The following is a 144,179-nucleotide window of genomic DNA, read 5'->3' as shown; positions in this document are numbered from 1 at the left end:
CTTCGACTTACGACCATTTCAAGTTACGTCCATCTTCTGGAATGGATTATGGTCGTAAGTCGAGGCACCACTGTAGCTTCCTAGGAATGGGAGCCAAGTCAGACATTGCCCACTGATTAATTAAAAAGGGCTACAAAAAAGGACCAGGACTTTATTACATATGCCAACTAATGTAAATTGCCTCCAAAACCAATCCCATATAAATTCTAGACTTAACTTTTTAAAGTAGAAGAAAGCTCTCTCTGAAGCATTTGTTACAAGCTCATCCCCACCTGTAATTCTGTACAGTATCCAGACTATATTTTTTTAATGCAGGTGTATTGCGGTTCCCCAGACCCCTTCCCCCTCTTTCATCTTGGAGAATGGCACACAGGGATATATTTCTAGAGATCTCTGTAAAAGCCACACAAAGCTCTAGAATGTCAGATCAAAATACAGGTACCTAAGGTTTTTTGTTACCTTCAGGAGTGTTGTATTCATTGGATCCAGTCTTGAATTGCATTCAACCTACAAATGAAAAATAATATTTTATTTTTTCTTTATTCTGTATCTAAATATGCAGGTCATCATTTAGACAGAATATCTATGAAAGATCGAGTAAGTGTGGAGACCAGATGCAGAAACAATGTACCTCAAAAGTCAGAAGTGGAAGGCTTAGTAAACAGAACACACATGTAAAATTAACTGACTTTAAAGATCACATATTGGAAAAACAAGAGTTCTCTTGAGCATCTGACTAAGCAGAGCAATATTTTTGATGAAACTGATATACCAGCTTCTATGACATAGACAACTTTCATTTATAATGGACCTGAATTTTGTTTTTATTGGACTGTGTTCATATTCTCCTTCAGTCTAATTGGAGCAAGTCACTATTTCACAGCCTAATCACCTTGCAAAAATGCTAGAAGATTAAATTATGCCCTGGCCTTATTGCAATAATCACAGGATATAAATGTGATAAAATGTGAGGATAGAAAGTAAACAGCAGGACCTCCACATAAATATACAAATTACTAAACCTGTATAGTTGATACTGAAGGTAGAAATGCAGAATAGATTGCTAATTACTGCAATAAAAAAAATCATGGTGGAGAAAATGCAGTTGATCTGAAAACAGGAACAGGGAGCCTGAAATGGGGGCGGGGCGGGGGAGAGAGGCAGGTAGATGGCAAAAGCAAATCAATCAAATACATCTCTCAGGGCTACAGTTAATATTACTTTGCCTTCTAGCACCTTACAGAGAGTAGCAGTAAATTGACTGAAGAAAAAAAAGGACCTGGGTGATCATCCCTGCTGAGATATTCAGCAAGGTGAGCACTGAGGCTATCATCACTTCACTCTAAATTGCCCACTTCTTCCTTGCCTCTTTAAGATATCAAGAGGAGAAATTATGCCTGTCAAAGAGCTATCACACATTATTGGTTGCAAAAGGGTTTTAAGCTCACTCATGAATGAAGGCAGCTCTCTCATTTAATACGAGTTCAAATGGTTATGGGAGATCTGAAGAGTTATTTTACCTTGACTCTGCAAGGGACTGAACAAAATGTAAGAGGAGTATAAGGGAGTGTAGTGAAAGACTTGGCAAACCTACCACAGCTTCAACTGCAGGTGAGCTGTCCCCAACCACCAATAAGACAGGGCACCTATGCAAAACACACAAGGTAACAGTTGTAATCCACACACACAACAGCAACATCATTTTCTGTTGTCAATAAGCTCCGATAGAGCAGGAAATGCTAAAAGCACTAGTGCAGGCCTTTGCTGTGAACCTATGAAGGTCCACCTAGCTTCTAGGTGGGGTGGGCATTTGATGGAGGGAGGTTATATACATGGCCCTGTTCCCATCGCTCTTCAGGCTCCATTGGGTCTCTGGTTGTAACACCTGAACAGGGCTATTGTTCCAAGCAAAGACTTAAGAACTGACTAAGCATAACTTACTTGAGTGTTTTTCCGGCCTCTGTATTTGTGCCCAGGACTGGTCTCTCAATGTCTAGATCTCTGCGGCTAGGAAACAAAGGCAGAAGTACTGAGAAACACAAGGAAGTAGATGGCTGGTACAATGGTCTTATGGAATCAGCATACATATCTAGTACCTGGGCTGTACATTTACAAAACTACTGAGTTGTATTAAACTATACCATTTGGAATAAACAGTTTGGATTTTTAAAATGTAGTAATATCACAACTGTAACATATCAAACATTTTTAGTCCTTCATCTATCAACACTAAGGAAGCCGTCAGCTCATAAGAAACAGACTGTATCTCAAAATAGGGAGCTTGGTAAGATAATTATGACCGGATGTCTCCGTTCTTTTATTTTCCTTTTGAGACAGTTGTATGTGTGTGCATATGGCGCATCAAAGCACACTTTGGGGGAAAAAGGCTTTAGCAGATCTTGCACATTTTATTCATTTTGACCCTTACACATTTCTGGCTTAAAGGACAGGTTCTTTCTATGTTTAGGTTTAGATGTAAATTGTACCTGCTTCTCTCCAAAACAAAATAAGAAAAAGAATGCAGCTGGCAAGACATTTTGCTGAAGAGAACAAAACCTACTAATTAGAAATGGTACTGCTAAGACAATTTATCTGAAGTATACCGTATGAGGAATGCTCTTTAGAAGCACAACACAATCTGTTTTTTGTTGCTACTCATGAAAAACATGTTGGCTTTTCCCAACATATTCAGCCATCTGTTACTGGAACACTATTTATATTTTTAAGGCTGGGGAGTGAGGGAAGCACACAGGATTCTATATCAGTTACAAGCATCATGTACCTGTTATAAGAGGTGACGAAGAGATGAAGATTTTCTTGATTGATGTCCTGTGCAATATGATGTCTGTATGTTTGGATCAGCTCCAGATTAGCTTGTAGTTCTTCCTGGTGCAGAATGGCAAATATTCTAATCAACTACAGTAGTTTGCTAACAAGATTATTTTGAAAAATAATTTAACAGGCATACTAGGAAAATATTGTCTAAGGAAGAAGGTAATGTGTTTTTGAACACTGCACTAAGGATAACTCTGCTAAGGATTCAAGTAAACCTGACAGCAACAAGCCTATGACCAGATCATTGCCCATCACTGATTTCTTTACTATTATATCTTGTTTGGCCCTAAAACTTTTAATTTATAAAAAATGAGATACGTAAATAAAAGATGCAATATGATGTCTGTATGTTTGGATGCTTGTTATAATTGTGAAATACCACACCTTATATCTCGTACAGACACAAGTAATAAACACACTCACGCCATACACACACATTACCCCCTTGTTTGAATTTTTAGCTGTGCCTGAATGAAATAGCACATGCCAGTAATGAGGGTGATCTTAATATATCTCTATCAACCATTCAATAATCCAAAATTGAGAGGGTAATATTTTTGTAAACAAATTATCTATAGGAGTACATTCTGATATTTCAGATTCATTGTATTAAATAGCATTTTCAATATTGGATCCTGCAGTTGACTTACATGACCAAAATGGTGAGCCAGAACAATATCTACAAGGTTGGTTGTCCATCCAGAAAACTGATGCAAACAAATGAACAGAAAACAACTTAAATTATTCCAGGCAGTGGTACTACACAGTTGTATATTAATACAGAGCACAACAACAACAGCAACAACAAAAACAACAATAAAAAAATTGACTGGCATTATATAACAGATACGTATTTTTACCAGAAACCTAATTATCTGTTGGATATTGGCACAGTATGTATACTGTTCCTAATATTGCTGTTTTGTAGTTCTGATGGTGTTATTTCTGAGATCTGTAACTGCTTCTAATACTGTGTGAAATTATTACTATTACTATTACTACTACTACTACTACTGCTACTACTGAGGAGAAGTAGAGATGGGTAAGGAGAATCATAAATACACTTTAAAATAAAATAAAAATAAATTCTTGAAGTTCTACTAGAAGCATCTGAAACACCACTCCAGTGAGGAAAAGCATATATGACGTAAGACCCTTAACAATCTAGAAAGTACTGTATTGTTTAGTGTTTTTCTAAAAGGAGACATTAATGCACACAAATTACAAGTTCAACAAGTTTAAGTGATAACTTAATACATAAGAGTTTGATTTGGCTGTGTTTTACAGGACAGCTTACTAATCTCAATATGCCAGTTTTCATTATTCCACTCATAAAACTTGCAGAGAAACATCCCATCCTATTTGTTTTCCATGCTGCCTTTATATATGAAGCATAAATGGCCAAAGTACATATGGATATCAACAGAATACTTTTATTTTTAAACAGGACTACCTCATTACCTCATTGTACTTTTCACTGCTGGGTGCAACCACATGTATTACCCTTTGAGAAAATGTGTGCTGACATTCTTTTTGGTGCTTTGATAACATTCTGTACTATTCGTTTTATGACTAGGAATTTGTAGCACTGGAATATACAAATTTCAGAATCCAAAGGGATGACTCTGCTTCCTTACATGTTTGTTTTAGCTTTATTCAGCAAAAAAAAAGTTATGCCAAAGCAATAATCAACATCTACTTTAAAAAAAAAACCCACACTCATTACATAAAATACTATCAATGGTGTAATGTAGATAAGCATTATCATCTCAGTTATGGAAGAGTTATTTCCATCGTACCTTTGATGCTGCCCAGTCAATCCAGCCTTTTGCACATGGGTCAACATTAATAAGCACAAGGCCTTCAACCAAGTCAGGGTGATTCAACTAAAAACAAATGAAGTAACATTTAGCTTTATATACTTCCAAAACATAAAAACATAGTTTTTAATCTTCGAAAATATTTGTACTTGAATTGTACTTGAAAATGTGAATTAGCATGAACAACTAGCCTGTATTATACCTCTTTTTAAAAATAGTAACAATAGTGAAGTACAGTACAAACATTCAGTACAGTACTGAACACAGATCAGGGTAAGAGAACACTATAAATACTGTAGCATCATACTTGGTAAAGATGGCCATAGATGAACTGCATCTTTTGGGTTGTTGCTGATATCAACTCCACAGCTTAACATGGCAAAGAGAATACAAGGAAATGCTAGCCAGTACTGTATTACTTATGCCAGTGATAAATGTGATAATTTTGGTATGACAAAGCCATCCTCTGCCCAGAAATGAACAGATATGTACCAGAAACTATCCATCAGCATGAATTGGCTGCCACATCTCTAGCAAATTTCTTCTGAAATTCTCACTTCCAAGGATTTAGGTCACTCTTGATTCAAGCTATTGGTCCTTGCTAGTGTTTCTCTGCTGTGTATGATTTATAAATCACACCCCTAGACACAGAACCAAGAGAAACTTAATTGTTAGGACAAACGCAAAAGCTACTTACAGCAAATCTGCTGAGGATATAAGCCCCAGCTCCAACTCCGATACCTATTATGTTTTTCAGGCTGAAAGAGAGGAATTAAAAATGAGAGCATCTTTCAGTGTTCATACTCAAGCAGCACCCCCTTCATTAGTCATGCAATGGTTCTTTTTTTGAGGGGGAAACTAAATATACCACATTTTGTTTTCAAGAGTACTGTAAGAGGTGTGGAATCTAAATAAAACTGAACAGCCATTTCCCTTCTTTGCAATAAAAGCACAGTTTCTCCTCTCTTTCTGGGCAACTGTTTTTTATTTGTAGTAATCACATTAGAAGAAAACTAAGTAACTCTATATACTTGCCTCAAATGTGTAAGAACAGCTGGGAGCATTTCAGCAAGTTCATCAATGGTGGGGTACTGGTATCTGAAACCAATGAATGGGGAATGCTAGTTACAAACAAAGGCTACATACACAAATTTTAAGTCAAAACCTGAAATATTTTTTCCAAAATGGCCTAATCAAACACACACAATTCTGAAGGAGATTTCAGGAGTTTCACAACAACAGATTCTGTACAGTATCTTGGTCGAAGGAAGCAGAAATCTGTCCTAACAAACACAGTCAATTTAGAAGCCACTCTGGCTCACAAGATACTTGGGTGATGTACACCAGGTCTCCTAATATTATACATATTTTCACTTGCAGCTGCCTGCTTGCTTTTGTCCTCATGCCTCTAGCATCACAAGAGAGTCTCTGCAAAAGCAAATATGGCAAGTTAAAAAATTTCTGCACCACCAAAAAAGGGTTTGGTACAACAAAGGGAGAAGCAAGGAACTACGCAAGATTCCCCGCCTCCAACTATATAAACACTGCAATATCTACATTAAATACATTCCCATGTGGAGAGACCCTGCATCTCTGGGAACAAAGGGATACTGCTGTGCTTACCCAGACGGGAAAGGAGGAGCTCCTTCTTGTTGTCCTGGTGCATCAACATGGCATACAGAAAAGTGTTGTGTGATCTCCTGCATGTCTTCAAAGTTGAAGAAAGTGTTGAAACAGGATTTATCTGTAAGACAAATGATAGGAGTGGCTTACTTTGAAAACAGTGCTCCTTTCCACCAACTAATGTTTGATTCTCATAGTAAATAGGGGTTTAGATTAATGCTGTGTACTGTGGTGACAACCTCAGAAAACTAATTCTGCACTAGGGCTTGCTCTCCTGTTGTTAAAGTCATTAGCAAGACTACCACGGCTATATCTTAAATCTATAAATTCTATCAAGATTTTGTGCTAATCTATGCTTTACTACTGTTAGCCGAAAAATGTAGGTAACAAATTAACTGAATAAAGAAACAATAAAGTAAACTAGCACATAAAGAGTTACACAGATTTGAACACTCAAAAACTTACGGTTGAGGCCAATATCATGGTATGTGAGGATGATGGGTCTGTTCCCCTTCGAAGACCCCCTCATAGTGACATGAACCACACCATAGGCTGTCTCAATATCATGCTCCTAAAGAAGAAGAAAAAACACACTTGATAGTTAGACAAAACAACAACTGGGGAGATGTCTTGCAAAGGAGCAGTGAGCTTATGAATTAACTACCAATTGAAGAAAATGAACCCAAATATGGAGCATTCAAAAAGACTTTTAAAGTTATCAAGTTAGCAAAGTACTGATTAAGACAGATTATATTTTGCAGCAATATAAAACAATCACGTCAGGCACATTTCAACACATGTCTCTCCTATAAAAACAAGAAATGTCTGGAGATTACAAAACCTTTACAACAAGGGTGTCTGCCAAAGATGCTCTCTACAGACATAAATGGGCCATTTACTGACACAGCTTAGGCAGTAATGAGAGGCTTCCACATGAGGAGCTCAGCTTTTAAGTCATTTTCTGACTTTGAGTATAGTATTAACTAAAAATTTCCAAAACACAAAAAATATTGCTATACAAAGAAGCTCTTCTGTATTTGTCTGGGAGTGAATAAATCAAATACAAAATATGTCCGTAATTTTGCTGGACCATCAGAAAGATGGCGACAAAACTAATACAAAATTTTATTATTAGAGGTACTTAATGTAAATACCACAATGTTTTCATGTTCTACAGAATGCCTCCTAAAGATCTATGTTAGGAAAAAGGGAGGGTAACCATGGTAAAAACCTTCTCCAACACAGATTTTGACTTAAGATAGCAATTCAGAAAGTTTCAGAACACTTAGGGTTGGTTCATCCTCTATCCAAAAGCTCCCCATTTAGCCATAGATCTTTAGGAGGCATTCTGTGAAACTTGAAGGCTTTGTGGTATTTACATAATTCTAATAATAAAAGTGTCATACTGTTCCTGTCCTCATTTTTCTGATGGGCCTAAACATGCATATCTTACATTTGATGTAATAACTCAGATGAAAACAGATGAGCTTCTTTACACAGCATCATTTCACACCAACAGTCTGGTGAAAAGCAGCAACAGCTCCTTTGAAATATGATAAAAATGATGTCTGATATCCATCCTACTATTCAAAAGCCATGTGGCCCTCCTTTGTAAAGCAGGCAGACAAACATAAAAAATAGTAGACTCCAACTCCCTAGGTATAACACTTCAAATAAGAACAGATGTGCTGCTCTAACATGGGAGGGAGAGTTCCCGTTAAGACAGAAAGCTCAGTCTACATTACTGTATTGAATGCAACATCTTTTATTTATTTATTTTATTTTAAAAAATTTCAAAGTATTTCTAGACCATCTGCCATGCACAGTATAGTTAGACCGCACTTTATTTTGAATTACAAAGAGGTACTTATAAGCCTGGAGCTATCTAGTGAGGAATGCATTTGTCTGCAGTTAAAACTCAGTGATTTTAGAAGAGATTATTTTACTGGAAGAGATTAATACATGGAGTTTTCCCCTCTCCCTGACATTCATCTGGTCACACACTATTATTCATTTAGTTACCCTTCTCTGCCCCAACGCATCCATCATAAGCTGTTCTTTGATCACACAGATACACAGCAGGAAATAATACATTACTGTGAGAGTTATACTAGGGACTGAAGCTCTGGACAAAAGGATACTGTAGGCAAAACAGTTTCTTTCTAGCCTTCCTTATCATAATGTCTGCCATACAGAAATATAAAACACAGGTTTCTAAAGCAGGTTGTAATAAGAAGGCTGCATGCAAGCCTCCCTTCTTTGTGCCCCACTGCAACCCCCTACCTTATAACTAAGACTTGTTAAGATCAGGTGCCATATTTACAATTCTGACTTTGGTGCTAAGAGGCCAAGAGCCAGAGGATATAACCATAATTACACTGGGTTACAACCAACCTGTGTTATTTGCATCACAGATGCCCACAAAATACTAGAAGTAGAATGTTGCCAAGTTATTCAAGACCATGAAAGTCCCTATTTAAACAGATTCTTTCTTCAAACTCATCCTATGACAGTACTATTTCATTAAATGCACAGCTGGCACTTTCTATGTCTCCCTCTCCTCCTCCCCCACTTGCCAAAAGAAGAAGCAGGAGGAAAAGCAGCTGCAGCAAATACCTGGAGAGATATCATTACTCAGAGCTTATTGTATCACTTCTGCAATTTGTTTTTATTGGGTCTGATAGTTGCTTCTTTGCAACTGGGTAATGCTGCTAAGCTACACAGCAAGCATATTTTCTGGAAGGACAGAAACATTGCTGCCACCTTAATATTAAAATATAATTAAAGAAAAATATGAATCAAACCAAAGCTGTAGTTAAATCAGTTAAAATCTTTCCATTCTAGGGATACATTTTACAGTTTCACCCAATCAAATAAATAAATAAATGAATAAATGAATGAATAAATAACTGCAAGCTCAGTTTAATGAAATAAGCATATGCACAGCAATAAGACAGCACTTTAAGAAGCTCTGAAACCTCATTGCTGTTGAAATTGACCAATGCAGATTAAGCTGTATTTTCTGAAAATACTTAAATAATGAAATACTGATGTCACCCAATGTTTAGGGGTAACTAAATCAGATTAGGACTGGATTTAAAACAGCAGATGGCAACACGTTGCCTTGTAGCTTGCTTGCAGTGCCTTCACACCACAACCCTGTCCTTGAAGATTCATTAGACGAACACAGTGTGAAGCTGGATTGTTTTCCTATGATCAGCCAGTTGCTGGCACCCCATGTGAAGCCAGCAAGAGGCAGCTCTGACGTTGGTTGATGACTGTTTTTTGTTTACAGCTGAAGGGGAAATGTGCAGGTGTCTGCTGTATCATGAGAAGAATTTACACTTTATTTGCAGGAGCCATATGGACTGCAGATTATCACATCCCGACAATCATTTCAAAAGACAAAAAACTTTAATTTAAGAAAACACACAACAAAATAGTTAACAAAAAGTAGCCACTCTAATTTTGAAGACATACACTGCATCTCACAATGAATTATATTTCTCAGAGGAAAACATGAGGGAGAGGGAAAGTGGCAAAAGGACTCATTAAGAGGTTCCAAAATGAGCAGAATTTATTCTGTGTTTTGAGGGCAAGAGGTGTTTTAGCCAATGTCACATTCTTCTGTACTGGACAGTCAGTTACTGAATATTTCATAATCCAAGCATGGGGGTTTATGTTGTCCACTGCAATTCAAGAATAGACTTAATCAGCTTATTTACTATAATAGAACAGGGCACACCACCAGGGCTATAAAAAGTTGCATGGCTGTGATTATTTGACATCAGCTACAAAATCCCAACTTCCATATTTAAGAAGCTTTGAGGAGAGTTAGGGATGAAAATGTGAAGATACATTGGCCAACCCTGATGAAGCAATAAACAAACAAATAAAACCCCAGGAGTCAGGACTGATCCCAGGAGGGATGACTGAAAAATAATTCAGAGATTTATGTCAACTAATCTTTATCACCTGTGAGGAGGTTGCTCCTGGCACCCCTAGCAGGCTGCCCACACTTGCTCCAGGCCTGCTAGTGGGTCCAGCAGAAACTCCAACACCCAAGCCCCAGGTGGATGCAGACAGGGAGGGGGAGGCTCCACATGGAGGAGATGAGTTAGGGACTGATAGGCTGAGGCTGGCTGGCAGGGTCCAGGTGTAAAGAAGGGCGATGAGGTTCGAGCTCCATGTTCAAAGCAGAATCCAAGCAAGAGGAGTGGGGTGAAGCAGGAGAGGAGCTGGACCTTGTCTTCTATGCCTCATGGGAGGTAGACTAATGGATGGTCCAGAACCCTAGTCTGGGTGGAAGCCACAGTAAGCTAAGGGAAAAGGACATAATGACAGAGTCCCAATTTTCAGTGCATCAGCATCCCTGCTATCAATCGCCACCCCGTGGCAACAGACAGCGCACCTGGCCCCCACCCCACCCCTATGGAGGTGCTAGAGATGGAAGTGCCAGAAGAAGTCACAGAGGGCCTGGGGAAGCCTGCACAAGGGTGAAGAGCTGGCACTATAAACCATTTCTAAGGGTGTGGGTTGACTTGGATTGTGCTAAAGACCAGATACCACCAAGAGATTGTGGACAGCCCAAACCCAGCATTGGGAACTTGGGTTCAGGAACAGACTGGACTTAATGGAGGGGCTACTAAAACCACCTCAGCACCCTAGTGAAGGGGTGGGACAGCATGTGGCTTACACATGTTCCTTTCTTGTACCCTGTTCCCCAACCCTAACAAAATAAAGTTTTAGTAGCTCCAGGAGTTTGGACTTTATGAAAACCATGACCCTTCCATTTTTCCCTTCCATCCCCACCTTGGGAAGAAGAAGAAGAAGCGCTCATACCACACCACTACCAACCCAACCAAACCCCCATGCCTGTTATTTCCCACTTTGTCAAAGTATTTAAATGCTTCATATTTGCACCATGTCAGCTCTATGTACACAAATCATCCAGGCTCTTAACAGCAATGCCTGAGATCAAATATGCATTAGTGACGCATACACTGGACACAATCTAGGCTCACTTGCGTTGGTATGCCTTACATTCCCTCTAGTCCATTTGACTTTAATACGCACTGAGAGAGAAATAGGTCAGCAAACAATACATTTGGCTTCTCCTCAACATGGAAATGTTCACAATATGATGAAACCAGCTACAACTCAAGTGCGAAAAGAGTAAATGACTAAATATTATGATCTCTTGATCAGCATGCCAGCAAGTCAATATATCAATAATATGAAGGAACTTTCAAACACCAGAGGAATTTCAAGCATTGGCAAGATGTAAAGGGCAGAAACCATTTACACAGCATTACTTGCTTTTAGCACATTGATTCATGCAGCCAAAGTCATGTGCTACAGGCTTCCACCGCACAGTAGCAATCCAGACATTATATGATACCATTCTAAGCCTTTCCTGGACCATAAGATTTCTTGTTTTCCCTTACTGTTCTTTTCTTACATTAATCATGGTCTATACCAGTGGTTCTTAACCTTTGTTACTCGGATGCTTTTGAACTGCAACTCCCAGAAACCCCAGTCAGGACAGCTGGTGGTGAAGGCTTCTGGGAGTTGCAGTCCAAAACTCCTAAGTAACCCAAGGTTAAGAACCAGTGGTCTATACCACTGGTTCTTAACCTTGGGTTACTCAGGTGTTTTGGACTGCAACTCCCAGAAGCCTTCACCACCAGCTGTCCTGACTGGGGTTTCTGGGAGTTGCAGTTCAAAAGCATCCGAGTAACAAAGGTTAAGAACCAGTGGTCTATACTATCTGTGGTACCCTCTATCTTTTCCAATTTTACCCCTTCCATTCTATCATGCCCAACTTAAGATGCTGCACAAATAATACAGCTACCAAATGGAGACTATTGGAATGTTTTCTGTGTGGCTGCAACTCTCTACTGAGTCTGTAAATTTGGAACATTGTTCAGCACACAAACTTTTCTAATGGCATCAACATTTTTCATGCCACATGATTTCACATGGTAAGTGATTTTCAAAATGCTTTGGCTCCTTGATGGAGATAACAGCTATGGAAATGTAGAGAAGGTATTATTTCATGTTCTGTACAGTCTATGGATTTAGCAGGACATTAACAGACTCAAAACTGACAAAAGGACAGGAATGGATGTACCTTGTCATTTCACACTAAATATTTTTTTAAAAGTCTAATTTTTTAAAAAAGTCTTATTTCTACTAATATGATAGTGTAATTATATGAAGATTCTGAGTATGAAAGTTATGTTTGTCAGGACTGGGGCCATGTCGGAACCTTGCAAAACCTTGGTGCAGGCAGGATTGGACCCATCTCTCTGGGAAGAACTGCCCTAAGGTTTGCAGGACTGAGTCCTTTCCCTGCAGCTGTTGCCCAGCTCCTTAGGAGTGCCACCTGTGAAAGCTGAGGACTGGGCTATATAAGAACAGGCCTTTGCCTCAGCAATGAAGGTTTCTGGTTGTGCTATTGTTCCTGATTTGGCTCTCCTTGTATCCAGCTGCCTTGATATGGTTCCTCCTGGCTTTAATCCCTGGATTATCTGACTATGATTTACATTATCCTTCTACTTGGCTGCTGTTTGGACTCAAAACCCTAGCTGGTTGGTCTCAGCTTGGGCTGTGGGGTTGGTTCTACCTTGTTCTTGTGGTCTTGCTCTGGACTGGGTCCTGGTGCCTCTTCTACTGAACCCTGACAATGTTTTGAAAGCAGAATCACAGGAAGCTAGTTGCTTGGGCATAATCTAGCACACAAAACTAAATTATTCATACCTAACACAGCACAGAAATATTAATAGAAGAACACTACAGTCTTTGGAAGCAGGCACTGGTTTCTATGGTGCTCTATATAAATAGATCAAAGTGTAAAGTAAGAGTGATGTTTTGTGAAAAATAACATGTTATCTGGAAATAAATATGCAAACCATGTACAGTCCTCAAAGGCCTAACATGCACTCCAAAGTCAATCATCATTTCTTTTAGCATATATCCTGCCTCCCAGTTTAATTTTTCTCAGGTTACATGATGGCTTTTACATCCATTTGAAAGGAGACAGCCAGTTGCTAAAGGAATGCGATGAACCCAGCAATTCCCTGGAACACACAACATGGAAAAAAACTTGAAAATAAGGCAATGAAATCAGTAAATTAAAACCTTCCCATGAAACAGTTTCTGACATGTTCACTCTCTCAGACTGTATTAGGCATCAAGGCATTTTAATGCTGATTAGTTCTCCAATTCAGGCATCCTTAGAATGCAATGATCAGTTTCAAAACTACTGGAGCGTAAAACAATTGGCAAGTCAATGCGAGTACTATACTGTTATGAGAAAGAACCTGAACTAGGGCAACTGGGAAGTAGAAATCTATTCTATTTATCAAAATTAATAAAAGTGAATGAGATTAATATGGGAAAAAAGCTGATCAGAAAGAAAAGAAATGATAAATATGGAAGTGAAACATATTCATCTGCTGTCAGGGTGGACTTGATTTAAATCAAAATTAATGTTTTTATTTAAATTGTGAATTAAATCATAATTTAAATTAATCTCTGTGTTATTTTAATCACTGATTTTTACCCATCTCGTTTGTAGTCCAATCCTACTCATATTTACTCAGAATTAATGGGCCAGCCACAATTAAAGCAAAGAATGCTGCTTACACACCACCCCATAACACCTTAAAGCACTCTTTGGCAGTTTACAATTTAATTGTAAAGACTACACACTGCCCTCCTCCCCATAAACTGGGTACTAAATTTACCAACCTCAGAAGGATGGAAGGCTGAAGGAACCTTTGGCTGGCTACCTGGAATTGAACCTGGGTCATGAGCAGTTTTGACTGCAATTTAACTATTGCACCACGAGGCTCCACAATTACAAGCTGGAAAATGGAGAACTGTCCTTTTAAACACAGAGATACAATTGAGTAACATGTCCGAGACTGGAATAAGTTCTCATCCTTGCTCTAATTAATAAATGATTTTCAAGACCTTTTATTCTGTTAAATGGAACATGATTATATGAACTACTGGTGTGTGCTCTGTAAATTGTATCTGTTCTGTGTGCAACTATTGTAAAGAAGTAATAGTATACCATCAATATCCATCCTACAGCTAACCCTGCAATTTCCAATGCCTCTTGGACATACATGGATTACAGTTACTCTTCACCTACTGAGCCAAGCTCAGTCACTGCACCAGTATTAAAGCATGTTTTTAACTGGTAGGTTTAGGGGATGTTCTAGAGAAAAGAAGGCATTGACTACAGGGCTAGAGTTACAGATTTCCCTTTGCCTGTGGGGTGGGTGTTACGGAGCAGAGACGTAGCTGCCCACAAAAAACTTCCAAGTGGCAAGCAATCTAATCAAGATGGGCATGTCATGAAAGAAGACCAGTTTCTTCCTATACACCATTTGCACCAAGCTACAACTGGGGCTTCAACTTGCTTTGGCCTTACTGTGTACAGAGATGGAGTTGCCTCTTACCAAAGCACTAGGATGGTCACCTAACAAGCCTAGTTCTTTCTGTGTTTCCAAAAGCAAACTGAAGGCATGGAGAGAAAAGGCAGCTTAAATGACCAGTGGTAAGCAAATATTCCTTGAGATAACTAGCGTTGCAGCAGAATCTCTACAAATTAGCAGATATATTTTTTCCCCTTATCTGACTAGGAGGCCACTTTTTTCTGGCTATGTGAACAGCATGTTGTTGAAATACGAATGTAAGACAATACTCCAAAAAGATCGTAAACTGTGATATCTGAATTTCATTAAAGCTGCTAGATATTCCCATATACTCAGTACCACCTCTTTACTTATCTAGGGCTGCAGCCCCCATCTAGTTTTTATTCTATATTGATCACATAGAGCACTCTTCTTATTTCAGGAAAAAAACTAGGTGAAATACAAGCTGAGCAGTTTCACCTCCTTTCTATCACCCTTTAATATTTTAGCACCTCCTGGTTTCTTTTCTTCCTTTCACTCCAAACACAGTTGCAGATTCCCTTTTTTATATATTATCTGTAACCCTTCTGCAAGTCTTGAGATGCAGTCACCTTGACAAGTGAGACACTAGGACTTTCCTACTGTTTCTAACAAACTACTACTGCAGATTTCAGCAGAAGCAAAGCAACCAAACAGCCAAAGTGCTCTCTCATTTCCAAAATCTAGAAATCAAGACATCTCTGGAAAAATAAAGTTAATAAAATTTGAAGGTAGTAGCAATTTTATTTTGTCTTTCCCATCTTTCCATTTTTTAAAATGACTCTATGCTTGCCACTACATTATCATAAAAACACTGGTAGCATTTAATAATTACAGTACTTTGAAAAATTGACTAGTATCCTACTGCTAGTCCCAGCTAAGAAGATCCACTGAGTCAACACTTTTGTAACTCCCATTGTGTTAATTGGTCTTCTCTAATTGAGAATAGCAACAGATTACTGCAATGCTTCCTAATTGATATAAACATTACAGATACTGCACTGCTGGTGGAATTTTCACATATTCTATTCTTATCTGATTGAGGTCATATATTCTACTTGCAAAATTCATTTCTGGCATTGCAAGAATATCAGACAGATATTCAAATTAATCATCTCAGACAAGACTAGTTTAGCTTCTTAACTATCTCTATCCTCTTCAATAGCTTCCATCAATCTCTTAAAGAATACAGATAACAAACACATCACTCTCAGCTAAAGATCTGGTATTATTTATGTCAGTAGACTCTACAGGAGAAGTGAATTAACCTGTAAGGAAAGGTTTCAGGTCATATACTTTTTCAGTGGGGTCTTGAATCCTCATAGTGTAATTATTCAGCACATACATACACACACAGTGGAAATCTGATGCTTCACTCTGTATAATTTATCAAGTACTGTCACTCTATTTCTAGCTGAAAACACACTTTGAAGCAGTTCTGATGGACACATCACTAGACTACAATCTTCATTAGAAGTCTCTGAAGTAGTAAGACAATGATGTATTAGAATAAACCCAAATTTTATTTGCACAAAGAAGCAAATTTAATAGAACAAAATATGGATCCAGTGAAAGATTCACTAAGGTATCAGGGAAAAGGATTGAATTATGTTTACTTTTAGTAATGTTTTATAAAGGACTTGCTAATCACTGTTGTTCTGGGGAGGGACTGTAATTTTGCCATCACCAGGGCTCACTATTAAAAAACAGCCTTGAACTTTTCATATAACCTGATGACCTAATTCCGGCACCTATTACCAGGGGGGATTAAAATCGATTGAAAAATGAATTAAAAACCCTCTTTTTAAAAAATGTAAATCATTTTTAAAATTTTTAATTAATTTTATTTTAATGAAATGCTTTTGGATAAAAAATCATTTTTTCTGTAATTTGTTTAAAACTTCAGAAATGGGTTTCAGGATGCTCAACATATGTTCAACACTTCAATTAAGTGCAATGTTCAGGATTTTGGTTGTGACAGTGGCATCTATTTTTTCTTAATTTTGCTCACAAACTGTCATCAAAATAGGCTAGTTCTTGATATACTGTTCATAACAGCCCACTACAGAATTCTACTTAACATCCTTTGGAAGTGTTAGTTTGGTTCCACCTATTCTTTTTAGAGCTGCTGATGTAAAGTGATTGTTAAGAAGGTATTTAACAATTTCAACAACATTACTCTTTATTTCTGGAACACCAGAAGTCTTTGGCTAGGAGATACATCAAATTAGCATTGCAACCATATGTTATTAGCTTGGTAGTCTCTTCGTGTTCTTCTAAATTAATGCTGAAGCTCTTGAAATTCGGAATGAACTGAGTGAGCACTTAAAAACAGAACTACCCAGAGACAGAATTTCCCAGGCAAAATCTCACGATAACCTTGGGTTTAGGACCCAAATTAAACTGGGCTGGTTTCAAAACAGTCTAACAAAAAAGCAGGTCATTTTCTAAAGTATTGAATAAAGATTTGAACCAGATAGTCTTCTTCTCTAGATTGTTCTCAAGTTACTCAATTGATCCATACATATATTTGCAGCTCCAGGTTAAGTTACTTTAAACACATATTTCAATGCATCACCATTGCAAAGTCATTATTTTTCTAAGACCTTTTGACATTTTGAGGAGACACCATCGCATAGTTAGGCAATCAAGGTTTTTAAAAATGAAATTCCTTCACTCTGGTACATAAAATTGGATTCCAACATTTATTTATTTTTTATTCACTCCACATTATAGTCTCTGCTATATATTTTGTCTCCATTTTCATTCAGTACTGGAAACAAACTTTCTGTTAATAATAACAGAGGGGTTTGCCAATATGACAAAGAGGTCAGAGCCAATAAAATACATGACAGACAACAGACATGAAACAGAAAAGGAAAACACAATATAACATTAAATTGGTCAAGTAAAAAAGTCACAGTAATACAAATGAACCTCTGGCTCCACTAGCTGTGTAGGTCACACAAACCATCTGCCCACCCAGAGAAAAGCACTGGAGACTATTTATCTACCATCTGCTCAAGGGTTAGAACAAGCTTCTATACGCTCACACTGTATTTCAACTGTAAATGAAGGATTAAAGAGCAGATCTTAAAGCAGGCAGAATGAGTGAGAGGAGTTAGAATACTTGGAGCAAAAGATACAAAGAGATATTGGTGCTAAAATACAAACAACACATACAGTATATGTCATTCAACAGAAACTCAGGTGGTATACCATAACTATAATCCAAATGGGTTACTGAGAAACAAATGGGCGGTTACAACATACAGTACTTGTGAAAATTTGCAGAAGTACAAAACATCTTTAAAAATACTTTAGGGGGTGGTGGACCCCATGTTGAATAATGCACTCAAGCTTAAACATGCTCAGTAACTGCAAAATGCAGAGTAAGCTTGAAAATTTAAACAGGATGGAACGCCCTGTTGGGAAGGAATAGCTGGTGGAGCCCAGGGGGGGGGGAGAGAAATACCATGGGTTCCCAACCTAGGGAGTCTAGGACCCTAACGGGGTTGGTAAAGTGTTTTCTGGGGAGTCACCATGGTTATTTTTAGTTGCAATTGTTTTTATATTAATTATATTAAATCTGTATACATGATGCTATTTTATGTATTTTAATGCTCTTGGCCCAGATAGATAATTTTAATCTGAACCGGAATTGCAGGCAACCTACAGTTCTTAGTTATTTCTCTACCCCTTTGGGTAGTTCTTACTTTTATGCATGTACATCACTACTACACCCTCTGAAAGAGCTGCTCTTGCTCATTTCTCTCTGCTTTCCCACATCTCTGATCCTCCACATCTACCTTTGGAGGACTGACGTCAGCCCAGCTTAAAGTGGGCGAAATAGGGTAAGTATGTGGGTGCATGTTGACATTCAACATGACAGCAGGACTGAAAAGTAGTTAGCACTGCAGCATTGGTGCCTTTCACTCCACCTGAATCTCTGGCTCTTCCAGGTGGGGCAAGCAGCACCCCATCTGAGTCATGGAGGAGGAAGACAAGAGGTGAAAAAAGGTGAAGGAGGAAAACCTGGGAGGGGATGGTGCATGGGGTGGTGCCTGTGGGAGAGGATTTTATTTGGGTTCGGAGAGTATAGTATCTGCACTGAGGGGGCTGACACATGGTTATTTCCATACCCAAAAAACGTAAATTAAACTCCCAAGTGTATGGACATTTTTCTCCTCAAATTTTATCTGGCAGATGGAGATTTGCAGCCCCCTCTAATTATGTACTATTACATTACAAGAGAAACTACTGTTCCAGGATTCACTTGCAATATCATAAAAATTAGCACAATCCACTTTTTGTTTGAGATAACTGAATAATGCTGTATAAACATGGCAACACTGATTTGTCATTAGAAGATAAATATGTTCTAGACTGTAAAAAGGAAGGAAAGGAAGCAAGGAAAGGAAGCAAGTACTATCTATGCATAACTTAAATGGAAATAAATATTTTAATTAAAGACTTCATCAAAGGACCTTGATCCTCTAATGGTAATGCCACTCAGTTTCTTCGCATGCCACTCAGTTTCTTCGCCAAGGTCAGAAAAAAATGTCTGAATAGGGCTCTGATAGGACATGTTCATTCAGCTACTGCTCCTCCACTTTGTCGCAGGACTACATGTCTCTGCTAGTTTCAAAAGGTGAATAGAGAGAGAATAGTCAGACACAACCTGATTCTTTCCATCTATGATGGTCTTTCCAAAACAGAGAAGCTTAATGTTGCATCCAGAAAAAATATACCCATGAGTCACTAGTATTTGTCCTCATTATAAATGGATATCCACACTGACAGATTACCCTGGATGGCATTTTGAACCGTAAGACATTTCCAGACTGAGTTCAATACTGTCTTGATGCCCAGATTAACGAAAGGATCCCATTGGTCTTGTATGGTCTTAATCTTGGTTGGAAATTGTGTGGATAACAGCAACATGTGGCCCACCGAGGCTTTTTGTATGACACCTAGAACCCACCATCACACACACACAAAAACTGGCTTTCTGATACCAGCAGTCTGCTGAGTGATTCTTCAAAATCCAAGAAGTGGCTCAATGCTTTTCAGTTTCAGCAAAATGGAACTGGATTTGTTTTAGTGATTGCTGTTTAGCCTTTGATGTTATAGGTAAGATAAAGGTTCCCCTTGACATTTAGTCCAGTTGTCTCCGACTCTAGGGTGCAGTGCTCATCCCCATTTCCAAGCCATAAAGCTGTGATAGTTTCCGTGTTCACGTGGCCAGCGCGACTAGACACGGAACGCTGTTACCTTCCCACCGAAGTGGTACCTATTTATCTACTTGTATTTGCATGCTTTCGAACTGCTAGGTTGGCAGGAGCTGGGACAAGCGACAGGAGCTCACTCCATCATATGGATTTGATCTTACAACTGCTGGCCTACTGACACTGCATCACAGAGGCTTCTGCGGTTTAACTCACAGTGCCACTACATTATATGAACACCTTAATGGACAAGTCAAATTGGTGAGTGAAACTGTCATATGAAAAATGTTTTGGCTGATGAAATTTTGTTTGTTTTGACCCAGAAACAGTGTTTTCTGAAAAATAGAAGTTACCTTCTGTTCAATTTTAGTTTCAGCAAAAAATGTGGATGCATCTTGTGGAGGTCCACTGTATATGGAAAAAAGGTTTTTGAATTCTCTGCTGATGCTCACTCATCTTAATTCATTACACCCCTCTAGTACAGTATAGATCAGTATATATACATCTTCTGTATAGTTAGTATAATATAATTTTTTAAAAATCTTTCTTCCATAAATTCTGCCACCCCATATATACTGTATGTTTAATTTTTTTATATACTGTATATCTTTTTTCCATAGTGGCATGCACATAGTTGCAACATGCTCTCCCATTTAGGCATGATTGCATCCAGAATTGTATCTTCCATACAGTTAGTGCCTAAATCACCTTCTAAATAATATCCTGTGTGGCATTGTCATAGTCAGTTCAGCATGCAAAGACAATCTTTTGGCCCTTCCTCCTGCAGTATACACTGAACATGTATGTTCCGAAGCAACACCAGCAGATTAAGATAAACAGCTGTTTTTAAAAAAATTTGAACAAGTATTCTCCTGTAATATGCAGAAGACATTGTTGCCTGGGGTTTTGGTGCTACGGTACTTAATTTCTTTTCAAATTCTTGATGTGACTACTGACATATTGGGAATGGGATTAGCCAGATTCTGCTTTATGCAGCTTTTTGGGTACCAACTGGCTCAGCTGCCAGCAATATTCCCTTCAACTTTTTAAAAAATCTAAATGTGGAGGTTATTATTTTACTGAGCATTTACTGCAAAGCAGTACTGACGCCTGAAATTCTTTTCATATACATGAAGAGCCCACAAAGAGAGGTTTCTAACCCCATCCAACACAGGCTAGATGCTTATTTCTTGATCTGCCTTACAAATGGTTATGGGCACCTGTCAGCTTCTGTCACAGAGCTTCTCATTTTCCAACCAGCATTCTTGTTATGTTCCATTTGTGCAACCAACTGTGACACTCAGGTCTTTCATACAGAAATTGGAACATATTGGTTCCAATATAGGTTGTGAATATTTCTGAAATATACACGTGGTTCTACATGCATGGCCCTTCCCAAATACTGCAAACCTCATTGATTTATAGAATTCTAAGTCAATATGCTTTCTGTTCTGCTGTCATTCTCTGCAGATGGGAAACTGATACTTGTATGAGGAACTGGAACATTTTCTTCCCCATCTCTAATTACTGTAAGGAGAAATACATTGAAAATGACAGGAAATATGAGTCTTCCTTTCTCTGTGCACTTCATCTAGCCTCAGAAACCTTCTGTGTGTTTGCTGAAGCCTTGTTATGCTTACATTCACTTCAAAAATGAAGTGCCAGACCAATTAAAGCAGACCTGGGCAAAGTGTGCCCCGAGGGCCACATACGGCCTGCGAGCCACTCCCGTCCGGCCCGCGGACAGTTTTGAACGTCAAAACCATTTATAGCTTTTTGTCTAAAGTTGATCAGTTGCTTATCTTTAACATACTGCAAAAAACCTCTTTAGTATTTGTGAAGATTAACAAGTTTAAAATAAGATAATTACATCACTGTTTCATTTTATTTTTAAGTAAAGTTGGTTCGGCCCCCGAACACAGTTCAGATTTTTCATGTCCCCCCCCCCAATAGAAATTAATTGGCCACCCCTGGATTAAAATGTCAAAATCAGTCATGTTAAGATCATGATATAAACATTATTTTTGACTTAACAACAAATTAAGAGCATGCACATTCATTTTTCCAATAGGATATATTAGAATTTGTCCATGGCTTATCAAAAAGGTCCTAGCCAAAAGCAGCTGGAGACAAAGAATGCATTAAACCTTGCTCTTACTCACAATACCCTTCCTCAACTGCTCATAACTTCTACCAGCTATGCATGCTATATGTAGAATCAATAAATGAGGCAGGCTGCTCTAAGAAGTTGTCATGTATATCTTGCAAGGGTTCTCAGGAAGACAAAAGAAGCTTTATCTACATACAAAGGCAGCTTCATAGCTCAATGTTAAAAAGAGATAAAATGAATAAAGCTACAGCATGGAACATCCTGTTCAGTGGTTGCTATGGACACAACCTCACTGTTCATCCTGTCTGCACTATTAAAAGAAAAAAGTGGCAAACATCACCTGGTCTGTGCTCTCTTCATATCACAATTTTACTTTGCAATTTACATGCAATGCATCTACCAAGCATCTAAACCACAGTGAGAATTTTAATTTTCTTGTTAAGACACTTGTTTGGGTTTATGTTGTAGTAACTCTGTCTCTTGCTACCATCCAGATCTAACAATTTATTGGCAACGTAAACTGTAGATATCAGTGTGAATCACAAACAGAGCAGCATTTTCCAATTCTGCAGCAAATGTGACAAAAAATAAGGTAGAGTATCAAGCTGTGAACTGATTATTAATACATTGGCTGCAACAACTTCAATGGCTTAAGATGCTCAAAAGAAAAAAGCTTCAAATCCTAGCATTTCTAATCTGGAAGCAGAAAGACACATGTTTTTCAGCTTAGAGAAAAGTCACTATAAGTATATGAAAGCCAATGGCACAGACTTCCTTTTAGCTCTCTTTTTATTTTCCCAGAGGATTAATGTCTATATCCAATGTCATTTTTCAATAAAAGATCAGAAACATATACACATTCTGTCTTCATGTCCTTACCTGACAATCAAAGTCTTGGAAGTTCCCAGCTGAATTCTGTCAAAATAAGAACAGAAGGCAATCAACAGCCCAGATTCCAGAACAGTTTCATGAACTTTGCTGAAATACTTGAAAACTATATAGTAAACATTACAAAAAAGTGTACAGAATGTATATGAACAATTAAAAAAACAACTTCCTCCAGCTGCTGAAGCCAGAAACCAGCCTACCTAACCAACTTGTATATATGAGCTGCGAAGAAAAGAAGAGGAACCAATGCAACAATTGTGCATGTTCAGACACTTACAGACCCCAGAAATGCACAGTAATGTCTAGCATAATTAGTCATGCTAATGTTTTATGGCATCCTCTCCACAAAAATGTTGCAGCATCTTAAACATTAAAATTCTCTAATCAGCTGATGTGGTTTGAGTAAGACTCAGAATTGTGGGTTCAAACCCCATTCAAACATGAAGTGCACTGAGCGACCTTGGGCCTGTTATACTCTCTTAGTCTGACCTACATTGTAGGACCGTTACGATTTATTAATGTTATCCATTATTAACATAATAGTTTAATGACAAAAAAGCATTATTAATATATATTAAGGATACTATTAATATATATTAACGATAAATGATAATTTGGGAGAAGTCATGTCCGTCACCTTCAACTCACTGAAGTGAAGGCATGATATAAAAATAGCAAAGAAAATAAATGTGCAAATTAAAATATAAATGGTCTTTATCATCATCCTCGAACATAGTCAACACTTCCAAACATATAGGCAACTGCTAATTTTTAATACAATTTGAAACAATCTTCAAATGTATTTCAATGGTTTTAACACTGTGTGTATTTCATGACTTGGAGAGGTGGGCAATCAGTGGGAAAGATCGTGCACAGCAAAGCTCTCACATTCAATCCCTAGACATCTACAGATTAGTTACACATGAAACACATGGAAGACTCATAGGTAGAGATGCACAGGTGGACATAACGAGGGTCCAGTTCCCCAGGAGGGACCATCCACTCACTCACCCGCTGCTGCAGCTGGTTCCATGCTCCCTTCCAATCGCTCCAGAGCTCGCGGTTGACAAGCACTCCTGGCAAAAGGAGGGAAGATGAACCTCCCTGTCAGGCTGACGAGTGGCTAGTTGACTGCGAGCTCAGGAGCGATTGGAAGGGAGCACGGAGCTGGTGGCAGTAGCAGATGGTCCAGCCCCAGGCGCCGGGCCCGCATTCACTACAGCTGTGTGGGGGTATTCATATACGACTACCCACATCTCTACTCATAGGTGTTTGAGGCACATTATAGCTTAACAAGGAGAAACCATGAAACTAAGATTGAGCTTTGCATATATAGGTAGAAATACTGATCTCGCTTTAGACAAATTAATAATTATTCACACACATGCATGCATACTTGCAGAAGGACAACAGATCTAAACTTTAAACAACATCAGTGTCTTCAAAATTAGAGCTGGTAATGCTGAAGTTCAGGTCCATCCCATTACTTCAGCTTAGCTTTTTGCAATGGATGGAAAACAGGAATTATATAATGCTGTTCATGTACCGAAGAAGTAGACTCTACTTCACAAACCTTTACACATACTTCTGTTAAGTTTTTAAGATGATAGAAAGAGTCTTTGGGAAGTATCCTGGTGAAGAATTACTCACATGGGAGCTCCAACTGTGGAAGCTGCTATGATGATCTGTCAAGGTGCCAGGTGTCTATTCAGAACAGGACTTACACATACCTAACAAACAATACAGAATTGATAGTGTTGTGAACGTTGGAAGATGGCCAGAGAAATTTACCTTATCATTCAGAAGGGGCTTGATCTCTGTCAACTGGACATCCTGCAATTCATCCATGTTTTATGGGAATGCTGTAGGTATGCTGTCAAACAAAATCCTGTTAAAAGCAGAAGAGACAAAAAAAGATTAAGGTTGCAGCATTGCAAGAGATCTCAAAACACACAGAATGTAACAACAGTATGGGCCTGGTACTCAAGCTAGGCACAGGAATTCCTCCTTTTTTCATTTGCAGCACTGAACGAGGCATTGCTTATACCTGGGTGAACCATATCAATTCAAACAATAACCCACGGAAGAATCTGCACAGAATCAGGTCAAGGAGATGCAGATATAGGCAGGAATCCTATTACATACGATTTTAAGAAAATATGGAATGTATTTTTAGAACATGTATTTCGGAGAGGGAGGGGGTATACACCGAGAGAAGAAACAATGAAATTTTGGAGTGAAAATGGATGGAAAGAAGTGTAATGCTAGTCCTGAAGGTGATGGGTGCACAAGGTAATTGTATGTTATTGTATTGTTTTGCTTTGTATTTTATATAGGTTTTTTTCTGTAGTAGTAGGGTTTTTGAAATAATTTTTTTTAAAAAAGGAATCCTATTACATATAATTCGATCAGCATAAACCTCAGCAGTGAATTCCCAAGTGTTTAGAAGTCAGTGTAGTAATCTATTGTTGCACACTGAATTGCATGATTTGGCATACAACAGCAAATGCCACATTGACATCTTAACTTGTCACAACATGCTACTAAAATTTATGCCAAAGTGCACTGGCAGGCAAAATTAACAGGTATCTGGCTACTGTAGGATATGAATAAGAAAATGTGATTCCAGTATTTTTTAAAATCTAAAGCATTAATGTTGACTGATTTAATTAACTCTTAATTTTACATTTTGTGTTCTTTACTGCCAAACCAGAAGTATTTACAATATTTATAAAATTATCTTTCAGTTAACAATTACTGTTTCATCATGTTATATTTTATGATTGGTTTTCTTTATTGCTAGCCACACTGGGTGCTATATAAAAATCTGAAAGACAGAATATACAGTTCGCTGTAAATAGTTACAGTCAAGATCAAACATTCTACGTGTTGGATCTTTGTGCATGAACTTGTTTCTGTTAATTAGAATTTGGATGGGCTCATCTCCTGTTTCCACTGAAGTTCCACAACCAAATAAACGTTATTCTGGAAGACAAGAAAATCCTCCAGTTTCACGTTGAAAACTGTTCTAAAAGGCTGAAGGAGGAGAGGGGAAGGAGGACTGTTATCTTAAAAGTAGCTGTGCATTTAGGCTCAATTAAATAATATTTCTGGAAAATTGAGTAGTTTAAGCATTTAATCAACCCCAACATATACTTGGCATTGACTATTTCACAATGCGTAAGTGGTGGCATTGTAGAATGAACATGTTTTGTTCCCTCCTTGGGAAGAAATCCTGTAATGGAAATAGTTCTGTAATGGTAGCTTTACAAGCATCCGAAACAATAACTGCCCGATAGTTAAGACTACTGTTAAAATAGCTTTTCATCGTTCAATCTTCTAAGCAAACAATTTACTTTGCAACAACAAACAACTGCAATTTAATAATCACGTATCAGCAATCTCTTCCTATGGCACCCTTCACATTTCATCTAAACACAGTTCTCTATTAGGAACTAAGAAGTAAATCATTTAATCTAGTGCACTGGTTCTTAACCTTGGGTTACTCAGGAGTTATGGACTGCAACTCCCAGAAGCCTTCACCACCAGCTGTTCTGACTGGGGTTTCTGGGAGTTGCAGTTCAAAAGCATCCGAGTAACAAAGGTTAAGAACCACTGATCTAGTGCAAGAATAACAAAACTATTGAAAAACAAGTGGTTTCTTTACTGGTTGTCAATTACTGCATTTTTTCCGTGTATAAGACAATACTTTTCTCTAAAATGTTTAGATAAAAAATTTAGTGTTGTCTTATACAAAGAAGTAAGGAGGGGGAGGGATCAAAGTGCTTCGATCCCTGCTTTCCCCCTCCACTTTTTGTGAAGAAAGCACTTTCTTGCGAGGAAACTGGAGGGGGAAAGCACTTTCCTCGCAGTGTTGTTGGACTGTCTACTTCACATGCCAAACTCTTTGGTTTAGGGTACAATTTATCTTGACCAGAGGGAGCACCACTGACTGTCTAAGTACAAAATATCTTGGGTCAGCCCTCTTATTACTGAAACCCATGTGTGTGTGTTTGTGTGTTTAGTCGTTTAGTCGTGTCCGACTCTTCGTGACCCCATGGACCAGAGCACGCCAGGCCCTCCTGTCTTCTACTGCCTCCCGGAGTTGTGTCAGGTTCATGTTGGTTGCTTCGCAGACACTGTCCAGCCATCTCATCCTCGGTCGTCCCCTTCTCCTCTTGCCATCACACTTTCCCAACATCAGGGTCTTTTCCAGGGAGTCTTTTCTTCTCATTAGATGGCCAAAGTACTGGAGCCTCAGCTTCAGGATCTGTCCTTCCAGTGAGCACTCAGGGTTGATTTCCTTTAGAACTGATAGGTTTGTTCTCCTTGCAGTCCAGGGGATTCTCAAGAGCCTCCTCCAGCACCACAATTCAAAGGCATCAATTCTTCGGCGGTCTGCTTTCTTTATGGTCCAGCTCTCACTTCCATACATCACGACAGGAAAAACCATAGCTTTGACTATTCGGACTTTTGTTGGCAAGGTGATGTCTCTGCTTTTCAAGATGCTGTCCAGATTTGTCATCGCTTTCCTCCCAAGAAGAAGGCGCCTTTTAATTTCAGGGCTGCTGTCTCCATCTGCAGTGATCATGGAGCCCAGGAAGATAAAATTTGACACTGCCTCCATATCTTCCCCTTCTATTTCCCAGGAGGTGATGGGACCAGTGGCCATGATCTTAGTTTTTTTGATGTTGAGTTTCAGACCGTTTTTTTTTTTGAAAAAAACCCATAAATGCTGCAATTCTCACATAGGTTAAAACCAAGTTTGAAGTGTATACCCAATTACTTATAATTAGATTTACTTGCGTCCAGCATACTTCATCAGAGGATTAAAGTACCACAAGCTTAACAGCCGCAGTAACTGAAGAAAGCAAATTATGTTTGTGGTGCTAGAGTAAGCAGTGTCCAGACGGAGTCAAGCCTTGTTCTCCATAACCAGCAAATATGGCTGGCTTTTGTTTCCAAGGAAATTGTGTGCAATTTCCTTGGATATGCAAGCGAAGACTGGCATAAGATTAGCTACAAAGATCTTCTGCACGAACCTGACCATCCTTTACTTTGGACTACCTGATACTTTAAATTCTCCAGTATCCAGGCATACAAACCAAACACATTAGAACTGAAGTAAGATACTGTGCCAGTGAAGATTTGCCTCTATTTCATGTACCTAGTCTACTAAGTCTTTCCACATTCATAACATTCTTAGTTTCTACTGTTACTGTATAGATATAATGGTACTGTATGAAGATATAATGGTTAATATTATCATTAGCCTAAAACAGAAACTGCATTTATTATCCTCACTAAATCAAAACATTCTTAGAACCCTATAAGAGAGTTGCCTCATAAGTCAAAATCTTGGAGCTATGACCTGAGGACTAAGTGTTATGACATGAATAGCAGGGAAACATAGATGTGATTGCCACCTGTTCCCCAAAAAGTGGTATAGCAATAAGCCTACGGTAGTTAGCATGCCACTATCTGAATAGGGTGTATTCAGGACAGAAGCACTACTATTCACCCAGGATGCAACCATTCGACATTTATCTAAAAACCCGACTTTTGGAAAAGCTACTGCCAGCCTAATGATCAAATTATATTTCCAATCATTAGCATATTTATTTTCAATTTATTTTTAGTTCCATATTTCTTTCCTTTTCAGAAGTTTTAAAGGAACTAAAGTTTAATATTAAACCAATAATGTATTTTTTAAAAAAATCGTAAATATTCTATATGCTTTTGATTCAGGGGAAAAAGGTACAAGTACTAGGTTCTCCCTCCTTCTTCTCAATACGCTGCTGCTAAAAGGGGACAGAAATCTCCCCGCAGCTCCATATCCTGATTTCTATAACTGTGATCAAGCACTATAAAATCTAACGATATTATTTTCTGACATTAAGAGAATGGAGTCCTATTGATAGTTGGCAGAAATGACACAAACACTAAACAAGCTGTTGAAATTGAATACTCTGATGTTAAGATTATAAGAATGTGCATAAAAGATTAAGGGTAAATAATGTGGTTAAAAAAAAATAAGGAGGAATTGGATACCCAACAGAAGTTGGATAAAATGATAAATTTATGAGAAGCAGATGAAGATATATCGCATCTTCATTTCGCAGAAGGAAGCTGAGTAAGACTTGGTTAAACTGATAAACCAGCAGAAGCAGATGAAGATAAATAGCCTCTTCCCTTTGCAGAGAACAAACTTGCATTTTAAAGAACGATTTGTGGAAAATAGCTTGAATCCTGCTTTCAACATCAAGTCCCATCATTCAGGATCTAATACAGTACGTACTTTGCTACGTAACATGGTAACAAGCCTTTATGTCAGCAGTTCAACCAAGTACACAGTGTAACATAAGCTAAACTGAAAAACTGACTTGTCTGTTCAAATATTACCCAGTTAGATATTCAAAATGGATATAATGTAGATTGTTAAAATTTGTGATAACAGATTACATGGCAGCTTTAGTCACCCTACAGTTCTGGCTGCAAAACATTTCCATGTCATCTCTTTCACAGGAACGAATGGCATTTTTTTTCCTTTTGGGGTTACTCTCTCACCACCTTCAGAAAGCATCAGCTCTCTTTGTCTTCTGCTCAACTGGACAATATATACAATGGCAATTTTGAAATCTTAAATGATGTTTTTCGGGGGGGGGGACCCTTATTCTTTAGATCAGATCAGCTTTTAGTGGAACATATCTGATCTTGGAGTATCTTTCTATGTATTTTGGAGCAGTACATCAAAGGCACTATGTATGTATGTATGTATGTATGTATGTATGTATGTATGTATGTATGTATGTATGTATGTATGTATGTATGTATGTATGTATGTATGTATGTATGTATGTATGTACGTACATATTTTTACCTTGCCTTTCTCCTTAAAAGGATCCGTAGTACGCAGGAACCACCTGCTCTAAAGGACAGGCTAAAACAACAACTTTGTAAGTGTGGTTTATTTAAGACATGAAAAAAGAGTTATTTCTGCTCCAAGTAACCACTGAAGATGAGCTTCACTCTTTGATATTTTTTTTTGGGGGGGGGGCTGTTTACCTAGGACTAGGTCTATTAAACACAGTAAGGACTTCCCCCCCCAAATATGAAGCAGGTGGACTGGACTAATAAACAGTTAATATACTATGTAAGGATGGATAAGACTGTGCTGCACAACTTCCATGTAGGTGCTGACATTATCACTGCCTTTCATTTCAGGTTTTTACCACCATCAGTGATGAATCATACAGGGAGTGGATGAGAATTATGCTGTAGCATTTATGTAGGGTGGAAAACAATGCATGGCAAGGTGTATCAGTGTGCCCATGTTCTGAGCAAGAGGGGATGATCTGTGGTCTAAATTACTTCACTCTTCCACAAGTTTAAGAATAAGACTTTAGAACAAATATAAGAATTTCACCCATCCAGGCAACAAACAAAATAATTATACCAGATAAACAGTAATTAATACAAAAAAGGAATGTTTAACCACTACGGTTGTTTGGATTGCTACAAAAAACCCTTACTCATTTACACTAACAGTTTATAATCATCTGCATCCCCACAAAAGAACACAGATCACTTGATGGAAAATCTCATATATCAACATAGTTCAGTCATGAAACTAAGTACTACAGCAATGTTCTTAATCTTGCCTAGATCTAGAACTTAACTTTAACTACAGAACACATTGATCTTTTTTCAAATTGTTAGTACTTACTGAATCTTAATGGTACCAAAATATATTTAATTTTTAAAATGAAAGAAAGATAAATTTACTCACATTCTGACATACAATATACTTTATGCTCTATTATAATTTTAAAATATTTTTAAAAGAAAATTGAATTAATATGGCATTTCAGGCAAAAACAAAAAATAGACATATTTTGTCTTTTTTTTTATTTTTCTTTTGTTTTTGCCTGATATGTTAGCACAAACTAACATGGCTACCTCTTCTAAAACTACTAATATGGCAATGGTGACATCTTGTTATGAATTTTATTGGAAAGGACAATATTCAGATGATGTCCAAACCATTCCCAAAAATGTAGTACCTTGTTTTGCCTACCATTAAACAAAATGAATCTCTTAAAATCTGGCGACAACTGTATTTTAGAAACAGCACAGATGGCTGTTACAGCTATTTTTGTAGGAATATAGAATATGTATCATATGCAAATAAATATCATTTGCAGAATAAGGCATGACCTGGGTTTAATTAATAGCATGACTCACCCTCTATAGTTATGCTAACATTAGGGCAAAGTCCTGAATGCATAAAGAAATGTACCTCTTAATATTCGTACATGCTCCACAGTAAGCAACCCAACAGACACTCTTACATTTATTCCACGAAAGGTTACCCTTAAAGCAAGGCATGTATTGAGCACTGGAAGGAGAAGCATAGTCTGCTGAACGCTACGAGGAAGTTCATTGAGAGATAGTATGATAAGGTCAAAAAAGAGCAGCAACAGAAATGAAATGCCACTCATATCATCACAGGCATCCTTCAGTCTCGAGAGACTATGGTAACATGCTCTGAACCGAGGAGTGTCCTCTCCAGAGCATGAAGCCTGGGTAAAGTAATATGGAGGATAGGCTGTTACCCAAGCAGCAGATTCCCCCCTCTCCACGTTGTTGAAATGGTCCAATGCAAAGGCAAGAGCCAATACAACTGGTTCCAGCAACATCGCAGGAGTTGGCAGAACGAAACAAACTGCCTTCGGGACTCCAGCTCCGGATTTTGCCTCTAGGTTAACTCCTGAAGCCTTTTCCATGAGTGGATATAGTCACAAGGCAGTGGAGGTTTGAAATCGGAGTTTTCCTTCTCCTAGATGGGAAATGCCACTCAGGATGGCCATAAAACACAAACTGCCATGATGTGCCTCAAGAAAATATGTCTACCTCCAAAAGGGGCAGCCAGAAATGCCTGTGTTTCCCCAAGGGCAGACATTTAATATTATTATTTTTAGAAGAAGTCAGCACCTAATGACTACCACATACAGTGGTGCCTCGCATAGCGAACGCTTCGCTATGCGATGAAACTGCACAATGAGGGGTCCCGGGCCACTGCTGGAGCGTTCGCTCAGCGATGGCCCCTATGGGCTTTTTTCGCTATGCGATGATCACGCGGACGCGATCAAAGCATAGCGAACAGCTGATCGGCAGTTCCAAAACGGCCGCCGCTAAAACAAAATGGCGACCGCTGTTTTGCCTCGCTAACGAGGCATCCAAAATGGCCGCCGCAATGGAGGAAACTCGCAGAACGGTGAGTTTTAAGTCCATAGGAACGTATTAAATCAGTTTTAATACGTTCCTATGGGCTTTTTTGTTTCACTTAACGATGGATTCGCTGAGCGAGGGTTAATCCGGAACGGATTAACCTCGCTAAGCGAGGCACCACTGTATTCTAGTCTTCTGCATTTTGTTTCTTGAATGCTAGGATGTCCTCTCACGCAGTCTATTAAAATCCACTGCACTCTGACAGCTGTATTTCCTCCTGCCTACTCATTTATTTCCTTCATAGTCTAGATCAGAAATGCTATAAAATGTAGCCTGGTTTACTATGAAGTATCAGGACCACAATACAGCATTCATAAAGTTACAATTGTAGAAAGCATACACTACTTTTGCCGCCAGCATACTATGTGCCTCTAACCCAGTTCAGTACAGACTCATGTGCTGTAATGAATAGTATAGTAGGACCCCCATATCCACAGGCGATCGGTTCCAATCGCCCCTCTCTGCTGTGCTGAAAAACACAGATTACGGCAAATGCTATTACAACAGCGAACACTATACATAAAATGGTCTCTGGTTCCCTCTCATGGTCAGTTGTGGTAAAGACATCATGGACATATATTTCTCTACTGAATGCTATACATCAGGGGTCCCCAACCTTTTTCACCCGGCGGACCGGCTGGGGAAGGCGGGGCACCCCCTGCACTCATACACATGCGCGAACAAGTGTGCTCACTCATGCGCATGTGCAAATGGCAATGCAACGCTTGTGTGGATGCACATGCTCATGCGCAAACAGTGGCACAGCGTTTGTGGGGGTCCTTGTGCGCATGCACAAATGGTGGTGCAGCTCTCACACGGTTGCTGGAGCAAGCACGGGCATACGCCAATCAGCTGTGCAGGGGTGAGTGCATGCAGGGGGTGTGGCAGGAGGTCTGTCTCTGCAGCCCGGTAGGGCTCAGGCCACGGACTGGCACCGGGCCGCGCACCGGGGGTTGGGGACCTCTGCTATACATAGCTTGGTCTCTGGCTCCTGTTCTGGTAATGTCATCATTAAAAATATGTATTTTGGGAATTTTTCTTTTAATATTTTCAGATCACAGATAAGTGAATCACCAGATACTGATCTGGTAGATAAGGGGGTCCTGCTGTATGCATACCAATTCAAAGGAAAGGTATGCATACAAATACTGGCCTTCTGTCTTACACCTTACAATTCACAGAAGCTGCTGCATTTGAAGAGGAATGAAAGTATGAGCAATAAGATAGTTACAAACAAGGCAGGCAGTGGAAATAATGCAGCAACCTTAGCTCGGTAGTCCCCAGTTGGACACCTTTGTACTACAGAAAATGTGTGTTGAGAAAAAACAACCTAGTGGCCAGTGACAGCAGGGAACCCTTCCTTCTAAAGCTTCAGTGGGTGTACTTGGACAGTAAAAGAGAGAGAATGCCATCAAAGATTACCAATTCCAACAATTAAAAAGATTAAATACAGGAAACAATATGCAGGACAATTCAGTGATGAAAACTAGGGTTGAAAATGTGTCCAAACAAGATTGTAACAATGAAACAGAAACAAGACAGGATGTCATCAAATATAATAACAGCAGCATTTGCAGCAATAGGCAGCTCTAAAATATAAATGCAAATTGTGGCAAAAGAAGCATGTATAGATTTATTTGCTCCAACAAGGAAATTATTCCAGCTTTATGGGAAACAATGGAATGAAAATGTAAAAGTTCTAATCAGTACAAGATATACTCTTGATTTCTGTGGCAGGGCTGCCCAAGTCAAGCAATGTGAAAAAACTGACAAATGAGGAGTTAATGAACACCAACAGGCCTGTAAAAATGGGAGCCTTTTGCCTTGTTCCAGAGATAAGCGGAAGTGAGAGGGAACAACTATATATTAATTAGGAGACAACTTGCACATGGATGTTACCCAGTGGGAAACAAGGTCTAAAACGCTCTTCCTTGCCTGGTAACGTAATTAAGGGAAACTGAACCACAGGGAGGGAGAAAGAGTGACGTGAACAAAGCTACTTTGAAGAAAGGTTTCTTTCTTCTAGAAGATTCAAGGTGACTTGGGATCTGATTAGTGGGATCACTCTGAAAGACTGAGAAAGGTGGAAGAGGTATAAAAATAGCTCAGATAAGGGAATAGTTCAGCTTGGTTTCTTTCAGAAGACAGCTATTCCAGCTTGGTGTGCTGCTGCACTCTGCATATGCTCTGGAAGCATGCTTCAACTGGACTGTATTAGTGTAGGATAATTACTAGTTTTTTTCCCCCTGTGGGGACAATTCTAGAATTCCCTAGGCTCTTAAAAATCTGAATATGGATTTGCTTCACATCTTTTTTGATTTTCCTTCAAGTTTTGCATCTGTTTTTGAACCTTTATTTTCTTTAATAAAATGATATTTTTGGTCATTCCGAGAAGAAGGGAGTTGGCAGTATTTATTTATTTATTTATTTATTTATTTATTTATTCAATTTATATGCCGCCCAAACTACCCAGAGGTAGATGCCTTACCTTGGGATCCTTTATACTTTGTACAGTCAACCCTCGACTTACGAACGTCCCTACATATGAACTTTTCGATTTATGAATGGCTTTGTTTGCAAAAATTGGCATCGACTTGAGAACGGAGCCTCGATCTACGAACGAGGTCAAGGCTCCATTCACAAGTCAATGCCACTTTTTGCAAATGGAGCTGTTCGTCGCCTTCGGAGGTCTCAAAGGGCTTTCTGCCTGACATCGGAGGAAGCCCTTTGAGAGCTCCGAAGGCAAAAAGGCAGGGAGAAAGGGCTGGAAATTCGAATCTCCTGCCCTTTCTCCCTGCCTTTTTGCCTTCGGAGGTCTCAAAGGGCTTTCTCCGATGTCAGGGGGGAAAGCCCTTTGAGACCTCTGAAGGTAATTTTTTGAAATGCTGGAACGGATTAATTCCGTTCCCATGCATTTCAATGCAAAATGGTACTTTGACTTACAAACTGTTTGATGTATGAACGCCGTTCCAAATGGATTAAGTTCGTAAGTTGAGGTACCACTATATTTTGGTATTCTTGCCTTGAAAGGTTGGTGTACAAGCTCAAGTAAACAACCTTGCGATTTCTGTTAAATCCCTGGAGCACTGAGGGGTCAGGATTGCTCACAGTGTTGGAAAGGGTCCAGACTGGAAGATTTTCCCATCAGCAGCACATTTGACTCTCCTAGAAATCACTCACACCAGGAAAATCTGGACAGTATGACTGAGTGGTTTATGGGACCTCTCTGTCCTGGCCTAATGTTGACGGGCATGTAGAATGGCTAATCAAAGGAGGAGGATATGACCAGGTTATGCCCCCCACCCCATACAGAAACAACTCATTGCAACAGCTGGAAGGTGTTGAGGTGCTTGGGCCAGGAACAGAGAAACTGCCCACCATGCATTAAGAGCCAGTTGTTGTTGTTTAGTCATGTCCGACTCTTCGTGACCCATGGACCAGAGCACACCAGGCCCTCCTGTCTTCCAGAGTCAGGTCAAATTCATGTTGGTAGCTTCAATGACACCGTCCAACCATCTCGCCCTCTGTCGTCCCCTTTTCCTCTTGCATCCACATTTTCCCAACATCAGGATCTTTGCCAAGGAGTCTTCTCTTCTCATGAGATGGCCAAAGCATTGGAGCCTCAGCTTCCGAATCTGTCCTTCCAGTGAGCACTCAGGGTTGATTTCCTTCAGAATGGATAGGTTTGATCTCTTAGCAGTACAGGGGATGCTCCAGTCTCCTCCAGCACCACAATTTAAAAGCATCAATTCTTCGGCAGTCAGCCTTCTTTATGATCCAGCTCTCACTTCCATACATCGCTATTGGAAAAACCATAGCTTTGACTATGCAGACCTTTGTCGGCAAGGTGATGTCTCTGCTTTTTAAGATGCTGTCCGGGTTTCTCATTGCTTTATCCAGTGGGGATAAATTAGAGGGTATGCTGGTCTTTGCGTCATGCAGTTGATAAAAAAATATTTGGAATTCAACAATTTTATATGCAGAGCAAATCCTACAGTATTTGACCATATAGTCACACTCTTACTATGTTAAAATAAGGTGCAGTTAGACTAGGCCAATGTAAATGAATAGAATTTACAGCAAAATTGATTCACCAAATCATCATTAATTCAATGGGCCTATTCCAGTGCAATTTACTACACTAAGCAACATGATTCTGGCCATTATCTTCTTGCAGTTTTTCCTTATTTCTGTAATGTACGTGTAGATCAGTATTACCCCCATATTGCAAATATGTGAAAAGCTGAAAAAAGGATGGATTATTTAAAACCTACCACATACATTAAAACCATGGATTTATACATCTTAGATACAGTGCTACACAAAGACAATATTTAGGACACTGATCTTGCAACTCTAAGGATAAATGACACGTAATGTGTGAGAAGTATTATATAGTCTCATGATGTTTCAGGCTACCTAGCAAAAAGATGTTACACCACTCTGGACTAAGTGTATCAGCTCACAGCCAATATTTGCACAGCACTACCATGACATCTGTTCATAGTGCTAAGTAATCTATGCTATGCTCTGTACCCAAGCAATTAAAGTTCTGCAGCCTTTGTAAAATTAAGCAAACCTGTCTAATTTGCAGATTTTACTTCGCATAATTTATTAGGTATTACGTATGCTTTCATTTGAGTTTTATCATAGATGAGAAGGGAAACAACACTGCAGGAACCCCTAAAATTTCGTATGGTATATGAAATCTCAACAAATATTGCTAATTTTTAAATATATCTTTTTAACTGTAAGGACCAGGAACGTTTTTTAAATAACAAAATTAAATAAGTTGAAAATGGTCTCCAGAAGCACTTTTTGCCCACATTCTGGCAACCCAGCTTTTCATTCAGTGTATGAAGTGGGATCTTCGTCCCCAACCTTTAAGTACTGAAACTAAATACAGTACTGACAAATAAATGCATTGTGAATTCTTAGAAAACTCTTGAGTTTGTTCATATACCCTGCCACATGTACATGCACAGATATGTGAAATGGTACAAAAATATTTCTAGAGTTTAAAGACTTATTTTTCCCCTCCAGTAACAACTGATAATGCTTAGTAATAAGGAGGAAAATTAGGCAAAATATTTATTATTTGCTATGTATTATTTTGTTCAAACTATACTGTTGTGAGCCTATGCTTCTCTCTGCATCTGTATTTTGGTTTGGTATAATAAACCTCCACAATGTAAGGATTCTGATCTAGATGTATTTGTATAGATGTATTCAACAGGATGTATATACAGTACATGACATCTATTCCACATCACAGAAATATTTTCAAAGAATTCTTTGAGGATTGCTTGTTTCCTAACTCAATTGTTAGCAATTTAGACAGCTCACATCAAAGGCATTAAATTAAGGGGAAGAGAACTATCGGCAACACAGACATAGTTTTTTAAAAAGGAATTTACAGTACTTTTATAGTCTGCCTTCAGCCTATTTAAAACTCTCTGTTCGGAAGAGAAAGTCAAGCAAAATAAAGTTGCTCCAATTTTTAAAGAGGAACCGTGCAAGAGAAAGGTTTACTACAGATTTTTCTATAAGCCAATATATAGGACATTGTGAGATTAACCTAGTCAAAGGTCTAAATGTGCCTATGTGTCAGTGGTAAATGAAAAAAGGAGATTAAACAATCTTGACACACATTGCTCAACTCTCCAACTGCATCAAGGTAGCAGTAAGCAAAAGGTGGTCATTCCATAATGTTTTTGGCCTTCATGAGAACTAAATGTTTCCCTAATATATGTATCCACACCAAAGCATCAGATTTGATCGTTTGAACTAGGTCAGGAAGAGATCTAATTAATGAAGTGGTTATAAAGCAACTGTTATCAACATTAGATCACTCCTTTGAGACAAATTCCAATCTTCTTGCCACTGGAATGGCAGAACAGCTAAACCAATTTGGCACAGGACGCACCAATTATCAAATGACAGCTTTAGTAATGGCTTGGGTGACCTGTACCAGAAGCCAAGTGAGGCCTGGAATGAAATGCTGCACTGTGCCACTTTGTTTAAAAAGGTATTCACTTTAATATATCAGACAGCCATCTTCTCCTACCAAAGGATCCCACCCCCACCACCCTTGTTATGCTTTTGATTTTTAACTATTTTGAAGTTCTTTGGCTCCCAAAGATGTCCAAGACTGGATCTGGCTGTTTTAGGAGATGGCTGCCTTCAATCTTTAAGATTTTGTGCACTTATGCAAAGCACAAAGATTTTGCCCTCCTTCACTTTCTGGAAATCAATGTTTACCTCTGTTTTAATCCTGTTTTGGCTTACAAGTCTGATGCAACTCCATCACCTATGTTCAGTGTTAGACAAAGCAGATTTTTTGCATGCAGAAGATCTCAGGTTAAATTCCAACGATTTATGGATAAAAGGCTCTCAGGAAGTCCTCTGAAACCCACAACTTACGAAAGAAATGGGAGGGGCACCTATCACTCAATGAAAGAGACTGCCCTCTATCTAGACCACAAGCCACCATTTTCCCTCTATTTCTGTCTTCTACCTACTACAAGGGTGGGCAATTAATTTCTATAGGGGGCCACATGAAAAATCTGAACTGTGTTTGGGGGCCGAACCAACTTTATTTAAAAATAGGCCCCCATTAGGTGGGTAGTAACAGGCCCCCACTTTGTGGGTAGTAATAGGTCCCCACTGGGTGAGGCCCTGCGGTGAACGAACTACAAGGCTGACATAGTTAACCCCCTAAACCAGGGGTCTCAAACTCAATTTACCTGGGGGCCGCTGGAGGCAGAGTCTGGGCCGCATCAGATTTTCCACCAAGTGGAGCAAGAGCCCAAGGAAGCTGCCCAGGAGTTTCCTTAGCCCAGCTGGGGCTCCGAGGAGGAGGGGCGTGCGAGCCCTCATTGCCAGCCATGACCCCCTCTGTGGGGAAATCCCCAGGGAACCCTGCTTGGAAGCCAGCCAAGCAGCAGTTGCATGAAAACCAGGGAGAGATCTCTGATAAATGAAGACACTGCAGACTTTATCTTGTTAGTGTTCAGGTACCGGTAGAGAAGAAGAAGAAGATGAAGAAGATTAAGATGGCTACCTTCTTCCCCCCAGACGTTTTTATTAAGCACGCAAAACAAGCAAAATTAGCATAAGATAAGAATTTGGCCATAGAGGCGTTGTGTGGTTATCAGTCTTAAGGCATTCCACGCCTGCGCAGAGAGAATCATAGAACAATGCATCTTTATACTACAATAACTTGATTATGCTAAACACCAGTGATGTATCCCTTAATAGCCACAAGATGGAACTTTAGACTACAAAATCCCCACATTCCCTCCGTTTATATTTCATTTTGGATGAGCAAGTTGCTGCCAGTAAGACTCCTGATGGTTTCTGAGTCCATGGAAGCTCTTCATTGATGGAGGGCAACAGCCATGTCATCTCAACCTGTATATCGTGCATCAGCCTCACCATAAAAATCACCTACTCTAGAAAGGAACACATGATATTAGAATTGATACAATTGCGTAGCAGATAAAGACATTGATTGTACAGATGTTTGATATCACTTAGTGAAAACAGTAACCAATGAAGGAATATATCATATAAAATGGAATATAAGACATTACAAATTATTAGTAAAATAATACCATGCATTAGTAGTATGCAAAGCCATCCCATAGGGAAGTGTTAATATTATTGATAATAATGGTATCATTCAAATCAACTAATATATGCTCAATTGAAAGCTGCAAGTTATGGAAGCAAATAATACTTTGAGTATCTATTACAATAAAACATAGTATAAGTATGTGCAAGCAATTAGCAATGCTTTAACTGAAAGCTGCTTTAACTGATCTACAGTATTTCACTCTGCAGAGCTACCATGATTCTTGTAGTGGCCAGTTCCCTGCATGAATACAACAGAAACACAAAGCTCAGATGTGGTGCGTAAATTGAACCTTTGAAATATTAGAAGTAGGAGGAACAGCATGGAAAAGAAGTTCAGATTGACCAGGTTCTGAAATACTTTGCAAAGAGGCAAGAATTAAGGTTGGATCATCAATAAGACCAGGCAGTGAGCTCATGATTCATATAAAAGAGAAACATTCTGTCCATGAACATCAAATATATACTGAGCATGTTGCACCCAAGAATTGCCTTGATTGTCCAGAGCAGAAATACGTGGAACCAAGAACAGTTCAAGCAGTCCTAGGAGTCGGATGGCAGAGATCCACACCATCTTGCCAGGATCCAAACAGCGCCTTTGTCCAGTGCAACTGCAGCATCCTTGTCCCAGGTGATCAATAGAATTGATCCCTTACCACTCAGGTGGTCGAGGAAGTTGCTCTCCTGCCCTGAAATGAACTTTAACTTGGGTTGTGAACCCTGTTAATGAGGAAAAAGCAGAAAATTTAAAGTATACAGAACTTTTTCAACAACCATAGGAACAATCTGACCCAGAAACCCCTCTGCCTGAGGTTTGCTTCTGCAAAAGAAATTTAAGCGTTAAGTGTGCTCTTTCCACAATTGCTTGCCCTGTGGAATTAAAAGGAATCTCATGCTTCAGTGAGAGTCCCCATTGAACATAAAATTCTTGAAAGGCAGATGATATATAGACAGTTCCATTGTCCAGTCTTCAGGCCTAGGATGGCCCATTACAGCAATTGTTCCAAATGTAATGTTGAATAACTTGTCTTGCAGTCTCTCCATGAAGAGGAGATGCCAAATAAACCCAGAAAATGTATCCACAGTCAAATGTAATTTAGGCAAAAACCTGCACTTGTGTGACATTCAGGTGCCAACTACAATGTCTCTTGCCTGAGTCATTGGGATAGAAAACATTCTGTGAAACATATTTACAGAGTAATGAAACATGTCATGAGAAGCAAATAGGATCAGAAAAAAGACTAAAGCACATGAATTCTGCTTGAAAGCTGAATCAGCAACAGCATTCCCTTCAGTAATAAATCCCGGAAGTTGAGGGTGGGAACATATATGGGCAATGGAACAGAATGCTGTTCTGCTTTAAAGTAACAAAGTCAGGAAAACAGTGAAAACAATCCTTATCTATGGAAGGAGACAGATATTAAAAAAGCAAATGCCTAAAAAGCTTATAAACATGTGTCTACAACAAAGTTAAACTCATCATTAGAAAAAAGTTCAAACGCTGCCACGTGACAACACCTTAGAAAGGCAAACCATCTGTGAAAAGCATCTGTGGAAAAACAAGTGGTTAATTGATAAAAAATACAGGAAAGCAGTCACTTGTCTTTTGGAGAATTCAGCATCACCCTGCAGAAAAGAAAAATAGAGTTAATACGTCCCTGACAATTGTGGCAACATCTGGAACAATGCCTTGGCAAAACAAATCTGCAACTGCTTTAACACAGGAGTACAAGTTCAAGCGAGTGTGTGGCAAGTGCATCCATTCAACAGTTGTGATCCTATCCTTGTCAGGGGTGTAGAGAACTGCAATTGACAGCCATGGCGTAGCTAAGATTGGACTTGAAATAGGAATGCTCTCAGTAGGTAGGCGATCCACAGCTTGCAGTCGAAGTTGCTGAGCGATCAGCTGTAAGAAGCCTTCATCGATGCAGTGATAAGGATGATGTCAGCTGGAGTTATCACAATAACAATAACAGGTGAAGAACGACCAGGGAGTGCAGAGAACAACGGTGAGAGATCATTAGTAGACAATATCAAAACTGATGTGCCCAATTGATATCTCAAAGGTATAGATGCAAAAGTTTATGCCCAGTCTGTTGATTTTTCTGTGGGCTGCAAAAAAAACCCTTCTGCAAGAAGACTGTAGGTTGCCAAGTGATTCTCCATTTAGACTGTCCGAACACAATGGCATTCTCTTGGCAGAACGCCCAGAATCGCTGATAAGAAGTCTGAACTAAGTCTGGGCATTGCGCCAGGTGTGGACCTTGAATTTGTTACTTCCAGAGGCACAGAAAACAATACAGACTTTATGTCCTAGCAGGCTGCACTGAATCCATGGATGAGATTAGAGATCCCATCACGCTGAGATATTCAGGAAACTGCTAAGCAATGCAAGGTGTGATAGAATTTGTAGTTCTAGGAAGAACATGGAACATAGTGTCCAGGATATTGCAAGTGGCTTGAGAGTAACAATGCTTTCTCCAGATTGGAAGGTGATGGGGGAAGCGCTTTAAGGAGTTGGCTCACCTCCTCCCACCCCATATGCATTTTTCTCTCTTACTGGCCAGGTGGGGGGGCAATCTTTCTCAGCTCTGACTGTCCAGCTGAGTAGGATTTTTCACCCAAACCTGAATGTTTGCCATGCGAGTTATCAGTCCTGGCACAACATTCAAGCTGAGACAAACAAAAGCAGCGCATGTAAAAACCAGAACAGTGTAGCCTTGAGGAATAGCGGCACATTTAGCTTTAGAAACATAGACCCATTGTGGCAGTTCAAAACAGGCCTCCTGTTGGGCTGCCCCCCTTACATTTTCTTCCTCCTCCCCTTCTGATTTCTCACAAGACACATGGCATGCTTGTAAAGCTTCTTTTGTATACCAGCCCGTGACATCACATGAATCCTGCAGATCCCCTATTATTCTCTCTTGGCCTGGGGGCGGCCCTGGGTCCCATTTCCCTGGGTCCCATTTCCCATGTGACCTTGGCTGACTGAGAACTGCGTCCATGAGACGGACTTGAACAGCAGAAGTGAATATACCTTCTCCCATAATAATTGGCTGACGTACAGAACCAACAGCATTAATTTCTGCTTGCTTAGTTGCTAAATCTTGCCATCCTTGAAGGCAAATGAGTCCTTCTGCTGGTGGAAGGAGACCCCTACTCCAGTCACTAGGGGCCGGCCGTTGGGAGGATGAGGATTCCGGGAGAGTCTGTGTCTGTTTGTCCTTGAGACTGAGTTGCAGTTCGTGGACGCCTTGATATGGGAGCAGTTCAGAACTATGAGAAACTGCCGCGGCATCTCCCTGTGCCTGTGCTTGTGTTCCCTGAACGCCAGGATAAGCAGTTTCTAAAGCAGCACCCATTGTATCCATTAAAGGACAGTTAGAAATTTTGTTCTCAGTTGCCTGATGAACGGCAGGACTGGGAGACAATGCTGAGGTGTTCCCAGGCTGAGGCTCGGTTGGCTGGGCAGAAAGAGACAGAGAGTCCAGCAGTGGAACCGAGGGGGCTGGTGTGAGAGGAAGGGGAGGCAAAATTTGAGGGAGTTGTTTGAACAGATTATTTTCAAATTCGAAAAGAATGTTCCGTGGTGGTGCCAAGCCTTGAAGGCTGGTACGCACTTTGCAGCATGTAGAAAGCACTTTTGCTGTAACTCTTGGATGTCCCTGTAAACAGCTGCCTATTTTAGACCATTCCTTGAGGTCCAGTGTCCCTTCTTCGGGGATCCAGGGGCATACATCCCGAAGAGTATGAACTAAATCTTCCACTTCTGTGCGTGTGGTCGTGTGACCATTCCTTTTTAATAAGAAGTGGAGGTCCTGTACTTCCTGAAGATTAGATACAAAGCTCCCCATGTTGCCAGGAGGCTAGGTGTCTAACTTGACAAATTCAACACTCACCCGGGATCCTTGCGGATGTGTGACGTCTGAAACCCTTGCCGGGCGAGGGCAGTGTGAATTGCCGCGCTGTTGCGTTGCTCAGCTTGTCCCGTGCTTCTTGCCTCACACGGGCTGCACCAAAATGTGGGGAAATCCCCAGGGAACCCTGCTTGGAAGCCAGCCAAGCAGCAGTTGCATGAAAACCAGGGAGAGATCTCTGATAAATGAAGACACTGCAGACTTTATCTTGTTAGTGTTCAGGTACCGGTAGAGAAGAAGAAGAAGATGAAGAAGATTAAGATGGCTACCTTCTTCCCCCCAGACGTTTTTATTAAGCACGCAAAACAAGCAAAATTAGCATAAGATAAGAATTTGGCCATAGAGGCGTTGTGTGGTTATCAGTCTTAAGGCATTCCACGCCTGCGCAGAGAGAATCATAGAACAATGCATCTTTATACTACAATAACTTGATTATGCTAAACACCAGTGATGTATCCCTTAATAGCCACAAGATGGAACTTTAGACTACAAAATCCCCACACCCCTCCCTGGCTCCTTCTTCACTACCACCACCACCAGCAGCAGGAGGATGAAGAAGCGGAGAAGGGAGGGAGCACCAGCAAGCGCCTAGCCGGGGGGAGGGCACAAACTATTATCCAGCGGGCCGCAAATGGCCCCCGGGCCGGATGTTTGAGACCCCTGCCCTAAACTTTTTAGGGAGTAAACTATGTGAGCATTGCAATTCATTCACTGCGGGGGGGGGGGGGAGAAAAACAAAAAACCCAACACTGAGCTAACTCACCTGTCCTTCGTTCCCCCACAGCCTTCCGCTCCAACTGTCTTCTATCCCGCACAGGTGACATGATGCGTCATCACGTCGACTGCGCAAGGATTGCTTCTAGCCTCTTGAGCACAGACTCCGCAGCCTGCGGCTCAAGAGTAACTGTCAATTTTTGTAAGATCCCAGTGTCGGATCTCACAAATTTTGCTTACTGCCGTGCTGGGTGACCGGAGCCTGAACTCCGGCTCACTCAGCGGTACGGATGGGCCGGACAGGAGCGGTGACGGGCAGGCCGGACAGGAGCGGCTTGCGGGCCGTATGTGGCCCATGGGCTGCACTTTGCCCAAGTCTGACCTACTAAGAGACTATGTGTTATACCCAGTACTGAAAATAACAGCCCTTTAAATCTTCCCCTTTACTCTCAGTATCAGGCTAGAATCTTTCCATTATTTGCACACACTGTTTAGTACCTCTCCCTTGAAACCCAAGGAATTCTCCATCACCAAGATTAATACTTTGTTAGCTAGTGATCAACAATTTTTTTATGATTTAAATGCTTTTAAAGTATTTCACGTCTTATAAAATGAGGGTGGGGGAAGACACTTTCTCATACTAATAGTGCTAGGAAATCTTAATTCTGATGCCAATAGAGCCAGATACAAGTGAGCTGCCCCTTTTAACTCTCATTCTCTATATCCATTTTCTTCCCACCATTCTGGCTTATTCATTGGTTAAGAACAGATCACTTGCAGACAATTAATACTAACTAATAGCTAATACCCTGTAAGACAAAATTCAAAATGATCTTGATAGGCTGGAGCACTGGGAGGGGGTAAAAACAACAGAATGAAATTCAAGAGGGATAAGTGCAAAGTACTACATCTCAGAAAAGGAAATCAAGTGCACAGTTACAAGATGGGGGATACCTGGCTCAGCAAAACTATGAGCGAGAAGAATCCTGCAATTATTTTAGATCACAAACTAAATATCAGCCAACAGTGTGATGTGGCTATAAGAAAGGCAAATGCTATTTTAGGCTACATTAACAGAAGTATAGTTTCCAAATCTTGCAAAGTGCTAGTTCCCCTCTATACAGCACTGGTTATGACTCACCTTGAGTATTGTGTCCACACACTCAGCCCCACACAGCTGATTTGTGCATGCCCCGAGCACCGTGCCGCCATTTGCGCATGTGCTCGAGCGCCCACCAGAGTGCCGCCGTTTGTGCATGTGCATTGTGCCTGTGCCCCTGCACAAACACCACACCATCATTCACGCATGTGCACAAGCTCATTCATACATGTGCATGAGCGCAGGGGGTGCCCCACCTTCCCCAGCTGGTCTGCAGGGTGAAAAAGGTTGGGGACCCCTGATATAGAGGACAGGCAGGATCTGTTCTTGATCATCCCAGAGTGCAGGACACGCAACAATGGGCTCAAATTAAAGGAAGCCAGATTTCAGTTGAACATCAGGAAAAATTTCCGAACTGTTAAGAGCGCTACGACAGTGGAACCAGTTACCTCGGGAGTTGGTGAGTGCTCCAACACTGGAGGCATTCAAGAGAAACTTGGACAACCACCTGACAGATATCCTTTGATTTGTATTCCTGCATCAAGTAGGGGGTTGGACTTGATGGCCTTATAGGCCCCTTCCAACTTCATGATTCTATGAACTTTTAAAACTAGGCCAAGGGCTCCAGTTTGCTCATGCTTATTAAACAATACTACCACATCTTATCTCGTCCCCATTGTTTTCTAAGGCAAAAGTTTTGATTTTTAAAAACAAAGTCCTGTTTATATAAGCAGGATTTTGCCCACAAATCAGATTTTGCTCATGACAGCTTTTTCTAAAAATTGTATGTTTGATATGCTTGTTTTATAAATCTGTCAACCAGCACCTTATGGTTCGTCAATATTGAAACTAACTCAGTTCTTCTGTTACCCAAACACATTTTGTTCCCAGATATAAATTCTGAATATTTCTTGCCAGTATCTTCAAGATATTTGATTAAATTAAGAATCCCCAGTAACATAACAGGGCATCATTAGCTCTAAAACGGCAAAAAGAGGATCATGAAAAGACAAGGGTGGTACAGTTATAAAACATGCTATTGCATGAAAAACACAGTGGTAAATTATTGCAATGATTTTATGAAAAAAATGACTTGTTATATTCTCCCCTATCAGGCCCAGAGATAATAAGGACAACAACTTGAACCATTTGTAAACTGCAGAAAACACCAGATTATAAAAATGCTTTAATAAGTATTTCCTGTGAAAACTGAGTGTGAGGCATAAGGATATGCTACTATCTTTTTAAAGTGTACATTATACTTAATGGGAGTGTCAGTGCCCTATTTTTTTGTTTTGTTTTCCAGTAGAACACATACAGCATAACTGCATTTGATAGTAGTGGTGGGAGACTGTTAGAAGAGAAAGGACTCTCACTTGCATCTTAAGAAGTACTAAAGGAGTCCCAAATGTTATGCTTGCAATAAAACAAATAATGAGGGCTACCTGCTAGAACCATCCTGGTGCATTTGGCAATTCACGACTGATTCATAGTCTCCCTTCCAGCTCTGCAGTTCTAAGATGATTATATCAAGCAAATGACTCAAATTTAAGCAAGGTGAACATCAACACCAGACCCAAATATGTATTTTTGTTATTTGTGAAGTATCTGTACACATATAATATGTATTTCATTAAATCAAAGGCACCTGAAGCTTAAACTAAGCCACCTTGGGTCCTTTCAAGGTGAAAGGTGGAGTAAAAATATTATAAGCAAGCAAGCAAATAAATAGTGTCATAAAACATTTGTTGATTACTGAACAGCAAATTGTTAATCTTGGGGATGGAGAATTCCTTAGGTTCCAAGGGAAAGATGCTAAATAGTGTGCGAAAATAATGAAAACATCATGGCCTGTTACTAATACTAAAAGTAAGGGAGCAAACAGATCAAAGGAGATATATATGACCATCTATGTGAGAAGAGTCCTAAGTCTATATGCACTACAGCTTTCTAGAACAAGAACCCAGCAGTAGCAAGATGGTCAGTTAGTGATTAGCATAGCTGTATGTAAAATCTACAAAACACTCCTAATTTTGTTTTTAAAAATAAAAACTGAAACCATAGGAAAAAAGGGCTGCATTTCCTGTATGAGAAAAATAAATTTTGGACTTAAAAAACATGAGGAAAAACAGGAGACTGCCCATATGCTTTTACTGCAATCAAGGTCATAAACTAGGCAGCTGACCTGTAGAAAATTCCCTCAGGAGACTATTCTGTCCATAATTTTAAAAAGTACTTTTGCCAGGTTACTTATACTGAATTATCCCTGCAGTAAACCAACTAAGCAGCAGCTTCCTAGTAGAAACAACAACAACAACAAAAACTAGCACTGTAATCTGCAAACATTAGAAGCCTATTAGAAAAAGTCAAGTATAAATAGATTATGGAACGGAGCTTAAAGTATTTAGTGTAACAGCAATTATTAAAAATTTCCCCCTCAGCAAGGGGTAGAAAGAAACAGGTCATTCATTGCTTCCATTCCAGAATCCATTCGTTCTTACAGAATCTAAAGAAATCTAACTGTACTGACAAGTTAGTTTTAATTTCCCAGCAAAATTATGCTTGAGTCACAGCCAGATGGCACCACTCTCAAATTTTATGCAGGCAGTCAAATAAGACCGGAAAAATTTATTGCTCTCCAGCATATTTTCTTGTAGGAAATCAACTGGAACTCAATGCACCTGAGAAGGTAAAAATCATACAAACAGAACCAGTTACTCTGTCCACTCCTTTAGCTTCCAGCTGCAAGTGCTAACTGGACGCCCATGAGTACAACCCTAAATAGTTAATTATCAGGGTTTCCCGCATCACATTTCATTGTAAAATTCATTTTGATTTGTGAACACCAACTGCAAGCTTGGGTTTACCTAGGAGTCAGTCACACTAAACCCTCTGTTGAATAGCTCTTGCCATTAACAATGTCCTCTAATGTTTAGCCTGAATGTGCTTCCCTCAAATTTATACTCACTGATTCTGTATCTGCTCTCTAGAGGAACAAACAACATCACAATCCCTCTTCTATGTGACAGCTTTCTGCATATTTGAGGGCCACTACCTTAATTTTCTTTTCTGGACACTGTTTTGTAGCTGACAAAATCAACCTGTTGCAACATAAATTAGTACCATGTATCACAGATTTTGGACAGTGTCATCAAAGCTGCCAGCATGAATTTGACCAAACTCCAGGAGGCAGTGGAAGACAGGAGGGCCTGGCGTGCTCTGGTCCATGAGGTCACAAAAAGTCAGACATGACTTAATGACTAAACAACAACAATCACATATTTTAATTTTGTTTTAAATGAAAACTACCCCAGAAAAAAATCTCTTGAATTTAACAAGTCTATTTTTGTTTGTGCAGAATTTATTCTATTTTATGGAATGCCTCTTCATTAGTTATAGTATTGCATATGTAGAGAGAATGTGCCATTTAATGTTGACCAGATAGCTGCCTGATGTATTGGGGGGGGGAGCTTAGCTGAAATCCACAAGCACACTTTCTGCTCCTGTTTTAGCCAAATCATGACTATTCCCTCTCATAGCATTATAAAAACAGTGACTATGGAGAGATCATCAAGAAAATCAGGGGAGCAGGAATCATGAAGATGATCATCTGAAAGTTCTATTGCAAGGTTTCAGCTAGAATTGGAGACTCTGATCATGACAAGTTATAAAAATGGTTTCTGAAACCAACCAAGTTAATCTGCTTCAGAGTCCTCAAGTGCAGCTTCATCCCAATGCTAAATTACTGTACTTAAAACAATGAACTGAGGCTGAAACCACAACGTATGTCATTCTCGTTCATCAATTCTCATAGTCTAAAATGGAATAATATGTGCTTATCCTAGCGAGCTTTGCAACGCCATCCTAAATACATCTTTACTCCAAAGTAAAGCACCCCACGGGGTTCAATGAGGCTTAATTCTTTCTAAATATGACTACATAAAAAAAAAAAACTGTTCACTCTCCAGTCGTCATCAGACAGAACAGCATCGTGGAGTCATTCCCTTCCTTGTGAAGCCTTCTCCAGAGAGCATCTTCAGCAATATTTACTGTACTCCCTCTCCTTTTTTTTTCCTCTCCCACCAGGCAGATAATATCCCCAGTCCGCTAGGTGTCCTTTCTCCGTTTTTCTCCTGCTTTGTCGATCAAGAGGGACACCAGGCAGGCCAGGACAGCCTCCAAGTGAGGAGGGGCTGGGATGCAACCTCCCGGGAATAACCAACACCCCGAAGTATTCCCTCCAAGAGGAGGCAGCTTGGGAGGAAAGAACAGAAAAGCAGCGCAGACGGAGAACGTATGCAGGAAAAGGGAATAAGGCCGACCTACGCTCCCACCGTGGTGTTTTCTGAGGATGGCCGGAGGAAAGGGGGAGCAACAGCGAAGGGAACACTGGAATTTTCCTACCAACTGCGCGGAAGTCCGCCATGGAAGGGACGAGCCTCCCTCAGTCGCTCGCTACTGACGGGGTGCAAACACACAACAAGCACCACCCGGGGCTGAAGCCCAAGCTAAGCAGCCTCTTTGAAAGGAAGAAAAAAAAAACAAGCCCGGGGGGTGGGTGGGAGTGAAGAAACCCAACGCCCGCCCCGAAACAAATCCCGCAACGCGACCCCACACCTACCGACCGCGCGCGCAAGACACCATACAGGTCAGCCTCCTCTACTAGCAGCAGCAGCAGCAACAATGCCAGCATGTGTGGGGAAGCGACTGCGCAAGCGCACTGCGCCTTGAAGCGAGCGTCCCGGCGTGTGCGCAAGCGCGGAGCCTGAGGCGTGTTTAGCACTACAGAAGGGTGAGATGGTGGAATAGAGAAAATGAGTGAGCAGGAGATAATTGGCGCATGAAGGTTGTTCTTCTTTTTGTTGTTATGTGCGGCCAAATCACCTCCGACTTATGAATGAGCGATCTCCGAAACGTCCTGTCTTCAACAGCCCTGCTCAGCTCTTGCAAACTACAAGTCTCTATGGCTTCGAGTCAATCTATCTCGTATTTGTCTTCCCTTTTCCCTGCTGCGTTCCACCTTTCCCGGCATTATTCTCTTTCCAGATAATCTTTTTTTCCTCACGATGTGCCCAAAGTAGGACAGCCTCAGTTTCAACATATTTGTCTCCAGAGATACTTTAAGTTTGATAGTCTCAAGAACCCACTTGTTTTTCTTTCTGGTATTCCAGGGTATCAACAAAGCTCTCTTCTGGTTTCATATTTCAAACGAAACATTTTTTTTCCCCTGACAACTTTCTTTACTGTCCAGCCAGTACATGGTGGTCAGCAACACTGTATATATAAGCATGAATGATCTTGGTCTTGGTCTCCAACGAGGGGTGTAGAAACAAAAGATGGTGGGGAGAGTAACCCTGTTTATTGCAGCAAAAATAAGAACTCTGTGGCACTTTAAAGACAAACACATTTATGACCGCAAAGAATGCACACAACTAATAGGAGTGGAAAGACAGTGGAGGCTCTAGGACTAATTCTGAATCATAGCCAGGCAAGTGGCCATCAAAATGTTTGCCCATCTCACTTAAACCCTGTGAAACATTCCCAAGGAAAGGAAAACTTGTACCACTGGAAAGGCTTGGTTGTGATAGGAGTTTTGTTAGCTTTCAAGGTGCAAGTAAAGGACGGTTGTTTATAGGAGGAATTGAGAAAAGCTGTATTGTTTTTACTGAAGTAGGACAGCCATTTCAAGAGTATTCTCTGAGCAGCCACAATATCCTTTATCTTAGTGGTCTGCGACAGTAATGCTGAAGAAGCCTCACTTACTGCTGTCTGACCTACAAAAAACATGTGATTGTTTAGAAAGGATTAGTGGGGTCAGTGGCCTTCTGCTCTTACAAGCTGAGCTCCAGCGGTATTATTCAGAGTGATTACTATTAAAGATTTCTAAATTTAAAACCACTCATAGAATGACAGGAGTAGTGGAGTCTTCTTATAACCATGGTAAACAGAATGGAGTTATTTACCCCACCACTATAGAAGTATTGTGTTAATAGAATATACAGGACCACAAAAGTAGTACTAAAAGAGTGACCTCTAGCCGCTCAGCCGAGTTGAGACTGGAAAACAACAATGCACTTTACTGTTTGGGTATGAAATAGTACAGATCCTCCCAGATTAGAATGCATACTGTCTTAATTAGTTAGAGGACAAACAAGTCAACATGCCCAGCAGCAGTATAAAGCAAAGCCAATCTATCATGTCTTCTGCTGCAAAAATTGATGGGAACGCAAATGTATACAAATAGAAAAAAACAAGGGCAGGGATTGCCCTAGAGATAAACTTGTTGGTTGAATGATTATATCGAACTTGGAAGCAGCCATGGCTCTGACTGAATTATAGAATAATGAAATAAAAGTGGAGTGTTCTTGCTCTTATTAAGATGAAAATACTGTACTAATTGATTCATTTGAAATATGGTGCTAGAGGACAGCTTTGCAGACTGCCAGAAGGATAATCAAGTGGGTCCTAGCACAAATCAAGTCTGAACAATCACCACAAGCAAAAATGACAAAGATGAGACTAACATACTTTGGGCAGGCAGGATTCTCTGGAAAAGGCAATAACGCTAGGAAAAACTGAAGGCAGCAGGAAAAGAGGAAAAACAATTGTGATATGGATTGACTTCTTAAAGGAAGCCACAGGCTTGAGTTCACAAGAGCTGAGCAGGGCCATTGAGGACAAAACATTTTAGGGATCACTCATTCATAGGGTCACCATAAGTAAAATTAGGAAAAACAATTAGTATTAAATAATTAGTATTATTTGAAGTTGCCTTTTATTAGGGCTTTTGTTACTGTACCTGTGATGTTCAAATCTGTTTTAATTTGTTTAATTCTGTTTAAAAGTATGTTTTAACTAGTGACAGAGTTTTATCTATTTTATGGTATTTGTTGCAATTTTTTTAATATTCTATATATGTGATTTAATGTGTTGTGAACTGCCCAGAGAGTGCAGACACTATGATGCAGTGTTCAAGTTGAAATAAATACTGTAAATAAATAGAAGATGACTTGACAGCACGTAACAACAACAATAATTTATTGACCCACACAGTAAATATTTCAAGTTAACTTCTCAAGGATGAGAGTTTTTGTTTAAATAACACTGCCAACAAACCCTAATTGAAGTTAAAACTAATTCATTTTGATTGATAGACAGTTCCCAACCACAGCTTTCTTATCAACAGAAGAATACAGATTATTTTTATGTACATCTGCCCACACACTTCCAGAAATGTTTCATTTAACCATTGATTCAAATGCATCCTGATTATACCATTCAGCAACTAAACAGCATATTATTTAATACTTTCCAACCCATTTTGATACCTCTTTGTATTTTAAAAAATCCTGAAATGTTTTACAATAATATAATGTTAAAAAAGATAGAATACAATAAACTCAAGCAATAAAGTAATTTTAAAAATCATATTTCACTAAAATAAGTTGTGGGAACTTACAGGGTTAACAGTCAGGAAGATGTCTGAGCAACAATTGGTGGCAGAAACATCCTGTATTGAGAAATGGCCACCCGCTCTCAATGGGAAGAGTGTTCCACAAGGGGGGGGGGGAGATCCCCATGAACAGAAAGCTCTCATCTCCACTGTGACCATACAAGAGTGTTGAAAACTAATTATTCCATTATTACAACTTGAGTCTGAAATAAACTAAGATACATATAGAGCTGGAAGCTTCTCCTCATTTTGTAAAGTGATAGCAATGTCTATACAATATTCTGAAAACATCAGTGCTCTCCAAGTGATAGGATATGCAGTATACAATAACAATCAAGAATTAGAGTCTTAAAAATTAAGAATTTATTTGGTTCTGTGTAAGTTTTATTCTTCATACACCAAGGCAGTAAAGCAGACTCTTGCTGAAATCAGGAAGATTATGAATATTTGTAACATCATTATTAGCATCTCTTACAAGTTTTCCTTGAGCTGACAGAAACATTATGTGCTTCTGCTGTCCACATGAGCCTAGTCTATTAACTTTATGCCTAATTAAACAAACTGCCTGTAGGAAGATAGAATGGTAATTAATTTTAAACCAGATGAAAAGCAGGGCAGGAGAGAGAGAATGTAATGTAAGACATAATTGTGTTATAAGCTTTGTAGATTATAACTAGAATTGGGACAAAAATAAATGAACACAATGGAAATTGTATAAAACAAGGCTCCATGGGTGGTATAATCCAGGTCAAATAAAATTAAATATCAACATGGACTTATAATAGCTACTGTTAAGATATCAGCTAAATAGCAAATGGTTCTTAAGGTTGCCTGACTTTGCTTCTAAATGGAACCTGTCCTGCTTTCTCCAACATCCTAATAAAAGGAAATACGATATAAAGACCTAACGAGATTGGGACAGGGCTCAAAGCAGTTGGGATATGATGGGAAGTCATTTAGTACTCAGGGATATTTTTAATAATAATAATTGTCTGCTGTCAGGTCAGTTCTGGTTTATGGTGATCCTTTCCAGGGTTTTCTAGGTAAAGAATTCACAGAAGTGGTTTAGTATCCCCTCCTTCTGAAGGCATGCTAGGACTCTGCAGCTTACCCAAGGCCACACAGGCTGACTTTATGCACAGGAGGCACACTGGGGAATCAAACACTTGACCTCTGGCTCTGCAGCCACCTAACCACTGTGCTATCCCAGCATACTTTTAGACCTTCTTAATGAACTATGGCAAGTTCTTAAAGAAATGGGAGTGCCTGATCACCTTATCTATCTCCTGAAAAAGCTATATTTGGGACAGGAAGCAACAGTTAGAACTGGATATGGAACAACTGATTGGTTCAAAATTGGGAAAGGAGTATGACAAGGCTGTATATTGTCTACCTGCTTATTTAACTTATATGTAAAATACATCATGCGAAAGGCTGGACTGGAGGAATTCCAAGGTAGAATTAAGATTACCAGAAGAAATATCAACAACCTCCAATATGCAGATGATACCACTCTGATGGCAGAAAGTGAGGAGGAATTAAAGAACTTCTTAATGGGGGTGAAAGAGAAGAGTGGAAAAAATGGTCTGAAGCTCAACATAAAAAAAACTAAGATCATGGCCACTGGTCCCATCACCTCCTGGCAAATAGAAGGGGGAGATATGGAGGCAGTGACAGATTTTACTTTCTTGGGCTCCATGTTCACTGCAGATGGTGACAGCAGCCACGAAATTAAAAGACGCTGCTGCTTGGGAGGAAGGCAATGAGAAAACTAGACAGCATCTTAAAAAGCAGAGACATCACCTTGCCAACAAAGGTCCGCATAGTCAAAGCTATGGTTTTTCCACTAGCGATGTATGGAAGTGAGAGCTGGACCATAAAGAAGGCTGGCCGCCGAAAAAATTGATGCTTTTAAATTATGGTGCTGGAGGAGACTCTTGAGAGTCCCCTGGACTGCAAGGAGATCAGACCTATCCATTCTGAAGGAAACCAACCCTGAGTGCTCACTGGAAGGACAAATCCTGAAGCTGAGGCTCCAGTACCTTGGCCATCCCATGAGAAGAGTAGACACCCTGGAAAAGACCCTGATGCTGGGAAAGTGTGAAGGCAAGAGGAGAAGGGGACGACAGAGGGTGAGATGGATGGACGGTGTCATTGAAGCTACCAACATGAATTTGACTAAACTTCGAGAGGCAGTGGAAGACAGGAGGGCCTGGCATGCTGTGGTCCATGGGGTCATGAAGACTCAGACATGACTTAACGACTAAACAACAACAAAATATCAGAACTTAGAAATTGTAGTCGCCGAATCCTGCATGAATGCAATTATTTGCTCAGTAAATTAGCAGCAGAGTTGGAAATATAACTTTCCCAACTCTGTTACTTCTTTAGCAAACAAATAATTAAGTTATATGCTGTAATGTTCATTATTTTTGAAATTGGTTTATCACAATCATGCACACTTGGAAATTAAAGAAATAAACCTAGGTGCTATTAATGTATGAAGCTAAAAATTACAGAATACTTCCAGAACATCCTTGACTACAATAGCAGTCTATTTTGTCTGATTACATAAGTGGCGTGGGAGGAGTAAGTCAGTCCTCTGGACAATCACAGGAAGCCTTTTGCCCTCTGCTCTTGCTGGTTCTGGACTGACTGATTAGGAAAAGCCATAATTTATAATCACCACCATGTCCGTGTGAGACTATTTTCTGTGAGGGTGGTGGGAATTGCACCAGATTATTTTTCAGAAGTAGATTACTAAAAATATTTTTTATTTTATTCTCCATAGGTTACCCCTTTTTTATTGAGGGGAACATCTCTTGGAGGTGAAAATAAGTCAGAAATGCCCATGTAAACCACACTGATTCAGTTTGAAATTATGACATGTCTTATGAATAGGCTTTTCTTTATTTAGTGTGCCACAGCTTAACTGTTTCTGAAGGACGTAAACAAATGTAAGCTCCACTGAAAGCAATGGGATTTACTTCTCATTAGAAACATAGGATTGTATTACTACTGACATATGAGTCTTACTGTAAATAGGACTCCTGTGGGATCTAAGCTTGCTAAAGAACTATGTAAATCTTGCTTCCGAAAGCAAAAAATAAGAAAACAACAATAATAGCTTTTTTAACCTGAGTGTTCTGGAATGTGGAATGTCCTGAACAGGACAGCAACTTCTGGCTTGTTTTGTATCATGTCTTATAATAACTACTAATGCAAAATGCATATGTTGCTCTTCTTTAAACACTATTGGCTTGGGATAACTTGAAACATTCAAGTTTAAAACAATCTTGATTGAATTCTGTAGGTGCAGCTATTTCTGGGTTTTGGCAGGAAAAATAATAAACAGTCTGCTGGCACAGCAAAGGCTTTAAGGAGAGGCCTCTCTTTGTCATTATAATTTAACAGATACAGTAAGTGTTACGAAGAGAAGGGGGGATTATTCCTAAGTGAGTTCAGAGGCGAGAGGTGCCTCACATCATTACTATCCAGAACACAAAGGGATCCAGGATCATACGTGACACATAGAGCCCAAGGGTGGCTCCCTCTGCTCCAGGCCAATACCAGCATGTCCCTGTGCAAGAGCAGAAACCACCAGTATGGGAGCATGTCAGATAAATATGACCAGAGGTAAGTCAGACTTCAACAAGACCTAATTTAAAGGGAAGCATTAGCATGAAATCTGATTTGTTATTTAATTTGCTGATTTTATCAGTCAAGAGCTCAATCAAGACTGGACCTCCAGCTCACTCTATAGGAAGTAATTTCCTCTTATAGTATTTATGAAAATTGTTAATCTTGCTCATTAATTGCCATTTGAACTATATTGCACCCACTCTGGATCATTACCCCCCCCCCCCGCTTTTACTGGATTTTGTCTCTTCTGCTCTGCTTAGTAACACTTGTTTTTTATACTGCCAGGCATTCTGGCTCACTTTGTAATAATGTTCTTCTCCCAATTAATTTTGACAATTCTTGGTTAGCCATTTTCCTAATCTGTCTAAAAATTCTGCAACTCATCTGTCAAAATCTACTTTTTTGCAAATGCAATTGCACTATGTTGTTGTTGTTTAGTCGTTAAGTCATGTCTGAGTCTTCATGACCCCATGGACCACAGCATGCCAGGCCCTCCTGTCTTCCACTGCCTCTCGAAGTTTAGTCAAATTCATGTTGGTAGCTTCAATGACACCGTCCATCCATCTCGCCCTCTGTCGTCCCCTTCTCCTCTTGCCTTCACACTTTCCCAGCATCAGGGTCTTTTCCAGGGTGTCTACTCTTCTCATGGGATGGCCAAGGTATTTGAGCCTCAGCTTCAGGATCTGTCCTCCAGTGAGCACTCAGGGTTGGTTTCCTTCAGAATGGATAGGTTTGATCTTCTTGCAGTCCAGGGGACTCTCAAGAGTCTCCTCCAACACCACAATTCAAAAGCATCAGTGGTCAGCCTTCTTTATGGTCCAGCTCTCACTTCCATACATCACCACTTGGTATAATTGCATTATACCAAATGAATAAATAATAATCTCTGAAGACTTTTGTATAACTGAAAACTAAATATATTTCTCTAAAGACTATTGTTGAACGAAGAAGCAGTCTTGTGTGTTTAGTCGTTTAGTCGTGTCCGACTCTTCGTGACCCCATGGACCAGAGCACGCCAGGCCCTCCTGTCTTCTACTGCCTCCCGGAGTTGTGTCAGGTTCATGTTGGTTGCTTCGCAGACACTGTCCAGCCATCTCATCCTCGGTCGTCCCCTTCTCCTCTTGCCATCACACCTTCCTAACATCAAGGTTTTTTCCAAGGACTCTTTTCTTCTCATGAGATGGCCAAAGTACTGGAGCCTCAGCTTCAGGATCTGTCCTTCAAGTGAGCATTCAGGGTTGATTTCCTTTAGAACTGATAGGTTTGTTCTCCTTGCAGTCCAGGGGATTCTCAAGAGCCTCCTCCAGCACCACAATTCAAAGGCATCAATTCTTCGGCGGTCTGCTTTCTTTATGGTCCAGCTCTCACTTCCATACATCACGACAGGAAAAACCATAGCTTTGACTATTCGGACTTTTGTTGGCAAGGTGATGTCTCTGCTTTTCAAGATGCTGTCCAGATTTGTCATCGCTTTCTTCCCAAGAAGAAGGCGCCTTTTAATTTCAGGGCTGCTGTCTCCATCTGCAGTGATCATGGAGCCCAGGAAGATAAAATTTGACACTGCCTCCATATCTTCCCCTTCTATTTCCCAGGAGGTGATGGGACCAGTGGCCATGATCTTAGTTTTTTTGATGTTGAGTTTCAGACCGTTTTTTGCACTCTCCTCTTTCACTCTCATTACAAGGTTCTTTAATTCCTCCTCACTTTCTGCCATCAGAGTGGTATCATCTGCATATCGGAGGTTGTTGATATTTCTTCCGGCAATCTTAATTCCGGCTTGGGTTTCTTCCAGTCCAGCCTTCCGCATGATGTATTCTGCATATAAGTTAAATAAGCTGGGGGACAATATACAGCCTTGCCGTACTCCTTTCCCAATTTTGAACCACTCAGTTGTTCCATGACCAGTTCTAACTGTTGCTTCCTGTCCCACATATAGGTTTCTCAGGAGACAGATAAAGTGGTCAGGCACTCCCATTTCTTTAAGAACTTGCCATAGTTTGCTGTGGTCCACACAGTCAAAGGCAGTCTTACACGACTTCAAGAGGTACATTATTTCCCTTTAGGAAGCTGATTCTGCTTTAAAGACTAGTACTTTAGCGCTGTCCTGCTTTGAAATAAATTTTAGAAAAGTCTGTTAAAAATATCACTGGTGGAGACATGTGTGCCTCTCTGCTTGCTCTCTCTTCCCCTCTTCTCTCCTCCTGTTTGCAATTTAAGCCAAAGGAAATTAGAACAAGAATACAGCATAGGTTTCTTTTAAAAATATAAAAAAAGAGCCAGCAAAGAGAGAAAACTTAAGTAGGGGAAAATGCTCCCTCTTCCACAAGCCTAAAAGCTGCCAATCTTGTCAATTTTACTGTTCAGTTTCTCTTTGCCACTCACTGGTGTGCTTTCCCTCTGGACAGCCAGGGTAATTCCCTCACTTCCTTTCCTTATCCATACCCTCTGTGTATGTGAGTGTGTGTGTGTTTGGCTGCAGGAAAACCTTGCAGTCTGATTTATTTTTTTTCCTACCTGTAATATTGATCTAGTGCTATCCCATTTTGAAAGAATTAATGAAAATATAAAACAAATATTAAAAACAACACCACAGCAGCAGCTTAGGGGCAGGCAGGCACAGGGCAGAGACATATAATGATTATAAAAACTCATGGCTTAGGGCCTCGATACTTGGCGGAATGCCTACTTCCACCAAGTTCTACCCGTGTCACTCGCGCGAGTCAGGAGGTGAGGTTGAGGTGCCTAACGCCGAGGGAGGCCGGGAAAGAAAAGACAAGAAATCGGGCCTTCTCGGCGGTGGCTCCTCGCCTCTGGAATAACCTTCCCCCTGACATTCACGCGGCTCCCTCACTGGGTATTTTTAAAAATCAATTAAAAACACTGATGTTTCGGCAGGCCTTCCCCTCAGCCAATTCCTGATCTTCTCTCTTTTTTCCTCTCTCCTAGTGTTTGTCCGATCCTGTCCAAAGTTTTCCCCCTTATTTAAAACTGTTTTAACTTATTGTATTACGCTTGCTGTAAGCCGCCTAGGGTGGTCTTAAGTGACTAGATAGGCGGGATATAAACAAAATAAATAAATAAATAAATAAATAAATAAATAAATAAATAAATAAATGTAGCCCCCTCAACTAATATACAACATTGTTCAAAAACAGATTAAAAGTTCTCCCAACAGGACACAGACACCGACCCAAAATCATGTGACTGCCACGTGACTTTAAACCAACTTCAAAACCATCGATCCAACTCCCAATTGATTCTCATTATGTAACTGCACCCTGAGTGCTAAATGCTTTCTTACTTCCATGCACTCAGCATATACATTTATACTCAAGTAAATACTCTCATGAGGTTAGGGGTGATATCCATTGCTCCTTCCCAAACATGCATAAAAATACTGGAAAAGGTTAGTAAAGTATATCGTAATACTGTACCTGGAAAATGGAATTAGATTTTGAAATTTAAGACAGTTTGTAGCCACAGCATGGAGGTATAACTCCTCAAATTCTGGCATGAGGTACTCCCCCTGCTCAATTTCACAGCCACCTCAATGAAACACGTTATTGCAATTCTTATTTTTGGAATCAATACAAAACAAGCAGCATGTCTGCATTCTAGTTACAAATCTAATATTTTTACCATTTCATTCTGCATTCCTGCTGACCATTTTAAAATAAGATGCCATGTTTACGAATTTAAAAACAAGCTCATAAAGGCTAGCATGGAATCAATTTCTGATTCCTATTGCCATCTAGTGTCTGACTTTTAAAATTTAGACAGAACCAACACTTGGCATGTTTTTCAACCAGAAGTCTTGCTTCTCCAACTGGAGTTTGCCTCAGGATTTCCACTAAATTTGACATCTTCTCACCACAGTAACTTTATGTTACCTTCTTGCATCAGGAAGTTAATGCAACTCCAAGGGATGATTTATCCACGGATATCATACAATCTGATAGTCTCATGCCAAAACCTGCAAGCTCGCATTTTGCTTTTGAACTTCTTCTGCTATGGCAGGAAAATTAAAAGAATACAATGGGGATGGGTGTTTGCAGGATATCGCAACATTTTATGTGGTTTTCAAAATCCAAAACAGGATGTAAAACTGTTAAGGTAATGGAATTAGAGTAGTAGTGTGACCAGGACAGTGGGATAGCTGAGGAAGGATGTAGCAAAACAAAACAAAACAATTATCTATGGCTCAGTACAGGATAGAGATACAAGAAGTTGTACATAGTAGTTTTAATTTAGTAACCACAGTCATAACTAGCAGTATTGAACTGACTTGCCCTGGGACAATGTTTTGCTAATTAGAAAGATGTCCATCAGATGTTGTGAAAGAAAGGATGCAATTTACACAGTGAATCAGTTATTTATTCGCCCCACAGTGTTGCCGATCAGATACGCCTGGCCACTTAAGTAACAAAAGTTACAACAGATTTTATAGTCACAAAAAAGTAAAATGGCACAATGTACTATCTGTCAAATTAATTCCTTTATGATAAGAAATATCCATATCGTAACTCTTTGTGATTAATCTATATTAATTGCATTACCATAGTTATTATGAGATACAAAAAGCAACCATAGCATCTGCTCTTGGAATGTGCTGCATTTTGTAATTAAATCTTGAGCAGATGAAACAGGAGAAAAGTTTAGAACTTTGTTATGAATCTTCCCTGTCCACTGTTGGTTTACATCTGCACACAGAAAACTGAAACAATATCTAATGTTTCTACAACATTAGATCACTCTTTCACATCTTGCAGGATATCCTGCAAGACTCTCTAATGTTCAGTTTAATTTCCTGGCTTTTTAATCTCTTATGGCTTTATCACAGACCTCTGTTTTCTTCTTATCAACCTAATTTACTTGCATAATTGTACCAACGTCAACTCTCCTATTTCCTTGTTATAGAGGCATCACTCATGCCCAGAGTGGTCGATCAGACCAGATGGGCAGGATACAAACAAACAAACAAACAAACAAACAAATAAATAAATAAATAAATAAATAAATTTAAGAGCCTTAGATGTTCTTTTTCATCTAGCAGATGTCCTGTATATTTTCTTACCATAAACTTTGCCTGCCTGTATATACATGCATCCAGTATAAATAAAATTGATGATAATTTTTGTACTAAATCTATCAGTGTTTTGCATAAGGGCTTTCCCATTCCACACCCAGAACTTTGAAAGCTTACATTTTTCAACTACTGTATAGCAACTTAATTTCCTTATTTATTATTTTATTTCTTTAATTTCTATACTGCCCAGGCCATTCTGGGCGGTTTATATAATACCATAAAACAAAGTATAAAGACAAACAATACAAAAGCGGACAATAAAATAAAATAATCAATACAATATAGACACATGAAAACAATATCAATAGAACATTGAAATAAAGCATCAAAAAATAAAATAAAGAATTCCTGGGGATTCTGGGAAATGTAGTCAAGAAAGTAACTTTGTTAAGCTATGCCCACAGTTCATGGAAACTAAGGTAGGAATACAGTGGTGCCCCGCATAACGAGCGCTTCGTTTAACGACGAATCCGCATAGCAATTGAGTTTTTGCGATCGCAAAAGCAATCGCATAATGATGTTTTAAATGGGAAAACATTGCTTTGCGATGATCGGTATGCTGTTTCGCTTACCGATTATCGCATAACGATGCTTTTCCAACAGCGGATCGGCGGTTCCAAAATGGCCGCCGGGTAAAGAAAATGGCTGCCTGCTGTGTTTTCACGCCCTTTCCTCGCTTACTGGGCAGCGAAAATGGCGGCCGCATGGAGGATTTCCGCATAACTGTGAGTTTTTTGCCCATAGGGATGCATTAAACGTGTTTTTATGCGTTCCTATGGGCTTTTTTGCCCCGCATAGTGAAGAATCCACATAGCGATGATTTTTTTGGAACGGATTATCATCGCTATGGGGGGCACCACTGTAGTCTCCTCGCCTTTGGAACAGTTTCCCCTCAGAAATCAGATTCATTATATTCTCTACAGCCAAAAATTGAGAAGCTCTGTATAGTCAGCAAAAACAAGAGCGGAACTAATTGTGGCTCTGATCATCACCTTCTTATAGCAAAATGCAAATTTAAACTGAAGAAAATAGGAAAAACCACTGGACTAGTCAGGTATAAAGGTAAAGGTTTCCCTTGACAATTTTTCTCCAGTCGTGTTCGACTCTAGGGGGTGGTGCTCATCCCCGTTTCCAAGCCATAGAGCCAGAGTTTTGTCCGAAGACAAACAATCTTCTGTGGTCACATGGTCAGTGTGACTTAGACACGGAACGCTGTTACCTTCCCACCGAGGTGGTCCCTATTTATCTACTTGCATTTGCATGCTTTCGAACCGCTAGGTGGCAGGAACTGGAACAAAGCAACGGGAGCTCACTCCATCGCGTGGATTCGATCTTACGACTCCTTGTTCTTCTGAACCTGCAGCACAGGCTTCTGCGGTTTAGCCCGCAGCGCCACCACGTCCCAGCTCTAGTCAGGTATAATCTAAACCAAATCCCTTATGAATACACAGTGGAAGTGAATAACAGATTTAAGGAACTAGATTTGGTGAACAGAGTGCCTGAAGAACTATGGATGGAGGCTTGTAACATTGTACAGGAAGCAAGCAACAAAAACCATCCCAAAGAAAAGTAATAAATGCTAGAAAGCAAAGTGGCTGTCCAACGAGGACTTACAAATAGCACAGAAGAGAAAGGAAACAAAATGCAAGGGAGATAGGGAAAGTTAGAGAAAATTGAAAACAGACTTCCAAAGAATAGCAAGAAGAGACAAGACAGCCTTCTTAAATGAACAGTGCAAAGATATAGAGAAAATAATAGAAATGAAAAAAACAGAGATCTGTTCAAGAAAATTGGAGATATTAAAGGAACATTTTGTGCAAAGATGGACATGATAAAGGACAAAATGATAGGGACCTCACAGAAGCAGAAAATATCAAGAACAGGTGGCAAGAATACACAGAGCAATTATACCAGAAAGATCTGGATGTCCCGGACAACCCAGATAATGTGGTGGCTGACCTAGAGCCAGACATCCTGGAGAGTGAAGTCAAGTGGGCCTTAGAAAGCATGTCTGACAACAAGGCCAGTGGAGGTGATGGCATTCCAGTGGAACTATTTATAATCTTAAAAGATGACACTGTTAAGGTGCTGCATTCAATATGCCAGCAAGTTTGAAAAACTCAGCAGTGGTCAGAGGATTGGAAAAAATCAGTCTACATCTCAGTCCCAAAGGGCAGTGCCAAAGAATGCTACAACTACCGTACAATTGCACTCATTTCCCACACTAGCAAGGTTATGCTCAAAATCCTACAAGGTAGGCTTCAGCAGTATCTGGACCGAGAACTCTCAGAAGTACACGCTGGATTTCAAAGGGGCAGAAGAACTAGAGACCAAATTGCTAATATTCGCTGGATTATGGAAAAAGCCAGAGAGTTCCAGAAAAACATCTACTTCTGCTTCATTGACTACACAAAAGCCTTTGACTATGTGGACCACAACAAACTATGGCAAGTTCTTAAAGAAATGTGACTGCCTGACCAACTTATCTATCTCCTGAGAGATCTATATGTGGGACAGGAAGCAACAGTTAGAACTGGATATGGAACAACTGATTGGTTCAAAACTGGGAAAGGAGTATGACAAGGCTGTATACTGTCTCCCTGCTTATTTAACTTATATGCAGAATACACCATGCAAAAGACAGGACTGGAGGAATCCCAAGGTAGAATTAAGATTACCAGAAGAAATATCAACAACCTCTGATATGCAGATGATACCACTCTGATGGCAGAAAGTGAGGAGGAATGAAAGAACCTCTTAATGGGGGTGAAAGAGGAGAGCGCAAAAAATGGTCTGAAGCTCAACATAAAAAAAACTAAGATCATGGCCACTGGTCCCATCACTTCCTGGCAAATAGAAAGGGAAACTATGGAGAAAGTGACAGATTTTACTTTCTTGGGCTCCATGATCACTGCAGATGGTGACAGCAGCCACGAAATTAAAAGATGCATGCTTCTTGGGAGGAAAGTGATGAGAAACCTAGACAGCATCTTAAAAAGCAGAGACATTACCTTGCTGACAAAGGTCTGCATAGTCAAAGCTATGGTTTTTCCAGTAGTGATGTACGGAAGTGAGAGCTGGACCATAAAGAAGGCTGACTGCCGAAGAATTGATGCTTTTGAACTGTGGTGCTGGAGGAGACTCTTGAGAGTCCCCTGGACTGCAAAGAGAACAAACCTATCCAGGACATCAACCCTGAGTGCTTACTGGAAGAACAGATCCTGAAGCTGAGGCTCCAATACTTTGTCCATCTCATGAGAAGAGAAGCCTTCTTGGAAAAGACCCTGATGTTGGGAAAATGTGAAGGCAAGAGGAGAAGGGGATGATATAGAACGAGATGGCTCGACGGTATCATCAAAGCTACCACCATGAATGTAACTAAACTCCTAACTTTTAATTGGTACACGCTTAGACCATAAGAAGAACCGTAGTAGCTTATTAGCTAGCTAAAGATGCAATCAGATACAGTAGTAACATCAAGATTGCACTGGATCATGGTGGAAAAAGTCACCTCTATGGTGCAATTTTAGGTCTCAATCATACCAGCCCACTCCAAAAAAGAGCAGTCCTGCTGCTAGACAGGGCACAGTGCAGGGTCAATGTGGTTTGTGATTTGCAGCATGTTGTCTAGTGGCTAGTGAATAGAGTGAACCAGACCATGCTGTCAGCACTCCAAAATGCAATCTAAATTGTTGGATTGTACCCTAAGTTTCAGACAGGTAGCCATGTTAGTTGTTTTTTTAATAGAACAGGCATGACTCTGACTCCTATACATTTTGCTCACAATATCTTAAGTGTTTTAGGTTTTCCCTGTGATTAATTTGTTCTAATATTTTTTGTTTGTACTTTGTAAAACATCTCATATTGTCGGATTAATCCACACAGTCAAATGGTACTGCAGTTCCCAGCTCCTTATTTCACTGGATCCATTGTTGGTACATAATGTCAAGCTGATTCCAGTTTATTACAACCCTATGAATTAGTGATCTCTAAAACGTATTCATCATCATCATCATTATCATAGAACTGTAGATTTGGAAGGGACCCTATGGATCATCAAGTCCCTCCCTGTTCAGGCGGCCCAATGGGGAATTGAACTCCAAGCCTCCAGCTCCACAGTCAAATGCGTAAACCACTGAACTATCCATGGATCTCAGATATTTCATTAACAATGTCATTGTCCCAGTTTTTAAATTTTAAAAGCAAATAAATTCCAGGCCTCCCAGAGCCCAAGATATCCAACAAAAAGTTCAGACAACTGTCTAATTTTGGGAGAAATAAATTTGTTCCCACTTGTTAATGGGTTTGATAAATGAAATCACAATCCTAATCTAAATTGTGTAAGCAGTGTTCATCATTGTGATAAAAACAAAGTGACCTGTGTCCTCAGAAGGGATTTCAGAACCATTTTATCTCCCACCCTCTGCTTCCGTAATGTAAGGATAATAATATTAATTGTACTAATTATGATAACAGTTACAGAACGATAATGTGTACAGTATTTTAATTTAAAATAAAAATAGTATTCAGTGGCCTTGCTCTCTTAGGGATCATTGGGATCAAACTTTTAGGGATCAGAATGCTTTTTTATGGTTCTCCCTCTAAATGATATTACTGAGTAAAATTTCAGAATTAGTTAGATAAGAATAAGTTATGTGAGCACTCAAAAAACCTTTCAGGATTGAATTTAATAAATCTTCCCTATAACAATATGTCTGCCTACTGACTTTTAAAAACATTTTAGAACCCATAATTGACTGGATACTGACCACAGTACTGACCACTGACCCACCTACTTGGAAGTCAATCCCATTAAATCAGGCAGAATCCAAAGAAACAAAACAGAAGTCAACTATATGTGGCACTTTAAGGATTATATTTTTATGTAAACTTTCGTGGACATGTCCTCTTCGTCCTATGATGTGTCCCTATGTCTGATGAAGCGGAGTGTCCGCGAAAGCTCACATTAAAATATCATAGTCTTGGAGGTGCCACATGTTTTGTCTTTGTTTTTTTTTTCTTTGAATTTTGCTTGATGTGCTTGCACTGTCTAACACGGCCACCTCTTCTAATCCCATTCAACTGAACGGGACTTACTTTTGAGTAGCTATGTACTGAATGGTACCGTTCGAGAATGGATTTTTACCAGGGAGAGTGATGGGGAAGTGCATTAGGAGCCATCAAAAGGAACCCGACCCCGGATCTTCCAAGAGTAACTGTCAACCTAACGAGAAGGGCTGAACACTTTGAAACGCGCTTGCGCGCAACGTAAAAACACTGAAAATACTTCTCGCCGCTGCCACCACTTTTCAAGGGAAATGTCTCACGCATGCGTTCTTCCGGCTTAGAGCGGCCGGAGAACTTATTTCGCACGGCAGGGAATGTTGTTACGGCGCGTGCGCGTTGTGCGGAATGGCAATAGAGCTCCATAGCGTGACATTTCTGGCGCAGCCGGAAGTGTCCGAAGATTGCTGAACGGAGCGTCCCATTTGTCTCTCCCTTCAACCACTGCGGACACCATGGAGCCGGGAGCTTGAGGGCGGAGCTGGTGCTTTTACCCCAGACATGCTAGCCGGTCCCCTTGGTGAAGGTAAGCGCGATGGGTCCGCTGCTTCCTCCCCCCCCCACTCGCCTCACAGAAGCCGTTGCCCGCTTTCTTCTTCGCTGGGCCGCCGGCCCGCGCTGCCTCACCCGCTCTGACCTCTGTGCTCCCTTCCTTTTCCTCTCTCCCAGGACTGGAGGGAGGCCTGGACGAGGGATCGCGGGTCGGCTTTCCGTGAGGAGAAGAGAGGACGGGGCGGTTGAAGGAAGCGGCCGTAGCGTCCCCTCCACCCCAGCCCCCTCCAGGCTTTGCCTCCTCACAGGGTTGCGACAACCAGCGTGGTTGTGTGTGCGCGCGCGCGTGTACATATATCTGTATACACACACACACACACACACCAGGCCAGGAAGCGAGTCTTTCCTGGTTGTGCGGGGTGGGGCTGCTGTGAGGAGAAAGTGCTCCCTGCGGGGGGAGGTTAAGGGTGCCGGTGGTGCTTCCCGAGAGAGGTCTGTCAGGGCACCCCCAGGATGCCTAGGCAAAGCTAGGCCACGGCGGGGGTTAAACCCTTTCTTCTTCCGCGATCACGGCCACCCGGATAACCTTCCTGCCGCTACAGCCCGAGTTCACGATTGAGCCTGAATCAGTTTTAACCGTTGCCTCTTGCCGTAAACAATAGAGCGGAGGCTGACCTGAAAAAAAAAAAAAAAAGCAAACTCTCTTGATGTAAGTTGTTCGCTAACTCAAAAGCCCTCCTTAACATTATAAGATGAGCAGCCGGACGTATATCGCTGTGTGTTTATGTAGGGATGCTGACATTTACTTTTTTAAAAAAAAAGGCTGGTGGAAAGTGCAGTGGCTGGGAGAGGGACAACTGTGGATCAAGAAGTCACTACGTTGGAAGTTCTTGACTATGAACTTATCTGTTGATACATCAGTCCCTGCTCTCTTTTGTGAAAAGCAAATAAAAGAATAGTGACATTGATCTGTTACACTGATCTTGTACAGGTTGCAATGATAGAATGTGTAAGAAACACTCTAAACACTATCCTGTAGAAATATCAGATATGATTCCTGTGTGGGACAGCAATTATTTGTTCCTTTAAATTAATTGAACATTATTACCCACTGGACTGCCTTGGTGGCTGGTGCTGTCCAGGAATCTGTAAGTTGTGTGTAATCAATTTGCTTTCAACTTATGTGAAACTGATTTTTCTCTAGATTGGTCCTATCGTTAACAGTCCTACACAGGTTTTGCAAACTAAAGGCTGTGTCTTCCTATGTTGAGTCAATCCCTTGTAAATCTCTCCAACAACACCACATTTCAAATGAATCAATTCTTTTACTGTCCAACTTTCACATTGAACTTTGTAATTCGGAATACCATAGTATGGAAAATTTTGGCCTTGCCTCCAGCAGAACCTGTAACTAGAGGACCTTTTCTAGCTTCTTCATAGCTATCCTTCCAAATTGCAGACATGTTTTGATTTCTGAGTTGTAGCCTCAATTTAGAGGGATCATTGGGATAAGGTATGGAAAATCTTTAAGTATGTACGTATTTAGATTTCTTCACTGTCAACATTAGAAACTACCGTATGTCATTCTTCTCTAGTCATTCAGGCACTTATATCCTCTGGAATAGAGCAGGCAAAACAAATAGTCAAGCAAAGAATAGAGGACAATGAATATCATACAGACCTCTCTAGCTTTCAAAACATGACAGTAAGGAGTTACCTCAAAAACTGTATGGAACCGGCCAAATACTTAAAATCTCTGGAAATTAAAGGAACTAGAGGAGCCTTTACCTTGGCAACGTGTCTGGTCCTCCCCTCTGCTGAACTAGAAAGAAAGTAAAAAAATACTCCTTTTGCTGAAAGGTTATATTCCTGCCCCTTGAGGGAGATCGAGACCATAGAGCATATTTTTTCACCTGCCCATTGTATGACATGGCACACAAAGAGACTATTACCCCCCCCCCCCCATGGAAAGAATCGCAGGACATTCAGAGAGATACAGGCTTGAGTTCCTTCTCTTGGATGTTGATACACAGATCACCTGTCAAGTCGCCAAATTCTGTGCAGCAATACTTCAGTTATGGAAGCCAAACTCCAACTAGATAGTAGCTCCCAGTTGTATGGATGCTAACATGTGCTAATGGAATAGTGAAAGTTAGAAATTATAAAGTTTTATACATATGTGATTGGTCTAAGGACTGTAAATAAACTTACTCTAGTCATTTTTTTGTGGTCCTAATGTTCAACTAATCCTTTTGCACCTTCCTCTTTAGCCTTCCTTTCCTCAATGCAATTTTCTGCCGTTTTCTTTTCCATTATATCTAATCTGTCTTTTTGTATGTTATGAACTGCATACTGATTGGACAGATGGGAAGATAAAATACATCTTTGTATGACTTCTTTGCCAATTGGAAATCATTCTCTTTCTCTATATTCTGTCCTAATAATAGCCTTATCCAGGCTATAAGTTATTTATCAGGACAATAAAGCACTGGGGCAAAACCATTTCTTTCAAAATGATCCAGAGCTCTTCATGATCCATGCATCCAAAGGTTTTGCTGTAACAGATGACCAAAATCCTCTTCCACAAACTTATGTAGGGTGGGACAAATGATATTACTTGCAGTGTCATAATTGCAGCAAGGACTCCAATTGGCAGCTGCTTATGAAAGAGTTTCCCACCTGGATTTCAGTTCGTGCTGCTGCAGGTGATATCATGTGCTGTATGCCACATATGTTTGCACAGGAAGATTTTAGCCTAAAAAACACAAATTGATTTTCTTCTGAAAATTTTCGTTGTGCTTCAGTGGCCAAAATATATTTCTTTTCTTGTCACTTATGCCTTTTCCTTTTCTGAATCCAGCTTGACCCTTGGGAATTTCTCACTTCATATATGAGAAAAATTTTTGTTGAACATAACTTGCTTGCATGGGAAATTAATGGCATGCTATATTTACTACACTCGTTTGCATCTCTTTTCTTTGGGATTGGAATGTGCATTCACTGGTTCCAGCCCATGGGTGATTGTTTTGTTTTCTGTACTTGTTGTCAATTTATATACTCTTATTAGGATTTTAATAGACCCAGCCTATAGCTTGGAAAAGTTCTGTCGTGTCCCATCTATTCTTGATTATCTTTTTCTTTGGGTGCTTTGAAAACAGCATTCACTTTGCTTTTTACAGTTGCAGGTTCTTCTTCAAAACATTCTTTTTGAAGGAGTCTGTCAACCTTGCATCTCTTCTGTATAGTCCTTTGACACATTATTTTCATTCTGCTTTTATTTGGTCCTGATCAGGGAATGTATTCCCCTGGTGATCCGTTGGTACCAGTAATCCAAATTTAAATTTCTTTGATTTCTCAGAGTTTATAGATGAGATCCTTGTTTTTTTTTCCTTTTTATTGTTTCCTTCTATTTTTTTGCAATAATAATTATTATCGTTCTCTTTGTCCCTGTATGAAAGTGGCTGAAAAGTTCCATTTAGAATTCTAACCATTTTTCTTTAACTCTTGCTTCTCATCTTTCATTAATACTGTAATTTAAAGATTTTTCTCAGTCATCCACTGAAGGTTTTATTTTCTTTGGACTACAGAAGTGTTCTTTTCATATTGCCCCCTGTTAGCATCTGTGATTTCAGATCTCAGATCGTCTGGTTTGCTAACTGATTTAAGTAATGCAAATTTGTTATTTACATTGTCTTTCAAGAATATTATTTTAATTATATTTCACACTATGATTATTTTAGTGTTATTGAGCTTTACCCTAATTTTTGATGTTAACAGTTTATGTTCTGTGCCACAGTCCTCTCCTGTTCTTGCTTTTTCAGAGAGAATACAACTTCTCATCTTCTTTCAATTGTGCAGTCTTCTTGATTTCTATAATAGCCATGTGGTGACATTTTTGTATACAAATATCTGTTCAGTGCATGAAGCTCATATTTGCAGGCTTTGCAGAAGTCTGAGGTATTCTCTTGTTTTGTCTTATTCCTACACCAGATTCTCTTAAAGTTGATTGGTTTTGCTTTATCTCCTACTTTTGCATTCCATTCACCTATGATAATCACCACATTGTATTTTGATTGTGATCATTGTTTTCATGGATACTAGCAGAAGCACTTTCAATTTAAGTTTCTTCTTCTCCAGCATCTGTAGACAGAGCATAGATTTAAATAATAGTTGTGTTTATAGGCTTTCCATGAAGTTATTCATGGAGAGTATTCATTTGGACTTTATGTTACAGACCCCCAAAGCTTGTGGTATATCTTGCTTTACTATTAGAATTACCCCCCCCAAGCCCCCCACACTTTTAGAATATGTATCCAAAATATGCAAGTGTTTTAGTGGTCCAACTTCCACTATCATGGCCACTCATTAGGCACTGTGGGAGTTATAACTCAGAATACGTGAAGGATACCAGTTTGGGAAATATTGTGTTAGGGGACAGCTTTGTCTTCTGATTGAGTCTGTTTATTGGCTGCCTTTCTCCTCACTTGTGCTGAAAATCTAAGTTGAAGGCCTAGCTTCTTTTGAAAATAAGAGAAATGAGTTATTGATAGAATTTTGTAGTGTTTTGTTACATGTGAGGCAAGCAGCAAGATTCAGTGGTTATCGATTTTTCCAGATTAAATTGTTTTATCTGTTTCAATGAGGTTACTGTTCTTTCTAAGAGCAGTTAACACTGTTGATTTGACATACTGTAATTTAGAGAAGAGACAGCTTGTGGAAGTACACCTACTTAAAAGTACATACTAGAAAGAACATGGCACAGGAGAGCAACTCTGGACTATATGAGGATCCCTAAATATAATACTGCCAAGTGTGTGTGTGTGTGTATTGTGTTTGGATGTTGTTGAAGAGTCTATTTAAATTCTATCACAATTTATTGTAGATATATAGTGCAGTATTAACTTTCAGGGCTTGTACAACATGTACAACATGTGTAATCTAGTTTATGCTAGATCCATCTTTTTATTTGACAATATTTTCTGAAATACAATTAACTGAGTCAGAGTTGTTTGAGAGGGAATTATTGCTCAATAGAAATATATTTTATACAAATTGAAATAAAATGGGTCAAATAAAAGCCGTGTGGCCATTAAAAATACAAATGCAAGAATAGGCAATACTTTTATAGACAGCTAATAAAAAATTAAAAATCATTTTTATTGTCAACTTTATCTCTAAGATTGCAGAACTACATTTAAGACAGGTGTCTAAACCTTTTAATAGTAAAATGAGTATTAAAAACAAATTTGCAGGTGACATTAAAACAATTAAATATTCAAATATTTTAATGTAATGTTGATTTATTTTATTATATCTTATCCATATGAGAGATAATAAATATTACTTTAAAATCTGAAATTCAGCTAAAACCTGTAATGTTGAAAGCCCTTATGGAATATTTTTCCTTTATTTTCTCACTGATGTGGATTTCTGAGAAAATGTTCTAGTTCTTGAAAATTTTCCAGTGCCCTAAGCAAAGTGTGTTCTGATTTAACACAAAATAAGTTATGTTTATTAAACACATTTTCAGTGGAAAATTTCCACTCTATGTCACTGGACCCTCCACTTCATTTCACTCCAGGGAGAAGTCCCACCGCCCTGCAGCCCTTGTAGCTGCTTCCTCTTTCATTCTGAAAGTACTCTGAAGCAGAGTTTCAAAGTGTGTGAAGGGGATTCACCAGAACTGGTGAAAGTCTTCTGCTTTCCCTTTTTGGGTGAGTAGAAGTCTACTCAGGGATGTTCATGGTTGTAGGATACACCACCGTAAAGAAACAGACAGAAGGACCAAAACATTACAGTAGTGAATACTAGGGAGAATAAGAACCTGTTTAAGGGTTTTAGTTGAATCAACAGATGAAAGAAAAAGATTCTCAAAATACTATAGCAACCAAAAGTCAATTTTAAAAAATCTTATGATACCTTAAAGTTACTTGCATCTGAAAAAGTGGGCTGTAATCTTGTGAAAGCTTATGTCAGATATAGGATGTCAGTCTTCCAGATGCCACAAGACTCTGTTGTTTTTTGATGCAACATGGAATTTCTTGGAAATTGCAAAGATCCAACAGCCCCTAATTTTAAAAAAAGTACTGTAAAGGACAGATAAATATTCAAGATTTTTAGTTGCTAAGAAGACTGAAGGTGAAACTGTCAACTCAGAGAATAAATAAAATACAACAATATGATAAAATAGTGCTTTGTATATGTAGATTTAGATAATGACCTAACACTCAAACAGAAGTGCAGTACTTGAATTATGGTTGAAAGTATTGAAAAAAAGAAGGAAGTGGTGGAGAAGCAGGGCTATGCACTTCTAGCACTAACCCTGGACACTGAAGGAAATTAAGATGCCCAGGAACTGAGCCCTAAGATGCAGTGACTCCTGTGAGAATCATTTCCAAATATGTTGTCATGTTATTCTTTATTAGTACATTGGAAAATTAAATAAGGGGAAAAGAGTGAGGAAAAGCAAAATGTTCTGGCACTGGAAAAATGTATTTATTTTACTGTGAATTTTTGTGGCTTAAAATCTATTTAAAACACTTCAGGTGTCTGAAGAAGGGAATTTTGATCGATGAAAGCTCTCACTGAAAACTGATAGTCCTTAAAGTGCACAATGTTTTGCTTTCTATCCTTTTCTTTTCTTCCCATAATTCTGTTTTGGTTTTGCTGCTGTCTGTGGCAATCTTGCCAGAGGTGTTTCAAATTTATCAGATGCTAACTTTCCTCGCATTATTCTGTGCTCTTGTGGGTCTTAAAGTTCTGGAAGTTACCGTAACTCTGGCAACCTAAAACAATCCCATTCAGCTCACAAGTTTGTTGAATTTAAAATACATTATCACTTTCTAATGTATGTCTGCTTTCCAAATAAGTAGTGTTACTCTGTCTTAGCATGTTCTACTTGAATCCTGTCACCCTGTACAGTATTACATGTGGCTAACAGTTCTCAACACCTCCGTTTCTTCAATTTCCTTGACCAGATGAAGTTTTTCATACTAGCATTATTCCTAATGTATAGTGATGGTAGAGTTGGTAATGCTCGTGTATTTCAGAATGACATATTCCAAATGATACTGACTGGAATGTTTACTATTTTAATGTACAGCAGTTCTAACATACTGACAGACATGCAATTGTTTCCTGTTCTTTCAAGCTGGGAATGTCTGGCTGTATGCCATTTTCCTCTCCAGGAAATAAAGTTTGACTCCTTAGGAAATGTGTGGGAGTGCAGGAAATCCTTCTGAATGTATTCATGTAATTCCCACTACTTTCTCTGATAATGGCAAAGGGTAAACAATATTTCTGAGCCTTACGCTTTTTAAAGACCTTTATAAAGTGTTTCTTTGACTTTTTTTCTTCTGGGTGTTGTATCTTATTTAAACACACAGCTTATTTGCAACAATCTTGTTTCAAAATCCTTTTTATGCCACCTTTTTCCGTGCAGAGGGTCAAAGAGCAATTGAATGTAGGTATTTATTCAAGAAAGGCAGAAAAGTTACTTTAAGTACGGTAACTTTTACCTTACATTTTGAGCTCTTTGTAAAGAGCATGTTCAAGTGTGATTAGGCTAATAACAAAGAATCATTTAAGAACTTTATCAAGAAAAGGAATCTCGTCTTTTCTGAGTTTGACAATATATATATGGATACACACAAATATACATATTAATATTTTATGAGTGCATATGTATAAATATTTATACATGCTTGTGTGTTTATGGTCATGCATGTGATTATTGACATTTGTTTGTGTGCATGTGTATAATGTAGACACACACATGTATGATGAAAGAAGCAATTTTAATTCTGTTCTTGATTTCTGAATTTTATCGTTTCTCACTTTTGTAAGTTGGGAATCATAGTTAAGATCCAGCAGTGATGTAAAGGAAATTTTTTCCTGCTGCCTGTTTTGCCTTGTTGCTTCTTGAAATACTGTGTGTGTGCACGCACACATGCAGATGTGCACATGTGTGTCTATGTAATTGTGAAAGTATGGGAAGTAATAAAGTACTGGAAGTGCAGGCAGACTTGAAATAGAGAATGAATTGTAGAATGATTGAATTTTCCCATTTGTATCAAAATCATACTGTGCCCTCAGGCTGTGGCAACAGTTAAAAACTCAGGATGTTTTTAATATGTTATAATCAGAGAAGGGAATCAAGTTGGGCTGTTAGTAGCACCATGTGGCCCATAGACCTCATATAGAAAATCTCACTATACCTAAAGTTACTGGGCTAACTTTGTGTAGAAAAGCAGACATACATTTCATATGTAGAAAGTCAAGGCTTTTCTGTGTGAATGTGACATCCAAGTTATTATGTAAAACTTTTTAAGGAGATTAAAAGTTGGTGATTTTTTTTATCCTTTTAGATTTGTCTTTCTTTCAGTGATGCTTTTGAAATTGTGCCTAGAGTTTTTATTTTTATTTTTAATATTACTTTTAAAAACATGTTGGCTGGGATTATTTTGAGGTAGGCAATAGCCACAGTCTGTTTTATATGCCAGTGCCCAAGTCTTGCATTCTTTGCTGTTTGTAACCTTATTTGGGAGGACCAGAATTCTTTTTGCCCAAAATGGTATATAATACAGATATATTTTTAAGTGCAATGCTTTTATTTATTTATTTCAGGTACAATCTACTCTGTGGTATAGAGGCATTATGTACTCAGAGTGGAGGTCCCTACACCTTGTAATTCAAAATGATAAGGGTCATACCAGTGTACTTCACAGCTATCCTGACAGTGTGGGGAGAGAGGTGGCAAATGCAGTTGTCCGTCCTCTTGGTCAAATCTTGAATGCTCCAGTAGCAGTTGGAAGTGAAAATTTATTGAAAACAGACAAAGAAGTAAGTATTCATTTGCAGATGTTTTATTTCCACTTTCTTGTGTGTAATTGCCAATGAGTTGTCTGGAGCAAGTTAAACTAAAAATGAGGTATTTTAAAACCAGGGTGGATTTAATTTAAATCAGATTGATTCAGATCATGATTTAAATTACTAGTCTGTTAGCATTTTGTTTTTTTTAATCTGGTTTCAATTAAAAAGATTTTTAAAATTTAAATCAGATTTTTATTTAAATTGGATTTTTTTAAAAAATAAAATGTTCACTGACTAGTGATTTAAACCAGGATTTAAGTTGATTTGATTTAAATCAAATCCACCCTATTTAAAATATACTTCATGATTAATTCATAACAAAAGAAAATATGCTGCTTAGGTTCTGTATATTGAAGAAGACTATGTGTCACTATTCTCATTCATATTTGCATTTAAATGCCTTAGTTTATTTTACTTAATTTGATTGGATCTTTGGCATAGTAATGTATTATTTTGGTTAAACTGCTGTATTGCAGAGAAGCTTTCATTTTTGCAGTTTATGATCTGTTACAGCCCACAATGGAGCTCTTCTGCAGTTAGCAATATACCCTCTAATTTTCAGCCCTGCTGGGTAGGGCTTCACCTCTCTTGCACGTGACTTCTCCGACTTCTCCTGTGTGTGCGCATGACACTGCTCCCCTGAGTGCAGAGTTCCATCATGATCGGAACCAAAGGGGCTGCGTGGAGAAAGAGGAAAGCTGCACAGAGGGAAGTACATGTGCACCTTAGAGGGAACCTTGGCAGTTAGTTATTTGTATTATTCCCTCAAATATTTGTTTTGCTTCCTTAAAACTTCCTTAAAACTTGCTTACTCAAGTAATGTACTTTTTCAGATGCCGTACTTGTAATTTATCATTGGAATTGTCTTTTCAATTCAAATTGCATGGTACATGTAGTCAATCTTATTCAAACAGGAAGAGACAGTAGATGTAGTGCGTCCTTTGCTTTGATAAAAATGTGGTTAGATGTATACTGGAGCATAAGTGATCATGGGAAGGGAAAGCCTCAAAATGTATTTCATTCATTCCTAATATGCTGAATGTGCATGTTGATGGAATTATTATTTATTATTAACTATGCACATCATATTTCACAGTAGATTCCAATCCTATTTATACATCTACATTCCAGAAGGGCAAGCTGTAGAAAATATTTGTTTTTCTTTTCAGATAGAAAATAGGCTGAGAAAATATATTATTCCTGTAACAGATGCATATTAAAAAATGCTCAGGAGTCCAAAAGCCCGGTTGTGGAGGAGAACCTTTATTGTAAAGCAATAAAAAAGCTCAAGTGAGAATTAAGCTGACATTGTTAATTGGTTCTTTTCCAGAGAGAGAACAAGGCCCCCTTTTCCCAAAGAAAAACTTCATGAATCCATTATTTATACAGAACCATCAATAAGAATGATGCATTGCAGAGTTTCATACCCTCTTCTGAGGTTTTGTTTATAGTGTGAATTAGACAGATAGGAAGACAAAAGCATTTAGAGAGATGCACTTAATGCATAGACGTGTAAGGTAGAATGAGCAGCAGCAGATCAAGAGGAATTAGTAAATCAGTAAGACATACAGTGGTGCCTTGCTTAACGGGCACCCCGTTTAATGATGAAATCACATAGCGATTAACTTTTTGCGATCGCTTTGCGATGTTCCCTATGGGGAAAAGTTGCTTTGCGATGATCGGTACCCTGTTTCTCTTACCAATCATTGCAAAGTGATGATTTTTTAACAACTGATTGTTGGTTCCAAAATGGCCACTGGGTAAAAAAATGGCCGCCCGCTTTTTTCTGAGACGGATTCCTCGCTTACCAGGCAGCAAAAATGGCCGCCGTATGGAGGATTTTCGCTTAAAGGTGAGTCTGAAGCCCATAGGAACGCATTGAAGGGGTTTCAATGCATTCCTATGGGCTTTTTAATATCGCATAGCGACGAAATCTCTTTGCAGCGATTTTTGCTGCACCGATTATCGTCGCTATGCAAGGCACCACTATATTTCTGAATAGACATGTGTAGGAGTATGCTAGAAGTTAGCTTAGGACCCAAGCAACTGTTTGTATATCTGCCTTCAAACATTTAGCAATTCTTTCACTATTTAGAGGTGTGTATATTACTGTATTAAAATATATGCTATCTTGGAAACACTTGTTAATTATATCGGTTCCAAAAATGAGTAAGGATCCAACTGATCCTGGTGTTGATAGACCTATTTCCTTAATAATTCAAGATGCTAAGATACTTATAGCAATATTAGCAAAGAGAATCAATAGTTTTATTACTAAATATTATTAAAGAACAAACTGGCTTTATAATAAGAAGACAAACTGCAAATTCGACTAGGAGTGTTGTTAAATTTAACAAGAAAACAAAAGGGGAAAGTAGGAATTATTTAACTGGATATTTTACAGCATTTGATTGCATGGAATGTACAACACTCAAAATGATTTTTTAAAAATTAGATTGGGGGAGTAATTTAAAGGTATATAGATCAATTATATTCAGAGAATACCACAACAATATTAACAATATTAACTATACTTCACAGGAGTCAATGCAATTTTGGAATGGGGCTCTAAAGAGGGAGGAAAATTGGTTATATCTCCAAATGGTCCCAGAGGGGGGTGGATACCATGATCTGTGCAGCTGCAGCAGCAGCAGCAGTAGTAGTAGTAGTTGTTGTTTTATGTTATTAGATGTTTTAGGTTTGTATGATTGTTTTATTTTTTTAAAAATTTAGCTTATTATCCAAGCATCTGTTTGTATGCCTGTCTTCCAACATTTAGTAATCCTTCCACTATTTAGAGGTGTGCATATTAGTATATTAAAATATGTGTTACATGGCATGGGGGCAGGCATATAGGACCATTGTAAAACAGCATTTCTAGATGTTAGATTGTATTAATGTGGCCCTTAGAATATTAGTATTGTCTTTTTAATCCTAGATGAACTGTATCTTTGTATCTTTGTCATTGCTGCATTTAGAAATGGTGTGTTGTGGCACAGATATTCATTTAGAAGAGGAACATGTTAGAAATATACTAATGAAATACACTCTCTTATTTTCTTAGGTAAAATGGACCATGGAGGTAGTTTGTTATGGATTGACCCTTCCTTTAGATGGTGAGACTGTAAAGTACTGTGTTGATGTATATACAGACTGGATTATGTCTCTGGTTTTACCTAAGGACTCCATTCCACTGCCAGTTATCAAAGAACCAAATCTTTATGTTCAAAGCATTCTCAAGCATCTACAAAATCTCTTTGTACCAAGGTGAGCAACAGTGCATTGCAAATATTTCCATGTTTGTGGTGTGGCTCATACCCAGTCAATTCAGACAAATTGGTGGTTTGTTATCACTAGCTGTAATAAACTAATATATTTACCTTCAACTACTCTTGAAAAAACATTTTTAGATTTATATGGGATAGGGATGGGCATGAATAACCTCTTCAGTAGTTGGTGCTGATTTGTCCTTAGGATGAATAGTTGTTCAGCAGTTCCCAGCCACCTCCTCTAATGAGTGCCCACTCCAGGCAGAGCCTGGAGGAGGTGGGGCAGGGAAACTGGGGCTCTGCCTTTGAGTGGGCGCTGCCTGGAGTTGGTGAGGCTGGGAATTGCTGAACACTTGTTCATCCGAAGGACAAACTGGCATGAACTATTGAACCAGCGTTTGTGCCCATTTATAATATGGATATAGATAGAGTGGTGCCTCGCAAGACGGATTTAATTCGTTCCACGGTTAATGTTGACTTGCGAAAAATTTGTCTTGCGAAACGCGTTTTCCCATAGGAATGCATTGAAATCTAATTACCGCGTTCCTATGGGCAAAAAAGTCAGAACAAAGTCAAATTTGGTTTACAAAGGGTTTATTAAGTGCTCTTTAAAGCCATACATATTGTGCAGATGATTTCAAAAATGTCAGTCAAAAAACTAACTTTTTAAACATCGTAGAAAAACATTTAAAAATCAGCAAATATGAGGCAGGAACAAAAAACGGAAAATATTCACCTTGCGAAGCATGGCCATAGGAACATTCGTCTTGCGAGTCATCAACCCCATTGCCAAAACCATTTGTCTTGCAAGTTTTTTGTCCTGCGAGGCATTCGTCTTGCGAGGCACCACTGTATTACTTGCTCATTTGGAAATTGATATCAGTTGATATATATTAAGAACACTACAGTATTTGGTTAGCTACAGAAAAGGAGCCAGTTCAAAAGACCTACACTATATGGAAAAGACGTTGAAGGTTAAAAAGAGCTCATTTCAGAAAAAAATAATCTAAATTTTATATATGTGTATATTTCTTGCTGGATTGTTTGTGACTTCCTTTTTAAAATGTTGTGGAAAGTAAAAAAAGAACAAACCTTCTGGTCTTTACAAAGGCAGGAATTTACTTAAAACAAGAAAAAAGCTACCAGAAGCTAATGTAAAGCATTTCTTCTAAAAACTCAACGGCCCACATATTTCTAGTGCTTGTGTTTCTTCAGGAACAGTATCTGGGAGAAAAAACATTCAATACTTTGTAATAGTTAATAAGAAATGTAAGTATTTGGCATAGAGTTCAGAAGAGCATAGCATATCTATATAGAATTCTTCATTGAAGAGTGACAACAGTGTATATCAAATAAAGACTTTATAAACATATAAGAGCTTGCAGTGGTAAATAAATAAATACATATGTGTTATTCATTGTAAAAAATTAAGGACTATTATAATTTTATAAACTATTGCTAGCTACATGCTACGAAGGAGCAGGTGGGCTGGAAGCAACTTCAACTTGGTACTGCCTTTCAGTGCCTCATCCAAGTGGTATAACTTCTCCTATTCATGATAAGGCCACCTTGACTCAAGCCTGAACAACAGTATATCAAGATTAATTTAGCCTACCAGCTATGTATGGCGTTGAGTGAATCTTCTCCATATCCATGACAGTGGAAGCAAATGTGTTATCAAACCGCTGAGAGGTTTACCATGTTTTACTGATACAGTGTGTTCTCCTTGAGTCACTGATTTTTCAGGTCTGTTGTATGTATTTCTGAATTTTGATATTTTGAAAAAGATGGCATGGTTTTTCTTAATTCAGTTGTATATTTTGCTTAAGAGAGTTCCAGCTTCATTTGAAAGGAGTTCTCATCAGTGGTGCAAAACAATCCATTAAAATGTCTTTGACTAATTTTCCCTGTACTTTTTGCAGTATTTTTATGAAGGTGTAAGTAGCATGTTTTCTTCTATACAGGCAGGATCAAAGTTCCAGTCAGATTAAATTGTGTTTGCAAGTTCTGAGAGCTGTCCAAAAATTGGCTCATGAGTCAACCACTATGGCTAGAGAAACCTGGGAGGTTTTATTATTGTTCTTGCTACAAATTAACGATACTCTACTAGCAGCTCCAACAGTGCAAGGTTTGTCTTTTAACTTTTTCCATTTAATGTTTACACGTGTGTCCTTTTGCCTGAACACAACTGAATAAAAATGTTATCCTCTTCATCATACAAAAAGGAAGCATAGTCATAACATGACTGACATTGAAATGGTTAACTTCCATTTTTTGTCACATTTCGGTTGCTAACAGATTTCAGAGCAGAGAGGCTGTATTTTGCAGGCTTCTGAAAAACAGACATTAAATTTCTATTCCCAACTGATGTTCCTGTTGCTGACAAATTTCTTGGTATCTTTCTTATTCCTTCTGCTGTATTCACTCACGGATGCTTTGCACAGTAAGTTTAAGGCTTCGATGACAGTGGGGAGTAATGGTGCCCCTTGGTGATCATGGCAAGTGTGGTTAGTGTAGTTCTACCTATGGACCACCCCACATTTGCATAAAAAGGCAATTTTAAAGGGTGTAAACATATTAATAACTAAATAATACATAGTTATGGGAGTTGTAAATCTGCGTCTACCAGATAAAATTTGAGAAGGAAAAAATGTCAATACCTTTTGAGTTTATTTTTTGGATATGGAAATTACCTCCATGTCTCTTCCCCCCCCAAAAAAAGCCCCCTCGATAAAGAGCCTCTCCCTCTCATTCCAAAATAAGCACTTCTCTCATGGCCACCCATGCCCCACTTCCTAGTTCTCCTTCCTCACCTTTTTGTCCCTCTTCCCTTTCTCATCTGTGACTCAAGCAGGGAACAAAGGCACCTCCTGCCCAAGTCCCCTCTCTCTTCGCTGCACTGCCATCGCCACAGCTTGAAACTCTGGTGGGCCAAAAGACGCCACTGCCATGACAGCAACAACTTTTCAATCCTGGCACCATCTTGGGTGCCAGCATTCCCAGCATGCATTGTGCACTCACCTCATTCAGGCCTCTTTGATACTGATTGATGCTTGGGTCCAAAGGGCTGATCAGTCCTCCAACGGTGGATGCGGAGGAGCAAAGAGAAACGAGCGGGAGTGGCTCTGTTTGAGGGGATCGGACTGATGTACATGGATAAAAGGAAAATCCATCCAGGGGGGCACACAAAATAACTAAGAACTCTAGGTTGCCAACAATTCTGGTTCAAATTAAATTTATCTGTGGGCCCAGATGATTAAAAGAAAACAGCATTGTGTATACCATATTTAATATAATAAATAGAAATTGCAACTAAAAACAACTGGTCATTCCCCCAAGAAAACACTTTATGACCCCCAGGTTGGGAACCTGTGCTTTAGAACGTTGATCATGGAAGGCTGTACCAGTCTTGCTCCCATCCTATTCCAGCCTGTTTTGCTTTGTACCACAAAAGTTGGTGGCAGAGGGTTGGATGCCTCCAAGCAGCATTATTCAACCCTATGCCTTTTTCCACCTGTCTTATCCTTGGAAAAAGCTGGCAGGAGTGAGATTTGCACAGAGAGGAGAATGTGGTGGACTTTACAAGCAATAGGTTGGTGAATACAATTTTTGGCTTCGCCAGCCAAAAATTGTGTGCCGTTGGTGATTTCTTTATGTTTTCTTGTAGTCATGGGCAATGTTGCCTCTATGTTGCATGCATGTGAACTCGCCCAAAGCTCTGTAGGGGTTGCACGCAGGCAGCCAGCATCCGGATTGTCTACTTCCCATTTCAAATGAAGCCCTGCACACCCTCACACACACAGAGTGAGACTCCTACATAGTGGGACAGAAAATTAGAGGGAACTTTGGTCATGGGTGTCCAAATTTTGACTTTAGATTAGAATGTAAGAAGAATCCTGCTATATTAGAGTAAAAGGTATTCTAGTGCAGCATATGTAGATGCCTGCATATGAAGAAATAGTGGGGATAATTATGATGCCATACCGGCCAGGCATTTGGTGCATGGCTGCCTAAGGGAAGATGTGCTCTGTAATGGCAAACCAAGTGAAATTGCCCCAGAAATCATTGTCACCAAGTCTTAGAAGCTCTCATCATCATACTTGCCGTGGGTGAATGATTAGAAAGATGCCATGTAACAGTCTTTAGGTTGATTTGGCAATCTTCTGTTTCCATATCAGTTATAGTTGGTGGTGATGTAGTTGGTGTTTCTAATTGACTCAACAATTTTTGTACTATAGCTGAACATATTTTTTTCATAGGCTCATTGTATGTCAACTTTGGAAAGGGTGATTTAAATTGGCAGAACAGTATCTGTGGGAGTAGGAGGTAGTAAATAACATTTCAGTTACTGCTCAGATCACAAGTAAATCACACCTCCTCAAACAGCTGCCTTAAAATTAGAACACATTCACTGTAACATTTTAAAATGGATCTTCAACATTATACAGTGGTGCCCCTCATAGCGACGTTAATCCGTTCCAGGATTAACGTCGCTATCCGGAATCATCGCTATATGGAATGTAAAACCCCATAGGAACGTATTAAAGTCCGTTTAATGCATTCTTATGGGAGAAAACTCACCGGTAAGCGAAGATTCCCCATTTGGCCGTCATTTTCGCCGCCTCGGTAAGCGAGGGCAGGGCGCGAAAACGCTGCGGGCGGCCATTTTCTGCACCCAGTGGCCATTTTGGAACCACCGATCAGCTGTTTTCTAAACATTGCAATGCGAAGATTGGTAAGCGAAACGCTTACCGATCATCGCAGTGCAATGTTTTGCCACCTAAAACATCGCAATGCGATCGCATTAGCGATTGCAAAAAAGTGTCGCTATGCGGATTCGTCATTAAACCGTGCGCTTGTTAAGCGAGACACCACTGTACTCTTTTGGCTCTCAGTCTTGTAGGCAGTAGAATCATGAACTATTCCTCCTCTGTGATTGCTGGATCTTACTCTTTATCAGACCTTGTTCATACGGAGTTTTCCCTATTTCTGACTGTTGCTGCCCCCACCTCTCCTCCATGAAGACGCCAGAGGTATTAATAGGAACAGTGTCTTATATTGGAGCAACTCAACAGCAATGGAGCCAGCATTGCTCAACTATAATAGAAAGTAGTTCTGTGGGCACCAGGGAGTTAACTACACTCCCAAACAGTTCAGGTCAATGAGACCAGTCCATAACAGTCTCTATTGCTGGGAGGAGCAGAGCCCTGCCTCCTCCATCACCTCCAAGGCACCCTTTAGATGCACTAAACACAGGGGGCTGCAGCAAGGATGCTGTATGAAGATGACTCAGCTGTCCCTAGAATAGAATTGCCTGGGAGCAATTGGTAGTTGGCACTAGCAGTAGTGGCACCATGCATGTGGTATTCCCCCCCCCCAGTCGCCTGTCCAAATTTTACGGGGACATAGCTGGGCTCACCAGTGTACAAAGGTGGAGGAGGAGGTTGGATAGGAGGAGAAGGACCGGATGGCTGATGTGGACAGCACTGCCTGTAAGAGCCTGGCAGTAGCCCCTTCTGTGTTCTCTGCCAGCAGCGTGGCTGCATTGATTCTCCAGCCGTTTTGCCTGTCACCATTTTGCCTTGTCCTGGTGTATTCGGACTGCTTCCTCTTACGGCACAAAGAACTCCTCCCAACACTCAATGTTGGGATCCCAGCAATGGATCACCTCCCAACCAGCAGTTGAGTGTTCCAGCTTCGTTGGAACCTCCTGGGCCTCAAATGCTTCCCAATTGACAGCGTCTGCTGAGCAGTCCTTCCTCCTCACTCTCCTCTTTTAATCTCCAGCCCTTCATGTCTGCATGTGCAGCCTCTACAGCAGTGGTGTCGAACTGTGGCCCTCCAGATGTTCTTGGACTTCAACTCCCAGAAGCCTTCACCACCACCTCTGCTGGCCAGGATTTCTGGGAGTTGAAGGCCAAGAACATCTGGAGGGCCACAGTTCGACACCACTGCTCTACAGTGTCATCCACATCACTGCCTCAGTCTACAGATGAATTGCAGGACGGGAATTTTGCCCTTACTCTTGGGGAGGTGGAAAGCCCACTTCTCCTCGTAGAGGGAGGGAGACCAGTCTCACATTGACACATAAAATAATTCTCTTAGTAGGCTTGTGGATTTGAAATCTACATCTAATACTAAATAGAACTGACTGCTGAAGTACAGTGATAATAAAAGGTGTGTCAGTATGCAGTAAACAGCGAGTGTTGTTGTAAAGCTGGATGTTCCCATGAGACAATTTCTTGTTAAGATCCAAAAATACGGAAAATATTTTAGGAGGTCAGAAGTGTTTTGCAGAGCTGCCGATAAAATATTATTTGGAGGTAGGTTTGAAAAATATATTCTTCCCTGCTGTGTTCCTCTTATAGGTGGTATTGCTGAGAATTTGGCTGAGAAGCTGATTGGTGTGTTGTTTGAAGTCTGGTTGCTAGCCTGTTCCAGGTGCTTCCCCACACCACCCTATTGGAAAACTGCCAAAGAGATGGTAGCGAACTGGAGGCATCATTCCGCAGTAGTGGAACAGTGGAGCAAAGTAATCTGTGCCCTGACTGCTAGGTAGGTGAAAAGATTTCATTTCACCCTGATAATGCACTGAATATTCTGCTTTCTGAGTGGGATGTTTTAATGGATCCCATCATCAACATTATGCTTCAGAGAAGTGGGGGGCAAGGTTGTTCTTGTCTCTCTCAGGTGAAACATTATGTCCCATCCAGTCACATCTATTAAAAATTACTTGTGAATATTTGACTTACTTCTCCTACTTAAGTACCTACGTAGTGTTTTTAGAGGGATGTGTTTCTTGGGGGCATATTCCATGCAACATACTTTATTTCTATGAAATATATCTCATTTTTCACAGGTTCTACCTTTTTTGTGTAGACTAATAAGCACATCTAGTGATTGGGACATAAGCAAGTATTTCTCTTCTTGTTTTGCTATGTAAGCTGATACTTCCTTGTTTGAATATCCTTGTTAGCAAAGTAGACCTCAGGGACATCCTGCAGCTCTAATACTTCCAAGAGTATGCTATGAGAGAAGCTAATGAGGGATAAAGAAATAATTAAACTTCACCAAAATCCTTTCTTTAAATAAATATTTTATTGTATTTTTTTCTACTTTTCTATCTGTTGCAACCAGAGTGATTTATTACAATATGTGCCATTCATTTCATCTTATATTCTCTAACATAATATTAATCTAATATATTCTATTTAAATCACTGTAGGTTTCATCCATGCATAAAGAGGTTCCCATTTATTATTTTCCAGTCTATTATTTAGTGTATCTGTCAAAATATCCATTTCTGCCAGTTCCAAAATCTTCTCAATAAATTCCTTCTTTGTTGGCACCTTTGTAGTCTTCCACTTACAGGGATATACAATTCTAGCTGCAGTTATCAGGTGTAAGGTCAAGTAAGTCTTGTTTTTTTCAAGTGTGGCTAGTAAAATATTTAATAAGAAAATTTCTGGTGTCAAAGCAATTTTAACCCCTAAAATTTTCTCTTATCATTTCCCAAAAGTCCTTGGCCTTAATGCACATCCACCACATATGATAGAAGCTCCCTACTTTCTTTCACATTTCCAACACTTATTAGAAACATTTTTATACATTTTTGTTAATTTCTCTGGTGTTACATGCCATCTGTAAAACATTTTGTATATATTTTCTTTTAAATTTATACAGTTAGTCATTTTAATATTTCGTTCCCAAATTTGTGACCAGGTACTTAATTCTATATTATGACCTATATTTTGAGCCCATGTTGCCATGCAATCCTTCACAATTTCATCTTCCATTTTTTACTCCATTAAAGTATTATATAAATCTTTAATCAATTTTTCCTCTGAGTCTAGCAACCCCTTATCCAAAAGTATTTTGTCTTTCTGAAACCCTGTAGTTTTATCTTTTACATATCTTGATTTTTTTCAAAAAAACAAACAAAAAAACAAAATAAAAAAAAACCCTTTGGCCAAAATGGTATTGGTCAATGTAGTGAATTGCACAAGAGTAGCCCCATTGGGTCAATGGCAATTTTCTGAGGCAACTCATCTGCAAGTTCCATTAATTGAAATACAGTAGGCCTAATCTAACTGTCTTACTTTAGCATGCTAAACTGCAGTTAGAATAAGCCAAATTGAATCAGTGGAACTTAACAGAGAATTTATTTTATTTATTTATTTATTTTATTTATATCCCGCCTATCTAGTCAATAGACCACTCTAGGCGGCTCACAACAGGGGTACAACAATGACTAAAAACGAATTTACAAAGAAGAAAACTTTCAACCATAAAATTATAAACTAAGAAAAAGAAAAAAGGAAAATCAGGATTAGCTAAGGGGGGGTGGGGGGAAAGGCCTGCCGAAACATCATTGTTTTTAATTGCTTTTTAAAAATACCCAGCGAGGGGGCCGCGCGAATCTCCGGGGGAAGGTTGTTCCAGAGGCGAGGAGCCACCGCCGAGAAGGCCCGATTTCTTGTCTTCTCCTTCCGGGCCTCCCTCGGCGTTAGGCTCCTCAACCTCACCTCCTGGCTCGCGCGAGTGACACGGGTAGAACTTGGTGGTAGAAGGCGTTCCGCCAAATATCGAGGCCCTAAACCGTTTAGGGCTTTGTACGTGAGCATCAACACCTTGAAGTCGATGCGGAATCGGATGGGCAGCCAGTGCAATGCGGCCAGAGTGGGTAAGATATGTTGGAATTTTTTCACCCCACTAAGGAGTCTGGCCGCCGCGTTCTGCACCACCTGAAGTTTCCGCAGCAGCCTCAAAGAAGTTGACCAACTAAATCAACATTGATTCATTGGGCCTATTCCAATGTGATTTACTATGCCAAGCAACAGGATTTTAGCCACTGTGTGATATTTGTATGCAATTTTTTCCACAAATGACTTTAGTGAAATAAGGGTGCCTCCCTTATAGTTACAGAGTGAAATCAAATAGACATAAAAACCCACTGACACTCTGACTTGTCCTCCAGATTGCTGCGTTTTACGTATGGACCATCATTTCCACCTTTTAAAATTCCTGATGAAGATGCCGGCCTGATTCCTCCTGATATGGATAATGAGTGTGTGGCCCAGACTTGGTTTCGCTTTTTACATATGTTAAGGTACTGTACACAAGAAGACATGCAATGTTACCTGCATATGTATCCAAAGCTGATAAGCCCTTGAGGTCATGGCTTGTTGGTGTAAAGTGCCACTGTATGTTCTACATATATCCCAGTTGACAAAATAAGGTCCTTTCCTTTATCCAGATGCTGTTGATATTGTTGGACTTATACTGAAAATAAATAATCATTTTTTCCAGTGCCTGAGGAATGCTTGCCTTGAACTAAGTCTCTGCTGTTTTGCCCCATAGTTATTCCTAGAGTAATTGCCTCTATGCCTTGACTCACCAGAATGTCACTGTCAGCTTCAAACAGATTTCATTCTGTAATTCTTCATACCTTTCAGCTTTTTTCCTAAAAGTCTCCTGAACCATCCATATAATTCATCCCTTTTCTTGATGTATCTGTGTGTCTGGACACTGTGTTGGGGTGTGGTCTTATTTCAAAGCCCTTGAGAACAAACCATCTGTCCAAATGTGATTGCTATTATTAGTTCCAGGATACAAAACAATTCACTATCTTCATTTGCTGATCACTGCTCATCAGTTTAATTCTATCAGATTGCTTGCTTTTCCATACATCTACATGTTGATATTGCCTATTATTTTCTTTTAAAAATGTTTTTTAAATTCTCAGTGCATTGTAGATACTTTTTATATTCATTAAATGCATTATGATTATTAAAATGTCATCTTCTTCCTTCTTGTAGTAATCCTGTGGATTTGAGTAATCCAGCGATTATAAGCTCTACCCCCAAATTTCAGGAACAGTTTTTAAATGTCAGTGGAATGGCTCAGGAATTAAATCAGTATCCCTGCCTTAAACATCTGCCTCAAATATTCTTTCGTGCTATGCGTGGGATCAGTTGCTTAGTGGACGCATTTCTAGGTAACAGTTTACATTTTTAATAAGATGTTGCTTGCCTTTTTATAAACAATCTAATAGATTTTTAGTTTCTATATTAGTATATTTAACACATCAAATAGCTGCTTCCAGAACATTTTGAGGTTCTCTTTGCAATTATGTTTGCAGCTGAAATGTGTTCTGTTTACATCATTTGGTAAATTGACCTGTGCTACCATATATTAAACCGCCTTCAGGTCCAGTTAAAGAGTCAAAAGATTGGTGTGGATGGGCAACTTTTATGGCAGTGAAGACCTGTTCAGCAGACCATCAAGCTCTGACCCACAAACCTTCCCAGTACTTTTTCTGGAATGTCTGTCCAGTAAAATAAGTTTCTTATCATGGTGGTCTACTAAAAAGTGGTTACTAATACACTAAGCTAAATGGTTTAAAAATCATTCATGTTCCTGCTTGTTGTTTCATACAGAATTTTCTTTGAAAGTGTTACCTGCATGTCTGTTGTTAATAAAAACACTTGTCTATTTTTATATGAAACTATAAATGCTTTAGTAAATGTAACTCACCTCATTTTATAGAAGAACTGTTTTCTGGAAATATTTCCATTTTGGTGCATAATATAGTAGCAATATAATCTCTTTCTTCTCTAGGAGTTGCTGTTTTTACAACCAGTTGGTGTGAAAGATTACCCAGATATGGTATTAGAATGTGTTGTACTCTTCTGGGTGGCAAGAATCTGGGCAGATGGGTGATGATTTTAACTGTGGTTGGAGTTTGAATGACCTTATGAAAGTGGCAGTATTCTGTCTCAGCAGTAACTTTATATTACATTATCTGTTTCCTATAAAATAAAATGTATGTTTATTTAATTTAATTTTCAAAATTGTTGACATTTAGAACCACTTCTCTATCATAGTAAAAATAGGGTTAGGTTGTAACAATGTGGGCTATATTTATATATATATTATAGATATGTTTATGAAGAAAGGGATAGAAAAGAAGCACAATTTTCATGGTCCTCAGTGCCTTCTGCATCATTTCTCTCAGTACAACAAATATACATATGCATAACTATCTGTCAGATCTGTTTTGATTTGGATTCCCGCATTGATCAAGAGGTTGGACCTGATGGCCTTATATGCCCCTTCCGACTCAGTTATTTTATTATTCTATGATTCTATATTATCTTAATTATATTGTTGCGTAATTCTCATATTCTCGCAATGACAGAAGATGCATGCTATCTCAAAACAGTAATGAAATCTTTCATTTAAAGTTCTAGTGAAATGAATATCTAACAAACCTAAGACATAACTGTGATAGTTACGATTCACATCTTTATATGTGAGCATTGTGTGATTTGATCTCTTGTAAAAACTACAAGACAACTGTAATTCTGTTGTTGTTGCTATCATAGTTAGAGATGACTAAAATCCCTTAAAGAGTCGGACACGACTAAACGACTAAACACACACACACAAAAGCCCTTAAAAGTTGAGAAACAAAAGAAGATCTCACATAGGCTTTTAAACATGACAGATACTCATGAAGCATTGCTTGCATCTTAGTGTTTTAGGGTAACTATTAAAAGATGCTCGGCTGCTAAAGAAAGCAAAATATCTACCTATCGTAGTACAGATATCCACCATAGCCTTCCAGTCCTACTGTTTATACTAAACTTGGCAGATGTCTCATCTTGTAATAACTGAAAATGAACTGTGAAAGAGTTAGACTCTTACTGAAGCAAAGTAAACTGAAAAATATGCTTATAGTATTTTAAACAATGCTGTTTAAATTTTGCTGCAGCAAGTGTCAGCTGCCATTAAGAATAAAAGAATGACAGAATTCATACAGTATCTTAAAATTACTTTCTTATTTAATCCAATTTTAAAATCTGAATGTTTTCATAAATACTTCTTTATAACAGAATACTGCTTCTTTATTTTATAAAACTAACAGTACTTTCCCTTTTAATTGTGCTAATTGTTCCCTTGTCAATTGCGTTACTAAGGCAGATGAAAGAATACTGCCAATCCTTCACATGTAAATTGATTCTGTCCTTTGATTAAGATTCTACATACACAGATACATGATCTATGACCTGTAGAGAGTATGTGTATTTGAGACTTGGAAATTAGCATATTGTGGGTATTTTATCAAAACATTGAATTCCTGATGTGTCATCATTAGCATCCTGATGAGTCTAGCATTTGCCTTGATGTAGATGTCACTTAAATCTTGGATTGGATCCAGAGAAGTGTTATGGAGAAAAAGATAACCAGAAGGTGATCTGCTTGTTCCTCCTCTCTGGGGAGAGGGGAGGCCAGTTCATTCAGCCATTTCCCCAGTCCTCAGGAAAGAAATTAGGTTATGTGTATTGGGGGAGAGGCCTACTGGAAGAATAAGGGTGTGAGGAAAACAACTCCTGCTAGCCCATATCACTGCACATTTGTCTAGACCCAATGCTACTGCTGGAAAACAGAATGGAAGGTATAATTTCCATGGAAAGGAGATGGAGTAAGCCTGTAAGTTTAGGGAGCATTCCTAGGGTGTACGCCTTTGCAGATTTAACTGAGAGTGTGTCCTGCCCAGTATGGCAAGGCTGACTTCTTAGGACTGAAAGCATGCATAGGATTACTAAAGTCAGTTTGGGAAACGTTATATTTGCAATTAGCCTGTGTTAACATGAGAATTTGCTAGAAGAAAAGTAACATATTGCTTCAGAAAACAGTTGCACAAAACTTGAGGATCCACTTTAGTAATTTTTACTCTACATACTGTCTTCTGCATAGCTCACCCTTTCCTATTCAACAAATTAGTAAAGGGTTCTCACACTTGTCTGCTTAATACTTATTTTAAAAGAATCTGTCTAGATGTATCATTCAGTCCAAAATTAAGTAGTAAGTAGTAAGGAAGGATCGTTAGTGTGACTGGGAAGAAACTGTCTTTCAGTCAGGCTTTCTTTCTACTGGTTCTATTACTCTCTCCATATTTTAAATTCACATGTGTGTGCTGCATGCTCATCTTTTTAAGGTAATCAGTGATTTTGTATATAGTAACTCCAAATGCTTTCCTCCATCAACATTCTGATTTTAATGAAAACTAATTGTGAAATAGGATTATTATTTAACACTGGTGCTGGTATAGCCGGAATGGCTCTGTCTTTCTATTTATATATCCACAGTGTCATATGATTTTGGAAGGATTTGATGCTAAGGATCCCTTTATATCTTTCAGGTATTTCAAGGCCTCGAGCAGATAGTGCTCCACCCACACCGGTAACTAGAATGAACATGCCCCAGACTACTGCTGTCAACACAACTCCACCTCACAACCGAAGACACCGTGCTGTAACGGTGAATAAGCCAACCATGAAAAACAGCACCGTAAGCCTCTATACTTAGTAAAGCAATGCTGTGTTTCCCATGAGACAGATTATCATATATTTACTAATATGGTTTATATGATTTGTCTTTTAGTTCTGATCAGATGACAATTTTCTTTGTTATTCACATAGGCTAGCACGGCTCATACTTCCAAAGTACAACACCAGCCATCCTCCACTTCTCCACTGTCCAGCCCAAACCAGACCACTTCTGAACCTCGACCTCTCCCTGCTCCCCACAGGCCAAAGGTTAACAGTATCTTGAACCTCTTTGGATCATGGCTATTTGATGCAGCATTTGTTCACTGTAAGCTTCATAATGGAATGAACAGAGACAGCAGTATGACAGGTAAATATTGCCTATCAAATCTGTATATTCTGTTTCTTCTTAGCTGTCATTTCCTACCTGCAAGATTAACATGTCTGATTAATAAAAAAAATCTGACAAAGCAGCATGATTAATGGATGTCAAATATCATGTTAATTCTAACATAAATAAGATTCTATTTTTACTTATAACATATGGGTACATGGTCATTAGAGTCATTTTTTGTGGTTGGCTCACATGATTCTATGAAAAAATTCCTTTTTTCCAATGAGACATAGGCAATGGAATAATGGAAATAATTTATCTGTTTCCTCGAAGAGCATTACTTTGAGAGAAAGTTCTCTTGCTATGAATTACTTCAGTCAGTTATTTATTTATTTATTCATTTATTAGTTACATTTATAGTCCACCCATTTAGTGGTGAACCACTACTCTGGTTAGCAAAGAAAAGTTAGAAGCACGTATCCACCCACATAGTAGAAGGGGCAGGCAAGCACCCTGAAAGGACCTGTCTGTAACGCTTGGCTTTTGATTTGCTTTACTTTTGAGAAATGTTACCTTCATTTTCATAGAGACCCTAACATGAAATATATGCATCCCAAAGGAAGAGGAAATACTTTAACTTCAAGGGTTCTGTAAACTTGTAGCTTTTAAATCCTAATGGTTACACCAATTTTATGGGGAAAAATTTTACTGCTATTTCCTTGGAACTAAAACCAGATATGATGAAGATGATGTCATAAATTTCAGATAATTATTATAGTGATATGTTTGTTCATGCCATATATATCAAAGACAAGACTTCTGGAATAAGAAAATTATTTATATTTGAGTAGAACAAGTTCTAGTAATACTGACTGTTAGTGGTAATGAGATTGGTCACTGGCCAGTATTTCAGGGTTTACGTAACTTCCAATAATGTCTTAGAAATACTGTGTTTCTACAAGCATAGAAAATATTTTTTGTTGTTAAATGGGATTTGTATACCTGAGGAATTTTTCTGGAGAAAAGCTCCAGTGTTACAAAACATTGTCTTTAGATAACCTAAGGAAAAATCACATACACAATACTTATTAAAATTATCTGTTCAACCATATAGATTTAATTTAAAGCAAATTATTTTTCTATTGCATTTATTTATATAAAGTAAGTCTTACTATTCTGGTGTTTGCTAATGTTGGCTAATGTTATTTGAAGCAATAAAATACAATAAAATTAGAAAAAATAATAGAGATGCTGGCTCAAATCTGTTGAACAGTTTCAGCCTATAGAACAAGAAAGATATCAGCATCAAAAGATTGCCACAGAATAAAGACTTCCTTTTTCAATTTTGTGGTGAACACAGCTTTGTGTAATTGCTGAGAGGCATGTACATCCCAATACAGTATTGAAAAATATCAGTGGCAATACGTTGCTGATGCTGACATTTTCTTTGTTATTCAAATAGGCTAGCACGGCTCATACTTCCAAAGTAGATCATTCTTATTCTGAGGTGGAGCTGCACAACAGGATTTTGGTCATTATAAATACAATAGCCAGAATCCTACAAGTAATTTGACCTGGCATAAGTATAATTATATAAACTGACTGGCATGTGATCAGGAATGTGAGTGCAATTAGACTTACGTAGGCATAAATGCTCAGTAGGATTCTGACTAACTTTACCTTAATGAAAACTGAAGAAGTACCGTAAATGCTTAGCTGAACAATCAGGGTTTTTATTCTTTGTAATATAGTGAAACAGTCAAATTACAGCTTTTTATGAATTACAAATTCTTAAATTGAAAGAGAAATTTTGTAGCTAAAATTTCAGAGGATTTCTGTTAAGTTTTTAAAAGTTTTGAGACAGTTTGAATGTATAAAAAAATACTGTGTTGGCTCAGGATTTAGCCATACATTAGGTAAACCCCTTGAAATTAATTTGGCTTGTTTTAGCTATATTTAATGGATTGCCTTTAAGTATGGCTAAATTTGGAATCAATTTTACATTCAGTTCTTTGGTCGCAATGCAGCACTTTAATAATACATTGCCTCATTTTAAGTATTAAATTCACTTGCCTGGCATTGTGGTTTTACAGAGTTCTACAGCATATGCCTTTAGAGCTGTAGTTCCTAATCTTGGGTCACCAGATGTTCTTGAACCAAAGCTCCCAGAAGCCTTCACCACTAGGTATGCTGGCCAGGATTTCTGGGAGTTGTAGTCTAATAACATGTGCAGAGCCAAGATTGGGAACTTTTGCTTTAGAGAGATGGACTTGACAGTTGTGTTGTCTTTTCTATGTATTTGCCATGTTCCATTGTTTCACTTAATTTTGATTCAACAATTACAGTTCTGTTTGAGGTAGAGTCAGAACTCTAGATTTCCTGTTGTTAGTTTTTGTTCTTACTGACTTGGAAGAATACCATTGCTATAATTCATACTCATATTGTCTGCTGTTTTCTAGTAGCTGATTTTTGGCTTTCTAAGAAAAATCTGCTGCTTGACATACCCATCCATCATAAAATTTCCTGTCTTAAATTGTAATAGCTAGGGAAGTTTGATTATATCCATCCATATGATATTAAAATGCAGTTTAGTAACAAGCAATTTGTTAGTAACTGTCACTGTTTGATGCTTCTTTTTCACTTCCCAAAGTGTTACTGACAATTTCAGCCATCCTTGCTTTTATATGTGCGCTATTTTGTATTTTTTGTGACATGATCCTAACACCTTGTCAACTGCAAATTGTTGTTCTGAGAAAGATGGTTTGAGGAAGGATTTCATTCCAGTGAAGAGAAAGAGCATGTCAACATGCTAGTTGTCTAATTTCTTTATAATTCCTTGACTCTTGTGTTTTCTATCGTATACTTAAAAGGAAAAAACTAGTGCCACATAGTCATCCAGGCAACACCTATTATTGGTGCTTAAAGACTTCGTGCTCTATCCTGTGGCCCTCAGTGTTTTCCTGATGATAAGAGATTCCACAGGAGCGGTGGGGTGGGGTGTTAGAAATGTTTTATTTTTAAAAAATAATCACTGTGGCATCATCAGCTTTATGTGATGTAGCTTATGGAACAGGATTTCAGCCCCTTATGTCATAAGGTTTCATGACCATAGATGACTTCATCAGATGCATGAAGTGTGTTCAAATATATTTTTTAGTTTTGAATTGGCACAGTATTCTTTGGTTTTGGTCCGGCAAGTTAGATTAGCGAGATCATTTTCCTGTACCTTCAGAGGCATAGATATTTCAGTGGTTTGTCAGTCTACTTTAATTCAGCCAAGTTATTCAGGACCTTCTTTGAGGTTCCATTTCATCAGTCCCTTCATTCTATGCCATGCTGCCCACAGTCCTAGCCTCTTTATTTGTTGTCTGTAACTGCCCCAACGTTTGGGCACCTAGTGCTCTTCTGGGTTATGAAATGTAAGATGGACAGACTCTTGGTTGTACTGTACCAAAAATGTCCAAATGTCTGGTGGGCTCCCAGCCTGTTCTTTGTGGTATCCCCCTCACATTCTAGCTCACATTTCCTAGCATAGTCATTCTCACTTGCTGTCTTGTTTGTCTAGGCAGACCTGTTGTCTCTTGCTACCAGACAGAGCTTTATTTCTTATGGAGTACCTTTTGTGGTTTTCTAGCTGGCACCCAATCCGTGACACAGCCCTGTCCTGTCTAAGACACCCCCAAACTACCTTATCTGAGTATGCAACTCCTAGTCTTTCACAGACTTCTCAGAATCATGAAGTCATGTTTTTAGTGGTATGTGTTACTCTTAGAATTTTCAACTTTAGACCTAATGGGTTAATCTTTTAATGGGTGTATTTATATAAGACAGCCCTTTAACAAATTTATGCAATCCATTCTCTTCTCATGGATATCATGTCAGTGTTGTAATCCTGAATTCCCTTAATTTGTTCTGAGTCCAGTGGTACAGCACATGCTTTGAGTGTAGAAAACTCCAAACTCCTTCTATCTCTAGTTTTGGTGCTCCATGGTATCTGGAAAGCTCTCCTCCAATAGCACATTTAAGATGACTTGAAAGATGTATTCCTATCATCTTTCTTGATTATCCAATTTCCACATCTCTGCACAGTAATTGGGATTTGTTTGTTTGTTCAAAATATTTTTACCCCGCCTTCTCCTTAAAAAGAACCCAAGGTGGTTTATTTCATTAAAAGACAACATTTGAAGCTAAAAACAGCAAGTGTACAAATACTAAAAAAGGATCAAATAAAGACCACACTAAAAGCAACACCAAAACACATTCAAAACAAGAAAGTACAACCATGCATTTAAAATCCCCACTCAGGCACCCAGTAACTGAGGGAAAGCTTCTGCAAGTAGTCTTTGCCTGATTTTTTTTTGACTACAGGAATAGCCTCTCTGCATTTTTCTCTAATAATATTTCTAGTTTTCAATCTGCAGCTCTTGTTTTAGCATCAGTTAAGCTTAATAAATTTAAATCTGTTCTTTACACCGTTCTTAAATTATTCAATGATGCTGTTTAACATTCCTTGGGAATATATTAGTATTTTATATTAATTTTGGTATTGTAATTGTTCTAAAGTTCTTATTCAGATACCTTTTTCTTTAAATGTGAATAGTTCATTATTTATGCCACAGTCTGCTCCTAGTCTTATTTTTTTCCAAGAGAATAGAATTTTTCCATCTTCCATTCCCAATTATATAGTCTCTTTGATTTCTGTATTGGCCATTTGATGAAGTTCGTGTGTACGTTCCTGTTGTCCACGTGTATAATCACCTATTTGGCTCAAGCATGTATTCTTAACAAATTCTTGGCTTCACAGAATTCCAACTTTTTTATTCTAGTCACTCAAGATCACATAGATGTGTGTGATTCTCTCTTTCCTGGACCCTCTGAGGGGTTCCCCCGTCTCCCACGGGACTCCAGGAACTCCCTCTGTTGGTTCTCCCAAATTCTCCATTCTAACATTTCCCTTCATTCTCTTTCCACTCTCTCTGTCTTTCCTCTCTCAACTTCCTCCTCCACTCCTTAGTCTCTCGTTCACCCCAGTATGATGGTTTGGGGTTTAGCTCATGCCTCCTCCGGGCATCAGCTTCCTCCTTGGGGACACGCAGTTTCTCTGTCTTCCCTGTCCATCGATCTTCTACCCAGATTCGTTCCCAGCCTACTGGTAACTCTCCTTCCAGCCTTTTTATATCCCCTAACCCCACTTCCACTATCTCCCACCTTTTTTCTCCTGCGCCCGCCAAGATAGTCCCGGGTTCCGTAATCATGAGTCTTTTAAAATCTCCCTCCAAATTCCCCAGGTCCTGTCCGGGAGGTCTCGTCTTCCGGGGTGGGGGAACTGGTGGGGTCTGACTCTCTTTCTCAGCGGTCGTCGGGAGGGATGGCACTCTCAAGAGAGGGGTCTCTCTCTCCTTCCTTCTTACACAACCCTACCTTGATTCATACTTCTCACATTCCATGTTCTTATTACAGTATGTGTCATGCAGTTCTGGACTTCTGTTTTGTCTCAGTGCACATTAGCAACCAGACATCCTTTCAGCTTTAAGCCAGTTGTTTCGTAAGCAAGAACAGTTATTTATTCTTATCCTGTGTTGTTTCCCAGTAGGTGATTGAGTCCTTCTGACTATGATTCTCATCTTCCAGCATTACCTCTTATTTTATTTTTCAAACTGTCTCATCATAGGTTTTGTGGTATAAATAAGTGGCTTACTATCACCTTCTTTTCTGCAGTATTAATAAGATAATTTTGATATCATTGCCATTATCGAAGAATAATTGTCTAGTGGTGTCACCTTCTGCTATTCCTGATGCCCAGTAGCTCTCCTTCAAGAATTTCTGTGCACCCATCACAATTGGAACTATTTATTCTGCCAATATAGCTGTTTCATCCAGAAGAGGATGAATGCATCTTACTCTACTGTCTTAGCTTTGACCATTCTGCCTTGTGTGATCTCCCTGGGCATTCAGACTCATAATAAAGGTTTGCTGCCTGATGGTGTTGCTCTCAGCTTCCCACACACTTAATCTCTGATACTGTGTTAGGGTGTGCATTTAAGAGGAGGAAGTACAATATAATTATTCTCCTAAATAACCAGGAAACACTCCCCTTTGATTGTTTCCTAATGCTTTTTAATTATTGTGTTGAAATACAACATCCAAGAGAATAAATACTCAGTGGTAGGAAAGCATCAGAGCAAGTTTTCTGATTATTTTGGAGGTTGCTATGAAGCACATGAGGAATGTGAGACTCCCCAAATGTTTCTGGAGTACAACTCTCATTACCTGTTACCTTTTGGCAAGCTGGAAGGGGCTAATGATGTTGTAATCCAGTAACACAGAGAGAACAAGTTCTCTGCCTGTCAAACTGTGAATAAGTGCAACCAATCTCTCTGTATTCATAGTATTCCTATAATTCTTGATAGCTTCTTATCTACTCAGGGACATGTCCACATATTTTCCTCTACCAGTGCTTTTTAAAAAGAACTAGGCATCCTTTTGGTTTCAAGCTGTTTATCATTAAAACTGCAGATGAGAGCCAATGTTATATTGTGGTCAGAGCACTGAACCTTGACTCAGAAGACATGGATTTGCACCCTGATTCAAGCATGACTGTGTGACTTTGGGCAATCATTTATGCTGCTTTGAGCTCATTGGAGGAGAAGCTATATATAAATGTTAACAAGTCAGTAAAAAAACTAGAAAATTAGTAACTAGGTAGCTGAAAATTCCTGTCTTATGTTGTCTTTTTCTAAACTGCGTGGCTGAAATCATGTTTGTAGAACAAGATTAACAGAAGACTCATGACTTCATCATAATGGGGCAATTTTCAGAAACAAAACCATTCCTGCTTCTGTCCTGTGGCTGCCACAACTACTGTGTAATCTCCTGCAACATGTGGAAGCAGTGGGAGCAGTAGAATGGGAAGAAATCTTTAATTACTGAAAGTTGCCACTAGTAGTAATGTTATCCTGGTGGTGGCAATTTTCAGTAATGAAAAACTTTTGTCTCTTGTCTCTGGTATGCCATGGATTCCAAATAAAGAAAGGGCTGACATAGGAGCTGTGGGACAGAAGTAGGAAATGTTTTATATTTAAAAATGAAAACCAACTGGTAATGTCATTAGCCTTCTGTAGGCATAGTTTGTTCAAACTGGATTTCAGCCTATATCTGATGCATATGCAATTGTGGCCAAGCTACAAGGCAGGCAACTGGCTTTTTTAAAAAAAACCACTTTCTTCAGAAGGTGTGGCAGGTTCTTTTAAAAGGTAGATATGAAGTAGAATATGGAATGTTTACCAGTCACGCCTGCTGACAGCACCTACAGATTGCAGAACCCTTGAAGGGGTGGGTGGGAAGAACCCTCAACCCTACCTTGAGGGTTGCAGGAAAAGCTTTGTTAAAATGCAGAGGCTAGATGCCAATTCACAGATTACATAGCCACATGGTTGCAGTGACAGTAGTAAACAGTGTGTGAGCCAAGTTTGTGGAAAACTATAAGAAGTGGTCCCCTAAGGATTTAAGACATTTTTAGAGCATCAATTGGTGCAGTGGCAGAGGTCACATTGTAGTTACCCATATGAGAACAGATGTATGAAAATGGATAATTTGTAGCTGGAGAAACTCCATTCGATAATGTTTGAACTGGGACTGAAATAAATGTAAAACAGTTTCTCATGTTTCCACACAAATCCCTTTTCTGTGTAACTGTGGTATTCATTCCAAATAAGATGCCTACATGCTTAAAAAAAACTTTAGTGGAGATCTCTATCCATTTCTCTCTTTCAGTTTGTTAGTTCCCAGGAATATTTGCAATCTTCTATCTCTCACTTTTAAACAAAGTGGACACAACCTTGAATGAAGATTTGTTCAATAATAGTTTTATTTCTGCCTGTGCTGCCTTGACTAAGAGTAAAAAAGGTTGAGGTACCTGGAAGGTCTCTTACTTTCCTTAATGAAAATTACAAGATGCAGACAAATGTACAATAAGTAGACAATGGTAAGAGAGTTACCAGTTAATTTTCTCTATTCCAACCTTCTTATAGTGTAGATTTTTCAGCTGTTAGTACATGAAATAAATCAAATAGCTGCCTGAGTTGAAAAGAGAGCAATATTTCTACACGTCTGAACGTACTGCATATTTAAACCTAACCTATGGCAGTATACTTTTTAAACTTTTGTTCATAGCTCTGCATGAAATCATAATTTTTCTACCCTACTGCCAATTTCCTGTGTGTTTAACAAGCCTGCTAGATCATAAGCTTTTGATCTGTTTTTAAAAACCTAAAGGCTGCTTAACTTGTTATTAAAGTTTCACCATCTTTAAAGTATTTTATAACTACTGCTGTCCTTTGATTTGTTTCCATTTTATTTCTATTATCTTGCAGCATCTTTTATCCAAATTCTTCTTTCTTATAAATCTTGTAAGTAGGAACTAGTAGCTTCTCTTTAATTGCAGTCATTTTTTCTTTTTTCCATAATCCCATGTTTTAATTTTTATCATTGTCATCCTTTAAAGCTTTTGCTCATCACATGGGAAAAATGAGTAACTGTGTGTTGCTTCTTTAAATGGGGAGGATTGTTGGCAAAAGCAAATTAATCTGCCTGAATCAGTCCCATCGTTTTCTGTACTCTAGTCTGTGATCATGTCATGAATTTACGGACTTTGCACTAACCATGTTTTTTTAAAGCTTACTTTATACAGAACTAGTGTTTTGATTTGTATGCTTTTTGCATGTAGTTTTTTCCCCTAATTAATAAAGTATTGCTGGATAGCTTATTCAGGATAAAAATGGCTCATGGGAAGACGCATAAAGATTTAGATTTAGTTGATTATACTGTTACAAATCTGTGATGAAATAAAACTTCATAATTGACATTGATTTTCTAAATTATCAATTTATCAAATTTATAATAAATATTCAGGACATGAGCAGAGCTTCTGTTTGTAAGATGGCAGCTGATTTAGGCTGCAGACCTGTGCACACTTGTTCAGAGGTATGTTTAACTTAATTTAGTGAGGCTTCTTAGCAAGCATGCTTAGGATAAGGCTGCAAAATTCCTTTGTGTACAGAATTCTCCTGATATTCTAGAAATCAGTTAATTCAGTTGCTTTAGTGCTGTGTATTCTCAAAGGCTTTCATGGCTTTAGTACTGTTGGAATTAGGCTCTCTTCTTCATCATGGTGTCTATGTACAGACACATATGGGTTCTGCGCCTGTGCAGACCTCACTTTGGAAAGGTCCAGAACCTCAAAAATGAAAGTGCCTCTCTGTATATACTGTGCGTATGTGGCCCCACTTTCCTCAGTCCTTTTTTGCCCACTATTGCAGCAGCACGTGAAGAACTGTTCTGGAGCCTCCGCCTCACTGTCATTTCAATAAGTTTCCTTCCTTCCTCCCTCCCTCCCTCCCTCCCTCAACAAAAGGGAGGGGGAGGAGGGGAGAGAGATAGTTATTTAGGTAAAGCTAGAGGGGACCCTCCCAACCATGGCACTTCTGCTCCCTTTTCCCTGACAATTTATGGCTGCTTTGATGAAAAAGTGTGCCACTTGTGGCGAGAAAGTCCTAAAATCAGAAGAACACAACATTTGTCTTTTTTTTGCCTGGGAGAAATCCACTTATTTCAGCATTTCAGAATCTGCAAAAGTTTCATGGCTCTTACTTAAGAATCTGCAGTCTTGACTCCTATTCTTCCTCTGGGGACAATCCCTTCAAGCTGTGGATGCCCTACTAAGCTGAATCCCAATCCACAGATGAACCAGACAACACTACTGGAAAAACCCCTGGAACCCAAGCCTGCTCCCTCGTATTCCTTGAAACCATCTTTGAAGTTGATGAAGAAATAAGAGCATGGTGCTCAAAAACGTCAGGCAGCCTTCAATATCAAGGCAACCAAAACAAAGAAAAAACGACAACTCACAGATGCTGGTGTCGTTGTGGTGACCTCGGATCCCCAGCTACCAATCCGAGAGCTGACCTCTCTTCCTATTGCCAACACTCAATACACCATCTCGGTTTCAGAGGACGAGTGTTTGAGCCCCTTTGCACAGAGTGACGCCATCTCAGAAAGACGACCTTCTTCTCTGCAAGAACAATACCTCCACCATCAGAAGGAAGGCAAACATAGAGATTGCGATCCCTCTTCCTTACCCAGTGGTCTTTGCAACCAAGACAATGTTACAGGGAGACTATAAGACCCACTTCGAGATTGGTCTCAAGATCTCCACCATATTGCTACCAACCACACTACTTGCAGTCTCCCTCAGCGGGCTCCCAATACAGTATCATGAGGACCCCTTATTACGCTTCTTTCTTTTGCTCCCCTTGCTTCATGTATGGGGACATGGGATGGCCATCCCAATCATACTGAAGTTGATCTCGATCCTGTGACCATAGCAGGTCCCGCTCATGTACCCGCACCCCCCTCGATCTTGGGAGTCGTACACTAACAGTCTGTGGGAATACTCCCCCCAATGACATGAGCACCTCCATGACTCCCATTTCCATTAGGACTCTCAAAATCAATCTCAGTCTCCACACTGATTCACCACTATGTGCCTCCTACGTGAACAACACCAGCAACCAGGATCGCCCCAGTCATCATCTCAGGCTTTGACCCTTTGACCAGTGTCATCCCCAGCTCTTTTATACCCTCCTGATACTGATGCCTCACTTACCTCACAGTTGGGTAAAGGAGGGTGGGGTAGAGGCAGAGAGACACTTTCCTTTTTGAGGATCTGGAACTTTCTGAAGTAAGGTCTGAGCAAGTGCAGAATCCCTATGTGTGGTATATGGGTCACCACTTGACGAACCATAATTATGTAAGTAAGCAAATCTTTTTTGTGACTGTCCTTCTATATTATAATCTTAAACTTTTTACCTTTTCTGGAAACATCAGAATGTTCTCATTTTTGGAAATCAGGCAAAACTTTAGGGAAATGGCATTTTTATTGCCAAACTTACTGATTGACTGCTGGAAAGAATGAAATGATGCATGTTTTTACAAGTCATTGATGACAGGACAAGCTTGTAGGAAATTTGGCTGCTGCTAAAGAAAATATAGGCAGAGAAAGCAAACAGCCAATTCATTTAACCTCAGGATATATTTAATGAATTAATCAAATCCTGTCTGCAATTTATGGTACCAGAGTAATTAACACAGGATAAACCTCCACATATACATTGGAAGTTCCATCCTTGCTATCCACTTCTGAGCCCCCACTCCCACCGCCATCCTATGTGCCTCATAAAAACTTGTGCAGATGGTAGGTCTATGAGGTGATCTCTAGTGGAACTTATGTGCTTTAGGTGAAAAGACTAGGTATGTTTGGAAGGCTTGGGCTTTAGTCTGTGGCTCTGTGGATCCTTGCTTATTTTCCTGCAAAGTACTTCCTAACCCCTAAAGTGAACACCCCCCTTCATTTTTTTCAAAGCAGTGCTAGAGAAAAAGTTCAGAAGCCAGCTCACAGCAAATTTAAATCACGCAGTATAATTCAGTGCTTACCCCAAACACATTTTTCATTGTAATCTCACATTTGCCTCTTTTGTTAGGTTGCACAATTGTACCAACTCTACGTAAACTGTGTGTCAGCACCACAGGTGTACAGGTACTTTCATGACAGTGGCAAAAGATGAAGGGTGACCATTAGAGAATTAAGTGGGATTTGTGTAATAGAAAAGACCAGAACAGGTTTTGAGGTGGAGTTAGTTGGAAAAATAGAAGGCACAGATGTGAAAGAAGTAATAGGGGTATTTACTAAGAGGCTGCTTGATGCACATTGCTGGAAATCTGAATGAAGCAGAAGCTTGTGCACTTGGCCAGCATGGATTATGCATCATTAAATGCTGAGGGAGGAGATTATACATTTGTGTGAGACTGAAGGGATTCAGTTTCTCTTTTCTTGTAGAACTAGACATAAATGCTTTATAAACAGAGGCAGCAATTCAAATGTAATGAACTAACGGCTTTTACGATGACTAAATTTGACTTGATCTTTGTGTCCAGGATCCCATGAGCCTATCCAATATATTGACAAATGTAATGAAACTCTGTGCTTCTCGTTTTTGTTTCTAGCTATAGCAACACAAGCTAGTGTGGAGTTTCGCCGGAAGGGGTCACAAATGTCAGCAGACACAATGGCATCCAATCTTATGTTTGATGCAGGCGAATTTTCAGACAACTATGAATCAGGCAGAGCAGAGGCATGTGGAACACTTTGTAGAATATTTTGTAGCAAGAAGACTGGAGAGGATATACTACCAGCCTATTTATCCCGGTACTGACTTAATTTTTAAATTAAGATGTTGTCTGGTTTAGAGTATATGAATAAGAATGAATTATTTTAGGTTTGACAAGTAAAGTGCTCTATAACATCTAAGCATTAGTTAAACATATAAAAGAGCTTGTTTAATGTTCTCCGGTTTTATCAAGTGAAAAATAATATAGCATAGAATTTCCCCAAGAATGTACTATCTCTCTCTTACAGTGCAAAATTTTGTTATTTATGAGTTTAGGGAAGAACAGTGAGGCAAATAAAAAGAGCTCAGTCAATATATTTAAATGGCTGTGTTAGGCAAGGGAAGAGTGTGATATAATATAGCTCCTCTCATTTTGCTTGCCTGCATGAATACAGGAGCCCATGACTTTTATTCCTCCCCCCCCCCCCCCCCGTATGTATAGTTTGATGTCATTTACTGGAGAGAGTGAAAGATGACCATGCATTTGATAGTCTTTACTTAAAATGCATGAAAATGTTACTCAGCACTACAGGTGATAGGGAGCGAAGAACATAAGAACTGAACAGCCCTTTAATACCTTGTAATATGTAGCAATATGTGACACCATAGTTTACAGTATCACTTGGTCACCAGTTGGCCTCTGATAAAATATGTTTATGATCATATCAGTGCTGACTCACTATGCTAAATAATATGGGGAGAGAAGAAAGACACTGTTTTGAAGGCCATTTTGTACAGTTCTTCCATTCTTTTCAGTTGTTTTCCCTGTTACTGCTTTATAGTGATCATATCAATTAGCATGTTCAAAAAAGCATAGATTTTTAAAAACATGACAATTCATTGACTCTGGAAGTTTCTCACAGGGTTGCAGCCTGCATTGTATTGTTGATTGCCCCTTCTACCATGCAGTCTAAGTGGAACACATTTGTAATCTACCCCTGAGCACTAATTGACTTTTTCTTTTTCTTTTTTTCTTTTTGCTGAATCTAGCTAATATAAAATATGTGCAAGATTGAAAATGATCCTGCTATACAATTTGTTGCTTTTTAATAACATAAAGGATATGGAAGATATGGAGATGGGCAACCTTGCTAGATTTGAGGGGCAAAATTTAGGTCCAGAGCCCTGCTGCATGCTTCACCAGGCTCAGAAATGGTCATTTTCAGCACTTTAATATATTTTTAAAGGAAGTGCACAGATGTTTGGGTTTTTTTTTTTTTTTTAAAAAGGATACTGGGCCTTATGACACTCCCAAGATCCCCAGGAGAAAAAGTAGGGCTCTTTTTAAATCAATGATAATGGCATAATATTTTTAAAAATATTTAATGGAACCTCTCAGGTAGTCTTGGATGCCACAAAAATGCCCCTGAAGAATTAAATGCAGCCCATGGGTTATGCTTCCCCCACCTCTATTCTAAGTGTTCACAGTGTCCATATAAAAATGTTGTATTCCCTTTTGCCTGTAAGCCTATCCCATAAGAAAATGGATTGCAAATGTTTCTTTCTGATAACTCATTAAATCTATCTTTTTCTGCCAGATTTTACATGCTTTTAATTCAGGGTTTGCAGATAGCAGATTCTGTTTGCCACCCAGTTCTGGCAAGTATTATTCTAAACTCCCCAGCGTTGTTCTGCTGTGACCTGAAAGGGATTGATGTCTTAGTTCCTTACTTCATTTCAGCACTTGAAACTATTTTACCTGACAGGTATGTGCATGTGCTCATTTTACTTGTTTGCTTCCGAATGTTTTTGGTAAGCAGTTTTCTTTTGTACCCTTTAGACTGCAAATTCAGAAATGTAGCTTAGGGACGTGGTGGTGCTGTGGGCTAAACCGCAGAAGCCTGTGCTGCAGGGTCAGAAGACCAAGCAGTCGTAAGATCGAATCCACGTGACGGAGTGAGCGCCCGTCGCCTGTCCCAGCTCCCGCCAACCTAGCGGTTCGAAAGCATGCAAATGCGAGTAGATAAATAGGGACCACTTCGGTGGGAAGGTAAACAGCGTTCCGTGTCTAAATCACACTGGCCATGTGACCACGGAAAGATTGTCTTCGGATAAACGCTGGCTTTATGGCTTGAAGAGCGGGATGAGCGCCGCCCCCTAAAGTCGGACACGACTGGACAAAAATTGTCAAGGGGAACCTTTACCTTTACTAGCTTAGAATGAGAACTTTTTTTGGAGAAGACAAGTGCTTTGGAGAGAATGTTAGGAAATGATTGTCAATACATATGTGAATACTTGTCAGAAATACAGAACAATTTGTGCTGTGTAAATCTGTTTTGTTATGTCCCACTAAAAGTAATGGGTAAGAGAAATTAGCAGTGCCAAAGGGAACAAGGAATATTTTGCTACTTAAAAAAAAACTTATTACTGATGAGAGTTGGTGGTGGTTTGCTACAGAACAAAGGTGAATGAACTTGTTCAGTCAGTACAAGCAATACAAGAGAAACGTAATAAGGAGGCCTGAATATAGTTTGTAGATTATACTTACACATGACTACAACCTAATAATTTTCAAATTATTATGTGATGGATGCTATACAGTTGCCAGATTTATATAATTATACTTGTTTGAAACTCAGGATTCTCCTTTGAATTTTTCTGTTAAAAAGAGGAAGCATGTATATCTAGACATGAAATTATTTTCTTCTAATATTGCTTAACTTTATTTGCTGTCATTTTCTGTCCTTTGAGCACACAATAAGCATTGAATGTTATTGAGTCTGGTTGTATTGGGAGTCAGACTGGCAGTAAACTGCACAAGTGTTATAAGAGATCACATATAACCCTCTAATACAATAATAACCGCAAGGCTCTGAAATGTGGTGAGACCTTTATTTTTGGGTTATAAAGATTGAAAATATCGTAATCTACATTAAAGTAGAATAAAGTATTGAAGTGCTTTTGACTTTCAAAGGTGCACTGACCTTTTATAACAGTTTCAGATAGTACTACAGTATAATAACACACATTGATGGAGATTGAGACTTATTTCCATGTATCTAGGCTAGCAGAAGTTTTTTAAAATAAAGCTTTAAATAGAATTGGTTAATTACAACAACAGCAACAAAGATTTAAATCTCATTTTTATTTTCAGGGAACTCTCAAAATTCAAAACATATGTGAATCCCACAGAACTAAGAAGAGCCTCTATCAATATTTTACTGTCTTTGTTGCCTCTTCCCCATCATTTTGGAACAATAAAATCAGAGGTAACCAATGGTGGAGTTTCTTTGTTGTGTATTTTACAGTTTGAATGTAAATCTGACAGTAGTTCTGTTTTCAAATTAGCAATTCAGTAAAAGGGATTTCCCTCTTATTGTGTTGCTATTATATAGGGAAGAAGTAAATTTACAAAACAAATATTGATTAGTATTTCTAGTAAGAAGATTTTTAGCCAATTACAAAATCATACACTAAGATCTTTGTGCTAGCAGATTCTTTTATTCAGATGTCTGGAACTAGAAATAGCAAATGCAATGTGACACTGGTTTAATAAGTGTGACTCTTTACACCTGAAATACAAATATATACAGGGCATCAATTAAGTTTAATTTATTTTACTTTGAACAAGGAAACTTATATTTGATTTTAAACATTTATTTTCATCAAATTAGTTTAGGAATCCATTTGAGAGTATTATTTTACTAGGCTTCCCTTCCTGGAGGATTATGATAGGATATTGGAAAAACAAGAAAATCGATATAAAACTATATCATATGCCTGCTACATTTGTAGAAGGGCCCTATATAGTAGCACTTCTAGTCTCTAGTTCATCTCTGCTGTCATAGACAATAAAAGTGATTTATTTTTCAGGTTGTTCTGGAAGGAAAATTCAGCAATGATGACAGTTCATCCTATGATAAACCAGTAACCTTCCTTTCTTTGAAGCTGAGGCTGGTGAACATATTAATAGGAGCACTACAGACAGAAACGGACCCCAACAACACTCAGATGATACTAGGTTGCTTTTTCTACTTGATTTGTGCAATGAGCTTTTGAATGTGTGCCTGCCCTGGGTGTTTAGGGTTCACAGTAGCCTTTGAACAGTATCCTGGCACTGAGAAAGTCGGATTCCCTGTGGCTAGAAAGGCCACAGAGATGGCCAGAGGTGGAGGTTACAGGGCAGACAAAGTTAAAACCTCCAGTGTTGCAGATCCTGCTTCAGGCCAGTGACTTTGGTAATGCGGGGAATTTGTGTCTTGTCTGTAAGACTTTCGGGTTCCTTAGTACCAGTCGCAAAGCATGTCTAGTGACTTACCCTTTACTAACATAGACTGTGCCTTAAAGAAACTAAAAGTAGAAAACATTTTCTTTCAACTACAGTGGTGCCTCGCTTAACAAGTGCTTCGTTTAACGATGAATTTGCTTAGTGATGACTTTTTCGGAGTGTTTTTGCGCTCCATTTAACGATGGTCCCTATGGGCGATTTTTGCTTAGCGATGTTGAGACCATGCTTTGCATAACGATTAAATTTTTGGGTCCCCTGTTTCGCTTAACGATGGTTTAAACAGCCTCATATTTGCTGTTTTTTAAATGTTATAAAGTTAAAATTTACTGTTTAAAATGTTTGAAATCATAAAGTGCACTTAATAAACCCTTTGTTAACCAAATTTGACTTTGTTCTGACTCTTTTTTAATTTGTTGAATTTTTCCCCCATTGAGATGCATTGAATAGGTTTCATTGCATTTCAGTTGGGGAACTGCGTTTCGCTTAGCGATGTTTCCTATGGCGATTTTCGCTTAAGGATGGCAATTCGTTCCTATTGGAACAGATTATCCGGTTTTCAATGCATTTCAATAGGAAACCCCATTTCGCTTAGCGATGTTTTGGAACCAATTAAAATCGTTAAGTGAGGCACCACTGTATTTACTTCTGCATTGAGTGAGTCCTGTGTGTGCCTGGAGTGGACAGCAAGGGAAAGCATATGAGTTTATCATCTAGTTGTATGAGTTTTATAATGGCAACCAGGGGTTGCCTGTGGTGTGAGTAGCGGGTATACTGTCCTTCAGTAATGGAGAGGCACCACCTTCCTTAGACCACAGACTGCCAGGAGAGATAGAGGAAAGGTGCCATCTGTAGTGTACTGCCTTTGATTTGTGATACTATAGAGGCATCATTGTGGATGACATTGTGTATTGTGATTACACTATATATAGCATATGCAATTGCAGTAGCCATCTCTGCCTTGAGCTGTGTAGGTGGAAGACCTGGCCTGCCTCTTTTCCCAACCATTGATAGGTGATAATGAGTAAATGATGAGGGCTTGTTTTGTTTTTATTTCCCCCCACACACACACACACACTTCATACACTAACAGTAATGAACTGGTCACAATCTCAGAAGAGTAATATTTAAGCTTCATTGATATTTTGGCTTCCAATCTGATAAAGAAGATATTTTTCTGATGGTATTCCCAGAGGGTAATTTGCTACGTCTGAGTGATGTTTGTTCTGATATTACGTAATAATTTAACATTGGAGAGAAACATATATGTGTTGTATCCAACTATATCATATATACAGCAATATATGATTAATAGCATATTGCTCTTTCTTTCCTGTGTATCTCACTTCCTACATTTCATATCATTTTTTATTTAAAGTGAGGTTATCCTCTTCCACTTCTTTATTCAAGCTTCAAACTTCTCCCTACAATAATTTAACAAAAGCATCACAGCAGTGATTGCTGCTAATTGGCATAATAAAAGCCCTTTGTGAAAGAAAGAAACATTAAAAAGATATGGAGTGAGAAGAACTGTGCATTTTTGGCAGCATTTTTTTCTTTATATCTTGTAGAGCAACTTCAGAAATATCCTAATTCTGAGCTCAGGGAACAATTTGTGTTATTGCACCATTACTCAAATACAGGGCTAGTATGCTAGCAGACAAAATATTCCAATATCATAAAACCTTAGCTGAGCATCCTGTTCTAAGGCTTCTCTATTTTCTCTTTTGTATTTTCTGCACTGCTTTTCAGGCATCCCCCAATCAATTTTAGTTGGCACTTAACAAAAGCTGCCTTTTGCTTTTCATGTTTAATGCTTCTATAAGAAACATTTCTCGGTTGAATTCAGAGCATAAACACCGCATGTGCGTTTGGTATTATGTATGTTAATAAGAAGCTTAGGACTAATCCCGGTGTAGCCAAAGACAACACTATCCACATACTGTACCAGAGGTTGGAGATATCACTGGGCTTAGGAGAACCTCAGGGTTAGGAGAATGCTGGCCAACTTTTGCAAAAGCAAAATAATACTGGGAGAATAGGGATGGAATGAATCTTAGATGAAGGCATACATTTTTTAGCTTGAATCCCAAACAGGAGTATTCTGCTGCAATATTTTGTTGCATGCGCCCTTGTATTATTAGTGTCTTCTTCAGTCTACTCTATTAAAAGGTTTTCATTTAGCACTTAAAATGCCTCATCTTTTTGAATATGCATTCTGTGCTTACAAAGCAGTCAGTTGTTTTTCATACAAGCTGAATAACAGAGTGCTGTCCTGTGACGATGCCGGCCACAGAGACTGGCAAAACGTTAGGAAGAACAACCTTCAGAACACAGCCAAAGAGCCTGAAAACCCCACAACAACCAGTTACTATTTGCCCTATAATCTTCAACTTCTAAAGATGAGGGGTCATAGAGATGTAAAAGAAATTTGGAATCCCTTCTTGTCAGCTGAACTATATTTTGAGCAAATGGAAAGAAGGTCATGTTGAAATCTAGTGCAACTTAACTGAAAGTGAATGAGCAGAGAATTGTAGCATTAAGAGAAACTAACTGTGGTTCTACATGTTGAGAACACCTGCATTCTTTCTGACCCATTATTGAATAGTTAGGGTGATGAGAAACCTACAGCAAGATGTGTGGTACTATGTGTAGTTCTTAGAAATGGCATAATGATGGAGGGCAGTTACAAACGAAAACCACCAATTTTAGACAGATTTTCATGTGGCTTCCCAGTGGAGCTGGAGTCTTCAAACTCAGTGAATCTGACAGAAATTTCCAAACTTTGGGCATGTAGCCCTTCAGTTGCAGGAGAGGGTGGAGGTGATTTGATGGATTTTCACAGAAATAAAGATGGATGTCCATCCAAAAATATGTTTACAATAATAATCTATGAGACTGTGAATTTTTTAAAAATTGGAGTTGTTCTTTGAAAAATCTGAATGAAAAATGGCAATATAATTAGCAACAAAAATAAAGGCCTTTCAATATGTTTATAGTGGTATTCAAATTCTATATAAATGTTTTAATGTACACATTTGACTTTTTTATTGTGTAGGTGCTATGTTGAACATTGTACAAGATTCAGCACTCCTAGAAGCCATTGGTTGCCAGTTGGAGACGGTAAGATGCTTCCCTTTATTTTGAAGAAGACTGCCAGAAACTTTGTTTAATTGCAGCAAGCAATATCACAACTGGAATACAAAGAATGCCTGCCTTAGGTATGTGAGAATAATCATTATAGCATTCATCCACTCATAGTAATCTGTTTTCAAACTTAACAGAATGGTGAGAATGCTGTACCAAAAAGCCACAGTCGTACTAACAGTGGCATCAGTACAGCAAGTGGAGGAAGTACTGAACCCACAACTCCTGACAGTGAGAGACCAGCTCAGGCTCTTCTAAGGGATTATGGTAAGCAGTTGGATGAATCAAATATTTATAAACATGCTCCAAATTACAAATAACTTTTTTTTAAAATTAGCTTTCAAACTGTGCTTTTTTTTAAATTTAAAAAGAGAAAGAGGTAAATAGCTTTGTTTTATTATGAACTATTTAACTCATCATCAATATGATGGTGTTGCTTTCTTGAGCAGCCTGGTGAAGACTTAATAGTGATCAGGCAGATGGAGTTTGAGAGAGGGAAAGCATTGGTGGATGTAAGCTGAAAGATCAGCATGTCCATAGGTACCACTATTAAGAGTTTACTGGCTATGTATCCACAGGGGTGGGGGAAGAGGCATGGCGGGAATGTCACTAAGCCTATTGGGAAGCAAGGAGGGAGTTATCTATAAAGGGTCAAAAAGGAAATAGATGAAACGTAATGCTTCTTTTCATAAGACAGAAGTCTTATGAAAGGAAGACTGGAGGTGGGAAGAAGACAGAAAAGAAACAATCATAGAATCATAGAATAGAAGCTAATTTCGAAGGAACTTGAGGGAATCTCAAGAGTGAAGGTAACCACTTGCAACCTTTGGAGCATAGGCATTTCTATTTTACTCTTCACCCCATCAACAGTTTTTCTGTGGCAAACAGCACTTTTTTTCTATTTGCCACATTGAGACTTCCTACGGAATGCTCCTGTAATTGATATGAGGGAACAATTCTCAATAAAGGATGTACAAATGGGTTAGTAAGGAGGTGAGAGAAACACTAGTCATGGTTGGTTGGTGTTTTCTAGTGAGGAAGATATAATTTCATATAAAATTTTTGTCCCATGTGTGTGTGAATTTCATGTGCATTTTATGTCTGCATTTTAGGAAGTCTAATTACAGGTGTAACTAAATCTTACACAGGTTCTGTAGATATTTTAAGAAATCCAAGATTTTTACAAATGTTTGTCATTATGCCAGCAACTAATTGATACAAATCTAATTTTCTTGAGTCTGTGTTTTATGCGTGTTACAAATGCATTTAAAAAGCAATGTCCTGCTCCATCATTTGAATAGAATTTAATCAGTAGTTGGGAATTAGCAAAGTAGTATGTACTGGTTTCATTGACAGTGGTCTTACATGTTTTCTGTTGCAATAGAATTTAACCTGGAATGTCCTTCTGATTTGAAATGTTTTGTGTGCCGTACTTACCCATTTTGTATTAAGAACATATTGCTTTATAGTGTGTTATATATGTTTCTGAGGTTTGTAGTGACTGTTCTCTCAGTCTTTTGAACCAAATAATCAGAGCTAAGTAAAATATGCATTAAAAGCCATTTAATTGGACAAATTCTGAATAATTACATTTCCTATAATAACTTTATATTCAGAATTTTAAATAAGTGAACAGGCACCCTGCCATTGTCTAGAACAGAAATGAAATCTCTCCCATAATGTCTTTTCTTGGACTTGAAATCCAGATCATTTGGAAAGCCAAGGTTCCTCTGCTCCTGGAGTACACTGGAAATACCCTACCATTTACACTACTTTGTTAAAACATCACCTGAGTGTACCAGATTCCCTAAGAACAGCTAGCTGCCCCCTTTCATCTGCACATTTGAACTTTTCATCCTTAAAAACATACGTGTTTTTTTTTTTTTTTTTTTTTTTTTGGATGGAGGGATAGACTGGTCAATTACAATGTGAAAATTCTGTTAAAAGCATCAGGAAATTCCTTGCCATTGTCACTCCTAAGGATAAAATTTAGGTGTTCCTCATCCTTATGTACAAGTACAAGGCAAGCATGGAATTACATCCTGCCCTAGCTCCCAGAGAGGAAAAGCTAGTGTATCTAATAATATTACAGTTTTGTGTTCATGCAGACTGTGAATTATGTTACAGTTTATTATGAATAGTTGAGTGAAGAGTCAAGTTAACTATTTTTGCTATAAATATTAATGTAAAAATTTCAAGTGGTAAATTTGAGGAAAGAATCTTGTGGAACCTTAAAAACTAACTGTTTTGTTTGTTATCAAACTTTTGCAGGCTATAACCTACTTCTTTAGATGCAAGGAGTACAGCCTCAAAAGATAGACATTTGTAGAAACATATGAAGGAAGGGAATGTGAATTGTTAAGGAAATGCAAAAGATCTAGTACTGTAATAATTTATTAGTGGTTATAAAGGGTTGATAACTGTGGGTGATGGCTACCTGTCAAGTAAAAACATATGCCAGATAAAACCTGTTAGTCTTTAAAGTATCACAAGGCTTTTGCTGTAACAGGCTTCAGAATAATATGGGCTAGTCTCTGGAAATTTTTGCACTGAAAGTTGGTAAACAAGTGCTTCATTTATTATTACGTTCATAAAAGAAACCACCCTCAGTGGGGAGTCATTTAAAGATTGGTTATAGTCAAGTATGGCATTTGCTGATCCTTACTGAAGGTCCTTCCAAAGAATAACAAAGGTTTTACACTTGCTTAACTGGCAAAACCTGCTAGATTAGCAGAGGATAAACAATGTCTGGGAAATGACAGGTGTACAACTCATGTAAAAATAGTCAGCCTGAGGCATGGAAAAGTTTTGTATTCCCAACATTTGTGGGAACGTAAGTATGAGTAAACTGAAAACAGGCTGGTTGTTGTGGGTTTTTTGGGCTCTTTGGCCGTGTTCTGAAGGTTGTTCTTCCTAACATTTTGCCAGTCTCTGTGGCTGGCATCTTCAGAGGACAGGAGTAGCAGGAGTGCTACTTCTGTCCTCTGAAGATGCCGGCCAAAACAGGTTCTTCTAATTGAAAATATTAAATAACCTTAAATAGTGTTGCCCTAGGATAGGGATTTTTTTAAGGATTCATACCTTAATTGTCCACCCTTCAGAGATCAAAAGTTTACAGTGGTAACTAAACACAACTGAAATTTTAAAATCATGTTTTTATATTCTGCACTTACCTCAGATATTATTAGCTACCTAATACCATGTTGTAGTACTGATTTATTCATAACACTTTATCACATTATTTAGCTAAATAGAGAGAACTTCTAGAAAGACTTAAATCTTCAGCCTCACAATCTAAGACATACTGTAGTTTAAAAAAAGACTAAGATGATAGCAATTAAGAAAATTTCAAAATATTTCCTTACCAGGTTCAAGAAAACTTCTTCAGTCAGCACATACATTCTTTAGGAGACATTCAGGCTGGTGTCTTGTGAATTAGAAATGGAAAATGTGGAAGCGATTAGCACAGCTATTTCACAAGGTGTCTGTCATGCAACCAACACCTGGCCATGCCTGCTTCTGCATCTTCCATTCTACTTGGAGTAATTCAATAATTAGAGTCTCAATACGTTATTTTGCACATATGAATTGTTTTATGTTTGCTTTCCAAACAGATATGGGCCTTGTTTTCTGTGTGCACTGTGGCTGCTTTAGCGTCTGCCTGATTGTCTGCTTTGCTGATTGTTACTAATGCTTAGTTGTTTTCCCTCCCTGTGGTGTTTGGTATTGGGGTTTATATCCTAGCTCTTCATACAGATACAGCAGCCGGACTCCTGATTCGCAGCATTCATTTGGTGACACAAAGACTTAATGCGCAGTGGAGACAGGAAATGAGCATCTCATTAGCTGCTTTGGAGCTTCTTTCTGGTTTGGCAAAGGTGAGTATCAGTAACAGACTGTGAGATTTGGGCTGTATTTCTGTTTCTTAGCTATTCTTCACTACTGATAGTTGTGGAGTTTTCTGTCCTCTCTAGTCAGGGAACATCTGGCAGAGCTGGCAAAATAATTTTTTTTCCATCCTGAGAATCTGTCTCTCCTGTGAAGTGTAATATTTTCCCTTCTCGTAAATAAAATTATTATTGTTATTATGGTTAAACAATTCAAATAACTTAGCATATTGACTTAATTTATTTTATTTATTTATTTATTAAATTTATACCCCGCCCCTCTAGACCACGTCTACTCGGGGCGGCTTACTTAAAATAAATAGAGAAAAGACAGGAGAGTTTTTCAGCCCAGTTGGGTAAGTAGATATGTAGAAAACAATGAAAATCTAGAATTTTTTTCTCTTTACTTTCCCATTATGTATCACCAGTTAAGTTTTTATGTTGCTTTGTTTGTAACTGTTGTGGCCTCCACAGAGCCTTACTTTATATATATATATATTTTTAAGCTGTAAAATTGGGCAACAACAAAAAAGGAGGGGGGCGCAGGGTGACTTGCTTAAAGAGGCTTCTAGCTGAACATCTGTTTGTGCCACTGTCTTCAGGTGAAGGTTGCTGTTGATTCTTCTGACAGGAAGAGAGCAATTAGTTCTGTGTGCAGTTACATTGTGTACCAGTGTAGTCGTCCAGCCCCTCTCCATTCCAGAGATCTTCATTCCATGATAGTAGCAGCATTTCAGTGTCTCTGTGTTTGGCTCACTGAACATCCAGATATGCTTGATGAAAAGGTGAGTGGAACTTAATGATATTCTAGTCACTAGAAATAACATTACGTTTCCATGAAATGTTAAAAAAACTGTTGTGCACCCTCATGTTTTGCAAGGTCACGCATGAAACCTGCATGGCAGGAAAATCAAACTCTTATTGGAGGACCAAAGTTCACCACCCTGCAGTTGCTCTAGGAGCTATCCTTCTAACTGTTCACTTGAAAAATAACAAATTGACAGCAAACTATCAACTCTGTCTTGGATGGCAAAGTGGCGCCAAGGGGATAGAACTTGTTGCTGGAACTTTTGCAACTTAACCATTGCTGCATGCTTTATGAACAAACTGATCACCAGAAGTGTGATGTACATTCAAGTATTTGTGAGCCACACACATACAGACACCTCACTGTGCTCTAGAAGCGTTAGACATTAAGCATCCTTACCCATTACCCAAAAATATATCCATCAAAATTTATCTATGCTTGTTTCCATGGTGCAGCAGCTACTAGTGAGTTGGTCCTTTTAACCCTGAGGAGATCTGCAGCTTTCTGAAAGAAATTCAGTAAAGTGTGATAGGGATCATGTGCACCATATTGCTACCCCCATGATATTCCTGCTGTGCAATATGAAATCTTCTGTCTGCTTTTGTATGAGGGTTAGGGAAAAAGTATCTTGAATAAATAGACTTTCTAATCTGCTGGTCTGTTTTCAGGTTAGATTTCAGACTCATGTTTTATTTTTTTAGTGCCTCTGGGTTGTACATGAAGTCAGTGAAGCAGGAAACTGAATGTTTAATAATATAAGGGCTCTACGCTGATAAGCTAGAAGTGGGTTGATTATGACATTTGCTGTGGGAAGATGGACAAAATGTCATATTTCATAGAAGCTGTGTAGACTCATGGGAACAGAACTAGTCAAGTATACACAAAACAGATTGCACATAGTACAACGCTCTTCCAACGACTTTAATATTGCCATTTTCTTTGATAAACATTTCCTGGTGAATTTATATACAGTATGAGGTGATGAGTCTGCTAGATATCTAAATGGTGTGGTTTCTACCCTCCTCTTAGGATTGTTTAAAAGAAGTATTGGAGATTGTGGAATTGGGCATCTCAGGAAGTAAATCTAGAAATAGTGATCAAGAAGTCAAATACAAAGGAGATAAGGAGCCAAATCCTGCTTCCATGAGGGTGAAGGATGCAGCGGAAGCAACCCTCACGTGGTATGGAAAGTTATTTAAAAGAATTCCATTGGCTGACAGTGTGAAAATCTTAGAAAAATACTTAGTTTAGAACAGTGGTAGCCAACTCGGTTTTTTATCCTAGTAGATCATCTTCCTCAGCCAAGCTGCATGGATTGACAGATTACATAATATTCAAGAGTATTGGGTACATTTTTTCATACAAATTAAGTTCAAAGGTGCTGATTAAAGGAATTTGCTTTTGTATTGGTTTGTTGACTTTCTGTCTGAACAGGACAGTTTCTGTTTCTGCATTTTTCTTAAAAGTCTCATTTGCTTGATTATGTTAGTTAGGAATGTAGACTAGATAACTCCTTATGGTCATATCTTATTGGAAAAGATGCCATATATTTAATTGTTCTGCTCTCCAGCAAAGTATGATTTTTTGCAGTAAGATTTGGACAGAATTGTTTTATTTGTTTTACAGCATCATGCAAGTGCTTGGAGCTTTTCCTTCACCCAGCGGCCCCGCCTCCCCTTGCAGCTTGGTAAATGAAATCACCTTAATTAAATACTCCCGTCTACCATCCATAAACAAATACAGCTTCCGCTACTTTGTCCTGGACAACAGTGTCATTCTTGCAATGTTGGAACAGCCCCTTGGGAATGAACAAAGTGAGTAAATTCATTTTCTGCTTTTTCAAGTGAGTATGCAAAAGACCTTGCTAGAATTATGGCAAGATTTGTGTTAATGGATTCATTCCAGTTTGTGCAGCCAGGTGTTGGCTTAGATTGCCTCTGCACGGTTAAAACTAGTGCCCCATCTGTGTAGTTCTTGGAAATGCTTGACTTGACTACAGTAACACATGCCTTATATACATCCTTTTTGGATTACTGTATGCACAGCTGTCTTTGAAGACAGTTTGGAAACTTCAGCTAGTACAAAATGTTGCAGCCAGACCCTTGACTGAAGCTGCTTACAAGGATCATATAGTTCCCCCGTTGCAACAACCTCACTAGCTACCAGTTTGTCTCTGGGTCCAATTTAAAGTACTGGTTATGACATATAGAGCCCTATATAGCTATATGAAGGACCTCATATCACCTTCCTAGTCTCTCAGATCTTTGAGAAGGTCTTCTCTCAGTCCCACTGCTATCTCAGGCACATTTGGTGAGGACCCAAGAGAAGACTTTCTGTGGCTGCTCCTGTCCTGTGTAATTCTGTGTTTCATGAGCCTCCTGCTGGCTCGCAGGATTGTATTTTTAGTAGGAGACTGAGCATATTTTTATCAAATGTTTTAATTTTATTTTAACTTGTTTTAACTGATTTTTTAAAGACTCTTTTTGTTTAAATCATTTTAATGTTAATATCTTAATTTATTATAATTTTAAACAGATATATTCTAGTGATTCTATTGTGATTTTAAACATATATAGGCCTGTGTCCCTTCAATGAGAGAAATACAGAGAATAAATAAATAAATAAATGAGACTCATTAAATTTAATACAACATTAAAGGAATTATTCAAATAAGTGAGTATAGGATTCCATCTTTAGTGGCTTAATGAAAAAAGGTGATTTTATACCATTGCTCCCAAATGCCCACTCTACTTCAGAGCATAGAGGGCATTTGGTTTACAGAGCAGTTTTGGGCTATGAAATTATGAGACCGCTAGAGAGAAGATAGAGGAGAGGCCTGTTAGATGTTAATCTCACTGTGCTAAGTAAGTTGACGAGGAAATATTTAAATGCTATTAAGTTTGGGGAAAATACCTTAAATATCAGGATAATTGGTGAAGCACTAAACCAGCAGGCGTAGCTCTAGCGAGTTGTCTGCAGCCTCACCAGCCCTGGTCAACAAAGGCCTCAGTTTGGTGATTTCACCAGTGAACATATTGAAGCATTCTTCAGATCAAAAATGGAAACCATCCAACAGGACCTAGGCTCCTCTGGCAGTCCAGTGGATCAATCTGGGACTGCTGTCTTTTCTGATTCAGTTGGGCCAGTTTCAGCCTGTAACATTTGGGAATGTGACCAGAACACTGGTTCTGGAAGTGTAAGCCTCTCTGATTGATCCTTGACCAGCTTGGCTTTTGAAAACAGCAAGGAAGATTACTGTGGATTTGGCCATAAATATTATAGCTGCTTTGCCGAAGGAGGGCTTTATGGACTCCCATGCTTTTGGAAGGCCACAATTTTTTTATTTGATTTGAACTTCTTACTTTCTGGTGTACAGCATAGACTTAGCTACCATGCTGCACAAACTCTTAGTGATTTGATGAAATAGTGTAATACTTTCTGAGCTGCAGTGCAGGCATTCAAGGTAATTAACTACAATTTGGATCTATTTTCTGTTACTCTGGATGAAACTTCTATAATCATCAGGTTCTCCATTAAAGTGATTTTCACCCTATCAGCTCATTTGATATATGGACAATATCAGCTTCCTTCTGCTCCATCTCCCTTTGTCTACTTGGTAAATGAGGACGAACTTCTTAGTTCCTTCACCACATACTGAGGAGACCAGTAACCTCCATGCCAGCCATGGGCAGCTATATGCTTCTCCAACACAAAAGGACCAAGATTCTTTGCTTACTGACAAATTTGGCTAGTCCTTTAAACTTGTAACGTTTCAGGTTAGGAAGATCAAGCTCTTTTTTAAATTTCCTGTCATATCCACAGCTTCATGTTTAATTTGTTGCTATCAATATGTTCATAATACATTAATACAAATATATTTCTTCTTCAGATGACTTTTTCCCTTCAGTCACAATTCTGATCCGTGGGATGTCTGGAAGACATGCATGGACCCAGCAACTCTGCCTTTTGCCAAGAGGAGCCAAATCCAATCAAAAGGTCTTTACTGAAGCCCAACATGAAAATTACTTGCTGGGTTAAACATAGTTTTCCAAACAGTTCTGAGTCTCTGAAGTCTACAATATTGCTACATGTAGCAGGTTTCCAGTTTTAGCATCCTTCACTTTTTTCCTGTTTCTTGGACCAACCTAGTGCAGTAGTCATTATTAGGGAAAGGGTATTTCTAATTCTAGGACTTCTAGTCTCAAATGTCACTTCAGTACTGGGAGAGGAGAAGCCAGAAGGCAAAATAAATGTCTTCCTACCTCCGTATTGTGCTTCTTTCTATGTACAGTGGTGTCTCGCTTAATGATGTTAATTGGTTCCCAAAAAAACATCGCTATGGGAAAACATCGCTAAGCGAAACACCATTTCCCATAGGAATGCATTGAAAACGGGTTAATCCGTTCCAATGGGAACGGATTACCGTCCTTAAGCGAAAATCACCATAGGAAACATCGCTAAGCGAAACAATGTTTCCCTCATTGGAATGCATTGAAGCTTATTCAATGCATTCCAATGGTTTTGCAATGTCCGTTTTCGCTGTCAAACTTACAGTTCAATGCATTCCAATGGGGGGGGGAATTCACCAAAAATTAACGAAGAGTCAGAACAAAGCCAAATTAAGTTTGCAAAGGTTTTACAAGGTGCACTAACGATCCCAAGCATTTAAAACAGTTTTTGAACATTTTAAGACACTTTTAAAATAGTGAAAACGGAACATCGCTAAGCGAAACAGGGGACCTAAACTGTCATCGCTAAGCGAGGCAAGGTCCCGAACATCGCTATGCGAAATTTCCCCATAGGGAACATCGCTAAATGGAGCGCAAAATCGCTCCAAAAACCTCATCACTAAGCAAATCCATCGTTAAACGAGGCAATCGCTAAGCGAGGCACCACTGTATATTGGCTGGGCAGCAGAAGGGAACACTCCACTCAATCACACTACTTCCTGGAAATCATCTCCATGCTCTGTGGGTAGGGTAATGTCACTACCCATGAGACTCTGTAAGGGAAGCCTTTCACTGAGCTACTCTCCCACAGATCAGTAAGATAACTTCCAGGAAGAAGTGCAACTGAGGGGGCATTCCCTTCAGCTAAGCCATATGGAGTGAAGCAGGCAAGAAAGACATTTTTGAAGTAAGGCATCTTTGTATTCTACTTTCTGCTCTCCTAGTCCCAAAAGTCTGCCTAGAGGATTCTAGGTGACTTCAGTGACTGGAAATCCTAGAATTATGAAAAATACTTTACCTGATTATTATTCAGTTCTTGTTGCTTTCCCAGCTGTGAGATGCAATGTGGAGAGCTGCAATTTTGTTCATTAAAGGGCCTCAATTTTCAAACTAGGGACTATCTTTTCTGTATCTGTTGTTGTAGTGGTTATGAAGATATGCATAAACCTAATGTGAGAACAGAGTTGTATAAAATGCATCTCATTCTCTGTGTAGTGCTGACCTTGAAAAGCATTGAGGAACTGCAACTGGTCTGAAATTCAGCAGCCAGGTTGCTAATAGTAGCTAGGCATTTTCACTGTATTATGCACCTTTTAATTGAGTTGTACTGGCTGTTGGTTTGTTTCCTGGTTCAATTAAACATTTTACCATTAAATCCTGAAAAGGCTTGCGACCTAAATACCTAAGGACCACGTTCTTCTATAGCATCCCTCCTTCCTGCTCCTGTTACCATCTGAGGTGCCATTTCAGATCCCTCCAGTTTCATAAAGCAAAGCATGCTGCCTCAAAATACCAGCTGTTATAAAATCTACAATCTTTTTAGAGGCTGCACTCATGTTTTTATGCTAAGAGATTTGTAACTGACACCAAATTGTTTTAACTGCTATGTAAACACTTGTTTTAACTGCTATGTAAACACAGCAACCAACATGAATTTGACACAACTCCGGGAGGCAGTGGAAGATAGGAGGGCCTGGCGTGCTCTGGTCCATGGGATCACAAAGAGTCGGACACGACTAAACGACAACAAAACACTTGCCTATTTGAGGTGTTTGGCTGAAAATTTCAATAATTTGTGAATACATTGAAGTCTCATCATAAACTTACTTTTAAGATTATTCTGAATATTATTGATGGATTTTGTTTGTTTGTCTTAAGGTTCATTTTAGGGAAATAAATGGAATATAAACTATAATATTCAGGAATGAGTGTGATCAGCATATACTCTTGTTCACAAAGATGTTAAAATCAAATTTTACTTTTGATCGGTAGCTTTTCATCTTTACGTACCTGATTGCTATTTTCTTATTTCAGATGCATTTTGTATTAGGCAGATACAGCCAAAACCAAAGGCTCTGATATGAGATGGAATAACCCATTAGAGAAACTGCCATGATTGTCTGAGTGCTGGTTTAATAATAACTTAAAATAATCAGCTTTATTTTGACCATCCTTCCTAAAAAAAAAAAAAAAAACCCACCCCCAAAAACCTATTTTGGTATCTGTATTAACAATAAGTTACTATCATATCAGCGAATCATTATATAGTAGTTGACACATTTAAAATAAGTAATTACATTGTTACCTTTCTTAAAATAGATGTTTGTCCCAGAACATCGACCTGCACCAAAAAATGATGCTGGAATCAAGTATAGTGTGAAACATCGACCATTTCCAGAAGAAGTGGATAAGATCCCTTTCGTGAAGGCAGACTTGAGCATCCCAGATTTGCATGAAATAGTTACAGAGGAAGTAAGAGGTTTATAATATTTTGATTTATTTTACTCAACAAAATCTGTTCTATATTGTATTTGAAGGGTTGGGATATCTCAGCAACTTTCCTGCTTTAGCTGTATCTACATTCTTCTAACAACAAGAAAGCTCCTGATGCATTGTATTTGAGCAGCCTTATCTGTTAAAAAGTCACTGCACACTGATCATAGAAACTAATCATTGCTGAAAGAGATGTTTTTCAAGAAATGGTTGCTGGACCAGAATGGATATCTTATTAGTCTTCTCTTAAATATCCTGTGATGACAAAGCGTCAGTTATCTTCTTGTAGCTACTCTTTGGTATCAAACCTTAATATAGGAGTGTCACAGTACAGGTGCAGAGCAGCAGACACTTGATTTCAGCAACCTAACAGTTGATGAACATCAGTGGTCAGAATTCTATTAAATAGAATGCAGAATCAAAACTGCAGCAGCTTTTTGGCACTCTGTTTCAGTGCTATTTGGCTTGTCAGATGAGCTGCCACATCTTTGTGGTCTCCGACTGCACTCAGCATTTTTATTTTTTATTTTTTATTTTTTATTTTTTATTTTATTTTATTTTATTTTTTTTTTGGTGTCTGAAATGAGGATGTTTAAATACATTTCAGCTGGAAGAGCGGCATGAGAAACTGAGAAGTGGTATGGATCAGCAAGTTCTTTATGAGAAATCTATAGATCAGCAGATGGAGGAAGAGTGGAGAAAGAAGAATTTCCCTGATCCAATCACGGAGTGTAAGCCGCCACCGCCCGCACAGGAGTTCCAAACCGCACGCCTTTTCCTTTCACACTTTGGATTTCTGTCACTAGAAGCATTGAAGGTGACTAGAAACTTCAGTTGATAGTGTATATTTTACTTCAGATATGGCCACTATCTAGAATTGGTACTAGTGCTGTTGAATGTTTGTCTGTATTAGGCTATACAGTAAAGCAGAACAATAAAACTGAAACAGATTCATGTAAAATATTTTCATAAACAAATTGGTCTCAACGTGTGGTACCTTTTCCATATACAGTGGTGCTTCACTTAACGACGATAATCTGTTCCAGGAAAATCGCCATTAGGCGAAAACATCGTAAAGCGAAAATAAAAACCCCATTGAAACGCATTGAAATCCGTTCAATGCGTTCCAGTGGGTAAAAACTCACCGTCCAGCGAAGATCCTCCATACAGCGGCCATTTTCGCTGCCTGTATAGCGAAGGATCCGTCCCTAAACAGAGCGGGGAGCCATCGTAATCACCCGGCGGCCATTTTGAAACCGCTGATCAGCTCTTCAAAGAATGTCGCTTTGTGTAGAATTGGTTCCCGTAGCAGGGAACCAATCATTGCAAAGCGAAATTCCCCCATTCAGACCATCATTTTGCGATCGCAAAAAGATCGTTAAACAGATTCATCGTAATGCGGGGCAATTGTAAAGCGAGGCACCACTGTAGATATAAAACTGACTTATTCATGGGTTGCATAGCAGATGGAGTAGTAAGCACCACTGCATCCTTGTTCACTGGCTGTTTGCCTGGAAAGCAGGGAGGTTGATAGCACTGATGAGAAGGCAGACTAACTGGGGGCATCAAATTAAGAGCTCTGAAAAACAGGAAGCTTACATAGCTTTTTGAATACCATCCTCTGTATAGCAAGGAAAGCCACAATTGTATTTTTTTCACTAGTCTGTTTGAAAGGATGTGTTACTGTTGTAACAGTAAATTTAGAAACAGCAACCTGTATTTTCTGCTTTTTTGGTCGTCAGTGTTGTTCTTCAAATGTTAGTCAACAAATATTAGAAGAACACTTTTCTGAAGCACCAACGGTGTTACAGATGCAAATTGCACAACTGCAGCCTTGTCTTTCTACAATGCAGAAAGAGACATATGATGGGACATTAGATTGTGCATGACTTCTGAACTTACTTATATATACAGTGATGCCTCGCTTAGCAATCGCTTTGCGATGTTACCTATGGGGAAAATTCTCTTTGCAATGATCGCGGGGAAGCGATCATCGCAAAGCCCTCATTTTCAGCCAGCTGATCGGCGATTCCAAAATGGCTGCCGGGGAAAAAATGGCCACCTGCTGTTTTGCCTCGCTTTAGAGGCACCAAAAATGGCCGCTGCAATGGAGGATTTTCACATAAGGTTAGTTTTTAAGCCCATAGGAACACATTAAACGCGTTTTAATGCGTTTCTATGGGCTTTTTAAAATCGCTTAGCGATGTTATCGCTTTGCAGCGATTTTTGCTGCACGGATTAACATCGCTAAGTGAGGCACCACTGTACTTTATTTTGGAAAGACTACCCTCTTTCCACATACTATATGGCTTCAAACAACTAATGATGATACATATCTCTTCTCTGAGAAGAATTTTTTAATATCTGCATATTACGTCCTCCATACAGAGCACATTACCATAATCTTTCGAGACTGAAAGATGCCTAATCTAATTATATACAGTATTAACGGCTTGGGCCCTGGATACCTGAAGGACCGCCTCCTTCCATATCAGCCTACCCGGCAGTTAAGATCTAGCCAGGGGGCCCTTTTGAAAGAGCCGTCCCTCAAGGAGGTAAGAGGGACGGCTTGTAGACAAAGGGCCTTTTCGGCAGCTGCCCCCAGACTATGGAATGCCCTCCCGACTGAGATTCGTCTGGCGCCGACACTGATGACATTTCGGCGCCAGGTCAAAACCTTCCTGTTCCAGAAGGCTTTTAACTGAAATAATATTAGCTGTGGGTCCGATGGCAATTTTATATATATTTTAATTGTATTTTAATTGCTACATAATTTTATTGTATTTTAAATGCTGTAAGCCGCCCAGAGACCTTCGGGTAGTGTGGGCGGCATATAAATTAAATAAATAAATAAATAAATAAATAAAATAAACTAATTTAAGTAGCTTGTTACAGTTCACAAAGAGATTATATACTATCATAAAATTTGCATGGCTTCTGTTTTTGGGCAGGAACCTGCTAATAGCAGACTACCTCCTCACCTGATTGCACTTGATTCTTCTCTACCTGGGTTTTTTGATGACGTTGGTTACCTGGATTTGTTGCCATGTCGTCCTTTCGATACCGTTTTTATTTTCTACATGAAGGCAGGCCAAAAAACAAGCCAAGAAGTAAGTGGCATGCTGGTTTGTTTTACTCTTGCTTTTATTAAAACAGTACTGTTTAGTGAGAGTGTATAGTACAAAAAACAGGTGGATATTCTGAATTAAATAGAAAAATATAACTGTACAGATTTCATATATCTGCAAGTATATAATCTAAGCCCTGAGAACTGATAGCCATTCATACATTTTTTGGTGGTTTGCATGTAGCAACACTGTATCATGGTTTAAGATTGTATGCATGATTTGGAACAGGTTTTAACAAAGTTTTGTATCCATATTTCACTGTCTTCATCCCATGCAGGTGAATTTAATTTTACAATTATTGAATTCAGGCCAGTTTTAGTTGAAATGAGGAAGCTTGATTTAAAATTAACTCTGATTTAAAAACCGAGTTGAAAACAAAACATAAACCAGATTTTGCATCCATGCTTTAAAGCTGGCTTCTTAGCAGATGGTTTTTTGTGGGTTTTTTTTTTGTTTGAATGTAACACTAAGCCAGAGTACAGTAAGGGTGAAACTAAACTCTTTTGAAGGCGTCATCGTAATTTGCATGAGAATAGGATGAGAGGTTCCAGCCTTATCCTGCTTGTGTATGTAGTGACAAGTCATGGTTTTGTGTTATGTGCAAATTAACATGAAAAACATGGTTTAAGAAATCAACATTGTAGCTGGGCATAAAAAGGACAGAAGGAGAGTATGGGGGTCACAGGGGCTGTTGTCAATGGTATTCTCTCTTTCAGTTTGACTAGATGGCATATACATTCTTGGATGATGGCTAGTACCTCTGGACAGCACTTATAAGGCTTCCAATTATAGAAAAGTAATTTCATTTTTTAAAAATAGACTTCAGTAGAGATGATTTGTATGGCCTTTTGTCCTTTCTGGAATGCTGGCCTCTTTTTCCTTTTTGTAGATTTTGAAGAATGTAGAGTCTTCCAAAAATGTTCAACCACACTTCCTAGAGTTTTTACTCTCTCTTGGTTGGTCAGTTGATGTGGGAAGACACCCTGGGTGGACAGGGCATGTCTCAACTAGCTGGTCCATTAACAGCTTCTGTGATGAGGAGGGATCTGAGCAAGGTGAGACTTTTTTGTCTAGATAATCTGTTTGCTTCAATACTTTGTGTTATTAACACATCACTGATCTTATTGTTCCAGAGAGTGATAAGATCCAGAAGCAGATCTTCCTGCCCTTCTAGTCATAGATTGGGTGAACTGAATATTCTTGTGGAGAACCCTCATTTATCTACATAGGTTCTGAAGAGAGAGACAGTAACTGTACATTTACATTACTGTCACCTCAGTGTGACTGGAGAGAAATACCGTATTTTTTGCTCCATAAGACGCACCTGACCTTAAGACACACATAATTTTTAGAGGAGGAAAACGGAAAATATATTCAGAACCAAATAGTGTAATAAAATATTTAATAAACTATAACAGAATAACATTTGAACCATGTAAAGTGAACAGCAGTCAACAGTGGCATTAAGAACCATTACCACTGCCATTAACAAATGGAGAGACTTAAAGCTTTGTGTACTCCAGTTTATGTACGATAAATTTGTGTACCATAAATTTAATTCAAGTACATATAGACCATTATCAGCCAGTGATAAGACCTATACCACTCTACCTATATTTTACATTTCCTTTCGTCCACCTCCTCGCCATGCTTATAGAAATGTCTCAATGACAGATGAGACTGTTGTGCAACTCTGCCCAGCTACAGCTCAAGCCTATATTAAGTTAGAAATGGTTTGTCTGATTTGGCACTGCATTGAGAGGTCCCTTTTAGTTGTGTGGAGGATAAATAGTGGAATTAAACTATTTAACAGCTGGTTTTCCTTATTTACTTTACGTTATGCAAAAGAACAGTAACACAAAGCTTAACCTGATCCCATTCACCAGCAGTAGCACATGCTCAGCATAAGACCAAGTCTCCATTTTCTGACATAATTGAACATTTATAGCATGCAAGGCACAATAGGTTAGGCCACACAAAGCCATGAACAATGTTCTTGACGAGCCAAAAAAACTGAATACAAACTACAGTAGCTGAAATAAGGAAGCAGGTACTGTAATCCAGTTAGAAGTCATGAGGCACAGTTAGTTTCCTTGCTGCAACACCCTTTGGAAATACATTCTCTATTTGATGCCCAGAACTAGTTGAAAAGTTTGCAAGTTGAATCCAGATTTCCCATAGAAATCCATTGAAAATTAATTAATGCATTTAATGGGGGGGGGGAAGGTCAGAAACTTTAAAAACTTAAAAGAAGGTCACTTACCAGGTACTGTAGACTGAGCCTGGCTCTTCACAGTGCCTTAGTAGGCCCCAGAACAGCCAAAACACAGCCCCAAACAGCTAAAAGCCAGCAGGCAGACGGCAGCCATTTTGTGCTCTTCTCCATTCCTGCTCTTTTCCCCTCCCCTCTCCCCATCTAACAGCTGATCGGCGCTGGTCTGAATGGCTTCCCAGGCAGCTTTTAAAGCAAGTACTGGTATGCACGTTTCTACACAAGCAGGTTTCAACTCAAACGGAGCACCTTTTCACCCAAGCACTAACCCTAAACAAACAGCTTTTAAACGAAATTTTACATTTTAAAATGACAGTACCGGGCAGTCCCAGGTCTCTCTCCCAGCTCTCTAACTGCTTGGACTAGCAAGGAAGCAGACAAGCAGCCTCTTCACTAACTGAAAATTTGAATTTCCCCGCTTTCCCTGCCTTCCCTGCATATTAGGTATGCTAATATCTGTGCACTGGAGGATTGTGGGAGAAACATCCAGCCCCTGATGGGGGCCCTTTGGGGCACCCCAAAACACTGAGTAGCTCTCTTGGTCTCATTCTGGACTGGGGCTGTGCAGCCCTGTTCTGATCAGGAGGTGCAGCCAGGGGGGTCACCATGCCTTTGGGGTACAGGGCACAGAAAGGGGCAGGAGGTTCAGGGGCCATTCTCCAACTCATACCTGGCAAGGGAGATACCATGATAATCAAAGTGGTTTTCCCAGGGTGAGGCTCATCTATTGCACTTTGGATGTGCTGACCCCTGTGATTTCCCCAAATGTGGGGAAATCAACTGCCTAAGTGGGGGACTGTGTTTGTGGTTTCCCCTGGTCTTTCTAGAATCACTCTTTCTCCTTTGGTCCTTAGCTGTTTTCACTACCTGCTGCCATAGGCCTGTTGGCCTTGCTGGTTTTCCAGGTGGGCTCCAGGAAGCAGATCCTGGAAAGCCAGCAGTGCAGAATGGTGAGGTCCAAACAACAAGCAGTCTCTGGTGCCAGTTCAGAAGCCTCCCAGCATGGCAGTGGGAGGTTTCTGGGTGGTGGTGGTTGACCCCTTTTTTTTACTGTATTCGCTCCATAAGACGCACATACTTTCTCCCCCACTATTTGGGGGGGAGTGCGTCTTATGGAGCGAAAAATATGGTAGGCTTTAGTTGTTGTTTTTAATGCTTCCTTGTACTGTATGTGGCTTTAAGAAGGAGGTGGCCAAAGAGACCCTGCCCTTTTTTTTCTCCTTATGCATGTGCTGTGATTAGTACCCCCAAATAGAGATCATTGGATACAATAGCAGGTGGTATGCACACCTTATATGCAGTGTGGAACAGTGACATGCCATAGTATGAGGTATGTGTGTGCACAGAAGAAGAGCTTTAAAAACTGGAGAAATATAGTTCTGTTGAAGAATTCCCTATAAGGCAGGCAGGAATAGACTGCAGTGCCCCAGGCACCTCTGTATCAGCCAGTATTTTTATTTTTGATTTAAAAAGGTCCTTCACACACTGTGGTGGGCACAGGGAGACAGTTTAGGTATTTTACCCCATTACCTGTTCAGGCACTAAAGGGGAGGAGCTTTTTTGAAGACCCTAAAAGTGTCAATTTCACTACTGGTTTGAACACCAATCTATAGTGTAAAACAGGGCTACCAGGAGCTCGAAAATGTTGCATCTCTTCTATAACATGTTACTTTGCAGGTGGCAAGGACATAACATTATTTTTCCAAGTGGGAGAACAACTGGTAACATTAGTACTTTTCTTCCATGTCACAATTAGCCTTTTAGTACCATGTTTGCTCATTATTCTTTCTCACTGCATTTGAGGAGGTTAAAATGCTTTTGGGAGGGAAGTTGAGGCAATATTTTAAATTTTAGGCTATTTTCTTACTTTTGTTGATAGATCCTAACCTCAAAATTAATGGAAATACTATTAGCAACGTTATGAATTATCAAAACAAACAGTAATGTTAAGGGTAATAAGTTACATTGAGTGTAGTGATTATGAGTTCCACAATGAATTACTTTTAAATAGTAACTTCCCAAAATCTGCTATATTATCAAATTATGTAACAGAACGAAAAAAAAAACCTCTTCTTTAATTATATTTTGTTTTTTTCTCAGATGCAATAGTATCTTCAGAAGACTTTGGGGCAAGTATCTTCAGTGGGCAAAAGAAAGCACTATATTATGCAGATGCTTTGACAGAAATAGCTTTTGTTGTTCCCTCGCCCGTGGAGTCCTTAAGTAAGTGTGCTGTCTGTGTGTCTCTGCAGAAAACATAATAATCATCCACTTTTGCTTTGCAGTATGTTTGAGGGGACGAGAATACCCCCCTTTCTGCCACATAGGCGTGTTTATAAGCAACTAAAAGTGGCTTCAGCTTTCTGAAGCATATTTCTGTAATCTATAATTTGCAAAAAAAGGGGACATCCATCTCGCAAGTTAAATGGCCTCCTGCTAAGTTCTTCATATAAATGCACTTCTGCTGTAAAGTATGATATAGTCCTTAAGGAAATATTCAAAGTTCCTAAGGAGGTGCACAACTCAAATATAAACTCTTGTTCACTTTGCTCAAAATTTTGAGACCTTTAGGTTGTGTGCTTATTATTATTTGGAGATAAGTTGCAGTGCAGCGACAATGCACATGTTTTGCACACAGAAAATCAATGTTTCAGTACCTGGCACTTACAGTTAAAGGTGCAAATTGCAAAAAAAGACATCTTTAGAAGACGATAGATAGCTGGTGCAGAATTCACATTACTGGGATGGACAGTATAATAACTCACTATTCTACTATAAAACATCTTCTGTTCCTATGTTTCATTGCAGTTGCATAAATACAATGAGACTAGGTATGGTTAGTACATATATTTGATGCAGACCTGAAGAAACAGGAAGATCTTAAGAAAAGGAAACGGTTTTCTGAATGTAGTTTATTAATGCTGAGTAGCTCCTGAAGGGAGGAATACACTGGCTACAGATTGAAGACTTCCCAGCAACACTGTTCATAAGTGCATTGACTTAATTGTGGCAAAGTGTTACTGCTGAATAAGCTCATTAACTGTAAGAACATATGAAACTGCTCTGTACTGATTCAGAGCTTTGGTCTATTTAAATCAGTATTGTTGACACGTTGACATCAGCAACTCTATGCGAGGAGTTTTTATAGCCCTTCCCAAAGATTTTCAGGAAGGTTTTAGATGTCTAGTGGTCAAACCTGGAAGCTTCTGCATTCAAGACATGTACTGCATATCATGCACTTCTTGCTTGTAAGATGCTTTCCCCTTTTATCTTTCAGCAGATTCATTGGAAAGCAATGTCTCGGACCAGGAAAGTGACACCAGTATGGATCTCCTACCTGGAATATTAAAGCAGCCAGCACTAACACTGGAACTCTTCCCCAATCATACAGACAATCTCAGTTCTTCTCAGAGGGCAAGTTAATTCTGTATTGATCAGTGTACTTTGTAAGGAAGTAATGATACTTTTTCCCCATTTATTTCATTTACAAACTTTGTATGCCACTCTACAACATAAAATGGCCACGGACTGTGACAGGATAAACAGCTTTTGTAATTAAATAATACAGACATTTGAATGACTAATTACAAGTAATATTTCATCCAGAAACCAAAATCTTTCTGTGGAAGCAAGTTTTCTATTATTCTGTAGCAACAAGGTCTTCTCCTTGGAGTTTTTAGCACAATCAATGGCATGTATTTCATCTAGGAATGTTTCTTGAAACTTTTTGTAGTAGGATTACTTGTTGAGTGGTTAAAAAGTATACTGTTTTATGCCTGGTGAACCTCTGCCAAAGAAATGTACTATTTTACATGAGAGGTAACAACAGAGAATTTTAGAATCATAAGAAGTGTTCCATCTTGGGTCTGTTACAAGACGATCTTTATTGACTGGGAGAGGGAAGAAATGTCTTTCTAAATTATTGGCAATTGGCTTTGTATGCTGCAAGTTATTACTTCCTCTGTGATCTTTGGAACAGGGTGTATTGTATATATATATTTATTTTACTTTATATATGTCTTTTGGTTTATGTCTTTGCAACAGGTCAGTCCAACTTCCAGATCAAAGAAGTTACCACAGGGTCGAGCTATTCCTCCACTTGGACCTGAAACCAAGGTCTATGTGGTTTGGGTAGAACGTTATGATGATATAGGTTTGTGCAACTTTGTTTTTTATTGCAGATTGGATAGGAGGAAGTGGCTTTGACTTGAATTCTAGTTATCTTTAGATTTAAATACCTGCCACTTAATTTGCCTTGATCTCTAATTTTATGTGTTCTATCATAACTATTTTTTGGTATCTTAAAGAATATATGACCATTTAGCCTAATATTTATTTCCTTGTCTTACAGAGAACTTCCCTCTCTCTGACTTGGTTTCAGAAACCAGCACTGGGGTAGAAACTACAACAAACAGCAGCACTTCATTGAGGTATGATTGAATGTCTCTATGGTTCCACTTCTGCTACTTGCAGATATGTTCTAATGGCAGGTTAATACATTGATGTCTTGTGTTCCCCCCCCCCACTCTTTGAGATAATCTGCTCTTTATTATATGAGCTACATACATGCTCATGGATTTTAGCCCCACAATCATGGGGGTATACTGACTCTTTAAAGATAGTAGAAGTGGCTGTGGCAATGTTTCATGAGCAGAAAGGGTGTGTTGTTGTTTAGTCGTTTAGTCGTGTCTGACTCTTTGTGACCCCATGGACCAGAACACGCCAGGCCCTCCTGTCTTCCACTGCCTCCTGGAGCTGGGTCAAATTCATGTTGGTAGCTTCGATTACACTGTCCAACCGTCTCATCCTCTGTTGTCCCCTTCTCCTCTTGCCTTCACACTTTCCTAACATCAGGGTGTGTAGAGCATGGCATTTCCTGTACTTTCAAGTATTATAAGCATGCTTTCGCTCCAGTGGGTGCCAGGAAAGATTGGCCTCAATGCTTATGTATCAGTGCCCCAAGATACACAAACTGAGGCCAACTTGCATTTTTTCAGGATTTGCTTTTCTTTAGAAATTCAGTAGGTGGTGGCTCGATGCTACATAGAGAGCTTCCACATAGTGAGCTGTCATTTCTTGGGTCTGCAACTCACCTCTGGTCCATTCCAATTTTTCACAGATTTTTTTAATGTCCTGAACTTCTGGCCTATAGACCTATATAGCTTTCAATATTGTAGTGAAGTCTCGAGGATTTTGTGTTTCTATTGATGCTTGAAAATTACTTTCAAGATGTTCTGATGTATCTTTTGTATACTTTGTTTGCCTTGAAGGTCTACTACTCCTGAAAAAGAAGTTCCAGTGATTTTCATCCATCCCTTAAACACTGGGTTATTTAGGGTAAAAGTGCAAGGAGCTACTGGGAAATTCAACATGGTCATTCCACTGGTGGATGGGATGATAGTTAGTAGGAGAATTCTAGGTAGGTCTTTAGAATCAGCAACTGATTATTCAAGCACTGGCTTTTGTTTGTTAATATGATGTTAGGTACCATTACCACATTTGCATTGGACTGGTTCTAATATCTTTCTTGGAATGGGGAGAGTCCTCTTCTTTCCCCCTGTGCAAAATCCTTTTCCATGGACAATTTTCTAGCAAAGGAGGCCCTGAGTGGGCATTGTCTCCACAGCTGTGCAAGAGGAACCATGGTTAAGGCATAGGTACAGGAAAGAATTACAAGTACAGTGGTGCTTCGCTTAACGAGTGCCCCAGTTAACAATGAAATCGCATAGCGATTTCATTTTTGTGATCGCAAAAGCGATCGCATTGCGATGATTTAAATGGCAAAATATCGCTTTGCGATGATCGGTAAGCTGTTTCGCTTACCGATTTTCGCATAGCGATATTTTCCCAACAGCTGATCGGTGGTTCCAAAATGTCCGCCAGGTAAAAAACATGGCCGCCCACTGTGTTTTGGGACGGATTCCTCGCATACCGGGTAGCGAAAATGGCCGCCGTATGGAGGATTTTCGCTTAAAGGTAAGTTTTTTGCCTATAGGAATGCATTGAAGGGGTTTCATTGCATTCCTATGGGCTTTTTAAAATCGCTTAGCGATGTTTTCGGTTAGCGGCGATTTTTGCTGCACCGATTAACATCGCTAAGTGAGGCAGCACTGTATATTGATAATGTGCTTATATACCATCTCTCATCTTTGTTCTTCTACCTCTTGGAATGTATTTCCCAAAGAGCAGGAAAAAGATGGCGGAGATGTGGAATAGTATTGACATTTTTCAAACTATCTTTTATGGCTGCATATGTCCTCTAATGAAGCCTCTTAAAATATATGAGAAGATTTAAAGTTACTCTGTTGTGTGCAACTGTGAAACGAATCCCAGATTGAACAAGTGCCACTCACTTGAGCACTTTTGTTTGATCCTAAGAATCATTTAAAACAACCTTCCTGGAAAGAAGAAACATTAACTTTGTTCTTTTTTTTTTCTGTTTAAGGCTTCTTGGTGAGACAGACAGTAATAAACATTTGTCGAAGAAAAAGGCTGGAAAGTGACTCATACAATCCCCCTCATGTCCGTCGAAAACAAAAAATAGCTGACATTGTCAATAGATACAGGAACAAGCAACTGGAGCCAGAGTTTTATACCTCTCTTTTCCAAGAGGTTGGGCTCAGCAGCTGCAACCCTTAGACCAATATCCTCCGTGAACAATTAGATCAGAACTTGGTGTCTACAGTAATGAAAAACCTTCCTCATCATGGAACCCCTCTATAAAGTTACCATAATCTGAGCATGACTTCTACTTCCACCACAAAGAAACAATGAAGACTCACTATAAGCTCCCACCTTGCAACCATTTGAATATAACCTCACACCATCAGCTGTTGGAGAGGGACAAATGTTCACTATCAGTTATTAATTAGTAATAGATGATAAACTAGGTCTGTAGCAGAGAGGGGGTAACTACAAGTCCCATATTTTTCCATGTTCACATAAAATGCTAGATTCTGACCACAGAACTAGCACCCAAAGTTTTGTACTTGGTTTTGTCACAGGCTAGCTCAGGGGCAAACTCCTCCACAGGATTGAGACTTATTTATGTGGCTATTTGTCTGGGTTGCTTTCCCACTTACAAGGAGGTCAGGTTTTATTTAGTTCTAATCCAGCCTTTTGCATTTGGCTGTTGCCCGTATTATGCATGTACATGTAGGTCTGTTGCTCAAAATCTGTTTAGTTTTGTAGGTGCTAGTCACCCTCTGCCTGCTTCTGGCTTTTCCAGGGTAAAAGTCTTAAGGAGATATTACAAAAAAGGTAGTTTCTTTGGGTTAACAATGATCCATCTTCTGTCAGTCGTCAACCTTGGGGTGGAGATGCATGCTTGTATAATGACATTTCAACAAACCAACCTTTGTAAAGGAAAGGAGCAAAACTGTTGTTGAAGTTGATGCAGTGCGAATATTTCCGTCTCTTCATGTATGGATGACGAGCTGGCTACAAAATTGCCAGTGGTGAAATCTGAATGAAACATTTCTGTCTGTGAAAATCGTTTTTAAAAAAGGATCAGAGCCTTCCTTTCAAGCCCCACGTTATACTCATTTATTGCAATGAAAGAGGAATTTTTTGTAATGTCCAAAATGAATAATACAACACTTAGCAGACTGTTGCTAATCAATGTCATTGGTAGTAAAGGACCATGCAAGTTAAATGTCAGGTTATAAAAGTTATATTTTAAGTTATCTACAATTTGTGCCCTGTCATATGTCACAGCTTCTTTTCTAAAACAGTGACAACATAAACATCCCTCTTCATAAATGTCTAATAAGACAAAATATATGATGTGACATGGATTCAAGTTTCTTAACTCTCCATTTTATTGGTTACTATAATTTTTTCATACAGGAAGTTACTGGAGGAGAGAGGCAAAGTAGATGGAGGTGGCTTTTTAAAAAAATTAGCGACAGTCACGTGTTTCTTACATTGGCTCATTCTGTCCCTAGAGAGAAAAATCTGCACATTCTTTAAAGAAGAAATGATTAGAAGACTGCTGTTTTCTTGCTGTTGGCATAGAATATCATTATTTTAATAGACTTCCCCCAAAGCTTCTAAAATCAACTTACATTTTTAATATATGGAGATCATGTCTTCCAAATGAGAACAGAGAGAACCATTGTTCAGGGAAAAATGTAATGGTAGGTATTCAAAAGGGCACTTCCTTCCTTCCTTCCTTCCTTCCTTCCTTCCTTCCTTCCTTCCTTCCTTCCTTCCTAAATAATAAAGAGGTAAAGCTAACTTAAACCTGCTACTACAACAAAGATGAGAAGATTTGCAGAATAGTTAATTTATAATACAGTATATGCCTTTGCAGAAATAATAAATATGCAGGTGAGCGACAATTAATTGTACAGTAATTTTTCTTTTAATTTGTTAATCTCTGCTAATGGCACACAGACAGCTTGTCTTTCCTTGATAAACAAATGGCTAATTGTCCAGTGCAGCAAATGAATTTCTTCCCAGTGTTAGTGAACACAGGTTGTTGGGGATGTTCCAGATCTAAATTAATTCATGCCCAAGCATTCATAGAATGTGAAGTTGATTCTGTTGCTTCTGCTAATAGTGTTTAATGTTTTTTGCAGACTAGTTGGCCACCACTTGTCTGTGCCTTTCCCTTTTTTATATTCATTGTTTCCAGTGTGCATGGCATGGAGCTTTAAAAGCCTTTTATTAATGTGTTTAAAATGAAACTCCAGGCAAATGGACCAGATTCCTATTGTTAGTCCCCAACTAGAGTGGAATGGAATTTCTATTAGTATTGACTCACTATTCTGGCAATTGGTTCAGTGGGTTTTCTCTGGTTGGGACTTACAATATAAATTTAGGTCCTGAAGGTTTTTGTTTAGTTGGACTCTAAATGTTTATAAGCAAAGAAACAATTAAGGTAGGAAGCAGACTAATATTCATCACCAAAAAATGCAAAAGTAAGTTATCTTTTGAACTGTTAGGATTCTAAGGAAGTGCTCTATGGAAGCTTGCAGGAGTAGTATTTATAGGCCAGAATCTTCTTCCTTAGCATAAACCAAATTGTAGCATTTAGTCTGTTCCTCCGTAGTAAGCAAAACATCCCTGCCATGATTCTTAGGGGTGCACACACATGCTGGCATGGAGAGTGTGCACATATACATGTGTCCTGAGAATTGGAGCACAGACACTTAATTTACCAGAAAGGAACATACTATAAATTACAATTTGGCTTAAGCTGAGCAATAGCATTTTTGCCCAATGTGGAATAATTAGTGAAAAAATGCTTAGCAAACCGAACATGATTTTAATAACTTTGCACAAATTTCCAGTATCTGTGTTAAACAATTTTTTTGCAGCCATACCGGCTTATAACTGGTGCAGTAAACAAAGTATTTTACTGGACAATTTCTTCTAAAAGGGATACTTTTGGTTCATAAAAGCTACCACTGTGGCCTTTTTGAAGATAAGAGTGACCTTTATGCATCTTTAAAGGGCTTCAGGTCTATAAGAGAAGATCAACCAATGGATTGTGCTCCTTCTCCTGAACTAGCATGTCAGTGACTGTCAGTGTGAGATGTAGGCCCTAATGACACTGTTGGTAAAGTATGAGGAGATCATAAAACTGCTTTGAAAAAAAAATGCCATGTTTGATGGTTCTGTGTATTAAAGTACAAGTTTGGAATATCAATTGCTGCCAGTGAGGTCCAGGGTGCACCAAGATTTTAACAGAGGTTTATCCTTGATAGTGAGAATTTGCAATATTAATTTCGTTCATGTGCACAAAAATTAACTGTGCACTCTGTTAGGTACTGTTCAGAGCTATAAGATGACCTGTCACATGTAGTTCATGGATTCAGTGGCATGACCACTGCATGTCTATGACAAAAACTACCATAAACATGTCTGAGCAGTTGGGTGTCTACATATTTTAAAAATTAACAACTTAGATGCAATTGTTTGAACTGTGTATGTAGTCTGGGCAAAGCCATTAGTACATACAATGTCTGATAGCCTGCCAAACCACCTTTGTGAATTACACAAGTGAGAAAAAAAAATCTTAAACATACAATGGTTTTGGAACTAGACTATAGCCATGTCCAGGTTTGGTATTCAAGACTTCAAACAAATTGCTGTTATATCCTTCCCAGTTTAAAGTTCTGTTCCTCAGTGCTAGAAATTTCAATATGTGAAATGCTGCCATTAAACCAAAATGATTGATTGTGAATGTTTCTTTTCCTCCAAGAGTTCCTTTCCATTATGCTGGTCTGTTATTTATCCCCAGAACTTAACTGGACTTTGTAATTAGCTTGAAGTAGCCTTAACAGCCTTCATTTCAAAAAGCTCTCTAACAGGCATGCTATCCTGAATCTGCTTGCATGTGAGTAAGTCTTCTACTTAAGAGATATACTTACTAGCATACAAGTGGACTCTGTGTCGAAATCTAAGTTTACATGTATGACTACTTTTGGATTTGTTAATAAATGTGCCAAGGAGGGAAATACAACAATGGTCTCTCCATACAGCACTGACCAATTAATGGAAAACTATAAGGGCTCATTTACTTTTTCTGTGTTCTCCCAGGTATTGTATATGATGTGATCTTTCTGTATAGATGCTGGTTGTCTAATTTCTATGTGTGTAAAAGAGAAGGCTTCCAAAACACTGAAAACTTCCTGTCGTGTGCAACGCTGTTGACTGACTGCAATAAAACATTCTGCGTAGCCCTGTCTAAGCATGGTTGCATTAAAAATTCATTCTGATTAGGTTTATTGAGACTGTAGGCTCCAGAATAAATAAAGCATCCTTCTCCAATCTGGCACCCTCCAAAAGTCCCTATTATCCCAAATTAGCATAGGAAGTGGCTGTGCTAGCTGGGGAACAATAGAAGTTGTAGACAGAACCTGGTAGGGGAAACCTGACGTAAACCATCAGGATAAATTTCATATTTCTTACCTTTCTTTTCAATAATATGCCACAGGATAATTAAAAGAATAAAAATTGATAGGATTTATTTGTTTCCTGCTATTTATGTTGGTTGTTTCCTATTAACATTTCATTCAGTTATCTTAATTATTACATCCCATTTATTTTAACTGCAGTCTCTTGGAAGACGTACAATATAAAGGCTACAAACATCCACCTAGTCTGTATCATAAAAATGTTATGATCACAATTCTCTTTAAAAAGTGTTATAGTAAGATAAGTTGAGGAAGTAAAATTCTGCAGTCTTCATAGCACTATGATATGAAAATGGTCAATACCTTTTAAAAAGAAAATTACTGTTTAAGTAATATAAAGCACCTTTCTTTAGCAAGGCCTTCAAGTGCATTTAAAGTGCAGAGTAAAATAAAATGGGGATGGAGCAGAAGGAAATCATGTCAGGAGGAGCTGCTATTTTGTACACAAAACCTTTGTAAAGCAAGTGTAGCAAACAAAGCTTGCTTTCAGTCATGCCCTGTTTGCTTCAGTGGACCATGAGCTGATAGGAGCACCTTAAAGAGTGGATTGCCCATTATCTAGTTACTTCCATCAGGGAGGTGTACAACTGTTGTGTAGTGTTCAGAACACTTAGCTCAGGAGAACTGTAGGATTACAAATCACTATGAATAGTGAACAAAAAATTAACTGACGGTGATGGTTACATAGTTCTAAGAAAGTCTCTTTGAAGGACAGCTGGATTCTTTCAGGATTGCTCAGAAGGTAATGGCTAGATACCATGTGCTTAAAATCATGTACAATAGTGTATAAAGTTCTGTATGTTGCCAAGACATGATCTTTTTGTTCTTACTGTATTTTCTGTAAATATTCCTAGCACTAAGTTGTAAAGGCAGACTGTAAATACAAAGATGTGAAGCTATGTTCCTCTGTCTCTAGTATTTTATCTCTTGTTTAGGGAAGGCAAAAAGGCTTGTTTGTATTTATGCCAACTCTTTGTCCAGAAGAAACACATCAGATATTGAATGTAACACAATTAGTCAAATAAATTTTAAAGATATTCTTATGTATTCACCTAGTGGTTTTCAATTTGTGAGTAGTTTTTCCTGTGACCAAGTGTTATTCATAAAAGTTGTACATATGTGAATGGGCAGTCACATAGGTAATTCCAAGAGGCTGATAACACTGGCTTTCAAAGGGAGGTCATTCCACAACCAAAGGGGTACAGCTGAGAAAGACTTGTCCTGCACCTCCAACATAAGGTACGCCTGCCAGTGAAGGGACACAGAGAAGGCCTTCAACGGATTTTAGTAGTTGGTAGATATATAGGGGAAGAGGCATTTCAAGGGCAGCCCTGTATAGAGTACAGTGCAGTTATTTCCATCATTTTTTAAAAAAATTATACATACACACAAACACACACCCTTATAATTTTTCTAAATTTTATACACACCCCTATAATATCTATCTGTCTGTCTGTCTGTCTGTCTGTCTGTCTGTCTGTCTATCTATCTATCTATCTATCTATCTATCTATCTATCTATCTATCTATCTATCTATGTTTGTGTGTGTGTGATTGTGTGTGTGTGTGTGTGTATACCTGATACCTGGGTGTCTGTGGGTGTAAATACCTGATACCTCTGTGTGTGTGTGTGTGTGTGTGTGTGTATATGTATATGTATGTATGTCTGTGTGTGTGTGTGTGTGTGTGTGTGTGTGTGTGTGTGTGTGTATATATATATATATAATTTATTGTCATTGTAAGTGACACATATACACACACACACACACACACACATCAGATATACATCATATATTTTTATACATATATATATATTTAAAAACCCTTTCTTTTCAAGCTGGCTTTTTCTCAGTGACTAAGAGTTAGTCTGCTGAGCTTTTTTGTTTTTGTCCCTGCTCCTTCCTGTTTTTAGTTTTTAATATTGTAAGCCAGCTTGGGTTCTCTTGAGGAGAAAGACATAAGGTATAATTTATATGTTCATAAACATAAAGTTACCTATTTGCATTAACAGTGCATTAACTGCTGTGGTCTGATTGTCTCATGGCCAGGAGTGGTTGTTGGTGAGAAATGAATCAAAGTTGAACTGGACACTTTGAGCCACTAAGTCCAGTCTCCAGAGAGAGATGGGTCCAGAATTACACCCAGGCTATCCAGTTGTTATTTTGTGGATAGTTCATATCCATACAGAACATCATTTGTTCTGTCTGTCTCAGTATTGTCTTTAATAACTAGCAGATCCTTTCTTTCCCTGTGATTTCTGAAGGGAGTGTTTTCCAGCATAATAGTTACTGAAGCTGGGACTTTCTACACACAAAGCTCAGCCATGTTGTCTTTAAGTATCACCCTTGCATTTTCTTTCCTGATTGCTACGTTTTCCCCATGAAGGCTGAAAGCCATGGCAAAAAGATTTCAGTTTCTGACTTTCTGACCTTTAACAGCAACATCTAGGCATGGCATGGCAACAAGGGGCAACAAGGATACCAAGGGGTATCTGAATAAACACAGATACAGTACCTTTTTCCTAACAAGTCCCAAATCTAAGCAAGTATTCCAAGGCTTATGTTGAACTGGCAAATTCAGAAGGCAAAGGAAAAGATAACTCTCAAGTCTGAACCATTACTGGTAAACACATTTAACACCCACTGAGTAAGAGAAATGTTGCCTCACTGTCCTGACATCATGGAGAGTCATTGTAAGCTGCTTTACCTTCGTTTTCTCCACATTTGTCCCTTAATATATCAACCACTCTGGCCACAGCTTTATATTCAAACTCCTCCAAAGAAGGATTTTACATACTGTTTGTACCTATTCTCCCTGCCCTTGTGTTTGACGTTGGTGCCCCTTCTCTATTTTTCCCCAATGTTATACAAAGAATTGCTGCTTTAATTCAATGGCTGCTTCTGTACCCATCTTCTGAAGCACCATCACAGACTGATCATTTTTTTAAAAACTATCTTGCAATAAAGGAGCACTTTTTTTCCTTCTAAGCTTTAGTCTGATCACTGATTATCACTAACATAACTGTAAATTCCTCGTTACTCTTAGTTAAAGATGATAAAAAAAATTTCATATATGAATTTTGTGTATTTAAAAAAATAATACACAGAAACAAAATATTCCTCCCACACTGAACCCTAGCGAGTCTGTGGAATAACAGCAATCAGACTTCTGAAAATGTGCAATTGTGTGACTGGTGCTTTGATTCCAAGTGCTGATGATGTGTAAAACCCTGCTGCTGGAAGGCCCCATATCCTATGGTGCTGTGAAGGATTTAATTGGATCACAGCTCATAGGTAACATCCTCCTAAAGTAAAACCCACCACAGAAGGGATTGTTCCAAAATATTTCTTAAATCATTAATAATGCAGAGATGATTTATGAACATACACACATGTGCAAAAACCTTTTTACAATTTTCAGTCTAATTCCACTTAGAGGTACAAATCAAGTTAGCTCACAGTCACATAACAAAGCTATAGTTTCTCATTCTTTTTTTTCCATTTTATTTCTTTAAAAAAACATATTTCCATTGTCATTTGTCATGTTAACTGCATATACATCAAATTGTTCATATATCATGTCTCATTTGTCTCTATACTTTATTTCTTTTCTCTAGCCACTCATACATTTTATTCCAGTTTTGATGATATTTCGAATTCTCTTTCTCTT

The 144,179-nt window shown here is 38.9% G+C and overlaps 2 protein-coding genes and 1 pseudogene across 13 annotated transcripts in view; 2 read left to right on the top strand and 1 right to left on the bottom strand.

Moving 5' to 3' along the window:
* NDRG3 (NDRG family member 3) overlaps positions 1-50,393 on the bottom strand; it is a 58,726-nt gene extending 8,333 nt beyond the window's left edge. For 2 of the 4 annotated variants that reach the window (XM_020782421.3, XM_020782422.3), the window contains exons 1-13: positions 50,250-50,393; positions 24,764-24,860; positions 22,964-22,999; positions 6,744-6,849; positions 6,279-6,399; positions 5,691-5,753; positions 5,353-5,413; positions 4,635-4,721; positions 3,486-3,542; positions 2,783-2,886; positions 1,942-2,007; positions 1,595-1,646; positions 460-507 (exon numbers count right to left, since the gene is read on the bottom strand). In XM_020782421.3, the coding sequence (XP_020638080.3) occupies positions 460-507; positions 1,595-1,646; positions 1,942-2,007; positions 2,783-2,886; positions 3,486-3,542; positions 4,635-4,721; positions 5,353-5,413; positions 5,691-5,753; positions 6,279-6,399; positions 6,744-6,849; positions 22,964-22,999; positions 24,764-24,820 (858 nt within the window). In that variant the 5' untranslated portion in view covers positions 24,821-24,860; positions 50,250-50,393. Of the gene's footprint in view, positions 1-459; positions 508-1,594; positions 1,647-1,941; positions 2,008-2,782; positions 2,887-3,485; positions 3,543-4,634; positions 4,722-5,352; positions 5,414-5,690; positions 5,754-6,278; positions 6,400-6,743; positions 6,850-22,963; positions 23,000-24,763; positions 24,861-50,032; positions 50,222-50,249 lie in introns of those variants that run through there. The other 2 variants (XM_072997048.2, XM_078393269.1) reach the window with 1 other exon arrangement.
* A 16,760-nt stretch (positions 50,394-67,153) lies between these two features.
* On the top strand, positions 67,154-141,558 carry RALGAPB (Ral GTPase activating protein non-catalytic subunit beta). 9 transcript variants are annotated; one of them, XM_072997053.2, is made up of 32 exons: positions 67,154-67,399; positions 75,991-76,206; positions 79,301-79,503; positions 81,470-81,633; positions 85,874-86,060; positions 88,483-88,614; positions 89,324-89,502; positions 90,126-90,173; positions 92,713-92,861; positions 92,993-93,209; positions 101,546-101,581; positions 105,234-105,435; positions 106,936-107,103; positions 108,492-108,606; positions 109,211-109,358; positions 112,681-112,745; positions 112,907-113,036; positions 116,526-116,647; positions 117,259-117,441; positions 118,494-118,645; positions 119,091-119,278; positions 121,354-121,460; positions 124,013-124,165; positions 124,794-125,003; positions 127,138-127,296; positions 128,204-128,369; positions 131,687-131,809; positions 132,864-133,000; positions 133,631-133,739; positions 133,938-134,016; positions 134,857-135,005; positions 136,032-141,558. In XM_072997053.2, exons 2-32 carry the CDS (start codon positions 76,021-76,023, stop codon positions 136,223-136,225), a joined length of 4,560 nt encoding a protein of 1,519 aa, XP_072853154.2. In that variant the 5' UTR covers positions 67,154-67,399; positions 75,991-76,020; the 3' UTR covers positions 136,226-141,558. The 9 variants fall into 9 exon arrangements, with proteins under 9 accessions (XP_072853154.2, XP_072853153.2, XP_072853152.2 ...); XM_072997052.2 differs by having other exon boundaries at positions 116,514-116,647; positions 132,867-133,000; XM_072997051.2 differs by having other exon boundaries at positions 116,514-116,647.
* LOC140707088 (U1 spliceosomal RNA) lies at positions 130,249-130,403 on the top strand (annotated as a pseudogene).
* Positions 141,559-144,179: the final 2,621 nt, after the last annotated feature.

This window comes from Pogona vitticeps, chromosome 4 (genome assembly GCF_051106095.1).
Source record: "Pogona vitticeps strain Pit_001003342236 chromosome 4, PviZW2.1, whole genome shotgun sequence".
NCBI classification, from domain to species: domain Eukaryota; kingdom Metazoa; phylum Chordata; class Lepidosauria; order Squamata; family Agamidae; genus Pogona; species Pogona vitticeps.
The sequence above is the reverse complement of the archived record's forward strand: the minus strand, read 5'-3'. Positions and strand labels throughout refer to the sequence as shown.

Coding starts and splice junctions, on each gene's coding strand:
- RALGAPB (XM_072997051.2), top strand. CDS start 76,021: ATGTACTCAGAGTGGAGGTCCCTACACCTTGTAATTCAAAATGATAAG. Junction 119,279..121,353: donor GCCCCTTGGGAATGAACAAA/GTGAGTAAATTC, acceptor TTTCTTCTTCAG/ATGACTTTTTCCCTTCAGTC. Junction 121,461..124,012: donor GAGCCAAATCCAATCAAAAG/GTCTTTACTGAA, acceptor TTCTTAAAATAG/ATGTTTGTCCCAGAACATCG.